This window comes from Marmota flaviventris, chromosome 13 (genome assembly GCF_047511675.1).
Source record: "Marmota flaviventris isolate mMarFla1 chromosome 13, mMarFla1.hap1, whole genome shotgun sequence".
Lineage (NCBI taxonomy): Eukaryota > Metazoa > Chordata > Mammalia > Rodentia > Sciuridae > Marmota > Marmota flaviventris.
The window spans coordinates 101,966,349-102,103,050 of NC_092510.1; the positions used below are offsets into that span (position 1 = coordinate 101,966,349).

A 136,702-nucleotide genomic window follows, 5' to 3' on the forward strand; every position below is an offset into this window, starting at 1 on the left:
CGTCCTGAGTAAACCCCATGCCTGCAGGTGGCACCTTGGCTCAGCAGCACGGGCCACACCCCCTGCCTGGGCCTTACCTGCCTGGCCCTTGTCCTGCAGGGGGTCCATTTGAAACTGTGGCTGCCTCCTTTGGACCAAGGGACCAATCTCCAGCTCTCAGTGCAGGGAAGGCGGCACAGGTGGAGCCCACAGAGCTGTAGAACTCCCTTGAGCAAGGTCCCACGGGGGCCTCCAGAAAGAGCCCAGCACACGTGGTGCCCGCCCGTAACTCCAGAGACTTGAGAGGCTAATGCAGGAGGATGGCCAGTCAGATGCCAGCCTCAGCAATTTAGTGAGGTCCTCAGCAACTTAGCAAGATTCTGTCTCAGAATTTAAAATAAAAGCTCTGGGGATGTGGTGAAGCGTCCCTGGGTTCAATGCCCAGTTCGGAAGGAAGGAAGCAGCAAGCCCAGCACAGCATAAGCCAGGAGCTGCCTCCAGGGGCACCACCTGGGCCTGAGTACAGCCACCCAGGAGCTGGTCAGCCAGGAAGACGAGGCTGGCCAGAGGGTGCCAGCAGGAAGCTCTTGGGTCCCCATGCTAACCACCACCTGGGGCTTCCTCATGCTCAGCTCTGCCAATGAGGAGCCATTGGAGAGACGGGCTTTGCTGCCCAAGGCATCCGCGAGGGGACAGGCCCACCTGCTCCCTCCTGTATCTGACGGGGGCGCTGCTAGCTCTCTTGCCCATTTATAATGGAGAATCTGGGGCTTCAGAGCTTTGGATTCCGGGCCAATATCACAATGCTGGGCTGGAATTTGAGCCCAGATCTGCCTGACACCCAAGCCTGTGTCTCCTGCCCCACGAGACGGACAGGTTCACGGTTGAAGGCGAGAGGGCCGTTCTGCATCCCTCTTCCTCCTGGGAGGAGCACATCCCACTGCTTTGGACTGAGATTTCCCCTGAACCCTGCCGCCTCCCCAGAGAAGAGCCTTGCTTTGCTGGCACCCCCTCCTGTTGCTGGGTCTCTGCTGCCCACTGAGCTGCTGTCCCCCTCTGTGACCTCGGAGCACGGCACACAGCTCTTCTGCTCCCAGGCCCTGTAGCTGAGGAAGCAGAGGGCTGGGAAGGGGAAGTCACACGGCTAGCAAGGGGCAGAGCTGAGGCTGGGGCTCCAGGGCCTCCAGGGCCACCTCCTTCCTCCTACACCACTGTGGCGCGAGGTCTCCTGCTTGCTTCCTCTGGTGACACACACAGGAGGCAGGGGCCCATACTGCAGGGGGCTGCTATACGGCTGTGTGCAAATATTTTGTAGGCATGTGTCCAAGAGTAAGTGCTTGCTTGGGTCACAGGAGAGATGAATAGCTAACTTTCAAAGGAAACACCAAAATTTTTTCCAAAGTGACTATGGCCCTCTACATCCCCATGGCCGGGTCAGAGCACCCCAGTTGCCACGTCCTTGCCACCAATTGGAATGGTCAGTCTTTGAAAGTTAGCCGTCTCAGTGGATGAGGGGATGTCTCAGGGAGCATTTTTGCATGTATTTATCGGCACTTGTGTGTCTCCTTTTGTGAAATGTATGTTCAAATCTCTTGCCTTTAAAATTCTTGTTGGTTTTCTTAATACTGAATTTTAAAAGCTCTTTTTATATTCTAGACACAAGTCCTCTGTGTAGTATATGCCTTGCAAATATTTCCTCTTGATACGTGCCTGGACTTTCCATTTTCTAATGGTACTTTTTGCAGAATGAAACTTTTTAATTTAAATTTTTTTCGTGTTTGGTATCATGGATTGAACCCAGGGACACTCTGCCACTGAGCTACATCCCCAGCCCTTCTTATTTTTTATTTTGAGACATGGTCTTTCTAGGTTGCTGAGGTTGACCTCAAACTTGTGATCCTCCTGCTTCAGCCGCTGAGTCTCTGGGATAACAGGGGTGTGCCACGACACACCTGGCCAAAATTTGTCAATTCTGATGATGTCCAATTGATCTTTTTAAAGAAAAGGTTGTATGATTTTGTGTTCTATCCTAGAGTCCTGTTTTCACCCCAAGGTAGCAAACAACTGTATTTTCTTTTAGGGGCTTTATGCTTTTAGGTTTATGGTCCTATGAAACATTTTAAGGTAATCACTGTGTTTGATATAAGGGTTGACACTTAATTTTTTATATAGGTATCTAGGTGGCAGAGCATCCAAAAGCTCTTTGGATTTTTCAACAAAATTTGGAAATTTCAACAAAATTTCTACCCATTACACTTTTGTCAATAATTAGCCATACGTAAGGGTCTGCTTCTGGGCTCTAGTCCTCCAAATTATACATATGCATATTTCATTTTTTATTTTAGACCAATATCAAACTGTCCTTATTAGTGTAATTTTTATAAAATGACTTAAAATCACGTAGGGTCAATTCTCCAACTTTTTTTTTAATTGCTTTTTAAAAAATTGCTTTGAATATTCCAAGTCATTTATTTCTATTTCCAGATGACTTTTAGAATTATATTGTCAGTTGCTATCAAAATTCATGTTGGGATTTTATTGCGATTGTGTTGAATCGGTTTGAGGTCATTGTAATCCAACATGCCATACTCTCAAATCCATGAACATGGTATATCTGTGTTTACCTATGACTTTTTTATTTTCAGTATAGATGTCTTGAACAAATTTTGTTAGATTTGTTCCAAACAATTTACTTCTTTTGTACTATTATAAGTGAAATTTAAAATATTTTATTTTCAATTGTTTACTGCTAACACATAAGAGCAAAAAAAAAATTTTTTTTTTTTTAAATATCAACCTTGCATCTTGTGACCTTGCTAAATTCACTCACTGGTTCTGATTGTCGTTTGTGTATGTCCTGGGATTTCCTACATACATAATCACATCATCTGCAAAAAGGAGCACTTCAACTGCTTTTCTGAGCTTTTTGCCTTTTATTTCATTTTCTTGACTAACTAAGCACTGCTTTGGCTGCATCTCACACAATTTGATATGCAGGATCACTCTGTGTGTGTGTGTGTGTGTGTGTGTGTGTGTGTGTGTGTGTTGCTCAGGATCAACCCAGGGCCTTGCACCTGCTAGGCAAGTGCTCTACCGAGGAGCCACAGCCCTGGAATGATCACTTTTAGGCTGCAACTTTATTCCCTGTGTTTGGAGAGAGCTGGCTGGGTTCGGGGGTCCCCTCTGTGATTTCATTTCAAGGTGCGAGGGCAGAAATAGTCCCCTGCTCGGGTGAATCCTTGCATGCTGGCCTACCGTGGAGGGCGGGAATTGCAGGCCCCCTTTGGCCTGGCGCATCCACCCCAGCCATCTCGGACCCCATCTTCCTCCTCCTCTCAGGGTCCATCCTCCTAGAAAGGCAGCCTGACACCTGGGTTCTCTGCTACTGCTGGCCTGTCTAGTGCGGGCACGGCCTGGTCTCCTTGTGCCATCGCTCCAGCCCTCTGGTCGCACCTGAGTGAGTCAGCATCCTCTCCTCTTTGGCTTCTGCGTGAGTAACTTCTTGTCCTCCTGGTGTCCATTCCCATGCCTGTGGCCTCTGGGCCTGTCCTGCCTCCTTGCTGGCCTGGCCGGGCTGGGTCTAATCCTGTTGTTAATCTCCTTGCAGATTAGGTGCGACACGCCCCCCCCACAGGCCTTGCTGCTTCCAGAAGCTGCGACCTTCCCTCAGGGGCTGGGCGGCCTCCTGGGGACTGGACAGTGACCTCACAGCTGATGTGGACGAGGGCGTGGTGAACTCGCCTGTTCTGCTGGTGGTACTGACCAGGTGGGCACCTCCTCCTGAAGAGACCCCTGCAAAGACAGTAGGCCGGGCACCGCTCAGAGGTGGTCACGCTGCGTGCAGGAGAGGAGCTGGCCTCCTCCGAGCCCACCCAGAAGGAGTCTGCAGTGCCTGGGAGTTCCCTTCCTCCCTCCTGCTCTACGTTCCACCATTTTTTAAAAAGCAAAACCGCGTACTGTTTGCTCTGTGCGTACCGAGGCCCGCTCGGGCCTTTACTAGGTCCCGTTTTACAAGTGAGAAAACTGAGACTCAGAGCTGTGACTTGTCCCAAGATGCAGCCTTCCAGGAAGGACTGGCCAACGCTCTAGGGCAGAGGGGAGGGTCAGAGCCTCAGGGTGCTTGCCTGGGCCTTGTGGACAGGACCTCCCGTGAACACTTTCGACGCTGGCCCCTCCCTGTCACCTGGACTGGCTGCCTCACAGGAGAGCTGACGCCTGTCCAGGCGCCTTCCCCGCTAGCCCGGAGTCCAGCCTCGCCAGGAGCCAGGCTGAATGCAGAAGGAAATCCACTTGGAGCAGCTGGGGCGGGCGGGGGGAGCCTGTGCTAATTCCTCTTCAGACACCACTGAAGGGTCAGCGCGGGAGTGGCAGGCCAGCAGGGAAATCCTGTTAGCTCTTTGCTCAGCTCTCAGCAAGGGCATGTGTCAGGGGCTCCAGACACAGCTGCTCGAGGGCTTCCTGGGGACAGCAGGCGTGAGGATGAGCAGGGGGCATTCTTGGAGGGCAGGCGGCAGACCCCATGGGCATGTGCTGCCCACACCATACCGGGCAGTCCAAGGGAGGGGCTGCCAGGCCTGGGAGGCCCTGTGTGCCGGGAGGCGCGTGGGCAAGCACCTTCCTTCTGGGCCTGAGTCCCTGTGTGCAAAATTGGAGGGGCCAGGGGCTGAGGCAGGGGCATCCAGGCTTGCCTGGGACCCTCCTTTGTTTTGGAAAGTCCTCTGGGAAGGGAGGACCCAGCTGCTGAGCTAGCCTGGAGTTAAGTTGAGGGGGTGCCTGCAGCAGCCCCCCAGCCAAGCCCTCCTCAGCCAAGCAGCCTGGGGGCTTCCCAGGAGGACCCCAGTGCAGTGGGCGGTGAAGAGAGCCGATGCCCACCTCGGAGCCTGGTTTTCCTCTTGGTAAAATGGAGCCCATATCACATCGATCCCTGGCATGAGGAACAAGGGACCAGCGCTCAGAGGACAGGGGTACCAAGCGTGGGCCCCTCGGGGTCAGAACTTCCTGCAGCTCCTGTTCCACTTCCCTAATAATTGGGCTCTTCCAGACGGGGGCCGCCCAGCCTTTAGAGTCTCCTCGCCAGACACCCAGATCGCCCTGCACGGTGTCCTCCTGGGCCCACTTGGACAGCCTCTCTGTGGCCCCCGCAGGCCGGCCCTTCCAATCTCCTGCAGACCGGACCCGACCTCCAGGCACTAATGGAGCTCGGGAGCGCTGGGGGCATCTTTGCACCACTGGCTCCTTTTCCTCTCTGGTCTCGTGGTTGGGTCCCTGGTCTGGCCTGGGCAGGACCTGGCCCCCAGGGCACCTGGGTGCCAGTACAAGTGGCCTGGGGTGGGGCCGTGCTGTGGCCTACCCCGTGCTGTCTGCTCCCCCTCTGTGGCCATCCCTGGTGTTCGTGGGGTCCTAGGGTCTGGGGCACCATCCCGGGCGACCTCGCCGTTCAGCCGTGTTGGCACGCGATCACCGTGAACACAAGCCAAGCGGCGTCTGTGTCAGCTTTTAAAACCACCAGAGTGAGCTCACTGGTCGTGCTGTGGTCCAAATATTTTGGCCATTTAGATGCAACCTTCTGTGCTTGTGAAATTAAGTGTGTTATTAATCTCTTCTGGCCCGGTGACAGGGTGGGCAGAGAGGGTACATCTCCTCGCAGCAAGGGGAGGGCGCACACGGTCCTGTCGGAGGAAGTGGATGCGGGTGTTCGAGGACATCACTGACGGAATTGAGCTGGCCTGGGGGGAGGGACAGCTGGCCGGTGCAGGCTGGAGCCCATCCCACCGAGGAGGGCAGGAGGAGCGGGTTCCAGAGGCATGGCCTTGGCTTCCGGATGCCACAGGGGGTGACGTGGGGTGGGGGCTTCTGCAGGGAGCCTCGAGGCAGAGTTACGCGGTGACAGGGCCATCGGGCTGAGCTGGGGTCAGGCTCCCGATGGATTCCAGACTGGACTTTGTGGTCAGCCCTATTTTTAAAATAAAGAGTCTTTGTAGAATATGAGCAAAAGCAGGAAGTGGGGTGTGAAAGTGCCTGTTTCCAGAACTCTCTGAGGCAGCCCTCGGGGCAGGCAGGCATTTCTCCCCGATTCTCGTGTGTGTATCTGGGATTGGGATCCCGCTGTACGGAATTGTTAGCTGCTGGTGTATTGTTTTGAGCACACACTTGCAAGGGCACCTGAGGCTGGGGAGAGGACACACTGCCCTGTGGTCAGCCTCCAGGCAGGACCGCCGGATCCAGGCTCCTGAGTGGCTCTACGGCCCTGGAAGGGACTGGGCTGGGATGACAAGGAGACAGCATACCCTTTGCCCAGGGCTCTTCTGAACCTGGGGAACGGGAGCCTGGTGGCTGGCTGCCAAGTTCCAGGGCTCGTGGCCGGCCAGCTCCTCCACACCACTGACCCCAGGAGCAGGCCGCATGGAGCAGGGCAGCAGCTGTCCTAGGGGCTCTCGGCTCATCCTCTCTGCTCTGTGGTGACTCCAAGTGTGGTTGGCAGGCAGAGCTTGCCCCTCTGCTGATGGCCCTGCAGCACCCCAGCAGCAGGAGACTCTGTCCACCCCGGTGGGCTCCGAATGGCTCCCCAAGCCCACTAAGTACAGACTTCTTAAAAGCTGAGAGCAGAGGCCAGGAGTTGTGAAGAGCTGCTTAAGACCGTCCAGATCCCAAGGGCATCCCGAAGGACCTGCCCCTGCCCAGAAGCCCTGGTGCCCTGGGGTGGGGTTGAGTCTGTGATCACCAGGATGATCTAGATGTGCCTGGCCATGTGGCTTCGACTGGGCAGTGCTGGGCCTGGGCTGGGAAAGTCTCCCTTTCACTCAACTTCCAGACCCTCCCTGGAGCATCTCCGTGGGCGTTGGGGCTGAGAAGTCACCATGGGGAATTTCCACCAGCCGGGTCTGAGACGCTGTGAACTGCTGTGCTCTGTGCTGTCCTTGGCACTCCTTGGGCAGGCTCCAGAGGTTCTACCTCACCTGTCCACAGGAGAGAGCCAGCCCAGCCCCACCTCAGGTGGAGACTGAGGCCTGAGGGGCACAGGCTGGCAGAGGGGGCACAGGCTGTGATCTGGCCCCTGAGCCCCCTCCCCACTCCCATCACCGGCCTGGATTTATTGATGGGTGGTTAAGCTGGAAAAGACCAAGTAGGGAGTGACCACACTTTAAAACACCCCCATCAGGAGACCTCGAACCTCAGCCACGCTGCCAGAGCCAGGGAGCAGCCGCTCCAGGGACGCACCGCTGGGCGGGATCTGGGGCTGCCCTTTGCCGCGGCCATGGCAGGGGTGACCTGGGCCTTTGGCTCCCTTTTCCAAACACCCACAGCCCTCAAGCTGTTTTTAAAGCCACGAGGCAGGAGACACAGGTCTGGTACACTGGGATGCCTTGCAGGTTTGGTGGACCTGAGGTCCAGCAGGTGCCATGGGGGCAGGGCTTACTGGCCAGGTGTTGGGGCCCCCATGCAGTTTCCACCAGGGTGTCGCCCCTCCTCATCTTCCTCCCACCCTTGTGCTCCAGGGGAAAGGGCTGGTCACGAAGCCCCTGTGAAGCCCACTGGCCCTGGACAGTTGTGCAGGCTTGGACCTGAGCCCCCTTGGGCCTGTCTCTCAGTGTCCATCACCCCTGAGGAAGGGCTGCTGCAGGCTTTGTGGGAGAAGCAGAGGGTGCCTGAGGCCCAGGGGTGCTCTGGCCAACAAAGGCCCGGCAGGGGTCACAGACCCCTCAAGTTATGGAAATTTGCTGGGGGGGCCTGACTGGAGCCTCATATATGGGCACTTTGAAGCAGGTGGGCAGGCTGCTGGAGGAGGGGGTACCCCCCAGGCTGGGCTCAAGGGCTCAGGGCAGTGCTAGGGCCTCCTTATGATCCAGTCGGCAGCAGACCTGCCCAAGGTAGAGAGCCAAGGTCAGGCCCCAAGCCCCAGGCGCCTGTGCTCCTGCTGGAGGGCCTTGCGTCCAGGGTTGCCCCTCCCTTCCCTGTGCCTGTGCTTAGAAGAGGCTTTACTTGGGGGGGACCCTCATGGTGGGAGAAACAAAGGCCAGCTGTCCCCACAATCGGCCTGTGGACTGGGCTACCGGCCAGGGGGGTGTTGTCTGTCTTGTCTTCTGGGGGTTGGTGGGAAAGGGCCTGGGTGCGGGGTAAGGGATTCCCGAAGATTTTCTCTGTGCCCCTTTCCTTGTGGGCTCTTTCCAGAGCAAATCCCAAAAGTCTTCCGCATGGGTCTTGCACCTGGTTGCAAGGGCTTTGATCCCTGGGGCCACAGACTCTTTGGCCGACAGGTAAACGGAGGCCCTTGGAGGAAACCACCTTTTGTGTTGGGTATAGAGGTCTGTGCATGTGACCTGGGGTGCAGAAGAGAGCCAGGCCCTTCAAAGCCGTGTCCCCCTGGCTCAGCGAGCACTCCAAGTCCCCGAGTCCCATAACCTGCCCAGTGGGGAGTGGACAGCTGGGGATCCCAGCCCTTGCCCACAGCCACCACGTGCTGCATGTCTGTGTGTTGGTGGTGGGTAGGGGCGTGGCACAGGAGACGAGCAACCCTGGGGACCAGGTGCTAGCCTGGGGAGGGACGGCTGTGGGCAGGGCTGGGTGAGCAGGAGGAAGATGACTCAGAGGAAGGAGGAGCACTGCCTGTGAGTCTGGACTTCATCCTTAGGGCCATGGCAGCAGGGGTGGGTTTGGAAGCTGGGAGTGTCGGGGACGGGGATGGAGGCTGCCTCCCTGGGCCGGGCAGAGGCAGGGACAGGAGGCCAGTGGCAGGGTGGGGCCTGGACCTTTAGGGCCCTATTACACTCGGCCTCCCAGGGCTGGGACCTGGCCCCGGGCCTGCACTGTGAGGCTGGCAACCTTGCCAGGCTGAGCCTCCACCTGGAGCCCAGCCAGGCCCTCCTGAGACCCAGGATAATGTGTGCTGGCCCGTCTTCACCCCACTCACGGGCTCTGTGGGGGCAGAGCTGCAGTTTTCAGCACAGTGTTTTCTGATGCTAGCACCAAGGAGCATCCGGCAAACTCCGGGGGCCTCTCCCCATTCTTCACCGCGGAACGACGCCTCTTTATGGCCACTATCAATAACCGCTCCCCACCCCTGGCCGCCGCAGTGGCCACATATATAATATTTAAACCACGTTGGGGATGACGGAGATGGACGGATATTTTTAATCCCAACAGACTATTACGGTTCATATCATGTCTGTCAAATAAATATTATGAATCATTTCCCGTTATCTTTATGGGGGCCAGCTGACGACATGGGGGGTTGGCGCAGAAGTCTTCCCTGCGTACTTCTCCACCTCTTATACATATGCGTGTGAATAGAGGGAGATTTATGAAGCAATTGTCGATAATAAATGCCCCCGATAAAGCACATTATCTTGTCCCTTGATGGGTGGCGTGTGGAGAGGGGCATGGTGCAGACAGCCAGGGAGAAGGTGCCAGCCTCAAAGTCAAGCAAGGCTGGAACTGGTGCCCCCAGTTGGCAGTCTCAGCCTTGGCTCTTCCCAACGCCTGGGATACCTTGGCTTCTGGTTTCCTGTTGTCGTAGTCTCATTTCATGTCCAAAAGCCTCTGTGGTTAACTGGTTCTTTTCTCCCATTTTACGAAGAAGCCACTGAAGTTCGGAGAGGACCCCTGCCCAAGGGCCATGACACAGTTGGTGGTAGAGCCTGACTCTGGCCTCCTCCCCAGGTATCTCTCCCAGCACCCTGTTTTCTGGGTCTGTCGCCTGTCCCTTCTGCCTGAACTCCAGTCTTACATGGCACGGGCTGCCCTGGCTTACCTACCCATATATGAGGAGAAGCAGGTGGTGCAGGAGATTTTAGAGGTTGGAGTGCAAGGTTGGTGGTTGTGTGGAGTCCTCCCGGGGGCTCTGACCATTGGCTTGCGACCACAGCACGGGGGCCACTGTGTGACCTGAAGTCAGTTCTTGTTCCTCTCAGCCTCTGTGTCTCCTTCTGTAAAGTGGGGAAAAGGAGCCTGTTGGGGGGGTTTGGGGATGGCGCCCGGCAGCTGCTGCAGGCCAGCCCAGGAGGCCCCCAGGAACCACCCGTGTCCTCCCCCACTCTCTGAACCGCCCCTCCCAGGCCTTCTGTGAGTCTGCTGGTGAGCTGGGTTTCGGCAGGAGTGTCTCCTCAGTTCTTTGGAGATCCTTGCTGGCCCCTCCTGGCTCTTTCCCAGAGCCGCCCAGAGTCCCCATCCTTCACACACCAGCCCTGTCCCCTACGCTTGCTGCACCTGGAAACAGGACCCACCCGTGAGGGAGGCAGCTGCTGGGCCTCTGGGGCCCTGGGGGTGGAGGCCAGCCAACTTTTCCACCGCCCGCTGACGGGTATGGCATCGTCCTGCAGGGCTGCAAAGGTCTCACTTAGGCCCTGACCCAGGGGCAGAAAGGGTCTTCTCCCCTCCTCTCCTCTTCTCCCTCCCCCAAGCAGAACAGGCAGGAATCTGAGTGTGGACAGCAGCCTTCCCATCTCCCCCATCTGTGGAGAAATGCAACAGGACTTATCAAAGGGGTGGGGGCTGGAGCCCCGGGTCCTAGCCCCAAGCTCCATCCGGCCTTGCTGGGTAACCTCAGGCAAGGCCCTCGCTGCTCTGAACTTTACCTGCCATTTCCTAGCTTGGGTCATCTGTCACCACAGACAGAAAGCATTACGCCCAACACAGCCACAGGGGGAGTGGGAAAGGGCCCCTCAGGGAAGCTTGCTTGGAGACAGAGGCTCCATCTGACCAGGAGCCCCTGGCCTGCCTTGTTTGGGGACCCAGCACCCCGACCCCATGAGGCTCCGCCAGTTACCAGCTCAGGATCACATGGACCCTCCCTTGGGGAAGGAACTGGAGGTGACCCAACACCCTGTGGGGTCCTTGGGACTTCTGGAACACCAGCCCTCCACCCCGATGCCAGCTCCAGGGTGCCCAGCGGCACAGACTTTAAAGACATTATTCACCAAGTGATTCCTGAGACTGTTTACAAGGCTGAGCTGAGGCGGGCACATGGAACAGGCCAAGGTGCCTTAAAAAGCCCCAAATAAAAACAAAAAACAAAACTCTCTTAGACGGCAGGTTGTAAATAGGTGGATACAACTATAAAAATATTTTTGGCTTCGGAGGCACATGGTAGGTTTTTCCATGGTTAGTTTGGACCTGGCTACTCCCAAAGGGCAGCCACTGTTCCCGGAGGGTTTGTGTGGGATCATTAGCACACAAGAGCGCAAACTGGGGGGAGAGTGGGAAATAGTGGCTGCAGAAATGACCAGCAGCCCTGTCATGCCCACACCGTGGACCTGTGTCTGGTGGGGCCCCTTCCGGCAGCCAGCTCGGGCTCCCTGGGCACCACGATCCCTGTGCTCTGGACAGGGAAGACGAGGCTGTGGACACCCAGGTTGGCTTTGAACCCAGCCTGCAGGGTGCTGGGCCTCGCGGACTCCCCACTCTTCATGGGTTCCTGGGAGCAGCAGGCCCCTCTGGGGCGTCAGCCTTCCCTGGGCAGCCTGCTGGTTTCCAGCTGAGTTTTCCAGCAGCAAGGGGTGAGGCTGGGGGAGGGGTGCAGTGGGAGCAGGAGGCACTCTCAGAAGGTGGCCTCAGATGCTGTAGCCCAGCCTTGGAGGCCTCTGGGACCAGCTTTCCCACAACTCTCTGGCATGTTCCAACCTGCGGCTGGCCAGGCTTGCTGCTCACGGCTCTGATCCTCCTCCAGGCCACTGCCCCGCCACCCTGGGGTGCCTCGACCGACAAACACACCCCTCCTTCAAAACCCAACTCAAGGACCAACCATCAGAAAGCCACGGGCCCGCTGGCTTATGGACCTTGCCCTCCTGCCACTGTCCCTAGTTCCCTAGTGCTTCCTATCTGCTCCAACCACGGCTTCTGTGGGTGTCCCTGGCCCTTCCAGGCCATGGCTGTGGCTCCCAGGAGAGTGAGTTGCCCATCCCATCCCATAACAGTAATAAAACAGCTGCCGCCTGTGGAGCTCCTCCTCTGTGCCAGTGTCCCTGCACGGCCTGTTTAGCCAACCCAGTGACTCAGGGAGAGGGCGGGGCAGTCCCCACTTACAGATGAGGAAACTGAGGTGCAGAGGTCACGTGGCTGGTGAGAGCCAGACCTAGGGTCTGACCCTGCCTCACCCATCGTGGCTACACCTCCTCTGAGTGCCCGACGTCAGGCCTCTGTATGGGTTCTGCAGATATTTGGAAAACAGGATCATTCACATTCTTCCTCTCCCCACCCCAGACCCATCCTCGTCCCTTCCGTGGGGGTGAGCTGTGCACAGTCCAGAGCCCACAGGCCGTGGCAGGAAGGCAGTGCTGTATTGCTGGTCACCCTGAGAGGACAGTGTGAGGCCTGTACACAGCACCACTGTGTACCCAGCTGGTACCCTGGGTGGCCAGTGGTTCTAAGCACAGGCCATGGGTTCAAATGCTGCCGTGCCCACTGTCCACAGGCTGCCAGAGGATTTATCAGTCACTCCTGTCCAGGAGAAGCTGGTGTCAGGGACTGGGGGCTTATCTCCCCCACCATGTGTGCCCAACGAGCTACAAGGTCTGATGCAGGCAGGGAGGCTGGGTTCTGGGCCACACCAGGGGCTGGTCTAGGGACGACGGGGACAGGCCTCACCTGGTGTGCAGCACACACCCAGAGCCCATCAGGCGCAGGCCAGCTCTTCCCCACTCTTGGTCAGGTGTGGACCCATTCCCAGGCCCACAGGAGGTCAGTAGGCTATGGGCTGTGCCACCGGAGATGATGACGGCTGGTGAGGGCCACAGGTAAAGTCCACTGCTAGAGGGAGGGTCCTGGGGGGCAGGCTGTCTGGCCAGATGGTGTGTGTGTGTGTGTGTGTGTGTGTGTGTGTGTGTCCAAGGGGACGGGGGTAGGGAGAAGCCAGCAGAGAGATTGGGAGCAGTCTCTCCGAGCGCCGCCGGGGAGACTGGGAGGGCTGCCCACCTGGCCTGGGCTCCCCAACAAGGCTTACTCTCCCAGGTGTACCCCATGGTGCTCCTGCCCCCAGTGGAACAAGGGGTTCCTTCCAGGACAGGACACAGGGGTCCTCCTATTACTGTCCCATGTCCCAGAGGAGGACAGTAAAGCCTAGAAGGGAGGTGGCACATGTGGCAGTAGCGCCCCTGGGACCCTCTCCCTTGTCAGACTGTGGCTATCTCCAGGCCATCCACATGTGTTCGTAGCCCTCTTCTGCACCAGAACCCCCGGATCCAGCTGCCATGTGCAGCTGGCTGACTTTGGTGAGCCGCTGTGCCCTCTCCGAGCTGGGTGTAGGACTGGCAGCAGTGAGCTGGGGTTCGGGGCCAGGGAGGCGGGGCGCCTTGGCCAGCCTGGCGCAGCAGGCCAGAGGCGGTGCGCGTGCTCAGGAAGGCTGGCTTGGCTCTGCGCAGGTAGCTCACACCCAAACCCGAATTCCAGCCGCCCAAGACGGCGGCGGGAGGAGGCCCAAGCTGTCCCAGGGCAGGAGTGCTTCCTTTCGTTTTTTTAAACAAACAAATCATGAATTTAAAAGTCAGGGCAGAGAACTACCCATGGTATAAAAATAGCCATGGGCCACAAAGTCAACGTCCAAGTCGTCAGCAGCGCCTTTGAGGAGGGTTCTGGAGGTGTCAGGGCCAATATGGAGGTGCAGTGTGAGGCCCCCTCCGGCTGCCCAGCCGGCCTGCGGGTCCCTCAGTGGTGAGGGACTGGGTGCCCTTCGGCTGCAAGTGTGTATGTGTGGGGTGGGCCGGGACGTCCAAAGCTGACCAGCTTCCCCGGAGTCGCCAGGTCACTGACGTCGGGGCTCATCACCCCTCTGTGCCTCAGTTTCCCCACGCGTCTGCCGGTTGCTCTGCCTGCGCTGGTTCGGTGCTCTCCGCAGGGCGTCTGCTGGGCCAGCCGGGATCCCCGCGCGGCCACGGCCGGCCTCTTTGTGTGGCCGCTGCAGACAATGGTCGTTGGGCTCCCGGCCCCGCTCTCCTCCTCCTCCTCCGCCTCCTCCGCCTCCTCCGCCGCCGCCGGGCCGCGGTTTTTTTTGGCAGGCCAGGGAGGGAATTCTGCTCCCGCCCCGCCGCGCCGCCCGCCCCGCCCTCCTCCCGCGCCGCCTGCCCGCGGCTCCCGGGAACCCCTGGCGGAGGCAAACTTGCAAGTTTGCAGGGCGCTCGCAACTCGGCGCCGGGCGGCGATCGCGGGGCGGCGCGGGCGGCGGAGCGGGGGCGCGCGTCGGCTGCGGGCAGGCGGGGGCGAGCGGCGGCGGCGGCGGCGCTGCGCCGGGTCCGCGCCCGTCGCGGGCCCCCCGCCGCCCCCCCGCTGCAGGCCGGGCCGGAGCGGGGCGCGGGCGCGCGGCGGCGGGGGCGCGGGCGGGCGGGCGCGCGCTCGGCGGCGCGCAGGCACAAGTAGTTTACATTGTTGGGCGACTTTTGCAACAACTCGCCGCGCCGCGGCCTCCGCGCGCCGCCGCCGCCGCCGCCGCCGCCGCCGGCTCCCCGCCGCCCGGGCCCGGGCCGGCCGCGCCGGGGGCCGCCGCGCTGCCTCCCGCAGCTCCGCGCCGGCAGGGCATGAGTTAGTCGGCAGACATGGACACCAAACATTTCCTGCCGCTCGGTGAGTGCTGGCCGCCGCGGGGCCGGGCGGGGGCCGGGGCCGGGGCCCGGGCGGCCGGCGGGCGGGGGCGCGTGCGCGGTGCGGCGGGGGCGTCCGGCTCGGCCCTGCGCCCCCGGCCTTCCCGCGAGTTCGGGCGCCGGGCCCGGAGGGGTGGGCGCAGGGCAACTTTTCCCGGGCCCGGGCGGGCGGGTTGGGAGGGGGCGAGGGTGCCGGGCCCCACTTGCCCGGAGCGGGAGTGGGCAGAGGGCTCGCGGGGCGGCAGGTTCGCTCGGGACGAGGGGGGACCCCCCAGAACCGGCGCGGGCTCTGCGCCCCACGCGCCCCGGTCCCCGCGTCCCTCGGCGCCCAGCGCCCAGCACCAACCGGGCCGCGCAAGAACCGGGCCTCAGCCGGAGGACCAACTTCTGAGCTCGCTCGAGGGCTCTCGGCCTCCTTGGCACCCAGACGGGGTGGCGCGCTGGGCCCGGAGTGGCCTCTGCGCTGCTTGCCCCGTGGGACAGCCGCCCGTTCCAGCAGGCCGCTGGCCCCTGGGTGTGTGTCCGTTGGAAAGCTAGCTGACACCCCTTTCTCCCCCATAGTTGCCCAGGCCGGTGGGTACGGTCACCCAGGATCCAGGATCACAGGGACTTCAAATTCAGAACTGGGGCCCCTCACTCTGGCACCCCCAGCTGTTCTCCAGTACTGGCTAGCCCCACATCAGGGAGGACAGCCCAGAGGCAGGAGGGTCAGCTTTCCTGTCCTCTTGCTGCCATCCTGCCCAGCAGTTTCCAGCCCCAGGCTGCCTGCCTACTCCAGGCCCTGGTCCTAGCTCCGAGGAGTGGGCATAGTCAGAGGCCCCCACTCATTGCTTTCCCTAGGGTTTGGGAGCCAGTGAGAAGCAGGGGGCTTTATAAATGATCTCTGGGAAGGACATTAATTTGGTGTGGGGACGGCAGCCAGGCTGTCAGGCTGGTGAAGGATTTGTGCCGAATGGAAATTAAGACAACTGATTATGAACCAAACCCCATGACCGTTGCCCCTTCTGCCTGCCCACCCCCTACAGCGAGGGTGTGGGGGTGGGGTGCAGTTTGGCCACCCTGGGAGTTGCTTAGCACCCAGCATGGCTGCAGGGACATTTGGTGCTATTGAGAGGTCAGCCCCCTAGGGTTTTGAGGGAGCTGGTCTGAGCACCTGGCCTGTGGTTCAGGACAGGCCTGCTACAGGGTGACTGGGGCGGGAGGTTCCAAGTGTGTCAGATCTGAGAAGACTTACTTCCCAACAGAAGTAGAATAGAGTGGGTGAGTGAGCACGAGGTCCAGCCTGAGGGGCTAGGCATTCATGCCCATTTTGCAGATGAGAAAACTGGTTGGGAGAAGTCCAGCTAAGGTGCTGAGTGGTGGGTTTGTATTGGAGTCCCCAGCTGGGGATGTCTGTGCATGGTGCTGAGGGACAGCCACTGCAGGGCCCATGGGAACCGGTCTGGGGACATCTCCTTTTACTCCACGAAAGCTCTTGTACACACATGTGCTCATAGAACTGGGCTTGCCAGAGGACCCTTCCAGAGCAGGAATGTGTGCTCAGCTCAGCTTCTGGCCCCTGGACATGGCCAGGGCCTGGCTGCACTTTGGCTAATTCTTGGGAAGAGAACAAGTCCTTCTCCCTAATGCCCCAGAAGGGCCACAGCTAGTCCTATTAGTTGGCACGTGTGGGCCTGGCGCTGAGGGTGCCCAGGCTCTAGGGTGGCTGTGTTGGAGTCTCTATGAAGAGCAGAGGGTGTACCTCCAAGGTTCCCCATGGGCTTCGGTGAACTGTTCTATCCACGAGGTGCCTGGGAGTCTTGTGTTCGTGAAGTGGCAGCTCTGTGGGCCCAGCTGGTCACCTCCCAGGCAGCCCATACCCCCAGGCTGAGTGGAGAGTCCTGGGCTCTGATTACATTTTATTTTTTCCTAAGCTTGTGACCGGCTCTGAAGTCCAATGCAGTTGAAGGTCCATTTAAGCGGCTACTTGCCTAAGCCCTTTTGTCAACACAGCCTAATCCCTCATGGGGGGTGAGTGTCAGAGGGCCTGGCTTGTCCAGGACCCACTGGCTGCCCCATCAGACCTGGAGCTGCTGGAAAGTCTCCACTGTCCCGTTCAGCTGCCTGACCACTTTGGGGGTCTGGGGCCAAGAGGGCTTCTTCTCAGAATCACCAAGGGGCTTGGTGGGCCAGGGAGTATCCCAGCTGCTGCCACTGAGCCCATCAGTGTGGGATGAATCTGGAAGGAAAGTGAGGCTGGGGAATTTGCCTGAGGCAGCCCTTGCTTCCTGGCCCTGCTGCCCAGGGCCGGCCTTGCTTCATGCCCATTGGGGAGATGGCCCAGGCTGGCCTCAGCTTGGATGGTGGGACTTGAAGGCTGAGCTTGCAAAGTTTAGAGGGGTCAGCCCACACCAGGCCCTCAGCTGCTAGTGGTGCATTTGCTTGTGGGGGCACCAGGTGGCCAGAAGCAGAAGCAAAGCTACAGGCCTTCTCCAGGGGGACACTCAGGGACCTGGCTGGGTAAGGGGCTTCTGGTAACATCAGAGCCCTTGGGACCCAAAATAGAGCACATTCCGGGGCCTCCCGAAATAACAGGGTCACGTGACTCTCTGAAGGCTGGGCTTGGCGTCCAGCTCGGGCCTGACGAGGCAGTTCGTGGCTGGGCCCTGGGCATGCCGATTGGGTGTTTGTTTTGGTGAACTTTGGAGGGGGCTCTGTTTGTTGACTTCGGAAGTGTTAGGGCGAGAAAAATGGCCCTCATATGCTGGCCTGATGGGAGCCATGGCCTTGCCAGCCTGGGGCTGACCACTGTGCCGGGGTCTGAGTATGTGGTCCAAATGTGGGCCAGGCAAGCTGGGCCCACAGGGAGGGCTGGGGAGGGAGGGGAGCCCTGCACACAGCCTAGGGTGCATGTGGCTCCCGAGTCCTAGGGTGTGTGGGGTTCAGAGCTGGGCCGACAGCCTGATCACATGGGAGGCTGCAGTGGGCCGGCTCCCAGCTCCCAGCTCCACCAGTGCCCAGACAGCTCTTTCAGCTGTGCCTGTCCTTCAGGGCCTGTGGCAAGGCCTGCTTCCTCCGGGAGGCCCCACGGACTGCCTGTGAGGGGCCCTGTCCCAGCCCCTCTGTGGCTGTGGGGTGGTTATAGTTGGTGATCTTTGTTTTCTTTTTTGGAAAAGGATGCCCAGAGGGTTTGTGGAATTTGTGTGGGTGCAGGGTGGGTGTTGCAGCCTGTGCACCCCCATTCTGAGAGCTGGCTGTGCATGCCCTGGGGCTCTGTGTCTGGAGGGATGGGACAGAACTCACCTGTCCGGGGGATGCTGCTGGGGGTGGGGTGGAAGCCTAGCAGGTCCACCAGAGCCAGGGGGCTGCTGGGCACTACCTTCTTAGGTAGTGTGTGGTCTTACCATGGTTGGAGTATTTCAGGGATGGGGTCTTGAGGGCAAGCATGGCCTGGTTGAGAAGAGGGCTTCTGGGCCTGGCCTGGCCCAGCTGTCTCGGCAGATGCAGGGCAGGGGCTCCCAACTGGCTCGGGGCCAGGACAAGTCAAGACCTGCCCTCCTCTTCTCTGCTAGGCTTGAAATTTGTGAGCCAGGGCCCTGAGGTGTCCCATTGGCTGGCTAATTTCCGTGGGAACTGGCCATTGGCCAGATCCAGGATAGGCAGGGGGGTCAGCTCTCGAGTCTGAGTATCTGGTCTATGGCCGGTGGGAGCCAATGTCCACTGGGACTCACCTTCCAGGCCTTTGTCCCCACGTGCAGTAGGCAGGTCAGTTTCATGGATGGCCTGCTGGGTGGGGAAGGGGCCAGTCCCTCTCTCCCCCCTGCCTGCCTGCCCCAGCATGGCCGTCCTGTAGGGTGCAGTCCTGGCATCCTTCTCCCTCCTCCTTTCTCATACGCTCCTCAGCTCTGGAGTGAGTGACCACAACGTCCCCCACATCCCTGAGGGACAGGCAGCTCTGACAACGACCCTGGCTATCTGCATTTGTAAAATGGAGCACTCCTTGCTCCTGTGGGGTGCTGAGCAGGCTGGCTGGGAGTTCAGGGAGCTCTGTGCATGGGGTGTCTCTCCCCCTTTCTGAAGGCAAGGCCTGCAGCTAGGTTCTCCCTGGGCCACAGGCTTGGGTCGGTATGGGGCCAGTCTGCAGTGTTGAACCAAAACTGACCTGAGGCCCTCTGGTGCCATCCAGGATGGGAACAGATGGGAGAAGGAGAGGGTGTCTGCAAATAGCAGCCCCTTGGTGGGGGCCGTCAACCTGCCACAGAAGCTCTGGTCCCTGCCAGGCTCCTGGGACCAGCCCCACCCCACTGCAGGGACTGTCCCTGGGGTCGAGGAGTTGGGGGGCGAGGGCTGGGCGCCTGCACACCCACCCGCGTCTGGTGCGAGATGTTCTGAGCAGTTGTGCCCCAGCGCCTCACAGACAGGGAAATTGCACCCTAGAGTTACAAAGCAATCGTCTAGCTCAGCAGCTGAACGAGCGTGAAACGGAGCGGAAAGCAGCTAGATAAAATTGGCCCAGGCCGCGTGGGGGAGCGAGGGGACACGCACACGCACGCAGGCCCAGCGTGCACAGGCGTGGATGCGTGCACACGCACGCGCCCTTGCTGAGTTCGAATCCTGCTTGTGGCCTGGCCAGGAGCTGGGCTGTGCCCCATTCCCCTGCAGGGGGGCAGCGGGGCGGGGGGAGGCCCTCTCACTCCTTCTGGACCTGGGGGCTCCTGCCAGTTCTGTCAGCCCCGTCCTCCTGCGTTTCTAGCAACTTGCCCAGGACCTGCCTGCCCCCATGAGGATCCCAGTGGCCCGTGGGCAGTGGGCACCTGCTGTGTCCTGGGGACTTAGCTTTCAGGACGCCCCAGGAGCTTCACAGAGGCAGGCCACCTGGCGGAGGGAGACAGCCCTAGGTGGGTTGTGTCGGTCCTCGTGCCCTGGTGTCCTGCCTCTGCGCGGTTCTGCTTTTGCTCAGTAAGTTGCTGTCACAGGCCTGGGCCCAGCGCTGTGCTCGGCCAGACCTGGCTGGGGTGGGGTCTGTTCCCCAGCTCCTCCCGCCTCTGGGGCATCCTCAGAAGCTGCCCACCTGCCGGTGGGGCTGCGCCTGCCAGGTTCCCCGGGAACCCCCATGAACTCCACCTGGTGTGTTGTGTCAAGAGTGGGGACACCTATGAAGGCTGACTCCTGGCCCTAGGAGTCTTGTCCCCTTCTCCCCCCCCCCCCCCCCCCCCGCCCAGGCCCTCCAGGGAGTGGAGACCCCGATCTCACTCCAGGGTCATCCTGCACTGTGGGGGCAGGTGGGCTAGAAGACCCCCGTCCCCTGCATAGCTGCAGGTGGATGAGCAGCAGGGGCTGGGGCAGCTCATGCCACCAAGGCCAGGTGTCTGGCAGCAGGCTCCAGAGGGACCTGGGGGAGGAGCAGGTGGGGCTGGCCACACCGGGTCCTCAGGACAGGGCAGGGACTCGGTCATCACTGTGGTCCCCGCCCCAGCACACGTGCACACATGTATGCACACACGTGCCCTGTGGGGCTGGGGGCAGGCGCAGTGGCCAGGAGCCCTTCCAGAGGCGGACCAGGCCTGCCTGCAGCTGTGTCCACTGTGGGTTGTGGGTTGAGAGCACCCATCAGGCACTGGCCTGTCTCGCCTCCCACAGGAGAGGGGCAGCACAGGAAGAGGCCCCTGTCAGCCTTCCAGTGTGGGCCTTGCCACAAGAGCGGGGTTGCAGCAGGTGGGGGCAGGACACCCTGTGGCAGGTACAGCCAGACCACGGCCCAGAGGCCAGCCTGGAGGTTGAGGTGGGGGGGCGGGGGTGGGCAGAGCCAGCAGCATTGTTGGGGTGGGAGGGAGGCTGGGCGGGCTGGGTACCGAGGCCCTGTGTGGTGACACTCCAGATGGAGGTAGATTGGAGGCAGGGGGCTTGAGGAGGTGGTCCTCATTGCCTCTCTGGCAGCTCACTGGTCAGCGAGGGTGGGGTGGGAGCTCCCAGTGGCCTCTTGGAGGCTTAGGAATGTCCTGGGCCAGCCTGGGGGTCTTCACCCTTCCTGACCAGAGACTCCCTGCACATGGGAGGGAGAGGACTCTTTTTCAGCCCACTCCCCATGCCCGGGTTGGCTCAGTCTCCCCAACCACTGCCCTGCCCTGCACCTCAGCCCACCCTGGCCCTCAGAACCTTGGCCTGATCCCGGGTAGATTCCTTCCACCAGTTCCCCCCACCCATCTCAAGGCCTGGGGGCCCATGGCATCAGGGAAGGGTCCTGGGGTCTGTGGGGCAGGGGGCAAACAGAGCAGTGGTTAAGAGAGTCGAAGCCCAGGCTGGGAAGGATGTCCAGGGCTGAGCATGGGATGACGTGGGAGCGGCTGTCCCCAGGGGCCCCAAGGACCATGGTGGAGACCAGGCTTCAGGGCTGGGGAATGGGACCCTGAGGTGCTTGGGTCAATCCCTAGGGTCTGGGTGTGAGGTGTGAGGGCTGCCTGTGTGGAGTGCTCCCTGCCCAAGCCCAAGTCCACCCTTCGTGACAACCTTGGCCCTGACTTCTTCTGAGACAGGCTCCATTAACTGGGGATGAAGGGGAGCCCTCAGCCTGAGCCCCGCTTCTGGGAGTGCCCAGAGCCTGCCCCAGCTGCCCTGCACCAACGATCATCTGTCTGTCTGGGCCTCCGTTTCCCTGACTGCCCTAGGGCACGGGGCTGGTGCTGACCATGTCAGTCGAGGCCGTGGCCATCCCAAGTATGGCCCTCCAGCACCGAGGGGAGGGAGAGTGAGTTGGGCCAGGGCCAGGCCGTGTGTAAATCCTGCAGCTACCGCGGATAAACCCCGTGGAGTTCAAAGCCGGGGGTTTGGCGTGGGGCGGTATCGAGGTTACTGATCCAGCAGGCTCCAGGATGCGGGGGCGGGAGCAGGGCTCTGAGTAGCCCATGACTGACCGTGTAGCCCAAGTGTCTGTGCTGGCCCTGCAGAGGTCAGGTGGTGACAGCCCTAGGGGCTAGAGTCACTGCAGTCAGAGGAACTCGCTGCTAGCCCTGGGTCCCCTCCCTTCCCTGATGCCCGTGGATGCTCCCTTCCCTTCCAGGACTCTCGGTGTCCTCGGCATCCCCGTCCCTGTGCACAGTGGACAGCACCGGTGGTGGCCACGGCTTGAGACTGGCCCCAGGGTCTGAGTCCTGCCGTCTACCTTGCTGCCACCCAGGTCCCTCCTGGTACCGTGGTGACCACACCTGTGCTCGGCTTTGAGGCCCGGCTGGTAGGGCAGGGCTTGGCAGGAGTGGGCTGCAGTGTGTGGCCACCGTTCCGAGGCTTCCTGAGGGCAGGGCCTGGCTGAGGTGGCCCCTGCACTCGCAGCACAGGCGTCCGAGAGCTCGTTCTACTTCCGGAGTGACCAGAAAGACCCAATGCCTGACCCCAGTGGCACTGCACCGTGAGGGCTGTGTCCTGGCGCGGGCTGGACCCACCCGGCCTTGCCAGCCACATGCTCCCTGATAGGGCCAGGCATCGGGCAGCGTGTCACTGGCTGTGGTGGCCACGTGTGCCAGCTGTCCCTTGAGCTCCACTCTCTATGGGGAGGGCCCCTGTGTGGGGCCAGTGCGTCCGCACCAGAGGTGAGCGCTAGACTGGGCGAAGGCAAGCTCTGGGGCCGAGCCCACCGTCCCCACCTGGTCTCTGGGGCCGAGCCCACCGTCCCCACCTGGTCTCTGGGGGCTGAGCCCACCGTCCCCACCTGGTCTCTGTCCTCCGGTTGGCCTCCTTCACATGCCTCTGGCCACCCAACTTTACGGTGGCTCTGAGTGCACTTGACATGGGTGCCACAGCTTCCTCAGCCCCCTGGCCCTGCCCTGCTCAGGATAGGGTGCAGCCTGGGGTGGGGTGGGGCCAGTTCTGGGCTGTGTGGCGGGGGCAGGTCCCTGCTCCTCTCTGGGCCTGCCTGCGCCCACTGGTAGTGGAGGCCCCTGTGTCTACCTCCTTGGCTCTGTTCTGATGGGCTGGTGGCCCAGCTGGGGACCAGCTCCTCAGGAAATGGCTCTACCCCTCCTTGGTTGAGTGGGACGGGAACTAGGTGAGGGGCCAGAGTCCCGGGTCCAGAAGACACGACCTCTGAGCCTGCCAGGAGCAGGGTCGCCCCAGCGGGAGTGTTATGTGAAAGCACTCTGGGTGAGGACATGGTGGTCCCTAAGAGTGGGGGTGACAGGACAGGGGGTGCACAGATGAGTGGGTCACCTCATGCTGGACACCATCCACGGCCAGGTCAGCTCCTTCTGTCCCTGAGCTCTGTCCTCCCCTGCCTGGAACCTTCCATGGCTCCCCGCTGCTCCGGTGGAGGCCAGGCCTGCATCAGTGTGGGGCCCGCAGCCTTGTTTCTTCAAGCTCCTCTCAAGGCCCCCCTCGCTTCCCCGCGTCTGGCGCTTACAGGGCACACAGCCTGTTCCCCAGGGCGAGTGCAGGCCCCCCAGAGTTGGGCTGTGTGGACCCCGTCTTGCACGCTCCCATTGCTTCACTGAAAGTTGCTGGGGAAGGCAGTCGGGGAAGCCCCACAGGTGATGCCGCAGTTGGGCTTTGAAGGATGAATAGGAGTTTGCTGGGTGGACTGTGGAGTTATGGTGGAGAGAATGGGTGGACCCTCTCCAGGAGGTTATGGCCCCTGCCAGGGGTCCCGGGAGGTGATGCCCATGTGGGCGTGAGCAGGGGTCTTCCTAGAGGGGTTCAGGAGATCTGTCAGCTGGCTGGGCTCCTCCGGCCTGCCCCCGCCAGGCAGCTGGGTTCCAGGTCTGCTGGTGGGGAGCCGCGTGAGCCGGGGGTGTGGTTGGCAGTCTGGGAATGATGAACCCCGCCGGGAGCGCAGGGCAGCCTGGGCCTGGCTGCCCCCAGCCTGCTGCAGGTAGCCCCTCCGCGTCGTCCCCTGATGGCCTCTGTCCCCTCCTTCCTGGGTGCTGGACTGCTTCCTGGATATGAGCGTGACCCTCTCTGGCCCACCACATGTTGCTGCCCAGTGCAGGGCACTGGCCCTCGTTGGGGCCTGTGCTGTATGGAACAGCTGGGGTCCCTTCCCTGCCTGCCAGTCTGCCCTGTGCCCCTCAGTCCCTCCCTGCCTGTCCATGACAGCTCTGGCATTGCCTGCCCGGGAGTCCCCCATGTGCCAGGCTGTCTGTCGGTCCCTTTCCCTCTACTTGCTGGATGGAGAACAGCTCCTTTGGGACCAGAGTCCAGGGGAGGTGCTGGGGCCTCCACCCCATCCCTGCTGTGGACTTTCTGCCCAGGATCAAGGTCCAGGAGGAGGGCGGGAGGCGGGGCCTTCGTCACTGGGTGCCAGGCCTCCTGGGCCCTGTGGTGGTGGGCGGGCCCAGAGTGGGTAGCCAAGGCGGGGGGCAAGCCTCCCTGGCACAGGTGGGCACCAGCCCTGCTGTCCCGCGGGGCCCACCCTGCTTCTAGGCTGGGACAAGGACCTCACCCTGAGAGGAAGAGTGGCAGTGGTCTCGGGGGCTGCCCGTGACCGCACCGTGCAAGGACGTCAGGCCCGTCCCTCCCTCTGCCACGTGGACTTTGTAACCAAGCCTGCTGGCCCCTCCTTTTTATCTCGGTTTCCTCCTGGGCAGAGTGGAAGGAAGGAGGTGGGACAGGAGGTGAGGTGGGGAGCGCTGGGCTGGGGACCCTGGGCAGACATTGCTGATCAGCACACATCTTCCCTGCCAGGCCCTGGGACCTCGGAGGCTGGCCCACCTCTCGTCACGGATGGGAGTTGGCGCTCAGGTTGTGTTTGCTGCCGAGTCTGCAGCGCCGGGTGCAGCCGGGCCTCGTGATGTTTGTTGAATGAGTTGGTGCTCCCTGCGGCCTCCCTGCGGCCTCCCTGCCCTGCCGGCCTCCCCAGGTCAGCAATGTCCAGGGGTGCACCATCCCTTGCAGAGGAGACTTTAAAATGACGGTGGTCACTTGAATCATTCTAGGGCTCCGTCCCACTTGCCAGGGAGGGGAAGTCCTGCTGTGTGTCCAACCTGGTGCTCACCCAGGAGGGGCCGGTGCCCTGCACCCGAGGACTCTTGGCTCCGTGCTGGAGTTGGGCCCTGTGGCTGTGGGGCCTGCCTCCACCAAGAGTGGCCCCCACCCTTGCTTGGTGCACCTGCTGCGGCTGAATCTCGGGTCTCCCTCTGACGCAGGCTCCAGAGAGCTGCAGAGTTGCAGCCCACGTGCCTGCTGTGTGGGGGCCGGCTCCTGCCTTGGCGGAGTGGTCTGCTGAAACTTGTTGGCCTTGGGGGTCACGACCAGGTGAGAAGGTCAGGACGAACCTTCCACCTGCCCGCTGCCTGTCCACCCAGCACCCATCGGCAGACAGCTGAACAGGCCCAGCCCTGGAAGGGCACCACGGCACCTGGGGGGCCAGTGGCTGGCAGGTCCCGTGCTGCCCTTCGACAGTGAATGACCTTGGGCCAGACTTCTTTAACCTCTGCCTCAGTGTTCTTGTCTGCAGTGGTGGGTGGTGAAGTGGGTGAGTTTAGCACTCAGTGGCTGTCTGCGAACGTGGCCCAGCGAGTGCGGGTCGTGGCTGATGGATTCCTGTCTCCGTCTGGGGTGGGGCTGGTGTCATTGGGGGGTGTGAGAAGTGTGGGGTGGGTTAGGCTTTCAGAGTTGGGGCACGAGGAACGTGTAGGAGTGCGCCAGCAAGGGGGCGGGTTTGCGCGTCTTACCTGAGTCTCAGCTCTGTGTTGGCAGAGGCTTTGGACAGAGCTCGTTGGCACTGCGGTCTGTGTCTCACACAGCAGTGCCCCTTCCCACACAGGGACCAGCTCCGGGACCCCTGGGGTCCTGGGGCTCTGTGGGTGTAGAGCAATTTCAGTGGATGTAGAGCTCAGAATTTGACCCCCAAAGAGAAATGAGACGGGCAGGTGTCACTTAGCTTGGCCACTGCCCACCAGCCCTGTGGAGCCAGGGAGGCAAGGTCACTGACTGCTAGTGCTCCCAGAGGGCCCCTCTGTCTGTGTGGCCAGCGGGTGCCACTGGCAGGGCCCCTTCCTCCTGGGCTGCCAGGCTGGTGGGGAGCTGAGGGTCAGCAGGCAGCAGATGAAGGTCTGGGACTCACTAAAGGTGGGGAGGGAAGGAAGCCAGGTGGGGGACAGAGAGGGACTTTGGGACTGAGAGGTGACTAGAGGTGACGTGGAACACAGGGTGCAGAGCTGTCTGCACATGCTCAGGTGCACAACAGGGGCTCTAGAGAGGGGTTGCCGTGACATCGGTCACATAACTGGGGTGTGGGGAAGAGTGGGATAGCTGGTGTGGCCAGGCCAGGCCCAGGTGGACAGAGGCAGGGATGGCCCCAGGGTGCACAGGTCAGAAGGCTCTGGTCTGCTAGGAGAGGGGGATGGAGCCAGTGCCCCTGGAGGGTCCCACGCCACTCGGGATGTGGCGTCGGGCCTGCGTTTGTGGAAGCAGTGGCTGCCGGGGCAGTTGGGTGCTGACCAGGCAGAGCAGTCGGGAGTCTTCACCAGGAGGCAGGTGTGGGCGACCGGGGTGGTCTCTCCTGGGAGGAGGCATGGTGGGGACCCCATGAAGGGTGCCCTTTGGGTTCTTTATGGGCTGTGCCAGGACTCCATGGCTCTGGGTGCCCGTCCTGCACAGGGCTGTGTTCTTGGTGGGCCTCCGGAAGAAATGCCCTGGCAGCCGCCAGGAGGGCACAGCTGAGCGGGGCCTGGTGTGTCCGAGACTGCTGGCTGGCAGCAGATCTGATGGGGAGAGGGGACCCGTGATCCAGATGTCCCTCCCCGTAGCATGCTCCTCTTCCTTCCCTGGCACTAGGAGGGCCAGCCTGGGCACTTGGGAGGTGACCCTGATCCTGGGTTCTCATCTGGCTGAGTGAGACACACATGGGACGAGACTCCCTGGCCCTGGAAGCCTCAGGTGGGCACCTGGCTTCCAGGTGATGTGGTGGCTCCTAACAGTGGCTCTGCAGCTCCCTGCAGCTCTGCTCCCTGGCCAGCCTGGTCAGTGTGGTCCGTGGTCCTCTCTCAGTGGGGAGGTGGGCAGGTACATGTGGAGTGGCCCTGCTAGGCATGCTGTCCCTCGGCTTATTCCTGGCTCCTGTGACTGTCGAGCTGTGTGGTTTATAAAGAGAAGCCTCCGGGGAGTCAGAGGCCTCCTGTGTCAGGCTGTGTCCAGCCCTCCTGCTGCAGAGCTTGCAGGGTCCAGATGCACCAGGCTCCGGCTCAGGTGGCACCCTGGCCCCTCCAGCCTAGGCCCACGTCCCCTGGATCATGGGGCCATCCCTGGGTGAAGTGTTGGGGAGAGGCCTGCGCTGTGGCCAGTGGACTGGTGGCCTCCCTACCAGGCTTATCTGCTGGTGGTCAATTATTGTGTCTCCCTGTTGGGCAGTGGGGACATGCTGATGGTCGGGGAGGGGACAGTTGCCCATGCTCATGTGGCCCTGGATGTGGCTGATAAACTGTGAAGCTCATTATCGGAGGGCAGCCCGTGCCCCCACCCCTGCCCGCAGGGTGGCCATGTGCTGCCCTCTGCCTGGCCTTGTGGGGGCAGGTGGGGGAATGTGTGGGCTCCTTGGGGACTCAGGGTCCCCAGAGGTCCCCAGACCTCTGCCAGGGCTCTGGGCCTCCCTTCCCACCCTCTGCCGTCTTGGCCTGTGGCCTGCTTGCCAGCCCTCCTACCTGCTGGCTGGCTTCCTGGGAGCCATGCTGCCGCCTCACCACGGCTCTCCGCCTCCCACGGTGGCCGCCTCATCAGTAGCCCTTGCCTGAAGGGACCAGGGACTTTGAGGGACCTGGGTTGCTGGCTGGTGAGCCTGGCATCTGGGTGGTGCTGGCAGTTACTGAGACCTGGGGCCCGTGGAGTCCCGTGGCCCTGCTCCTTCCGTCCTCCGCCTCCACCTGTGAGGGCCTTGTCGGTGGGACCAGCCTGGTGCTCTCTGGCCAGCTTAGGGGTGCAAGCCTGGAGCCCACTTAGCAGAAAGGCCAGAACTACGGTGGCAGCATATGGCCCTGCCTCTTCCCTCCTGCTAGCCCTTGGCCACACTGGCCTTCCCAGCTCTTCTTGGCTCCCAGGGCCTGGACCCTGGGAGTACAGGTCAGTGGGCTCGTGCAGGTGGCCAGGGTCCAGGCAGAGCATGTGTGTGGGGGTATCTGGGCGTGTGTCCTGGGGAGCCTGTTGGGGTGGGCGCATGCCCGTGGGGTGTGGGTGTGTGCACCTGTGTCCGGGAGCCTGTGTGGGCACCCATGCCCAGGTATGGGTGTGTGTGTGTGTGAGTGCAGGGGGGTTGGGGCAGGTGGTGTCAGGGGAAGAAGCAGAGGGGGCAGTGCCACCAGATGGTGTGAGCACAGGAGTGTGGGCAGCACAGGGCTGTAGAGGGCCCACAGCAGATGTACGTCCTTGAAAGACCCCGGCTGTGGTAGGGAGGGTCAATGGTGATGTTGCCCTTTGACTTCCCTGTCCAGTTCTGAGGAAGTGGCTGGAGGTGGTGGTTCAGATCAAGGGGTGGGGGCCAAGGGGCTCCTGGTTTGAGGGACACTGCAGTAGTGCCTCCTGGGCCAGCAGTCCCTGCGTGGCCCACCCCACTGCCCAGTTAGTTATCCACAGTGCTCTCGCCGCCTCCAGTGCTAGGCAGACCCACAGTGTGCCGTCGATCGTGTGGTGCCTTGCCGGGCTTACAGCAGTGGAGACCTCTGTGGTCAGGGGGAGAGGGTCGTGGCTGCACCATCTGTGGCCTGGACCACCTGCCCTGCCCTCCATTCCGGGCAGAGGCCTGTCTCCCGCGAGGTCTGTGTTGGGAGGACGGGCCTTGCTCTCCTGGGCCGGGCCGTCACCCTGCTTGGGTGTGAATGGGTCTGGTGTGAACCCTGGCGAGGCCCGACAGGAGGGACAGGACGAGGCTTCCTCTAATTGTGTGGAGAGGAAACGGGCTGAGCGGCGTGGCGGGCCAGCCGAGAGCCCAGCCATCCTGGACTCTAGCCTTGTGCTCCTGTCTCCCGGCTGCCCGCCTTGGGTAGGGGGTGTGTGCCAATGAGGACCACCCTGGTGGGGAGCACAGGGGACCACAGTCCCTGCTGCGGAGGGGCTGTTGCAGGGTGCTGCATATCTTTCCTGTCCCCCCGGAGGTCAGCCCTGTCCACAGGAGGCTGAGGCTCCCGTCAGGGCTGGCCCCTGCCAAGGTCACATACTGGTCAGTGGTAGAGTCAAGATTCGAACCCTGGTCCTCTGACTCCTCCTTGGGACGCTTCCTGCCTGGGTCCCAGGTGCCTGGTTGGCGTCTGGGGTGGGCGTGTGGCTGGCTGCAGGCGGGGCCAGAGCTGTGCCGGCCCTCCCAGGCGGGGATGCCCTGTTTCCTACACAAACAGCCTGGCTGGCAGGGCAATTTTATTTTTATTTCCTATTTTTACTTCCCCTGTTGACTCTTTTTAGCAACTCTGGGTCAGATAGGCCCCACCCTCCAGTCTCCACCCGGCTTCCTGGCCCTGGCCTGGGACCGCAGGGCAGGGAGCGTGTGTGCACGTGTGTGTGTGTGTGTGTGTGTGTGTGTGTGTGTGAGAGAGAGAGAGACAGAGAGAGAGAGAGAGAGAGACACCTTGGGGTGGGGTTGGCGGGTACACCCCTCGGGCCAGGGAACTCCTTTGGTCCCCAGAAGTTCTGCCAGAAGGTCCCTTCCCACCCTCTGGACCGGCGATGGCAGCTGGTGGTGGCGGGGCATGCCTTGGATAGTGACTCAGTTTCCCACGTGCCTCTCCTGGCTCTCCCTGGAGGTGTGCACGCTGGGTGGGTGGGACCTGGCCTTGGGGTAAGCAATGCCCAGTATTCCTGGCTTGGGCCTGGCTGGGCAGGGCGCAGTGAGGGCAGGCAAGCTCAGATGTGCTCTGGCTGTCCCCCCGCAGCTCCGGCCCCACCTGTTGAGGGATCCGCTGTGCTGTGAGCTCTGCAGAGTGAAGCCCACCTCTGGGGTCTGAGCTTCTGGTCAACTGGGGCCTGCCTGGGGGCTGCTGCTGGCTATGGAATGAGGAGACCCCTGATCCGGAGGCATCTCCCTGAGGGCCCTGCTGGGGGCCCTCACCGGCCTGCCGCAGCTCAGGCAGGCCTTGTGTGGGGTTGTGGGTCCTGAATGACAGGAGCAGCCTGGAGAAGCCCAGGCCACTGTGGCTCCCAGGTCCGAGCAGGCCGGTGTTCCAGTGGAGAAGGACTGGCTAGCTGGGGTCAGTGCCTGGGAGAGGGGCGCCAAGCCTGTTGCACTCTGGGAACCCTGGGAGGGAGTTGCTCCCGTTCACAGGGGAGGACCAGGCTCAGAGAGGCCAAGTAGGCGCGGGGACCACCAGAGTGCAGCGTGGAGGGGGGAGGGGGTCCTGTGGGCACGCTGAATTGTGCAGCCCAGGACACTGAGGCAGGAGGCAGGCCACAGAGCCCAGTTTTCCTCCTGGCCTCCTGCCCTGGCTGGCTCAGCCCCAGGCAGCTGGTGGCTGTCATCCTGTGGCTGTGGTGACGGCCGCATCCTCAGCCCAGGTGGTGTGGAGGTGTGGCTGTGGAGATGCATGTGTGGGTGCCCAGATCATCCCTCTGATTAGAGGCCAGGAAACAGTCCTGTGGCTGACCCCACTGGGGAGGGGGCTCCGGGTCCAGATCCCCCTCAGTGCTCCCCAGCTACGAACCCTGGGCAGGAGCTCTCCTCTGAGCCTCGACTTCTGCTCTGTGAGGTGGGTCCAGAGAGGTCATGAGGGCCACCTGGAGTAGGGCTTGTCCCTTGGTTCCTGCACCGGATCAGGGAGCAGAAGGCCCCTCTGGAGGGGTCCTTGTCTGAGGGGAGGGAGAGCAGTTGCTTGCTCCAGGTTCTGTGGCCTGTGGAGGGTCGCCGTCAGTGTCCGGCCTGCAGAGCCTGGCGTCCCTGGGACCTGCCGTTTACCTTCCCTCTGAGTGGCCCCTGCCTCCTCCCTGGGGAGTGGCCCCAGGCCTGAGCCCGGCCTCTGCTGTCCTCCAGAGGACCTCTCGGCAGGTCCATGAATGCGCAAGGCCACTCCCAGCCGCCGAGGGCCTCAGTTTCCCAGCCCGAGCAGCACTGGTGCAAGGGTGTTCTGGATGGGGGGGGGCGCGACTCCTGGCCCTGGGGTGCTTGCTCGGCTGGCTCTGGGGCTTGGCTTCCTGCCCTCCCTGCCGCTGCCGGAAGGGGCTGTGATTGGGGTCCGCCCGTGGGCCTGACTCAGCAGCCGCAGGGTGGGGGAAACGAGGTTTCTCCACAAAACCCCAGGCCCGGCACCCGCCCAAGGCCAGATTCCTCCTGTGACAGTGTGTGTGACGGTGTGTGGCGGTGTGTGTGTGGTGGTGTGTGCGGTGTGCGTGGTGTATGCAGAGTGCTTGAATTTTGTCTCTGGGGCGGGGGCCAGCAGGTGGGTGGAGGAGATTCTGGGCCCGAGACTTTGGGCTCCTGCTGCAGACCCTGGGGTGCTCCCCGGGTACCAACCAGCTCCCCACTCCAACAGGTATCCACCTGTGCGCGGCCTCCTCCAGGAAGCTGCGCTGTTTGGTCCCTTCCACCCTCCACAGGTGCTGTCTTCCCGAGGGCCTCAGTGCTGGGCTGTGCCTGCTGTGGACTTGTGGCCCTGGGCCGTGGGCATGCAGTAGGGATTGGGGGCTCTACCTACCAGGACATTGGGCTGCGTGGCCAAGCCTTGGCTGGGCGGAGGTACCTGGGAGAGAGTTGGGGTCAGAATCTAGAGCCTGGCCTGAGCTACTGGGCACAGAGTGGATCCTCTCCTCCCCTCAGGGTCCAGCGGGTCTGGCCGCTCCTGCTCTGCCTGGACCACTGGTGGACCACTGGGAAGCATTTGTGTCCCAGAGGACATTATCAAACCCATGGCTGTGCTGGGGCCTCAGTGTCCCACCTGGCAAGTGAGTGATGTTGCCCGGGGGCGTGGGAGCTGATGTTGGCAGCCTGAGGTCGCTGGGCTCCCAGGGCCAGGTGCCGAGTGCTTCTCAGGAGCAGCAGTCAGGAAGGCGCTGCAGGTTTGGGCCACAGCCGTGACGTGGTTCTCGTGTTCCCCCGCTGGCCAGCAGTGGGGGAATCGGCTCTCCCCTGGCTCCTTAGGCCCTGCTCTTGGCCTGCGTAAAGCAGGGACGAGGCTGGGTTGGGACAGGGAGTCTGCTCTGGGCGTGTCTGCCTCCTGGCTGCTGCTGGGCCTCCCGAGTGCCTCCTGTCTTCTCCCCGCAGCCGGGTGGGCAAGACGGGAGAGTCGCTGGGGTGGTGTAGGTGGTGCCCGGGCCTGTCCTCTGGCCCCCTCTTCTGTGCATGATGAGTGACGAGAAGTGGAGACCCCTTGAAGTCTCTGGCCTGGTCACTCCTGGCCAGAGAAACATGGGTGCAGGGGCAGTGGCAGATCTTGTGTCCAGACGGTCCTCTTGCAGGACAGCCTCCTGGACGTCCCCGGCTGGGAGGGTCTCCCCAGGCCCACGTCCCTGGAACCTGTGCCTCCGTTGTTCTTGTAGGGACAGTATGGTGGTGGGAGCAGCAGTACTGGGGCGTCTGGGTGGGGTGTGGCAGGGACCCGTGGCAGTCCTGAGTGATGGGGTTGTGGGGATCCTCAGGGCCTCTGGTCCCAGAGCGTGCATGTGTCCTGAACTGCTGACCTTGACCATGCCTTCCTCCTCAGAGCCCCCTGCTGCCCGCCCTGCCTGCCCGCCCTGCCCCACCTCTGCCCGCCCAGGCACTGTGCGGAGGGGTGCTCTGGTGGCAGGTGTGTCCCTGGTCCTTGCCGCCGAGTGCTCCTGATGCCCTTCTGTGAATCCTCCCACGGCTGCCACCCCAAGGCCCTCTCTTGGGTGGTGCCAGCACCAGGAACTCCCCGGCCCCCGGCTGAGGTGGTCTTGCCCCTCTGGCCATGGTTGCCCCCCCAGGCTTGCTGTCCCTCAGAGGACTTGGTGCTTCCCGGGACACTTGAGCGCTGGTCTGTCTCCCTGGAGGGCTCCGGGCTCTGGGGCCTGTGGGTGTCCAGGGGCCAGGCCCGTCTGGGCTCCACTGCTCCCTCCCTGCTGCCTTCTTCCATCTGCACCCTGTGGAGCCTGTGAGGACGGCCTTCTCAGGAGGCCTCCGGATAGCCAGGGGAGGCTGGCCTTTGCCACTCAGTGGAGGGGAGACGCCGTGCCTGACGTGGCCCTCGGGGGGTGTGGGGTGTGGGTGTGGGCTGCGGGCCCCAGGAGCAGGAGCTGTTTTCTGGCTGCACACAGCAGGACGGCCCTCCCTGGGTGGTGGCCCTGCAGGTGAGAAGCAGCTGGCTGGGCTGGGAGCCTTGGCCCTGGCCCTGGGGGCAGTGATGTGGAGAGCCAGCAGGAAAAGGGTTAAAGCACCCAGGGAAGTAATAATGTTTCTAATTTTCCTGTGTGATTTAATAAAAATGTAAATCACGGGCGGAGGACCGGGCCATGGTGTCGGCTGAGATTAATTGCGGCGCTTGGTGGTCAGCCTGCCTTTGTCTTAGAGCCCCGAGCAGGGCCATCCCTCTGCCTGCCCAGGAGGCCTGAGACTGAGGGACGCACACTTTGCCCTCCTCCTAGATGGGCAGTTGGAGCATCCGGGCGTCTTCGGAGCAGGAGGAGGGCTGCAGAGGTGCCTTGGGTGGCCTGGTGGGTCAGAGCCAGCGCCTTCTCTGACCAGGAGCATGGGCAGGGAAGAGGACAGCCTGGGCCCTGCATTGACAATGACCCAGTCCTGGGTATGTGGAGGGGTCTCTGGCCACAGTGGTCAGGGGAGACTTTCCTTGGGGTGATTTTTGAGCCAAATTATGGGGTGATGGCTCAGCAAGAAGCACGTGCAAAGGCCCTGAATGGGAGGGGGTGTCAGTGCAGAGCTGGGCAATGAGGTGGGGGCAGGAGTGGGGCTGGCAGAGGGCAGAGCCAGCAGGGGGTTGCGGGCAGCACTGGGTCCCTGTAGTCATGATCAGCCTTAGAGGGAGGGCAGCAGAGGTCCTGACTCTGGAAGCTGGCAGATTCTCGTTGCTGGTGGGAAAGGACCCCGGGGGCAGGAGTGAATGTGGAGGCCTGTGGGGACAGTGGCCACGGGGAGGCAGGAGCTGGTGGATCTGGGCTGATATGAAGGATCCAGGTCTGGGGTGTGGGCTCCGAGTGGCTGCAGAGTGGGGGTCAGTGTGGTAGTGTGCCGCGGGGCACAGCTGGAGGGAGTTGGGTGCTGGACTGGGTGGAGAGGGTGGGGGGGAGGGCGGTGGATGCTGACACCCGGGACTGGGGAGACCTGGCAGTCTCCCAGGCAGTGAGCTCCAGGTGGGGCTCAGAGCTGGAGAGTGAAGGTGGTGTGTGCAGCCACATCCTGCTCAGGGTAGTGACCAGGAAGGTGCCTGGCCCGTCCCCAGCCCCAGCACCTCAGGTCAGCCTCTCGTCTCCTGCCATGGACTCAGGGCCATTGTGCAGAAGGTTCTCATCTCAGGATGCAGGCGGCTGATGGGCAGATAGAGTCAGACAAGTTCCTCCAGACCCAGGCAGGCTCGTCACTTTCAGAGAGAGACAGAGCGTGGGCTCCTGCCTGTCTCAGGCCCTGCGGCACCTGTCTGTTCGTCTGCTGTCACGGGCATCAGATGCCCACTGGCTGGCCCCGTGTCGGGTGCAGGAAGGTCCACGTGCCTCTTAGGTGATGGATGCTGAGGCTCGGGGAGCTGGGCCTGGGTCAAGTCCCCAGAGGAGAGCTGACTTCCTGTTATGGCTCTGAAGCACCTGGCCTCCCAGGCTAGGGAGCCCCTGCCCAGCGCACTGCCTTTCAGGCCTTGGCAGAGCCTGTGCCTGGACACCAGCTCTGCACCTGGAGTGGACACTGTACGGTCGCATGAGGCTCTGGGGTAGTACAAGGTGTCTCAGGCCCACTTTTGTTCCTAGCAGTGAAGGGGGAGGAGGCTGGAACACAGGGCATGAATTGCTCTGCCAAGAGGGGACCCGTGGAGCTCGGCCTCACGTGGGGCCACTTGGAAGCCCTCCCAGGTGAGGGTCTGGCTAGCCCTGGAGACCCCAACTCCCTGGCTAAGCTGGGCTGAAAGTCACCACGTCTCTGTGCTGGTCCTATGGGGGGGTCTTTCTGTCCCAGATGGCCCCTTGCTTCGGGTCTGGACACTGCATTGTCCACTGTCCTGCTTTGGGCAGATCCAGGCAGGTGTGCCTATGCCTGGGCAGACGCTGGCCTGATTTGGAGGGAAAGGGTGGTGATATCTGCAAAGGGAGCAGGGGGAGCAGGGGGAGGAGGAGGAGCAGGGGGAGCAGGAGGAGCAGGAGGAGGAGCAGGAGGAGGAGGAGGAGGAGAGGAGGAGTAGGAGGAGCAGGGGGAGGAGGAGGGAGCAGGAGGGAGCAGAGGAATAGGGGGAGCAGGGGGAGGAGGAGGAGAGGGGGAGCAGGGGGAGGAGGAGGAGCAGGAGGGAGCAGGGGGAGCAGGAGGGAGCAGGGGGAGTAGGAGGAGCAGGGGGAGCAGGGGGAGGAGGAGGAGCAGGGGGAGGAGGAGGAGCAGGAGGGAGCAGGGGGAGCAGGAGGGAGCAGGGGGAGGAGGGGGAGGAGGAGGAGCAGGAGGGAGCAGGGGGAGGAGGAGGAGGAGCAGGGGGAGCAGGGGGAGGAGGAGGAGCAGGGGGAGGAGGAGGAGCAGGGGGAGGAGGAGGGAGCAGGGGGAGCAGGGGGAGGAGGAGGAGCAGGGGGAGGAGGAGGAGCAGGAGGGAGCAGGAGGAGTAGGGGGAGCAGGGGGAGGAGGGGGAGCAGGGGGAGGAGGGGGATTATGGGGCGCAGGGGGAGCAGGAGGGGCAGGAGGGAGCAGGAGGGGGCAGGAGGGAGCAGGAGGGGGCAGGAGGGGCAGGAGGAGCAGGAGGGGCAGGAGGGTCGGGGGCATCCGGATGTCGAGAAGCCTGGCTGGGCAGTGGTGGTGGGGAGGGACTGGCTCCTGGGCCTGCTGGCTGCGTTGGGCAGGGCCCCCTCCCTCTCTCAGGCCGAGTGGGCTTGCTGCTTGTGTGAGGCCTCAGCAGCTGGTGGTGAGAGAGAAGGGTCACTGTCTAGAAGGTCATCATGTGCAGGGTGGTTTGTGGACGCAGGCCCAGCATCCTGGGGCCGGGCTGGGCAGAGGCAGCTTCCCTTAGGCAGCTTCCTGTGCAGATGACACTGAGAGACCCCACTTGGGGCTCAGTCACCAGCAGGCCCCAGTCTGTCCCATGAGATTTGGGGCCTTCAGTCCTACCTTGCTGCTTGTGCCTTGGAAGTGCAGCTCCCACCGTGGTGTCCTGAGCTGGGCTGCGGGGGAGCTTCCATCTGGGGGGCTGTGCGGGAGGGGCGGAGGCAGGCTGGCTTAGGGGAGTGGGCAGAGCCGTGTGGCTGCTCCATGGCGGGAGAGGCATGCGGAGCCAGCGCCCCTCACGATGCCCTCGGCATGCTCCTCCCGGCTGGTTTGGGCTGCTCCTGGCCACAGCCGAGGCCTGGAGGTGCCCAGGCACTGTTCAGCTCCCTGCCCATTCCCTGAACCCCTGACTTCCAATTCTGTCCAGAGTGTGATCAGATCCAGGGTCAGGAAGGTCAGGCCCACCAGATGGTCAGGCAGGACATCTGCCCAGGGTATCAGGAGGTGCTGTCCAATCATGCCCTGTGATTAAACGGCCTGTCCAGGGCCCGCTGGGCAGCTGGTCAGTGTCAGCCACCCCTCACCCTGCACTGATTGAGCAGCCACCAGGGTAGGATGTGGGCCTCAGGGGGTCCTTGGCTGGGCTGTGAAGTGGCCCCCAGGATAGCAGGAACCGGTCCATGCCAGCAGCCCATTAGGACCCTTTACCCCCCGAGCTGCAGTCTCATCTGTGGAGGGAAGGTGTTGTCCTCTCTGCGTAGTGGCCCAGAGCCCCAGGTGTGGGGCCCAGGCTGTGTTGACAGCCTGTTGCTGGTTGGGTTTTCTTGGGCTGCCCCCACTCCTGCTCTGGATCTGTGCCGCCGGGTCCTCCCCCTGGGTGGGCCTAGCAGATGCCCCAGGGAGGGCTGAGCAGAGGCCTTGCTGAGCTCCTCCTGCTGCCCCAGGATTCCCCAGGAGGAGCCAGGGTGCCCTTTCCCCTGGGAGGCCCTTTGTTCCCAGGCAGAGATGGGGGGCCGCTCTCCTCCCTGCCCCTCCCCTGCTCATGGGGGCAGTCTGGCTGGGGTGCTAGCCTGGTCCCGGCCCTGCCAGGTGTGCGCCTCCCTTGAGGGTGGGCAGAGCTTCCCCACTGCCTGGTGCCCGTTCCTGTAAAGAGGGCCGCTCACCCTGAGTCCACACGAAGTACTCGCAGCCCTTGAGGCATGAATCAGGTGGTGGGGAGATGCTGGCCCTGGGGGTCAGGCCCTCTGAGCACTTTGGGAAATTGCCATGTCCGGAGCCTGATTCTTCTGTGTGGTTGAATTTGGTGTGGGCAGCCCAGACTGGGGCCAGGAGGCCTCCTGGGAAGGCACTGGGGCCTTGGCAGGGGCCTCCCTGCCTCGGGCTGCAGTGCCCTGCTCTGGGGCACTGTGCCAGCTGTGGGATGGGTTCAGGTGGGTGGAGGAGGGCTAACCAGGCCGAGTGCGCTGACTGGGACAGGCCGGTCTCCAGCCTCTGCCCGTTTAGGTCCGTTTGGACAGTGCTGACACCATCACCCCAAACTCCGTCTGTCCCAGACCCAGGGAGCCCCTGAAGAGGACAGCCACCCTGCACCTGGGGAAACGTAATCCCTTGCCTGGCCCGTGAATCTTTCATCAGCAGATTAAAAATTGAAGCTGTGCTGTCCCCTGTCCCCTGGGAGGACGGAGGAGGGGAGCAGCTCTGTTTCAGGCTGGTTTGTGAATTTTTCTGGATAATGGATTCGTGTCAATTAGAAAGTGACATTGCTGTTTAAAATGTCATTCTGTGGCCCTCTTTAATTAAGACTGAGATGTGATAACCAATCTGGTGCTGAGATGAATCTTTGACCATCCGAATGAGAGGTGAATGATGGGGATGACTCCGTCCCGTGGGTGTGTGGGACCTGGAGCTGCTGGGGGCCGGGCCGGGCTGAGAGAACCGGTGGGTGGAAGTGTGCTGGACGGCAGGGCTGGACGGCTCCCGGAGGGTCAGGGGCTGTTGGTGTGCCTGGCTCTGGTGCCACGGCGTTGGAGCTTACCCAGGCAGCTGCAGGCAGAGGGTCCTGGAGCAGAGGCAGGGCTGGCGCTGCAAGGGCAAGGTGTGCTAGGCTTGGGGTGGGCACAGGGTGGTGCGCCTTGGGGACACTCCTGCTGGTGAGGTGAGAGGAGGCGGTTGAGCTCCCTCTGGCCTTCTGGGTAGCCTGGACTGAGATGGTGCGTGGAACACCTGGGCAGGGTGTGCTGGGTGGAGGAGAGGGGTGGGGGCATCTGGCTAGTCCTGGGGGTCTGACAGGTGAGGATGGGCAAGGGCTGCATCCAGCCTGGGCGTGTGGTGTTGGGTGAACGAGTGGCCCTGTTCCAGGCCCCAGCTGGCTGGCACAAGGCCTGACAGGGATGTCCCTGCCCAGCAGTGTGCAGTGGCCGCTGGCCAAGGTACAGCCCGTGAGGCTAAGTGTCTGGACCACCCGCCTCCAGCGCTGGGCCGACGGCTCGTGTTTCCCTTTGGTGGGGCCCAAGGCCAGCCCTGCTCTGTCCTCCCAGGGTCTGCTTAACTCGGGGTGTTAGCTTCCCCCAGGAAACAAAGGGTGTGTGTGTTACCCAGGACCGACTGATGAGGTGTGCAGGCCTAGGGCTGTGGCGTTGAGGGGCTGGGGATGTGGCGGCCCTCGGCATGGGGCCTTGGCTCCGTGGCCTCTTCCCATGGCCCTGTGGGGTATTGGGCAAGCGCAAGGTCTAGCAGTCAGCTGGCAGCCAGAGGTACCTAGCTCCTGTGGGGACACCACGGACTCGCTGGCCTTTCTTTGGGACGGAGGTGGGGACAGAGTCAGCTGGAAGTACTTTGGGGACATTAGCTCTTCTCCCCTCTTTCCTGGCATGAGGAAGCCAGTCTTCAATCCTGTTTTCTCTTGGGGATGCTCAGCACTCCTGGTGTCTGCTCCGAGGGGCAGGCAGTGTGGAGGCCTGTGTGGGTGCTCATCTGGGGTGCAGGCTGGGGCATGGGCTTCTTGGTGCCTGGAGAGTAGGGGTGCAGGGTCCCTATCTGGATCCAGGACGATGGTGTCAGCATGGCTGGGAGGAGCAGGCCACATTTGGGGGTTCTGGGACTCAAAGGCAAAAACCAGATTTAACTTTCAAAGTGGAGCCAGCTCAGCTCGGGAGGAGGCGTGTTTATTTTCCTTAGTGGACTTGGAGGCTGCTGGAGTCCTGCTCCCCAGTCTCCTGGAGGTGGAATTTCTGAGGCCCCTGGTTATGGGAGGCCTCTGGCCAGCGCGGTGTGGAGAAGGGCTCTGGGTGTCCTGGGCTGTGCGTGCTTCTGCGCACACGTCTGCACAGCCGTGCTCATGTGTCGTACTCCTGTGCACGTGAGAATGCTCGGCTGGCGCCCTCACTGCTTTCCTGAGTGTCACCTCTAGAGCTGTTTGATGCCTGTGTATCCCATGTACCCAGCTGGGCCCCTGGGGCCACCTGCGTGGGGTGGTCTGTGCAGCCTCTCCTTCCACAGGACAGGAAGGCTGGGGAGCTGCAGGGCCAGGTCCCTGGAGGCAGGAGGGGGACACCCTCAGTGCCTCTGGGCTGAGGCTCTTCCTAAGCTCTGGCGCTGTACCCATCTGCGGGCCACACCGTCTTTTTGGAGCCTGCCCTCTCCTTAGTGGCATCCGCAGGACTCGGACAGCTCCAGGCTCACCTGCAGGCCCTGCTGAGGATCAGCGGGAAGCCTCTGGTGGCTGGGGAAGTGCCCCGTGGTGCCCAGGGTGACTGAGGCCTGTTTGCTGGGGGGATGGGGACCACAGGTCCCTGGGGAAAGTGGGTGGCGACAAGGACTCAGTCCACCACCTCCTAAGGAGGCTGCACCTGGGAAAGTGGAGCGGCTTCCCTCCTGCACACCTGTTGTGACTGTGGCTTGAGGTCTGAGCGGCCGTGCATCCTGGGTGTTGCCATGGGTTGGTGATGGCTGCTGGGAAGGGCCAGCTGTCTGCCTGTGCTGCTGTGGCCATCCTGGTTGCTCTTGGTGGTGGCTGATCGCCTGTGGCTCTTGTGCCTAGAGCTGAGTTGGCCGTCCATTCTCCCCACAACACCTGTGCACCTTCTGGATGGCGCTGCTGCTGACCCCTCTCTCCTCAAATGGCCTTGGTGTGAGACCTGTGTACCTGTCCAGTGGGTTGAGTGGATGCACCCTGGGGTCCACTGTGTGGTCTGGCTCAGGGGTTCTCCCCTATGCCCATCAGGGTCATCTGAGGGGCTTTTCCACCCCTGGTACCCAGGCTCCAGCCCAGCCTGGCAGGCAGGTCAGCAGCCCTCTGGGGGGGCCCGGGCACTGGAGTTGTGGTGGCTCCTGGGGTCCCGCCATGCCCTTTCTCCCCATCTGCAGGTGTGCGGGTGTGCTCCCACAGCCTGCCAGTCAGGCTGCTGCTGCTCAGGGTCCAGGCCCGGGGCAGACCTCCTTCCACACAGCTCAGGACAAGACGGTCCCGTTGCTGACTGTTTGCTCCCCGCCCTGCAGACCCATTCACTGTGACTTCTCCTGGGAATGAGTGCCTCAGGCTTTGGGCTCCAAGTAGGCATGGGGATGGAGGGGCTAAGAGGCCACTGGGAAGTCCCAGTTGGAACCAGGAGCCTGGGCTGAGTTCTAGGGTATCTGGACTATGGAGTGGGGCTCTGTTCTAGAGGTGTCCAGGGCCGAGGTGCCAGGAAGCTTGTACTTCCCACTCACCAAGCTTTGGGGGGGGGGTTCAGGGCCATTCCATCTCTGCCTTACCTGCTGGTGGGCACCACCCCAGGGAGGGAGGCCAGGGTGTGCCAGGAGAGGACTCTGGGCCATCTTCTCCATGCCCTCCCTTCTCCTTGGGTGCACCCTGACCTGGGGAGAAGAGGCCCAGTTATCTGGGATCTGTTTTGTGGGTCCAGGTCTACAAGCGGCACCCTGCAGGCCAGTAGTGGCATGCCAGCCCTGCGTCCGAGCTCCCTGGCCAGGGCAGTGCGCCTGCGGTGGCAGCCCATGCTGTCCGTGACCACTCGTGGGGTCAGCGAGGCGCCGGGCACCCCGGCCCTCCAGCCTCCGTGGCGGCTGCTCTCTGTGGAGAGCTGGTGACTGGGACGGAGCCCTGGTGCTCGCCTCGCTCAGCCGCACCTAAGCTGCTGCTGGGTGTCGTTTTTGGCCCTCGGGTTCTTACTCGGCTTGACTTTGCAGGGTGGGCAAGGAGAGTGGCACAGGCCTGGGATCCAGGGGTCGTGGGGCCCAAAGGGGAGGGCTGGCGGCTGCCCGTGAACACAGGCTCTCAAAGCTGCTCTCTGCAGCCAGGACTAGGACCTGGGGGAGCTGCTGGACCCCTGCCAAGGGTGGGGGAGGCCCTCGCCCACTCCTACAGAGCTCTGCAGCCCAAAAGCAGGTCCCTGCTACACCGCCAGGCAGGTAGGGGCCTGGCAGTTGTGCAACCTGTGTCTGCAGGGAGGGAGCCCCTCCCGCCGACCCACCCTGCCCTGGAGTCTGCGGGTTTGGAGAGCTTCCTGGCACTGAGTCCCAGCTCCAGCTGAGCAGGGGCTTGGAGGAGGGGTGGGGGGGTCTACTGCAGGTGTCAGGCCCTGGGGAGGGGCCGCTGGAGCCACTGAGGCAGCTGCCTGTCCTAGAGTGGTGGCTGGGCCCTGACCCCCCTCTAGAGGGGCAGTACTGTGTGTGTGTGTGCGCTGGGGGACTACCCCTGTGGGAACCTGGTTCAGGCCTGTCCCAGGCCACCTCCCTGTCCTGGTGACCTGGAAAAGATCCTTGCTTCCCTGCCTCTGCCACCGCATCTTTCCTGGCTTTCCAGCCCTACTTCTGTTGGGCAGGGGACTGTGTTAGACCCTCTGGGTGACCCTCAGGCAGACTTTACTCATCAGTAAACTGGGGAGAAGGAAGTTTCCACCTCCCTTGGGTTTGGCTGGGTAGAAAGTCACTGGCTTGCTCAGTGTTCACAGCCTGAACACTGAGCGTGGGACGTGGCGGTGACCTGGCTGGGGTGTGAGTGCTGGCCAGGCCGAGGGGCGGGCCTGCGTTGCCTGAGCCCCTTCTGTGTGCAGAGGTGAGCAGCTGTGGGGGGCTCTGCCTGCTGACACAGGAGGCTGGGGGGAGCTGGCACCTTGCCCAAAGCTGTGTGCACCCAGGCCCCCTTGTGATGGCCCCTTTCAGTGAGTGCCTACTGTATGCAGGTCTCTATGGGATCCCACCCATGTAAGGGGCTCTTGAATTAGACATCCCTGGGCAGTGTTCAGAGGGGATGGGCTTCTCGTCCTTGGCCTGCTGGTGGCACCATGCCCTCCTAGGGCTGGGAGAGTGTGGCTTTCCCAGGTGTGGGCCTCCGCCCTGCTGGCCTCACCCTGCCTGGGGCCTGCTCAGCCACCACCCAGATGCTCTGATAGGAGGCCTGCCTGGGCCTTCTCACCCTGCCTCCTTCCCAGCGCAGCGCAGCACCCCCAGGAAGCTCCGAGGCCCCTGAGCAGGGCTGGGGAGGCAGGAGCTCAGCCCGGGCGGAAACAAAGCAAAGTGAAGCAAAGCAAAACAAAGCCCGGCCACGCCCCCAAGCCCACCCAGCCCACACCGCTCCTTATCTGTCTGCACGCCTGTCGCAATTGCCTGCTGCTCCATGCGGTTGAGAAACGCGATGAGCAGATAGTCGCCAGGCACTGCAGCGTCAGGGGCGGTTGGACAGGTTTGGTTCCTGCCCGGAGGGACCGAGAGCCTTTCCAGAACCAGAAGCAGAAACCTGGCCAGAGTTCACTGCCCAGCGAGCCAGCAGCTGGGCAGCCTCTGCCTGCCGCCGCGGCGCCTCGCAGGCTCCTGGGAAAGGGGGCGCAGGGCTGGGTCACGGGCCCCTCCTGTGGCTGACCAATCAGGGACCTCAGTGGTCTACAAGGACCGTCCACACCACACCCCATGGAGGACTGTCGGTGGGGGCTGTCAGGGTGGAGGCCAGAGTCGCAGGCCAAGGGGTCAGTATATAGGCAGTCCCGAGCAGAAAGGGCGGCTCTTCTGTAGGAATCAGCCTCCCTACCTGGCTGGAAGTGGGTGCTGTTAGCCAGAACCTTCCTTCAGGATCCTACACCAGAACAGCAGAAAGGGCCCCTGGGGCAGAGCTCTGTTCTTAGAAAACTGGTGTGGCCCTGGCTCTTCTCTGCTTGCTCTGACAGCCTTCGACCTGCCCTGTCCTGGGATGAGACTGTGGGGTGATTTGTGGCATACCCCGAGAAGAGAGGAGGCGGGGAGCTGCCTGGGGGTGCCCACCTGCCCATGGCACCCTGTGGAACACCGGAGGTGAAGGTCCACTTAGGTGGAGAGGGGCCCAGGTGCAGCCAGGAGTGGGGTGGAGGGCAGAGAGCCAGCTGGTGTCTTGGGTCTCAGTGCAGGTGGAGTGAGGTGACACCCGGGTGTTTTCAGACAGGCACTGACGGCCTGCCCACCCGAGGCACGAGGGTGTGAGGCCGGAGGCCAGTTCTACCGGGGCTGTGACGGCACGCCAGGACGGAGCCAGGTGTGAGCCCCTCTGCTGGTCAGAGCCGAAGTGGCCAGTTCTACCTGCTTAGCATCCTGACGGCCGTGAGCTGGGCACCAGGCCAGTTGGGCTGCCGCTGGCCACTCTGAGGCTGTCGGTGGGTGAGGGCGACACAGGGTGTGGGCAGAAGGCCTCCTTGGCCTGGGTGGGGCAGTCGAGCTGAGGTGGCAGCCCTCGGAGGCCCTGCGGGGCCTGGGCTTACGGTGGGGGGCGTGCTGGGGAGCCAGGAGGGCTCTTCTTGGAGCCGACAAGGTCCCGTTCCCGAGTTCTCCAGGCGCTGGCCCCTGCTCCCAGGCTACTGTTTGGGTGCTGTTCTGACAGGGCAGCGCTGCCCAGGCCCTCCCCTCTGGTCCCCGAGTGTCAGCAGTGCCAGGCAGGGGGTGGCGGCCTTGGGAATGCTGGCGGGCCCGTGTGCGTGAGAGTGAGAGGCCATTAGGGTGGGCTGTAAAGGCCATGGGCAGAGGGCCCCAGGTCCTGGATTTGCTGTCACGGGCTCTGGGGAAGGGCTGGGGTCCCAGTGTGCCCCAGAGCCTGGAGAAGGAGAGGAGCAGGTGGAGCCCTGTGGGAATTGGCCAGGAGTCTCAAAGCTCCAGGGGGTGGGAGGTTTTCATTAAGCCCCATGTCCCTGCCCATGGCGGGGAAGGTCAGCAGAGTCCAGCGAACATTTATTGAGTGTTCCTGGGTAGCTGCCATGTTGGGGCGGGGTACAAGGAACTTAGGAGGAGAGGGGCCCAGGTGTAGCCAGGAGTAGGGTGGAGGGCAGTAGAGCTAGCTGCTCTGTGTGGAACCTGGTGGGCGAGGCGGTCTGTGGGGACAGGGCCACTGCTGTCATGGTGTAGGTAGGGAAACCGAGGCAGGGCAGGACTTCCTGGCTGGCGTCCTGAGGTGCCAGCTCTCACGGCCTGCCACTCACGGTGACTCTGATGCTCTGGAGCACGCCTGGTCTGGCCGTAGTGTGCCGGCCATGGGCACCTTCCCTTCCCCTTCTTGCGTGCCCCTGTCTGCAGCGCCTGCCTCCCCAGGGCTCCCCAGCTCCCCTACCCCTGGTGCGCCTCCGGCGTGGCCTTCATGGGGCGCCAGACACAGTCTTGTCTGTCTAGAGGGGGAGGGTGCTGGGCTGGGGAGACCCAGGAGAAGGCAGCCAGCCACTCTCCTAAACTAGTGGGCCTGGGTTGTGTTTTCCTGGGTGGGTAGAGAAAGACCCTCACTAAACCCCAGAACATTGGGCCTGCCTGGGCTCTGGAGTGCAGAATGAGCCGGGGGGCCTGATGGGGTGGCTGGGGGCTCTTGCAGACCCTATCCTGCCCTGGGAGAGCCCCACGTGAAGGTCCTTGGCGCTGGCCCAGGCCCCCTACCCATCTCCCTGTGTGCCTTGCCCCTCATCCCTTTGTACTAGACAAACCAGTGGCTCTGGCAGGCCTGGCTTTCCTCACCCCACTGGGAGCCAGCAGATGCCCTGGAGCTGCCTGGGGTCCCCGGGCTGGGGCTATAGGGCTGGTCAGGGAATCCGGGTGGCCACCTCACTGTGGGTCCATGTGCTTCTCAGGCAGATGGCCCAGTCCTGGCAGAGGTAGGCACCCTGGCTGTGCCTTGGTTCTGTGGGACTGAGGAGGCACAGGCCTGGGAGCCCAGGTCCTTATCTGAGGCCCCTGCTTTTATACCATCTTGCCTGGGATAGCCCAGGGCCCCAGCCAGGACCTTGGAGCTGCCAGCTGCCCTGGGTAGTCTTGCTGGGGCCTGGAGCGCTGGGCTAGGTGTCCGACAGAGTGAGGCTGTGGTCCTGGAGCAGGTGACCTGGCTTCAGATGCTGGGGTGGGCAGAGTGGGCAGGAAGCTGTAGTTCCTTCCTGGTTCCCACCTTGCTGGTCACAGGATTGCACTGCCTTCCAGATAGTGGGAGTCCTGGGCTCCAGTTCCCGCTCCAGGTGCCTGGTCTGTGGCTTCAGGCAAGGCTGTCCCCTCCCGGAGCCTTAGTTTCCCCTTCTGTAGGGTTGCTATTACAGAAGAGGGGCCAGACCCCGCTGTACCAGAGCCCACTGGGCCAGGCCCCTCATCCAGTGCCCTGCTGTGACCATTCATCACCCTTGGGCCAGTTGAAGGTCCTTTGAAACAGGTGTACTCCTGGACTGTGAGGCCCCAACTGCTCTGCCTAGGTTTGGGGCTCTCTGGCTATGGGGCCTTCCCTGGGGCCGTTGAGAAAGCAGTCTGACTGGAATCTCCTGAGGGGGGTGCCCCCAGGCAGGCCAAGGCCTCAGGAGGCCACCTGGGCTGGAGGGTGGACGCTGGCTGAGGCTGGGGTGGGCCCCGGGCAGGTGTTTATCCGTCAGGCAGGCAGAGCCCACTGAGGCCTGCCTGTGTGCCGGTGCAGGATGGGGACCCTGGTGACCCCAAGCCCTGGATGAACCCACCTTTCCCCTGCCCAGGGCCTGGGAGCCCCTGAGTAGTTTGGCAAGCCGGGAGGAAGGGGGCTTCAGTGGGGCCTCCCTCTGGGACAGCGTCCCCTGCCTACCTGGCTGGTGGCTGCTCCAGATGGGCAGGCCCTGCCTCTCACCCTGCTCGGGAGTTTCTCTGGTGGGCGATCCTCCTTTGTCCTCAGTTTGGGCTTTCCCACGTGCCCCGCCGTCTGACTTACTAGGTGAAGGCTGAGCATTTCGCTAATTCACTCACCAACTGACCCATTCTGGAACCTTCTCCAGGTCCTGTGGTGCATCCAGACAGGAACTTGGAGATTTTTTTCTAAAGCTCTCATGTCTCAAATGGTGAACTGAGGCCTCTGTGCAGGACAGTCGGCTGTCCTCTTGCTGGCTCTGGGTCTGCCCCGGTGTACGCGGGGGGGGGGGGGGGGGACACACATCTCACATGGGTGGGCAGCTGGAGGGCCCGCCCTTCTCCTTCTGTGCTGATGCTGCTCTCTCGGGGCCCCACCCTGGTGAGTATCCTGGTGGCTTGGACAGGGACAGTGACATTGGAGGCAGGAAGGTGAGGTGCATGTGGGGCCAGGCACCGAGGCCCCCTGAGACTAAATGCAGGCTTCATGGGACCTGAGCGTGAACATGATGGTCGCGGGATCCATGGGTGAGGAGCTCATTCCTGCTGTGATGTGTCTCGTTGCTGAACGGGCCAAGTGGCGCTGTTTAGGATTGGAGGGGCTCCGATGTCCCTTGTTTGGGAGCAGGCTGCGCTTCCAGGTGGCTCACTGCCTGCCCAAGTATCAGGCAGAGGGAAAGTTCCAAGGACCCGGAGTGGGTGCCTTGGGTTTCCTTTGGATCTGACCCGAGGAAGAGATTCCTCTTGCCTGTAGAACGGGACAGCAGTACTTTGTCCCCTGCCATGCCCACAGGGCCCAGATGTCCATGTGGCCCCTTGTCCCCGGCACCCTTCCGGCTTGCCTTACAGGCTGGCCCCTGGGCTGGGCTGCAGCCAGGCTGGAGGGCCGTGGCTTTGGCTTCCCAGCCTTCAGCCGCCGTCCGGGCTGTCTGGGCAGCCTGCAGTGCTGTCTGGGCAGCCTGCAGTGCCCTCAGCCCACCTGCAGCCTGTGCAGGTCAGGGGGGGGAGGGCCCACGAGGGTGTGCTTGTCCCGGGCCCTGTGGGTGCCCTTTTGTGGCTCCTCTGACTCCTGGAGCAGCCCCTGCCCCCAAGGGGCAGCACGGGGGCAGCTCTCAGCTGCCGTCAGCCTTTGCAGGCTGGCCTCTGCTCCCGACTGTCCCTCCCCTGGCTGCTTGCCCACCCCATGTGTCACCCCTCAGGTGGCGGGGGCCCTTAGAGCTCACCTGCCCATCTCCCCTTGTGCCCCAGGCCCCATGCTTTCGGTGGTCTGTTTGAGGTTGGTCGCCCCTGAGCCCCCTCTGTGGCCTCTGGGAGGCCTGGAGCCGCCCAGCCAGGGCTTGTGGGACTTGTGAGGTGAGTACCTGGGTGCTCCATGGTGCAGCACCTGCCCTGGGGGCTGGGTCCCCCATCCCAATGTCAGCACTGCACCAGGCACAGAGCTGAGCCCTGGAGCCACTCAGGTCCTACCCTGCTTCAAAGGCCTGGGGCACATACTGTGGTCCTAGCGGGGGAGACACAGGGTCCTGCCGGAGGCCAGCCCAGGGTCCACTCTGGAGCCTGGCCCTCCCACCTCCACTTTCTGTGGCCAGCTTGTGCCAGGGAGAACACAGGGTGGCTAGGCCAGGCTGGTGGCTCAGAGGAGGAGGGGTACCCCCTCTCAGCAGGGGTCCTGGGCTCTGTGCTGGGCTCCATGGTGCCTCTGAGATCCATTCTGGCAAATCCTCTGTGGTTACTTGGGGCTGGGGAGGCTCTGCAGAGCTCGAGCCCCTTTCTCTCACCCTGTCTTCCAGGCGGGAGCTTGGGAAAGCTGGGTGTGTCCCAGCTGCTTGGGAGCCTGGGCCAGGGAACGTGAGTTCAAGGACAGTCTGGGCCGTACAGTAAGACTCCGCGGGAGGGAAAAGCAGCAGCAGTCAGGTGAGGGCCGCAGGTCAGCTCTAAGGGGGTGTGGCGCATCTGTCTTGTCCTGTTCTTCCTGTGGGACAGGGACTCTTCCGGGAGCCACCGTGTCCCTGGTGATGGGTGTGACCCAGGAAGTGGCCACAGGCCAGTGGGTGGTGGAGACCTCATCACGCTCTGTCCCCTCTTGGCCTGGTGGGTGACCGGGCTATTGGGGTTCAGGAGTACCCCCTGCTTCCCTGGTTCCTTCCTTGTGTGAGGGGAGAGGCGACCTGGTGTCCACTGAATCAGCTAATTTCGAACCTCGTGGTGCCGTCTGAGAACAGCCCTGGTGGCCTCGTAGACCCGTGTGAGCCTGTGCTGTGGGGCTCCCCGCCCTCTTCTGCAGGGCAGTGTGTGCTGGGGCTGGCCGGCGACACTGTCCTCCAGGAGGGCCCAGTGTGGCACGTGGCAAAGCCTCGGGGATCCTGGCAGCACAAGGACAGCCACCTGTGCTGCCCACACCAAGGACTGAGCACAGGTTTTCACTGTGACTGGCCTGGCTAGCCTGGCCCTGCAGACCTGCTGGGGTGTGGTTTTAGGGGAGGTGGCCCATCCAGGCTGGCCTGGCCAGGCAGGGGCAGGGTTGGCAACTGTGCGGCAGCGGGAGACCCTCTGTGGGGCTGGGTGCAGCCCTGCCTTTGTTGTCCCCGCTGGGTTCCCAGCATTGGCTGGTGGGCCGGGGCCTAGCCATGGCCCTGACTGTGAGTGTTATAGACCACGACGTCACATCCCTCCCTCTTGGGTTTGTGGAAGTGGGCTGGAGAGGGCTGTGCCTTGTCCAGGGTCACCCTGCAAGGGAGAAGCAGGACCCCTGTGTTCAGGACGCATTTCCCATGGCAAAGACTGAATTCTGGGTGGGACTGTAACTGGGTGCCCATGTTGGTGGGAGGTGGTGGTTGGGCTTGTGGCCTCTGGTTGTGCTCTGGGCTACCGCACACCTGGCCGCCGGACAGCTCCTCTGGTACCCCCGCCAAATCTGCCCACTGCTCCTGCGCTGTAGGTGAGAGTGAGGCTCAGGGCCACACCCCCACCCCCACCTGGACGGCAGCCCCTCACCCCACCAGGTGTGTCCATGGGGGGGGGAACAGGTGCCCAGGTGGGTGAGCTGAGCGGGTGCTGCCGGGACTCGGCATGCCCGGGGAGTGTGCCCACTCTGCCTGGACTGGGTGGGTCCACAAGTCAGCTGCGCCAGGGAAGGAGCCCAGGACATGTCCAGGGGAAGGCTCACCCGTGGTTTGCCCACATGTCTCCTTGTGGACCGTGGACCCTGCGGTGGGCCTGCGACTCTTCCTGCTGGCCTTAGCCCTTGTGGGCCGGATGGGGCTGGGGCTGTGCTGGGTAGAGGGACTGGAAATAGGTCTGTCCCAAGTCCAGTTGCTCCTGTTTATTGGCTGGGGTCCCAGCTTGTCCCTTAGTGGGCTTGGGTCAGGATGGTGGGGTGTATAACTGGCCAGGGCCAGCTCCCAGCGACCGGGCAGTGAAGTGGTGGGTCATCTGGTAGGGAACCGCGTGGAAAGGGAGATGTGAGGGCCGGAGGGAGCCCTCCACGCGCACCCCTCCGCGGGTCTGCCTGCCGTTGGGGAGGGGTCCTGGGCTGGGGGGCTTATTTGGTGGGCAGACAGAGAAGCCCAGCGGTGCTGGGGCTGGCTGCAGGGTGTGGCTCCCCAGCAGCAGCAGGTCAGGGGTCAGGTGGAGTGAGCCTGGGTTGTCTCTGGGCTGTCGGGTTGCATGTGCTGTCTAGGAGCCACCTACACAACACGCCCCTCCTTTTGGGGCCAGGGGCTGGCATTTTACTGGCATCTCTCAGGCCAGCCCACAGTGCCTCGGTGACAACCTGGGAGAGCTCTGTCTCTGGGGACAGAAGAGAAGCTGGGCGGGGGCTGCAGGCTCTGTCCAGGCTTGTTGGCTGTGCAACTCAGGGAGGGCTTCTCTAGCCGGCACCACTGGGTGGTCTCCTGCAAGCCCAGGAGGAGCCTCTTCCTCTGCTGCCGCGCGGCCACCCACTCCTGGTCCAGCAGGCTTGGCAGGGGCTCAGGAATCGCACGTGATCTGCCTTCCTAGCTTCCTCAGCAGGGTGCTGGCTGCTCCCGTCTCCCGAGCACATCTGGAACTTATTCTGTCATTACATCAGTGCCAGTGGCACAGTGGCCCGAGGTGGGCTCCTGGCAGGAGCAGAAGGGGCCCCCTCCCCAGCACCACCGGCAGCCCCTGCCCTGGGCCCATCCCCAGGAGGAGCAGGCAGGCAGGGCCAGCCTGGCAGGGCCTGGAGGGGGCTGGGAGGGAGGAAGCGCCTGGGCCTCCTGGTGCCGAGCGGGTGGAGCTGGAGGAACCATCTCCACAGCCTGAACTTCCTGCTTCCAGGAGCAGAGCCCCGAGCCGAGCCGTGGTGTTGGTGGGGAGGGTCCCAGGAGCTGTCCGCAGAAGGCCTTCCTTTCCCATCTGCCATGGTTGGCCAAGTGGAAGCCCCCAGACAGCTCACAGCCACCCGCAAGTTCCAGGCGCCCACGGACGGAGTCTGAACGCTGTGCAGAAGCCGGGGTCTCACCGGGTGCCCGTGGTGGGAGGGCAGCAGCAGGCTGCATCCCAGTCCCCCCCTCCCCCGTTCCCGCGGGGGGGGGGCATTGGCATTTCACAGGTCTGCCTTCCAGCGGGCACCTCAGGTCCCTAGTGGGCAGCTCAGCCTTTCCCCAGCACGAGGCTCATTCTTTGATTGGCAGATTGGTTAGATACGAGTCACATACCATAATGTTGGCTGTTAGGTGAATTCGGTGATTTTTACTGTATTCATGAGCTGGTACCAGTCTTGGGATTTGGGATCATTTCCATCAGTCCCCAAAATAAGCCCTGTGTCACTGTCAGTCATTCCCTGCCCTGTCTGATTTTGGCCATCACTGCTTCCCCTCTGCCCACCTGCTGTCCCACATTTGTGATTTGACTTGATCTTCAGAGCAGCGTGGGCGCTAAACAAGGGGGCTTCCCCCTGACGGATGGTGCCCAGCAGGGAGCAGGAGAGCACCTCTCCTGTGTTCATTATCCCGTGTCCCCACAGAGTCCTGACCCACCAGAAGCCTGTTTATGTTCTGCAGTATCACGATCCTGTGTTACAGGTGTGGAAACTGAGCTGTCCTGGAACCAGCCCCTTGGAGATGGCATCAGGAGGGCTAGTGACCTCTCCTCCTGGGCTGTGCAGTATGCTATCTCTCAGGCCTTGACCTGCCCCTGCACCTGGTTGGGCTGGACACTGGTGCACTCCAAGAGGCACGGAGACCTCCCCTGCACCTGAGCTCTCCCTTGGGTGGAAGCACTGGGGGGCAGTGCCCGGGTGCCTGGCAGCCCCTTATGCCTTCTCTGGGTGCCGGACCTACTCCAGCCTGCCTGACCTGTCTCCTGGCACGACTTGGCAGTGGTTTTGTGCTGACCCTGCACAGCTGCTCACCAAGCCAGTGGTTCCCAGAGCTCCACTGGGCTGAGGCCCTGCCTTGCTGCAGACCCTGGGGGGAGGACCCTCTGTCCCCTCCAGCCTCATGGTCCCAGTTTGGACATCATGGGCCGGGGTTCCAGGTGCAGCCCCCCTTCTGCACCGTCTGCAGCTTGTTACCAGCCCAGCACAGCTGCCCTGCATGGAGGGGCCAGGGTGCAAAGTGGGGGCTGCCAGCTGGGGCTCCCCAGGGAGCTTGGCTGCAATGGGTGGGGCCATGGGGTCCCCTGAGCCACTCTGGGAATGATTTCTGCCTTCTGCAGGGAAGGGGAAAGGCCTTCCCAGTGGGGAAGGGGACCACAGTCCCAATTATCACTCCATTGCTTGTCTGGAGTTGCTGGGTGTCATGCCACCTGACATCCCTGGAGAGGCCTCTGCCCAGTGAGGGAAGATGGCCCTACTCGTTCCCTGATGGACACTTTCTCTTGCCTCATGTCCCCATGAGGAGGTGCCAGTTCTGTGGCCTGAGGTCCCCTTCTGGGAAGATTGGGTGCTCCACTCTGCCTGTCCCTGTGCTTTGGTGGAAGTTCCCGCCTAGGCCAGATGGCCCCGACAGTGCAGTAAAGGTGATGACCCCTGCTGGGTGCGAGTTGGGCCGCAGAAAGTTCTAGAGAGGCAGAGCAAGGAATCAGGCATGTGGACTGTGTGTGTCTGTGCTATGTACGAGGTGGTGGTCCCCATCCTGTGAGGGCCCTTGGGCCTAGCTACCTGGTCCCTGTGAGCCTCCCATAGCCCCAGCCCCTCTGTCCCCTCCAGCCTCATGGCCCCGGGTTAGATATCATGGGCCAGGGTTCCAGGTGCAGCCCCCCTTCTGCTGTGTCCCTTGCTGACTGAGTGAGCTTAGGAAAGTCCCTTCCCTCCTGGGGCCAGGCTGGGGCATCACCTCCACTGGACAAGGACAGGCCTTCTCTGGACCCTGCTGGGTCCCCAGGTCCACACTTGATGGAGGGCTTGCAGCCGCCTCCTGCTTTGGGGAGTCTGTGCCTTTGTGCTGCAGCCTTTAGGGCTCAGAGCTGATTGCAAGTGACCCCTCAGCCATCCTGCCTGGCCACTCCCAAGCTGTCGGAGAGTCATCTGCGCCTGGTTGGCGTGGTGGTGGCTGGGGACTCCTGGACAGAAGTGCTCGCCTGGAGCCCACTGTGTGGTGGGCACCTGGGCAAGCCGGGGGCGGGCGGAGCTTCCCCTAGGGGTGCTTTACACGGCTGAGCACAGACCCCGAGAGCCTGGGCTGGCAGCAGCACGGGCACAGTGGCGTAGGGTGCCCTCACTGTGGGGACAACACTGCCAACAAGGTGGGTGCTGCTGTCATCCCAGGAGACGGGTGGTCAGCAGGGAGGGGCTGCCACTTCTAAGCTGGTCCACCTGAGGGACATCGCCCGAGTGCAGCTGCAGCTGGCAGGCCTGTGGAAGAGGCCTGGGAAGGGGTCAGTTCTGGGCAGGGGACCTGCCTCAGTTTCTTGAGCTGAAGGTGGGGATGGGGGGGGGCCTGCTGCTGCTGAGGTCAGCTGAGTGGTGGGGTCCTGAGCTGGCAGGCAGATGGCCCCATGCCCAGGGACACATGGTGGAGAGCACCCCAGCAAGGATGTAGACCCAGAGTCGATCCCACCTCCCCCTCACACCCTGTGTCCAGGGGGCTTCTTCCTGCTGGGTGGGGGACCTGGGATGGGGGGCCAGGTGGAGTCCTCACTACCCTGCTCCTCCCAGTGTGGCCTGGGAAGGGTCCCTTGGCCTTGCTGGGCATCAGTTTTCCTCATTATCTGGTGGGGCTGCTGTGAGCCCCTGATGCCAGGACTGCCCTGGAGTGGCAGTTGGGCTACTATTTTTGTGTAGAATTTGCTGAAGTCCTGTGGGCTGCCGTGCGTGGGCAGTCCTGCCTGTGAGCAGGGTGGCTGCGTGCCCCGGGCCTGCGCAGTGGAGGCTCCCTGGCTGTGGTTCAGGGCTGCTCCGGGCAGCTAGGTTGGGAGCCAAGAGCTGAACACCTCCTGCGGTGTCCCAGGAGGCCCAGGCTCCCAGGACGCTAGCTCTTTCTGCAGTGTGGTCTCCCCTGAGCCGGGGGCAGGTGGGCAGGGCATCTCCCCCCACATCCGAGAGCTGCGCTGGCACTGGGAGCAGGCGTCGGGTCACTGGGCCCACAGCTAGGTGTCAGGCCTGGCGAGCAGGCTTTGGAGTGGCCTTCCTGCCTCGTCCCTGCTTGTCCCCAGTTGTGGTGGCAGTGGCAGGCGCGAGTGCTGTGCCGGCCTGTCTTCCCTCATGGGGAGGGTGCGTGGTGGGGCCGGGTGGCCCTGGTCCTTCCTGGGCGCCGCAGCGTGTTGAAACCCGTCTGACGCGGCGGTGGTGTCGAAATAGGTGCAGCGTTTCCCAACGCCCTGCCAGCCCGTCACAGGACTGGGCGTCAGGCGTCTGGGTGCCAGGCCTGGCCTGGCCTCCCTCGTGGGGTGCCTGGGCCTCGTTTCCCTGGCTGCGACGGCAGGGGGGCTGCCCACCCCCCACCCCGTAGGGGCACTGGCGGAGGTCCTGACGCCAGGGCAGGGTGACGTGATGGTGGGCCCACATGATCCTTGGCACTTCCCTTTACGGAGGGGGCACGAGGTTTGGCCAGGAGTGAGGGTGGGGTTGGAACTCAGAGCTTGTGACTTTGAGCAGGAAGGAGCGAGGGGCCTAGAGGCAGAGCTGTCTGAAGAGGGTGCCCCGCTGGCCAGCGTGGCCAGGGCAGGGCTGGGAGGGGCCCTTGCAGTGCCGACCGGGTGCGGGCGATGGTGGGATGTGGACGTCTCAGGCAGCAGCCAGTGGTGTCCCTCTTCCTTTGGCTGGAGGGGTCTGGTGCCCGGAACCACCCTATGAGGGCAGAGGTGGCCAGGGTGTTTGCAGGGCGCATCCATCATCTCCACAGTCCAGACCGCCACTCACAAAGAACCCTGGGACCCTCCCTGTCAGCTCACAGCACAGAGGCTGCTGTGTTTGGTGTTTAGAGGAAGTTTCAGAGGCTCCAGAGAGGCCAGTGACCCTGGGGGCACATGGCTGGTGGGCAGGGGAACTGTGTCCAGGGGAGGGACCCTGCACAGGCCCTGCTTTCTGGGATCCTGCACATCAGAATGTGGGGTGGGGCTCGTGTATGCACCCTAGTGGGTCCCGCTGTGCCACCCGAGCTGTGTGGCCCTAGCCCAGTAGCCCATGGAAGCTGCCGGATCTGGCCGGGGTACAGAGCTAGTGGTGGACCTGCTGGAATCTGGCCCAGAGGACTCAGGAACACCCTCCAGCCAAGGTGCTGCTGGGACTCTGCTGGGTGGGACCCTGGGGTTCTGGGAACCTGAGGCCAAGCCTTGCCGGGCTGTGGCATCCGTCCCTTGTCAGCTGGGAGGGGCCCTGGAGACCAGTCGCTTACAGAGGAGGAAGCAGGCGCCCAGAGAGGGCAATGGGCCTGGTCTGGGCACACAGTGTGGTGGTCACAGGGCCGGGGCTGTGAGGAGGGGTGTCGGGAGCATGCTATCTGGTAAGGGGGAGGCTGTGGTGGTCAGGGCTGGGGAGAGGAGAGACAGCAGTGGGAAGACAGTGGCCACTAAGGGGCTCTCGGTGCCTGAGTGGCAGCTGTGTGCCAGGAACCACGGCTGGTGCCTGCCTGCCTCTGGTGGATGGGTGGGCTCCCTCAGCTTACTGTGTCCCAGCAGCCCTGAGGGTTCCAAGGCTTCCTGGCCACCCTCCAGGTGTGGACACTGCAGCCCAGGGAGCTGACAGCTCTTGCTGGGGTCCTGGGCCAAGAGGTGGTGGGCGGGCTCTGGACCTGCTCTCCTTGCCCATGGTGCTGGGCCCCTGCATCTGTGTGCTGCCCACCCTCTTGCTGTGGGAGCCTGCTGTGCGTGGCTGGGGTGAGTGGGCCTCCCCCAGGAAGCCCTCCTTCCTGCTGCGTCTCCGCAGGGTGGCTCTGGGAGCTCTGGAGAATGCTGTCTTTCTGTCCAACTCTGGATGGTGTCCTGGCAGGGCCTTGCTTATCTGCCTGCTGGCCCCGGGGCAGGGAGGGAGCGGGGCTGATGTCCAATTTGTGAGTGCTGAGTGTGTGTGCAGGCCACCGTACATGTACATGGGCTCTCAGTCCTCACAGCCTCCTGGAACCATAGTCAAGGACATTGTCCCCTTTCTGAGGACAGGACCCTCAGACGCAGTGGGGCTGGATCATGGCTCAGCCTGCAGCCCTGCAGTGTGGCTGGGACTGGAACCCAGGTTGCTGCCTGTGGCGCCTGTGGAGCAGGGGCCAGCAGTCAGTATCACCACGTGTGGGCCTGGGCGAGCAGAGGCCAGCCTTGCGGTCTCGTGTCCACTTCCACAGTGCGGGTGGTGCCTGGCTGTCTGTGGGAGTGGCACTGACCCCTTGCTGGCCCGGAGGGAGTGAATCTCAGGCCACCCTCCTGTGGGGCTGGGTGAGCCTGGAGGTCCTGCGCAGCCTGCTGCAGGCTCTGGCTGAAGCCCTGGGGGTGTCTGTCCCCCATTCCCCCCTCCCCTCCCCACCAGGAGAGCAGAGCAGGCCCCACAGGCCTCAAGGCGGGTGCAGAGCTGGGGTGGCGCCCAGCAGCCCAGAGGGGAGCAGCTTTGCAGGAGGTGGGCAGGCGGTGGTCTAAGAAGCACGGGAGTCCAGACCTCGGTTTCCAGCCACTTCCTCCTTAGCTGACAGCTCTTTGCAGAAGAGGAAACCAGGGCTCGGAGAGGCAAGAGGCGGTGCAGCCTGCCTAGGGTCAGTGCCTTGGGGCACCGCCCGCCCGTGTCTCCTAGAATGCGTGCCTACTCGGTGGGGTGCCACGCAGCCTCCTGGCGTATTCTGCAGCCCGTGCTCACTGTCCTAGCTCTCCACCCCTCCCCGTCCTGCTGGTCAGCACGTCTGTATTTGACACCTTCTCTGGGCCAAGCCCAGATGACCTGCCTGCCACGGAGAGCCAACCGGGGCCTCGCTCCCTCAGGAGCCCACAGGCCTTGGTGGCCTTGGGTGAGCCGGTGGGCTGTGCCTGCAGGAGCGGAAGGAGGAGGTGAGGCCCGCGTGGCTTCCTGGAGGGGTGTGGGTCAGGGAGACAGGTGGGAGCCAGCCAGGAGGCGGCCGAGTTTCAGGCCCAGGGAACAGTATGTTCAAGGCTAGGGGCAGGAACCTGGCCATTCCTGGAATGACCCAGGCTGGGCGGGAAGTGGGCAGGGCCAGGGGCAGGTGCCTGTGGGGAGCGCTGGTGAGGAACAGGCTTGGCCTGTTGCCCGGCTGCCTCCAGAGCCAAGTGGCCCCCGAGCATGGGAGACGGGCGAGCCTCAGGGGAAGGCAGGGTCCCCAGTGGTCCTCCACTCCTTCAGGATCTCTGGAGCCGGCTGCCCCAGGGTACGCTGGGAAACTTGACCCACGGGGCAGCAGAGGGTCCCAGGCAGTCCTGGCCCAAGCCCAGAACAAACGCTGTTCATCTCAGGGCCTGCCAGAGACTGCTGGGATAGGGGGCCTGGCTAGAGTTAGGGGATGAGCAGTGCTGGGTCAGTGGGCTCCTTTCCCAGTGAGGACATGGAGGTGGGCCTGGGGTGCCCAGCGGGTGGGCACAGGGCTGGGGGGCTGCCAGCTCAGATTGGGAGGGGTCTGAGGGACTTTGGGGCAGGATGAGATCTAGAAGAGTCCTACACCTTCCACGGCATCAAACCACAGCTCTGTCACAGACGCTGGGGAGACCCCGGCCTGTGTCCACCCACCCTGCATAGTGCTGCTGGCGCTCACCGCTGACCTGGCCTTTCCTCCTTGTGCAGTGAGACAACAGCGTTTATTGGTACCCGCTCGTGTTTAAAGCAAAAGTGGAACTCAGATTTGGGGTTTCTATCAAAATTGGGGTCTGTGGTAGGACCAGCCCCCTGCCACTGGTATTGGAGGAAGTGCGGGGTCCCCAAACCACTCCTGCTGCTGGAGAAGAGAACCAGGGGGTCTCGGAGACTTGGGGTCCCAAGTGAGCAGCGGGCAGGCAGCCTCTGCCTGGGCTGTGCTGCCCCAGCCTGCTGGCCCTGCGGGCCCTGTCTTGTGTTGGGACGCCCACAGGAGGCCGGTGCCTGCCCAGGGGCTGTGCTGTGTCTGCCCATGTCCTGGGCTGCACCCTCCTGTCTGTGTCCTCACCATCTCTGGGAGCAGGGCTGCTGCCAGTGCCCTGACCTCAGCCCCACTGCTGCCCTGCTAGCCAGGGGTGGCTGGCCTGGCCTGGCTCTGCTGTTGCCCTTCCACAGCTCCCTGGACCTCCCGGGCATCTCCCGCCTCCGCCTGCCCAGCCTCCCCCTCCTTTGGTATCTCTTCTCCCCGTCCCCTGTATCTCCCCGTCGGCTGCTCCCTGTGCACCCTCCCCTTGCACATTGTGCCCAGGCAGCCTTGGGCTCATGATCTGACCTGCCACTGACCAGCTGGTGGCCTTGGGCAGGGTGCGCTTGTCTCTGAGCCTCTCATTCCTCTGGACAAAGAAGGCAGTGCTTGTAGCATTTTGAAAGAGCCGAGTGAGGTTCATGTTGTGAGGTCGCAGGGCGGGGTCTGCTGCGTCTGAGGGTCCAGCGCTGGCTCCTGCCCTGCTGCATTTGCAGGTGGAAGATGGGGCACTGGGCAGGTGCCTTTTGTCATCTGGAGATGCCCAAGTGTGGGGAATGGACCCTGGCCCCTTGCAGCTGAGACCAGTGAGAGGTGCAGCATCGGGGAGGTAGCAGCAGGGACCTGCTGGCTGTGCATCCCGGGGTGAGGGTGCTGGGTTTCTGGGTGGGTGAGGGCACGTCTACTTCCTTGTAGTGGCTGGTTGAGCACGCTGGCAGGCTGGCCTGACGGCTGGGCGCTGCGGGATCCAGCTGAGCTTGTGTCCTGGCCCCATGCCCTCCCACTGGGCACCTTCCCTATTCTAGGCCTGGCCCATGAGCCAGGTCCTCCTATGGCCAGCAGTCTTGGGCTAGTGAGGGGCTGGCACTAGGGAGCAGGGACCCTGTAGAGTCTTGCCTAGCCTCTGGAGGCCGGGTTTTTGGAACCCAATGGGGGACAGAGCCCCGGCCTCCCTGCTTTTGAGCCGAGCAGCCAAGGTAGCTTCCCGAGTGTCAGGAGCCTGCTCTTGTTTCTGGGGGATCTGGAGTGCATGAGGAGTTACTGCTTCCAGCCAGCACTGGGGTCACAGGGGCATCCATGGGACTGAGCTGGCTGCCCGCCTGTGTCACGCTGATGACACGTCCTCACCTGCTGACCGAGGCGCAGGCTTGGGGTATGGCCCATGCCAACAGCAGAGTGGAGACCTTGGTGGGCACCTGTGCTCTCTCCAGGGCCCCTCAGATGGAGCTGGAGTGCAGGAGAGGCCTCTGGTGGCTGGGAACGTGGCTGTGCCGTAGGGGTGACTGGGTAACGCGTGCACAGGTCTTTCTGTGCGGCAGGGTGACGTCTTGTGGAATGGATCTGGGACCTCCCACTGGCTCCCAGAGGCTCTCCCCTGTCCCCGTCCACCCTCAGAGCAACTTCCCCACCTCTTGTTACTGGAGCATTCCCTGTGGTCAGCTCTTGGCCCTCATGTGAGTGGAGCCAGCGGGGCATGTTCTCCGTGGCTGGTCCTGGCCTCACCTGCCAGAGGCATTGGCTCCCCCTGACCTGCTCCCTTCTGTGGTCATGGTAGTGCCCAGCTGGTTCACCTGTGAGGCTGCTGCTGCTGGCCATAGGCCTGAGGGCCCGTGTGTGATGGGTCCTCTCTCAGTAGGTGCTGTTCCTGGTTGTGGTCCCCTCGTTGAGGGTGGAGCATGCTCAGGGTCAGCCTCAGGCCTTAGAGGCTCCCGAGTGCATGAGAGCCTTCTCCTCCCTGTGTGGGGGTCTTGGGGAGTGAGGAACCCCTGATTCTTCTGTGGATGTGGGGTGGTCATGGTGGTGTCTGACCCCTCCCTCTCCCTCTGCCTGTGTGCTGATGTGAGAGTCAGCCAGGGGATCCCAGGCAAGGCCCTGCTGGAGCTGAGCCAGGGCTCCCCTCTCCATCAGCTGAGTCGGCTGACCCTGGGCCTGTCCCTGGTGCTGTCCTGGAGTGACAGCCACAGAGGGCCCGGACTTGGGAGGTGACCAGGGTTGCACAGACGGTGATGGGATCAGGAGCAGGCCCAGTCGGAAGCTGGCACTGGGCTGTGGGCAAGGCTGGGGGGCAGCAGGGCAGGTGGGCTCTGAGGTCCCAGGGTGCACTGTGGGCTGGAGCTGTCCCTCGGGAGAGACATGTTCTCATTGGCTGGGCTGGCGTTGGGGAGCCAGGCTGGCCGCGGGTGCTGTGCATGGGACCCTGTCCCCCCTTCAGGCCGTTAGCTCTTGCCACTTGAGGGAGGCAGTTGCGGCCCTCTGTCTGGAAGAAGGAGAGGACAAGAGGCAGCCTTGGGGGAAGTGTGGAGAATGGCTGTTTTATTTGCTCAGGGTCAGGCTTCAGGGTCCCCAGAGATAGGCCCTGTCCCTGTTCCCAAGGGACTGGCCTCCATGCCCAAGGAGCAGTCCTGACACAGATCTGAGGTCACGTTTGCCAGTCTTAGGACCCTGGGCCCCAGACTCTGTTGAAGTCTCAGAGTGACATGGAGGTGGTGGGAGTTTGACCCTGCCCTGTGCTGGCCAGGCCTGGCCACTCCCCTGGGCAGCTGGAACTGGGCTCTGTGGGGGAGACTGGGCATCTGTGGGACGATGGGCTCCAAAGTGCTCCCCCTGGTTCTGGGAGCTGAGGTGCCTCCGGCCTCCCGCTGGCCACAGGGGGTGCCAGGAGAGCGGGGGTGGGGCCGCTGTCCTTGTCCTTGGCTGAGACTTTGTTTTGTTTCCTAGACTCAGATCGTTCTGCTCCTTCCGTGCCCGGAAGAGAGGCTGTGCTCTGTCCCTGGTGGGGACTTGACTCCCCTGCTGTGTCTGTGGCTGTCGGCAGCCCTGGCTCTGTCCAGTTTCTCACCTGCCCTCCTGGGAGCTCCAGTCACTGGGCGGGGGCCTGCCTGGCTCCTCCAGCCTTGCTGCCCCTCCCTGCCCCACCTCTGCACAGCAGGACTGACGTCATGCTGTTCCCTGTTGGACCTGCTTGTCCTCGCCTGGTGTGTTTCTCCTGGCACTTGACTTCTCCTTCAGACCCTTCCCTCGCAGGTGCTGGGTGAGGACTGTCCCCACCCTCTGTGGCTTGCCACGCCCTCCTAGAGAACCAGGCCTACCTGCCCCCCACGGTTCCTGCCGTCTCTGGGCAGTGATGGTGTGTGAGGGGACAGGTGCTTTGTGCACCTGTGGGTGGATGAAGGAGGGCTATAGGCAGTGACTGGCCATGGGAGGGGGGGGCAGGCTGCCCAGAGCATGCCCAGTACCGGGGCGAGGCACTCCTGGCATCTTGGATGGCTTCCATGCTGTCCATGGGTCCAGGGCCCAGGGTCAGGAGGAACTATGACTGGGAAGTTTGAGGAGCAGCCCCATAGGACATGAGCTGGGGATGTCCAGGTCTGCCCCAGTGGCCCGAGGCCTGGGTTCTGTGGGGAGACTGGGCATCTGTGGACGATGGGCTCCAAAGTGCTCCCCCTGGTTCTGGGAGCTGAAGTGCCTCCGGCCTCCGGCTGGCCACAGGGGGTGCCAGGAGAGCGGGGTGGGGCCGCTGTCCTTGTCCTTGCCTGAGACTTTGTTTTGTGTGTGTTCTGTATAAGAGGCCACTTTGGACTGTGACTCCAGGTGTGGCTGTCCCCCCAGAAGCTGCCAGGTCTTGCCCTTACTCCTGGTGTCCCTTGTTCCTGGGAGGTGGACAGGACCTGGTTACGGTTGAGAGACCTCAGCCCTGGCCGAGCAGATGTGGAGCTCTGACTGAGTCCCTGCTGCTGTAGCCTGTGAGGGACAGAGGCCTCCTGGACTCCCAGGTGAAGCTCGGCCTTCTTGTGGGCTGATGGGAGGGGCAGCAGGTCCAGGGCCTGGCTCTAGGGGTTCCTGTGGAGCCCCTGGGCAGCTCTCCCTTTGGGGTGGAGCGGCTGTAGGACTCTCAAAGGCTGTTGGAGGTTCAGGGTCAGGACACCAGCCTCACAGTGTCCCGGGCCCCCGGCCTGAGCATGACCCCTCTGTGGTGCAGGGCCTGGCTGGCCCCAGGGTGTCAGGACCAGGTTCCCATGGCCCGTCTTGCTGCCCGCTGGGCCAAGCCTGGCCCATGCTCTGCCACTGTCTGCCGGCATCAAGCCCAGGCAGGTGAGGGCTCAGGCGGCCGCCCTCAGTGCTGGCCGGAGGTGGCGTGCCAGGCCCGTGAGTCATGTGGATCCCGGGAATGGGGGTGGCAGGCCTCGCTGCAGGCTGACGTGCCGAGGCTTGCTGGCTGCCCACAGCTTGGCAGGAGTTGAACAGGGGCCTGCACTGGCCAGGTCAGGCTGTGGGGCTGGGTGGTCATGGGAAGCAGGGTGTAGCAACACTGGTGGCTGAAGGGTCTGTGGGCACTGGAGCTCCTCCAGGTCTTCTGCTGTCTAGCAGGCAGGGAAGGCCTCTCAGAGGAGGTGTCCCTGGGGCTCAACCCAGGCGGGGTGAACCTGCAGGCCCAGGGCCAGACCTGGGGCTGAGAGGGACTCATGCACCGTAGAGACTGGTCAGGGCTAGGTGCCACAGCCGATGTGCCACCGCTGTGGCACAGAGCCCCCGGGGAAGGAGTGCTGGCTAGAGAGCCTTGGTGAGCGGGGTGGGGGTTCCCCCACTCCACCTGTGTCCTCCAGCTGCCTGGGCAGGGCTCTGAGCAGCAGCTCTGCTGCAAGTTAGCCCTGACCCTGGGTCTTCTGTGGGCAGAAGTGCCCAGTCTGTCCCAGGCCCCACTTGGTAGGTGCTCAGGAGCGGTGCCTCCTGGCATGGGCCCCCTGGGGGAAGCCCATGCAGCCCCTGGGTGGGGCTGCTCAGCCGGAGGGGGACACCAGAGGCAGGCTTGCTACTGGGAAGCGCCTTCCGCCAGAGGCTCTCGGGTGGTCACAAAGCCCTCCCCAGCACTCTTCCTCACCCTCTCCCTGGCCCGGGGCTTTGGTTGGCTAGCCGGGCCTGTGCATGGCCCCCTGGTCTCTGTGGAGACCTTCCCCACTCTTGTGCACACACTCCCTACTAGGATGTGAGCCAAGGTGTGGCTGCAAGGCCTGGTTCAGCCCAGGTGGCCTCTGCCCCTCGCCCCTCTCCCCTGCCCACTGCTCGCTCACTTGGCTGTGCGGGGGAAGGGGGAAGCTGAGATTTGGGTGGTGCATGTGTGTTTGCTCTTGACTGAGTGCAGAGGGCTCTGGCCAGGGCCCAGGCTTGGCCTCCAGCACTTTGGCTGGAAGGGTGAAGCCTGAGAGGCCAGTGGGGCCTGGGGCAGGGCAGGTGGTGCCTCCTAGGGGCACGTCTTGGGTGCTGGGCAGGCCCAGGACAGCTGGTGGGATAGAAGAGACAGGCCTGCAGACGCAAGAAGCAAGGCCCATACCCGGGTGGCTTCCAAGCTGCCATGTTGGATTTGCTGGACTGACCAGGCCTACTAGAGGCAGAGAACGGGCCAGACAGGCCCCTGTGCTTCATGGGAACTGTAGGTCCGTGGGATCCATGGGCTGTGAGAGGAGAGCGATGGGACTTCCAGGCCTCGTCACTTGGATGTGGATGGGGAAGCTGGTACCATGGCGTGCGGGGGGTGTGGCATTGGGCTGAGGCTGGGTGGGCGCTGACACGGGCATTTTGGGGCACTTCTCCGTGACTGACTTTGAGATTCCAGTGCGGTGGTGCTGCTGTGCTGGGCAGAGATGGCCAGGAGCTGGTCTAGGCTGGTCCGCTTGCTGCTGCCCCACCTGCCCAGGGGCCGCTGAGCAGGTTGCTCACAGTTCTGCCCCGTGCTCGCCCATGGGGCAGGGCTTGGTGCTAGGCAGGGGTGAGGGTGCTTTGGGCTGGGCCTGCTCCAGGTAGGGCTGCCTGGTGAACCCTGGCTGAAGGGTCTGGCAGGGGCTGGGCCAGGTGCAGGCCTGTGTGGCCTGGGTCTCAGGCCACATGTGATCCACGCAGACGTGGTTTGTGTATGTGCACAGAGGCGGGACGCACACGAGGTGGATTCGTCTGAGTGTGGGGCCTGCCAGAGGCTTTCCCAGGTGTCAGCACCCACAGGTGGACCTTGCAGGGGTTGAGTGACCAGGCTTTATTGCCCAAGAGCCCCGTCTAAGGCCACACAGCTGTCAGCTGGACTCACCCTGTGGAATCCAGGGTGGGGCTTCTCATCCGCGACCATCCCGATCAGGGCTGGATGAGGCTAGGTGGGGTCATTTTGGGGATCTGCAGGAGCCTGATGCAGATTGGGACATGCCCAGGACCCAGCACTGGGCCCAGTTGAGGCAGGAGGAGAGTCTGCCGGCTCTGAGCGGTAGTCCCACAGTCACGGACCCCCATCACCTGGAGGGCTGAGGCCAAGCTTGTGGGGCAGTGGGAGGGGGTATTGAGCACCTCCATCTCCCCGACCACCAAGACGGAAGAGTTACAGTTTCCCAGCACTGAGACTTGGGTGCATATGGACTTATGTGCTGATATGCTGGCCAAGAGTGTCCTGCAGGACCACCCACCTCCACCTAACCTGCTCTGGCCAGGCCCTCGGGTGGCTGGGAGGATCTGGGGATCATGGTGAGCCACCCACCACAGCTGAGTTTGCATGGCTTCCCTCTTGGGAATAAAGCCTTTGATGGGCCTGGACGAGGATGAGGTGGGCCGGCTATGATTGTGGATCCAGGCGGGACTTCCTGCCCTCATCCATCTGTGAGCTCGTCCAGGTGTGGTCCTGGACACGAATCAGATGAGCAGGGAGCTGTCATGTTGAAAGAGGAATGGGGAAGCCAGCAGACAGGGGTGCAGCAGTAGCCGGGGGATGGTCTGGCCAGGGTCTTGCTGAAGTCAGGTTTCAGGAGTTGTGTCACTATGTGAAAATAACGTGCACATAACCCCCAGATACGAGCACGAGAAATGCCTCTTTTCCTACCCGAGAGCCAGATCTTGGGCGTCCTCCACTGTATAGGTAGCCCAGGGACCTCCCTGGCCGTCCTCCAGCCCACCCTGGATGGACATCCCGGCACCTGCTCCATGTGCTGGGCCCAGGGTGAGAGGGAAGCGTCTTGGGACGTGGGTGCCCTGTGCTGCAGAGTGGGCTTGGGGGCTGTGGTGGATGCAAGCCCAGCATGTGGCAGAGCGTGGACCGTGGGGCTGAGGTTTCTGGAGTGGTTCGAGTAGCTGTGTGGCCGAGTGCAGGGCATGCTGGGGGCAGTGTGGCGAGGGCGTGCGCAGGGGCCCAGCGGGGCTGCTATTGGCTGCCAGGCTGGGCTGAGGCTACTCTGGTCCTTTTCTGTAAGAGTCGGGGAGCCGGGCTGCATCCTGCCTGCCAGTCAGTGCTGGCATCTTGGCTGTGGTGGCCAGCGGGGCTTGCACATGCTCAAGCCAGGCAGCGCCGTCCATGTCCAGGACAGCCTGTCCTCCCTCTCTGGAGCTACCAGTGGGAGGGTTTTAGAATGGGTGTGAGATGTGGGGGTGCTACCATGGGAGACTTCTAGTTCCCCTCCAGCTCTGGTGACATCTCAGCAGCCTGTCCCCAGTGCCAGCGGACAGGCAGGAAGTGCCCTGCATGGCCTGGGACCTCCTAGGGACAGGGATCAAGGAGCCTCTGGCATGCTGGGGGCAGACGGGGTTGGAGGCTATATGCTGTGTCCCCTGCTTTGCTTCCGCCATGGGCCCAGGCCTTGGTCATTGGTCTCTGGACCACGAAGGCATCCAGCTCCTTGGAAGATGAGCCTGTGTGGCTGGAGGGAGGCCTCCTCACTCCCAGGCTTCCTAGACCCCCCCAGGCAGAGGCAGCACCCTTGCTAGCATGCCCAGAGGCCCGCTGTGTCCTGTGCTGCCCAGCCTCTTCAGCTGTGGGCTCTGTCCCCCAGTGTCTCTGCTCCACTCCCACCTGTCCCTGGGCTGGCCTTGGCCCCTCCTAAGGACTTCCTCCCAGGACCTAGATGCCAGTGCGTGCTCTGCCTACTGCCAGGAGTGCCGCTTGCAGGGGAGCGGGCAGAGCATGGTGTGGGCCTCAGTGAGAGCTGCCTGGGCTTCCCCACTGCTGCCACCTAGGCCAGGACAAGGACAGACACATCACGACTGGGTTGTGCAGCGCTCCTGCCCACTGGCAGTGGGCCCCTTGCTGCACCTGCGGCTGGTGGGAGCAGGCCAGCCATGCTGTGGGACCTGCTCACAGCCGGCTGAGGGGAGCCAGACTGGAACCCAGGTCTGCCTGTCAGGCCGGCCCGGGGTCCATCTGCACCATGTGCAGGCTGCGGCAGCGTGCCTCAGATTGAGGAAATGAGGCCAGGCCTGTCCTCTTCCAAGAAGCTCTTGGTTTCAGCCATTGGGGGATGCGTGTGGTCCCAGGTGTCTGAGTGAGGGTGGTGGCCAGGCGGGCTCTGGGAAAGGGGAACTGGGTCGCAGGCCACCAGCACTAGCACCACTTGCTCCAGGCGTGTGCCTGGTCACCTCACAGAGGCCGGCCTCCTGCTGTCACGGCCCCGGCTCCTCTCTGACCCAGCTGCCATGCTGCACCGCCTGGGGCTGTGGCGCCCCCAGTCCGGGGGCCAGGGGCCGGTGGGGCCACCCCTGTGGTGGGACCTCTCTCCTGCTCTGGCCACGAGGCTGCACCTTCTCGCCTCTCTCTCAGGAGGGGGCCTGGCCTGGCGCACAGGGGACCGCAGGTGGCTGGCAGGTGAGGGTGGAGTTGGTGGGCACTGGGAGTTCAGGGCTTGGGAGGGTCTTGCCTGCTGGGTGTGGGAGTCAAGGCAGGGCGGCCGAGGAGTCGGGAGGGCCTGGGGCCTGCAGGCGAAGGGAGTCTGGCGGGTGTGGGGCTGGGCTCAGGGACCCTCTGGGAGTGTGCCTTCTGCCCGGTCACGGCTGCTGACGCTCAGCCCAGCTGGAGAGGGGCCTTGCTGTGTTCCCTCTCGTCCCCGCCTCAGGCTGCCCGTCAGCTCCCCACACAGAGCAAACTAAAGCCGGCCTGCATCTGCCGGAGTCTCCGGCCAGGAGCCCTGGGCCCTCTGACGAACCCTGAGTGTCTGGGCCAGAGTGCCCCTTCCTCAGACCAGAACGTTCTGGAAGACTGACCTGGGCTCTGGTCCCTGGGAGGGTGGGAGAGTGGCCCTGCTCACCTCAGGCTCCTCACAGACCTGATGCCTCACCCTCTCCCACATCACAGGTGAGGACACAGGCTGGGCGAGTGGTGGGGTGGGCCCGTGGGGAGGCTGCCGTGGCCCTGGCTCATTCTCCCAGGCCTGATGCCGGGACTCCCTGAGAGGAGGGAGCAGGCAGAGGCCGGGCCACCTGCAGCTGTCCAGGGGTGGCCGGCCCGTGTCTGGCTTGCCTGGGGCCTCTGCCTGGCTGCTGTCTGGGTGGGAGGCTGGTAGGGTAGGCTGGTGCTATTGGGAAGCCCCTCTGCAGGAGGCGGGTCTGGGGTCTGCGCTCGCCAAAGCCATGGTGCTGGTCCAGGACACAGGGGCTCCTGGCCTTTTCCCAATCTTTTGTACAAGGTCAAAAGCGTGTGTGTGTGCCAGGCCCACGTGGGGTATTCATGCACCTTCACACAGGTGGCCTGGAGGGCCCTCTTCTGTGCCCATGTTCTAGGGGAAACCGAGGCACAGAGGTATGGAGTGTCTTTTCTGAGGGAGGCTCGGGGTGGGGGGGGACCCAGATGTGGCCAGCCAGCTTGTGAACGAGGACCATCTCATTTTCCCAGGCCTTTAAAAATTCCCCTTGCAGTGTGTCAATGTTCAGCTTGCTTCCCTCAGCACCGAGTGGACGCCGTGGACTCCAGCGGGGGCTGTGGGCAATGTCTGGGAGCTGCTTCACTTGGGAACTGAAACAGGAAATAGGAGAGTGTCGGGGACGCCTGGGCACTGCGCTGTCCTTGACTGGGGCCACCTGCCTCTAAGTGCCTTCACAGCCTCTCCTGCGTGTGCCAGGCCAGCACAGGAGCGACCTATGGGCCTTGCCCTGCGTGCTTGTCCTGGGCCAGCGCTGGTGTGCTGGTGGCCAGGGAGCCTGCTCTGGGTGCGTTCCTGCCCCCTTGCTTGGGCGGTCCAGGGTGGTGGAGAGGCTTGCCCCAGACCTGTGTCTGTGCGCCCGAGGTATCCCAAGGCCTTGGCCTCTTGCAGCAAAGGATCCTGCCTGGACCTAGGTTTGGGGGTGGTGTTGTGGTTCACATCTCTCCGGCAAATTCCTAGGAACAGGGTCTGCACCCTGGGCCCTCGTCCCCTGCGTGGGTCCTGGCAGACCTCTGCCATGCTCGGCTTTGGTGTCCTCCTCTGTAAACTGGATGCAGAGACCTTTCTAGGTGGGCTTGCCCCCTGACGTGGCTTCATGTGGACACACCCAGGTGGTCACGCCTCGCTCTGTCCTCTGCAGTGTGGGGAAGGGCAACGTGTGCCCGTTGTGTCTGGTGTCCAGCAGGACGTCTCGTGCGTGCGTGTTGTGCCCGTGTGTTTCAGAAGGAGCGTTTTGGTTGTTGCAGCCCACTTGCGAGGGTCACTGTGGCCACTTGGTGGACTACAGTTTGCAGTGTCCTGTGGTGTGGCCTGCCTCCCGTGATGGCTCAGGTCATGTTCCAGCCGTGTGTGGTCCTGGCATCTCTGGACCCCTTGTAGGGGTGCTTGCCTGCGGCGTCTGCCTCACAGTCCTCCCCGTCCACTGCCGTCCGTCTCTTGCTGACACTCTGCCTCTTCCCAGTTGTGGATTCTCTGGGAGGTCTTGCTAGGCCGCAGGACAGCACTGTGCAAGGGATCAGTGGGCTCCTCGACTGGCCAGGCCCTGGGGACGTGTGGTGTCCAGCTCTGGGGTGGTGGCAGGCGCTCGAGCGCCATGCTTCCTGGCCCACTTCTCTTGCCTTCTGCGTCTGGGTAGAGGGGGGTCTTATGCCTGTGACCTCTGGCTCTGACCTGTGAGCTCGTACTTCATTGTCCTTTCTCTGTCACCTTTTTCTGACGAGCCAGGTGGCTGCTGCATGCTCTGGGAGCCACGTTTGAAGGCCCCTGGCACCTGTGGCTGTGAGTTCCATGGGCTGCCTGTGGTTTGGAGGTTGCTTGTCTTGGGCCCCTGGACTCCCTGGTGTGGAGGCTGCCGTCCCTCCCCAGGGGGTGGGTGTGCTGCTGCCTGGCCAGCTCGTTCCTGGCTCTAGCCCCCTGGGCGCCAGCCTGGTGCTGGCCCCTGACAGGCCAGCTGTGCATGGCCTCAGCCCACACCCCCTAGTCCCTGGCTGTTCAGAAACGCATGGTGCGCACCTCCGGTGAGGCTGTCTTCAGATCCAGGAGAGGAGCGAACGGTGGAGATGCCGCTTCTCAGACCCCTCCTGTGGCCCAGGCCGTGTCCTCCAGGCATGCTCGTGGGGCCCACGCTGATGATGTCGGCGAGGCCAAGCACTCCAGTAATGGCCCTGGGCAGGGACAGCCGTTGGCCAGCCCCAGGGTGGATGGCTGGGAGCCTAGTGGGCTAAAGGGAGATGGGAGGCTCTGGTGGTGACAGTGGACAGTGGCCATCCTGCCAAGGGACCAGTGGAAGGGGTGGCAGCCTCTGTGCGAGAGAGGGTGCTGAGCTGATGGTAGACAGGTCGGGGCCCTGTGGGAGCTGCATGGCCTCTGGTTTTCCCCTGTAGAGGGCTGGCCTGCTGTTCTGGGGCCTGCAAGGTGGAGCCTGAAAAGAGGCTGTCCACTTCTGCCTGTCCTGCTCCATCCTTGTCCCCAAGGCCCTCTGCTCAAGGTGGGTGGATAGCACCCCTCTTGTGGTCTTGGGGCACGGCTGTGGGGACCCACACTGCCTGTCACCTGTCCACCCCCGTGTCTGTGGGTCAGCCACTGCGGCTCCCCCAATATGCGCCGTGGTGGGGGGGAGACTGAAGGCCACAGTGAGGGCCTTGTCACAGGCTCAGTGAGGGTGAGGAGGCCTGGCTCTGCGCTTGCTGGGTTCCCCTGGGCAGGGTTTCCTTTTGGGCTGGCTCTGTCTCCCTGGGGCAGAGTGGAGCCCCTTCCCCCACCCGGGCTTGCTGGGGCTCTGAGTGGGGGCAGAAACTGGCCCCCACAGGCTCCCCGGTGGGACTTTCAGCTGGGTCTCTGTCCCTGAGGCACCAGACCCTGGCTGAGCAAGCAGGGACCCGGCAGCCAGGGTTTCTGAGGCCCTGGCACCACCCTGGGCGGCCTGGGCTGCGAGGCGGTCTGTCTCACTTAGAGCGTTGACAGGCCTCACAGGGTGCTGGTGGGCTGGAGGCCCGAGTGGCCGAGGCCTGTGGAGGTGGTCTGCCAGTGGGGGTGAGGATGGAGGGGCCTTTGCTCCGGTCCTCATGAGCTGTGGTGCACCCCGCCTTGGGGTGTGGGGGCAGGGAGGGCCCAGCCTGTGGGTGGTGCTGGGGAAGTCCCCTGCAGTGGGCCACGTCCCATTCTCGATCTGTCTCACGGGCGAGGCCCTGTCCTGTCTGCAGAGGCCCCGCCAGCCAGGGCCCCGCAGGTGGCAGGCACCCCACTGGGTGCTGCCAGCAAGTCACGTGGGCATGGGTGACCTCCTTCCAAGGGGAGGCTGCCCTTGTGCTGGCATGGGCCAGGGCTTGCAGAGAGGTAGTGGGGACTGACCAGGAGGTCTGGCTCCCTACCTTGCTGCCCAGCAGATGCTCCACCCTCCAGGGCCCCCATGCAACCCCGCCTCTGTCCACCACGTGGCTCCGAGCTGCCAGCATCCCTGTCCAGGACTGGAGCGGCAGTGCTGGGGTGCTGTGGGAAGACGTGGGGATGTCCCCTGGAGAGGCCAGCCCCACATGGGGCCTCAGAAGCTGTACCTGGGGATGTCCCCTGTGCCCCGACCATCTCAGAGCCCCTGACATGACTGTCCCCGAAGCCCCTGGCACGGAGCCCACCTAGCTCTACCACAGTGGGCGGGACGTGGCGTGGAGCGCCCAGGAACCTGTCTGTGTTCTGAAACCAGCTGGGGATGCAGATGAAGATCAGAGAACCAGCCCCCAGGGGCGCAGGAAGCGCTGTCGAGGGTTCCGCGACAGAGCTGCGGGCGGTGGTGGGTGGCGGGGGGCCTCTGAGCCACCAGGAGCATGGCTCAGAATGAAACAATCATTTCTTTTCCTGTTGAAGAGAAACCGCCTGTGAGAGCCCGCAGGCTCGTGCCCGGCCCCTGCGGCTCTGGAGCAGTTGAGGTTTCTCCCGGAGTTCCCCTCCCTCCCCCACCCACCCTCCTCGAAGGCCTGGGCGGGCACCACGAGGTGTTGGGGACAGTTCAGGGGACAGCCTGGAAGGGAGGTCACGGTGGCCAGGAGCCCTGCCTGGCCCTGGAGAGGTGAGCCTCCCTCATGTTCCTGGGCCTGGTGTCTTTCCCTCTGCTGGGAACCCAGGTCCCCTGATGTCTGCTGAGTCCCTCCCCGTCCTGGCTGCCGAGCTGGACTCTGTGAGGGTGGAGTATGGTGGGGACATGGAGGACAGAGGGCAGGGTTCGGTCTGGGTCAGCAGCTGTCCCCTGGGCTGGGAAGCTCCTCCCCCTGAGCCCGGCTCCTCTGGGGGTCAATGGCAGCCTCTTCCTGTCATGCCACTCCCGTGGGCTCATGTGACAAAATGCTAGCCAGGTGTGGCTCTGCGGTGGGTTCCTCAGCCTCGGCCCTTGCCACCTGAAGCGTGCCTTTGTCACTGCAGTCTCTGAGGTTCGGGGCAGTTGACAGGGCCTGGCTGCAAGTGGGCGTGAGGTGGGCCCTGGGTTAGCGGTCTTGTTGTGCAGGCTGAAGGTGGGGAGATCGTCATGTAGCAGATTAATCGCGGCCCCCAGCTCTGCAGTGGCCTTGTCCCTTTGGTCACACCCTTGCCTGGCTCTTTTTATCCAACGTTCACCAGGCCTGGAGGGGCAGCTCCCAGCCCTCCTCAGTCCCTGCCTGGGCAGCACCTCTTAGGCTGCCGGGCAGGAGGCATGGCTGCGTGTCCGGCAGCAGGTGTGGATGGTCTGTGCTGTGGCCAGAGGCTGGAAACCTGCTGTCAGGACTCTCTGGGGCCCTGGCATCTTTCTGATAGGTCCTGAGCCCCTTCCACCTGGCACCGCCAACCTAGGGCTCTGGGAACTAGTCATAGAACGTCAGCCCCGGAGCCGAGAGCTTCCCGACCCACTTGATGATGTCCGGGCTGGCAAGACCACCTGCCCATCTCCAGCATGGGAAGAGGGGGGATAAAATCAGATGCCTTGGCACTGTCTTCAGAGGACCAGCCTCAGGTTTGAGGCCCTGGTCCTAGCCCCTGGGTTTCAGATTCCATTCTGCTGGCATCCTAGGTCATGGCCCTGGGCTTGCACCCTAGGGACAGGAGTCCACTGAGGTCCCTATCCACTGGGTGAATGGAGGAACAATACTTGGGGCAGGAGTCAGCCCTGGCCAGGTACTCTGGGATGGTCTCCGAGTCCCAGAGCCACTGAGAGCCAGCACTGGGGTGTCTGTGTGGGTAGGACAGGGCCAGCAGGGGTGTGTGCCTGTTAACCCTGAAGCTGCCAGCAGCCCACGGCTCTTTGCTGCTTCTGGGTGCACACAAGGAAGTGAAGGGAGGTCCGGCCAGGGAGGGCCTGGGGCTGGCAGGAGTGCACAAGTCCATGCAGTCCGGCTGCCTGGCTAGGGTGCGCCCCTTTCCCTCCCCCACACACCCAAGCCAGAGGAGTTTGGGAGTGGATGCCGCTCTGCAATTCGTTTCCTCTCCTGTTCTGTGGAGGTTCAGGCAGTCCACTCCACGGTCCCCACAGGCACCTGTCAGATCCCCTCTGGTCCAGAGGTGACAATAGTGACTGCTGCAAGAGTTGGGGGCTGCTTGATCGTTTCTGTAACTGGGTCTGGTGTGAGACCTCTGGCCACAGCCCCATCCCCAGACCATGGGCTTCCAGGGAATGGGCATGGAGGGCAGCTTCGTGCAAAGACCCTCGCCCTGGTGCCTGTGGGTGGTGGCATCTTCACTACTCAGCTGTCTCCTGAGTGCCACCTGGGCACAGGAGCTGGCCAGTCCTGGGGCGCCCCTCTTGACCACCTCCTTCCTCCTGGCCACGCTCCCCACTTCCCTCGCTGTGGCTGCTCCAGCCACACCTGTCACCACTGGGTCTAGCCACAATGCCCCTGGGCTGTGTGAGAGGCAGCTGCCAGTCTGGGCATCACTTCCTGCTCCTCTCCCTGCCCCTGGCCCCCTCCAAACTTGCTGAGCACAACCAAGGGAACCAACTACCATTCCTGTCACTTGCAAAACCCGTCAGCCTCATCTATGTGATGGAGCAGGGCGAGGGTTGCTTAGGTGGTAGTGGTGGTGCTGATGATGTCGATGGGTTATGGTGACGTTGGTGATGATGGTGGTGATGGTGATGACATCGATGGCAGGGATGGTGACACTGATGGCAGTGATAGTGGTGATGGTGTGATGCAGATGGTGCTGCTGGTAGTGATGACGTTAGTTCTGATGGTGATGGTGGTGAGGCCCAGGTGTGTCGGCCCTACGTACCGACACCTTCACGGACGTTGCTGGATGCCCCCGCTTCCTTACGAGGAAGTGAAGGAAGCCTATTTGGTTCATGAAGTGTACCTCCTCGTGTGTCACTCCAAGGCTGTGCCCTGTGTCCTGGGGTTTGGGGTCCATTAGAACTGAGATGCCTGTGGTTGGGGTATCCTGGCTGATATTCAGAGAAGGTCCAGGTGCAGGCCGCCTTCCTGGAGGTCTCTGGGGAGACTCCTGGCCAGGGCTCCTGCAGATCTGGGTTGCGGATTCTGCTACCTGTGTATTTGTTTCCCCTGGGGACCAAACTGCCTGGCCAGTCACGTCACGAGGGACAGGCCCTCCCTTCTAAGGGACTAGAGGCCTCAAGCAGCACCCTGGACTGCTCGCCTTCCCTTGAGGCCTCCTCACTACCCCATGTCTCCTGCACTCCTGTTCCCAGCCAGGCCCTGGTCCCACACTGGGGAACTGGGCAAGGTTCCCACCATCCGGGTCTTTCCAGACTAGGAGGGCCGGGGGGCAAGAGGTGAGTTCAGGGAGGGAGAGCCAGTGTGTGGTTCAGGGGGCAGGAAACCCAGCCTGCTTTCTCCTGACTTGAGCAGAGGTTGGTGACCGTAGGCAGGTTTGGCACCCAGAACCCTGAGGGCTGCAGGGTCCAGTGGGACTAGGGATGGGGGTGGAGCTCACAGAGGCATTGCCAGACAGGCGCCCAGGTACCTGCCCAGCCCTGCCCCCTGAGCTCATTCCCAGGCCTGGATGTCTGAGGCTGTCAGGGGAGCCTCAGTCTTTAAGCTCTGGTGGTAGCCGTCACCACTGAGGACACAGCCCTGGACACTCCCCACTCTCAGTATCCTTGGGGTTGATGGAATTGTGGTCTGTCTGACATGGAACCAGATCTCTGTCCCTCACTCCACAGAGTCCTTGCTGTCCCTGGGCCTTGGCTCCTGCATCTCCCCTGCCTGTGTCCTCCTCACTTCTCCCCTCCTGGTTGGCTTTGGGGGGGGCGGGGCAGTGATCTTGACATGGCAGGGCCTTCCCCAGGGGCCGTTGGGTGTCCCTGTCTGCAGCAGGGAAGGTGGGTGGGCAGGGCCAGAAAGCATGGTTAGGAGCAGCTTGGCCAGTTTCTGTGGCCTGTCAGGGATGGATCGCTGTGGGCGCTTAGGACTGGCAGCCTTCTGGCCACTTCCTGTGGGTACCCGAGGGCTACTGGGGAGACAGGAAGAAGGTGATGCCTACCAGGGGTCCTCTTCTTCTTGGTCTCTGGGTTCTGGGTAGGTCTGAGGCACCACAGGGTCAGGGCAGGTCCCTGAGTTCCTATCCCCAGGAGCTGGCAGCCTTCCCAGGATCGACTGGGGACGGGACTGGGTCCTTCCTGGTTGGTTGAGGCCTTTCCTTGGAGACCTCTTGAGGTGGCCGACTAGACCCTGCTTGGGGCCTTCAGGTCCTGGGGGAGGGTTGGAGGCAGGCCCAGGTTCTTTCTGACCACCATGAGGTCCCAGCTGCTCCTGGGAGCTCCTAGTAGGTGGCTGAGATTTGGGGCTGGGGTGCCTGGCTGGGCAAAGGGCAGAGTGACCCCAGAAGAGCTGAAATTTCAGCCCAGGCCACTTGAGCTGTAAGCTGACACTAGCTAAGAGGCAGAGGGTGGGCAGGCTCCCAGCTGGAGGTGCCTGGAAGCAGGCTCTCAGCAGGGGCCTGGGGGCCCTTTCCACTGTGCCACCACTGTGCCACCGCTGTGCCACCGCTGTGGCCTCCGCTGTCGACGTGCCCTTTTACAGAAGGAGAAGCTTAGGTTCGGCAAGGGTAAGGGGCTGTCCAGGGAACGGGGGCCCAGCAGCCCCAAGGGCAGGCAGCTGCCTGTTGTCACTGTGGCCAGTACCTGCCATGGGGACCGTCTCCCCACCATGGCCTGCTCTTGAAGGCCCTCCCCCTGGCACTTCCTTCCTCCCGGCTGCTGTAACCACCCTTGGCCTCCCTCAAACCCTGGCGCGCCGTGGTCCCTGCCACTGCCCTGTCGCAGTCCCGCCAGGGCTGCCACTTCTCCTCCCCTGGGCGGCAGGGGAAGCAGTACTTCCGGGAGGTGGGGGCTGGAGGTGGGCGTCCTAGGAAACTCTGAGGGCCACTAGCTTCTGCCGCAGGGTTTCGGTTCCGGGGGGGTCCCCGGCAGGGTGAGGAGCCCTTGAGCTCAGAGCCCAGCTCCCGTGTAGGTGCTGGCCCACGGTGGGGGCCTCCTTGTCCTGGGTGCGTGCTCTCACACCCTTCCTGGAAACCTCCTGCCCTGTCCACTCCAGCCCCCAGGGTCCCCGCCCCTCCCCTCTGCAGGTTCCTGCAGGGCCCTGGAGAGGGCAGCCCCATTCCTGCTCAGACCCTGCCTTGCTGGGTCCTGCAAATCCAGCGCTTTCTGGGGAGCTTTGAGTTCCCTCTTCAGGACCCGGGGGTTCCCTGGCTGTCTAGGAGGGCTGGAGGCTCCTCCGGTCCAGCTGCAGTGGGCTGGCATTTCCTGTCACCTCCTCTGCTTCCCTGCCTGCCAGGCAGAGGCCGGAAGAGGGTTGGTGGGGGTTCCCTGGGTTTCCTGAGGTGGGTGCAGGGGCAAGAGGGTCTGGGTGTTGTTGGGCATTCCAAGGGGCCTGGGCAGCTTGTGAACTCTGGGTGGTGGAGAAGCCTCTTCCCTCTTCAGGGGGAGCCTGGGCTGCGAGGTCCGGGCCTGCTTGGGGGGTGGCCAGCTTCTGCAGGCATGCAGCTGCCGGGGACGCCCAGCACCCATGAGTGCCCCTGCGGGTGTCAGGGAGCAGGTATGGTGAGAACACTCTTCATTTCAGTTTTTCTAAATGTCACTTTAGCCCCCGTGCCCAGCCCTGCGCCCAGACCTGTGCTGGGTGCCGCGTGTGGGGGCATCCCATCTCCGTGCCAAGTTTCGTGTCTGCCTCTAGACATTAGCATCTTAGAGTCAGTTTTGTACCGAAGGAGGCATCTCCCCGCTGCCTGACCCACGCAGCCCTCCAGGACTGCAGCGAGGCTGGCCTGTGAGGGCCCTTTCCTCAAGTGGGGCCGGGGCCAAGGCCCTGTGACCAGGGCTCGTTTTCCCCTCTCTGTCCAGCCCTGCAGGTTGCTGTGAGCTCCCCGGCCTCGGCTCTTTCCCTGGGTCTCAAGTCACCCGGTTGCTGCAAGTCCTAGAGGGGGCTGGGTGGGCGAGGGGTGTGAGGTTCTGGGGTTGTGGGCCCTCTGGGCATCACAGGTTCTGAGGTTTCAAGATTCTGTGATTTGGCTAGCACCTGTCCTCTGAGGCCCCTCTGCCACCCGTTGCGAGGAGGCTGTGTGTCCCCCTGGGTCTGAGGGTGGAGGCCAGTTTAGCCCAGCCCCTGCCTCGGCTGCTGGGGCCAGGCCCTGGAGTCCAGAGTGTGACTTTTTCAGAATAAGGCCTTATCTTGGCCACAGCTTATCAGGGGTGGGGACAGATAAATGGCCCGGAAAAGGCAGAGCCTGCACACACGTGGAGTGCGGGCGGCAGGCGGGCCAGCAGGACTTCTCTGCACGCAGAGGAAGTTTAGGCATTTTTTGCCTAGTCTCTTCCTGGCCAGAAAGTATCTCTCTGAAAGGCTCCAGAAAACACACCCAGCCTATTGTCACCATGCTCCGTGAAGGTGTCTGCAGTGGACATTTTGTGTAAACAGGAAGGCCTGGAGCAGGGGACTCAGGACATGGGGGTTTGCCAGCTGGTACCCCTTTGCACTCAGGAGCCCTGAGGCTCACCGCCAGCCTGGCCGTGGCCTGATGGATACTCGTCCCTGCATGTTGGGCTGGTGGGCAGGGGTGGGGGACATGCCTAGGAGAATTCTGCACCGGGAACCAGCTTCTGTGGCTGGAGGCTGGGGGCTCCTGACCCTGTTGTCTCTCCTTCCTCCCAGGGACCCTCCCTGTACCCTGCCTGGCCAGTTTTCTCCTTTGTCTGGTTGGTAGACCCTCCTCAGTGGTTTCAAACTTGGGCCAGACGTGGGCAGTGGTGGGGGGCCAGGGGAGCATAGGGGTGCATCTGTAGCCAGCAGCCAAATGGGCTCCCTCCTCTCCTTCCCTCCCTCCTGCCATCCGGCCAAAGCGGTCTCCCGCCTCTCCCTCCTCCTTCCTGCCAGGCAGAGCAAGCAAGCTGACGGCCAGCCCGGGAGGCCCAGTAGTGCTGTCCCAGCCGGCCCAGCTGAAACCCAAGCCTCCTCCAGTGGCTCGCGTGGCTGCAGGTGTCTGACCTGGAGTTTGAGGCTGAATGGTCCCCTCCTCCTCCAACTTGCCTTGGTATCTGGGGACAGCTGGCTGAAGAAGGCCGCCCCTGGAGTGGTGTGGCAGCTGACCAGAACCCCTGGTCTCTTCTTCGCCTCTGCCCAGCTCTCCTATTGCTACCTGGAGCAGAGGATAGGGGTGGAAAAGCTGGGATAATCTGGGAGGGACCTCTCAGAGGCCAGGAGGAAAGTGGGCAGCTTTCCTGGGGGTGGCTAGGACCCAGGGCTGGACCACTCCAGACTGTACCCACAGGGCCTGTCTCTGCCAGAGACGGCTACAGGGCCCGCTGGTGCAAGGATGACCGTGAGCTCCTTTCCACTCAGCCTCCTCATAGTCGGTGGGTGCATCTCGTGATTGTGCTGCAATGGGGCCCACCTGGCCTAGGGGCAGCCTGCAGAGTCGGGGCCTGTCTGCATTTCACAGTTGAGGGAACTGAGGTCTGGAGAGGGCAGAGCTGGCTCAGGTGTCCTCATGGGACATTGAAAGGTCAGGGGAGAAGGGGCTGTGATGGGGGACAGCCTGGTGCATCCCACATGTCCCAGCAATTCCCTGGTGGAATGACAGTGGTCACTTGGCCCAGGGCCAGCTACAGTTTGCAGAAAAGTGTGCCGTCGGGCAGTTCTTGTCCCGTGCTGTCTCTGAGGCTCAGTTTACTTGTCACAGGTAGATGGTGGTGGCTTTTCCAACAGGGTCTCAAGAGTTCAGTGACATAAAGCATGGGAGGGCATTTCGGTCCCAGGAGTCGCCTGAGTATGTGTGGCCCCCTTGGTTACACGCTCCTGCCTGCCTTCTGTCACCAGGCCCTGCTTACCCTTCCTGGCCTTCTCTGGGGATGGTCCCTGCACATGGAGGGAGACCTTGGGCTAGGAGTAGTTGGCCCTCCCTGGGGTTCAGCGTCCAGGGGCTTTAATGGCTACTAGGGATGGTCTGCGGTACTCCTAATGGCCAGAAGGTGCTGCTGCCATCTGGTTTCAGAATTCCTTACTTTGTCATTGGCCAAATGCCAATGTCTCTACGAGACATTGGCATTCCTTACTTTTATGGTCAACAAAATGGTTTGTTTTGGATTTTGTGAATGGCAGAGGTTTCCCGCGGGTCAGAGGGGGTCTATTTGCCGATGGAGTCCATTCCTTGAGTTGGGCAGGGTGCCCTTGGCAGGCAGGCTGACCCTCCCCACGGAGCCTGGTCTCAGAGTTCCTAGCCAACGCAGGGACCAGGCCCCCTCCCTGTGCCCTTCTCCCTGGGAGGCAATGGGGGTAAAGTGCCCATGTGGTTGGGGGGCAGCTGTGGGGGGAGCCTCCTCTAGGAAAGGATCGGTCCTGCAGACAGGGCCTCTGTGCTCCTGGGTGGGGTGGCACAGAGGCTGGGGTCACCCTGAGCTGGCTGGCCACCCAGTACCACTTTGAATGGTTCAGAAGACTGGGTGTGAGAGAAGGGTTTGGCTGGAGTTGGGTCTGGTGTGAGTGCCGAGTCTGCAGTGGGGACAGTGTGCCAAGGCTGGTGACAGTCCCAGAGACTGCTTAGGGCTTCTTGATGGGCACACTCAGGGACATGGACACTGCCCTGAGGCTGAGGATGTCTTGGGCAGCAGCAGCCTGGCTGGGGTTCTGTCTTGGCAGCTCCTGGGCACCCATGCTTCTGGGGGACTGGTCAGAAGTGTGTGTGATCCCAGGAAGGCCAGCAGAAGGGCCTGGGACTCTTCTGCAGTTGGCTAGGCTGGGCCCAGAATGGGAGTCTGCCTTGCCCAGAGCACCCAGCCTGCTGGAGGGTTGGGTGGGGAGCCGCCTCCCGGGGGTTGTGTGCTGTGGGGTTTCGCTGCCTTGTGTGGGCTCCTCCAGGTCTTTTGGATGGCCTGCCAGGCCTGTGGGCAGTGGATTCCCCCTGGGAGCCCCCGGAGCTGGGCGGGGTAGGGAGGCTTAATTAAGTGCTTGATCAGAGCTTTGAAATCCTGCATGAAAGGCTAGCGTGTGGGAGGTCCCAACCTTGTCCACTGCATGGGCTGCCGGGCACATGCCTGGCACATGTCAGGCCCTCTACAAGACTGTCGCAAAGTTCCCCTCCCACATGGGAAATGCTAGCTGCCCCCTTTTCATCAGGTCCCGTTGTGCCTCTGGGGACCAAAAAGAGCCAAACAGCCTCCAGATGATGGAGTCCTGGGTGGCTAAGGTTCTGGTGTCAGGGCCTCCACCGCTGTGGTCCCTGAGGGGCCCAGGAGGTGTGGCCCGGCAGGCATGGCTCAGCCTGAGTGTCTGTCTTGGTTGCGCACTGCACCCGTGAGAACTTGGGGCCTTGCTTCCTCTACCTGTGAGATGGGGAGTCCCTCCTACCTCCACACGCCAGTGCACCGGGACAGACTGGATGCTGGTGTTGGTGGCACCTTTACTCCCACACCTGCACCGTGGTCACCCGGACCCCATGTAGAGGGAAGCACGCTGGCTCTCCTGCCCCCGGGCTTCTCCCTCTGCCTCCGGGTGGCCTGAGCTGCACAGACTGGAGTGGCCCCGTCCTCGTGCTCTGCCTGCCCCTGCCTTGGGCCAGAGCCTAGGCGAGGAGCTCCGGGCACCCCAGCCCGGCCCCGCAGGCCCCCGGTGGGCTCTTCCAGGGTCTGTGTGGGCCCTGGTGGGGGGCAGTGGGTGTGGCCTCAGAGCCGCTCTGACCTGCCCCCTGCGGATTCTTGCCTTGCAGACTTCTCCAGCCAGGTGAGCTCCTCGTCCCTCAGCTCCCCGGCCGGCCGAGGCGCCATGGCGGCCCCCTCGCTGCACCCCTCCCTGGGGCCAGGCATCGGCTCCTCGCTGGGCTCCCCTGGGCAGCTGCACTCGCCCATCAGCACCCTGAGCTCCCCCATCAACGGCATGGGCCCGCCCTTCTCGGTCATCAGCTCCCCCATGGGCCCCCACTCCATGTCTGTGCCTACCACGCCCACCCTGGGCTTTGGCACCGGCAGCCCCCAGGTGAGTGTGGGGCTGGGCCTGGGGGGCGCGGGCTGGGCAGGGGCTCCCCCAGCAGGGTGTCGGCATCACTGGTGGGCCGTGGGGGAGGGGCTGTCCTTTCCATCCACAGACCCAGCCTCAGTGGTGGCTCTCTGGTTGGCCTGGGCCTGGCCCCATGGATGCTGCCAGCTGGGCTTCTTGGTGGCTCTGCCTCCTCAGGGTCAGATCCTACTCCTGGGTCCTTCTCTCCTGGGCTTTCTGCTCACACCCTGGCCGGTGGTCTCTGTCCCTGGGGCTGCAGGGGAGGTGGGTCCAGGCTCAGTGTAGGGATGGGGAACAGTCAGTGCTCAGTGGCCTGGTGGCTGGTGGGTGCTGGTCACTGCAGAGTTGGTGACCTCTCTACAGTTGGGGTCTGCTCAGACGCTCTTCCAGCACTGGCTGGGTTTTGGGTTGTTTGGGGGTTAGGAAGCGCTCTTGCCTGGTGGGGCCCAACACAGACAGGTCTTGCTGTTGGCACCGTGGGGCCTGGTGCAGCCCTTTTCTCCCTCAAGGCCCCGGGGGCCTCTCGGATCCCCTGCTGGACTCCTTGCCCGGGCTGTGTGACTCCTGGTGATCTCCCTCTGGATACCCACTTTTGAAGCAGGCTTCCCTCTGGTGGACCCATCTCTTCTTCCTAGGAGAGGCTGGGGACATGCATTCCTGCTCCGAGTCTCTGTTGGGTCCAGTCTCCTGTCTCCAACAGCTGGCCCTGGAGGAGCCTGGCTGCCCCCCGCATAGGCCCCACTCCTGGCCTAGGAGGACTGGGGGCTGTGCTTTGTGTGTGGCTAGCCCACTGCCCGTCCAGCTGAACCCTCTTGCCCTAGAGACTCTTGCAGTGCTCTTAGGCCAACCCAGTCAGGTCCCTTTGCCCCTGGGGGATGGGTGGAGAAGAGTGGGATCTCTGTGCATGAACATGCTGCTGTCTGTCCCCTCTCATGGCACCTGACCTTCCGGACGCAGGCGGAGGCCCGAGGTGCTGGCCCAGGGAGGCCTGGCTGCCTCCCGTGTCTGGCTGTGTCATTTTGGCGTGGCTGCCCCACACCCTCCTTGCTGGTTGCCTGATGCTCTGCAGCAAGAGAGCAGGTGAAGACTTGACCTCCGTTGTCCCCTGGTTTCAGTGGCTGACACCTGCTGGCTCAGAGACCTACGAGGTTTCTCACTGGGTTCCCAGGCCTGCTGCCTGCCCTGGACACCCCTGGGCTCGTGCACAGCAGGTGGCTGGGTTCTGAGTCTCCTTGTGTGGCAGAGCCCAGGGCTGTTAGTGCTTCTGGGAAGAGGGCGGGGAATGCGGGGCGTCTTAGGGTTTTCTGGGCCACATCTCTCCTGTTTTCTCTGGCGGGTAGTAGGTCCTGGTTAAAGCCAGGTTCCTGTGAGCCAGTGTCCAGGCCCCCGAGGCTGCCTGGGGGGAGGCTGGGGAACAGATCCAGTGTGCCCCCAACATTTGCCCTGCTACTGGATAACTGTCCATCTCTCTGAGGGTCCCTCTGCCAGGCCCACACAGTGGCTACTCTGAGCCTGTGCTTGGCCTCTGACCACCTCTCCTGGCGGGCCTTTGGCTGCCCTGGACACATAACCCTGTGCTCATCAGTAGTCTGTCTTGGGAACCTGCAGTTCCTTGTGTTTCTGGGAGTTTGGGGGGCCATGCCCCCACCTCCACCCACAAAACTACAACTGCAGAGTCATTTGCCAGAGCCTGGGGGATTCTGCCGTGTTGGGGAGGACCTGCCTCCTGCCCAGCTCTGCCTGCTCCAGGCAGTGGCTGGGAAGGGCTGTCCGCAACATTGGGCCAGGTCATGCCCTCCAGCTCACGGGGAAGGGAGCCTGCTGGTAGGGCCAGGTCTGTCTCTCTGGGTCTGGGGGCTCCATGAAGGAAGGACCCAGGGCATGTAAGCCAGAGTTGTCCCAGCGCCTGTGTGGTCACACCTGACTCCCTGGGGCTGCCTTGAGGCCTGGGCTGAGTGCATGGGGGCAGCTTCCTGCAGGGAGCCTCTCCTTGGGCCTGAGGGCTGTGGCGTCCTCAGGAGGCAGCCTGCTCGGGGGGCCAGTGGGTTTCATGGTGTCAGAAGTGGCCAGCACCAAGGGAGCAAGGCCTGGAGGGAACATGGAGAGGCTGGGCGCAGGCGGAGGCTCAGGCCTGCTCCAGGAGCTGGGGCTGGAGTAGAGAGGCAGCAGAGATGGGCAGGGCCGGGCGGGGCACTGATGAGGCAGGAACTGAAATAAATACCAAGGATATGAAAGGGGAAATGGGGTAGCCTCCACCCTGGCCGCACGTGGGGCACAGGCTCCAGCCAAGGGCCTTGCTGTCCTGGGGCTCTTGGGAGACGGACTGTAAGTGCCAAGATACTGGTAGGGGGGCTGCTTGGGTGCCCACGGGGAAGGGGCTGCCCTGTGCTTGGTTCTGGGGTCTCTGAGCCTTGGGAAGGGCAGGCAGACCATCCAGCCTTGCCGTGGCTACCATGCTGGCCACTGGAAGAGCCCAGAGGAGCTGTGTGGGCCCCAGGGCCTCAGTGAGGATGAGTGCCCTTAGCTGGCCTTTGCCCTGCTCAGACATTGGGTTTTCCCAGAGCCTCTGGATTCACTGAAGCTGGACAGGTCAGGTCAGGTCAGGAAAGCCCTCACAGTCACGGGGGAGCTGGCATGGTGTGGCACTGCCCTGGAGTGCGGCTCCCTGCTCCCTGCTGTCCCGTCCCCCTCACTGCTCTGGCCCTGCCTCAGTTTACCAGCCCCCCAGCCTGCACACAGGGGTCAGGGGACAGAGCAGGTGAACCCAGCATCGTTTTGCCCTGCCGAACAGGTCTGCCCCATGTCACGTCCTGGGCTCCCCTCGGCTGGGGCACGAGTCATCCACGCCCATAGCTCTGAACTGCCCCTGCCCCTGGCCAGGCAGCCCTCCTGTCTCCACCCCATAGGCCACCTGGCCTTGGCCTCAGACACCACTTTCCCTCCTGGAGCCAAGTGCCAGCTGCAGCATTTGCGGGTCAGACTCTCAAGGTAGTGGTCAGCAGGGTGCCCGCCAAGTGCCCACTCTGCTTGGCACCTTGCCTGTCCTCTTCCTGTCACCGTTCTGTCAGCCGTGGAAGGAGTCACTATGTGGTCCGGCTGCAGACAGACTCGGGCCCCTGCTCGGTAGCTTCCCCTGGCACAGCGGCAGCCTCATAGGCCGGGCAGGGCATTGCCCCTGATGCCCACCTGCTTCCTCAGCCTCAGGGTTTGTGTGTCTCTCCTCTGCCCCTCAGGGGCCAGCGAGCTTCAGGTGGGCAGGGGACCCACAGGGCACTAGTGAGCACTGTTCCTTCACTTGTCTAGCGGTTCCCCCTCCTCTTGGCCTCGTCTCTCCCTCCTTGGCACTTGGGGTCAGGTACTTGGTGACCACCCCCACACCCCTCAGCTGCTGTGTGACCCTGCCCCCACCTCCGGGAGCCTGAGGGTCTTTGGTTAGGAAGGGAGAGGGCATCACAGCCCCGGGCTTCTATGCAGGAGAGGTGGGTGTGGGCAAGGCCCGCCCACCACCACAGTGAAGGCCCAGTGTGTCCCCAGACTGTGGAGCACGTGCACACCGGGCATGTGGGGAGCCAGGCAGGCCTCTCTGCTCTGTGGTGGAGCTGGGGGCTCCCTGTCCTCGCCATGGCACCCATGTCCTGATGCCTACCCCTGCTGTACCCAGTGCGTGGAGGCCTCGGGCCTCCCTGCAGCCCACCTGAGCCCTCGGGAGTGCAGCACCCTCACGGGGCCTCCCTGCCCGCCTAGGCAGCTCTGGGAGGGACGTAGAGCCGCTGGGACGGGAGCATGCCCCTGGGCACTGAGGCCCTGCCACCGGAGGCCAGGGTGCTTGCTTTGGGCACAAAACTCTTCCTGCCTCATGAGAAAGGGGATGGGGCTTGGGGGCTGTGAGGAAGGAAGGAGGTGTGGTCCCCGCGTGCAGGGGTGGCCGGGGCTACGTGAGTGCAGTGTGGAGTCTGGAGGCGGCTGCAGACGTTTTCTGCCCTGTCAGGGCTTTGCAGAAGTGGGGGTGCCTGGCGGGGGCCCTGTGCCCTGGCGGATGGCCTGGCTGGCGGGAAGCGCCTGGGCCTGCGCCGGCTGCAGAGCTGGGCTGGAGGCAGCAGAACCCAAAGTGCTGTGTCACTGCAGGCTGCAGCTGTTGCCAGGGTGACGGTGAGTTTCCCACGCCTGCCCTGGCACAGGGGGTGCGGCCCAGGGGTGTGCAGAGCCTGAGCTGTCCCTGCCACCTGGGGGCTCTGCTGGCTTCCTGTCCCCCCTGGTGGCCACACTGCCACCCTGCAGTGTGCAGGGGCCTGTGTGTCCCTGGGGAGCCCAGCCTCCTCCCTCCCTGTGACTGGGCCTGTGTCCTCGGCTGTGTGCTGGGGCCCTGAGCGCCTGCCAGTGGAGGGTCCAGTGAGCACCTAGCAGGTGGGTGGCAGGCAGGGGTGTGAGCAGGGCCTCCTGTGCAGGGCTGGGCTCATGGCGCCCGGGTTATGAGGGGTCTTCACACCTCCAGCTCCTCCCTCCTGAAGCCTGGGTCTGCTGCCGGGGAGCCCTGAGTCCGGGCCGCGGTCTGCTGGGCTCCAGCTGGACACTGCTTTTCTGAGCGCAGTGGCCCTGCTGCCCCTTCGCCGTGTGGCCTGGGGGCTCTCTGGAAGGTGGGGTGTGGCCACACCTTCCTTGCCTCAGCTGTGAGGAGGGCCCTGGGCATGCTGCCACCAGCCTTCCCAGGGCTGACCTGCCCCCGTGCCCCCCAGCTCAACTCGCCCATGAACCCCGTCAGCAGCAGTGAGGACATCAAGCCCCCGCTGGGCCTCAATGGCGTCCTCAAGGTCCCCGCCCACCCCTCAGGAAACATGGCGTCTTTCACCAAGCACATCTGTGCCATCTGTGGGGACCGCTCCTCAGGTAGGGCAGCCTGGGGGCGGGGAGGAGTGGGCTGGAGATCTGGGGTGCACCTGGAGGCCCACCTCCGGGCACAGTAAGCCAGTGAGGAGAGCAGGCTGGCAGGGCAGTTGGGGGACTTGCTGATGGCGAGGGTTGATGAGGGCCGACCTCCTGGGGCTGAACCTGGGCCCAGGGCTTCTGCGTTATTCCATGGAACCCTGGTGGCCAGAGAGTGCAGAGTGGCCCCCCTCCGGGGCACAGTAACTCAGGTACAGAGGAGCCACTGGGGGACTCTGGTCCCTGGGGGGCCAGGATTTATAACCCCAGAAGGCTGAACCGTCCTCAGAGCAGGGAGCCCAAGGCAGGGCCCACCCTGAGCCCAGGCTGGGGTCAGGAGACCAGGAGGGCCCTCTTGTGTGGGAAGGGGGTTCCCACCCAGGGGCAGCCTCTCACAGCACTGCCCCCGCAGGCAAGCACTACGGGGTGTACAGCTGTGAGGGCTGCAAGGGCTTCTTCAAGAGGACAGTGCGCAAGGACCTGACCTACACCTGCCGTGACAACAAGGACTGCCTGATTGACAAGCGGCAGCGGAACCGGTGCCAGTACTGCCGCTACCAGAAGTGCCTGGCCATGGGCATGAAGAGGGAAGGTAGGTGTCACGGTGGGGCGGACCCCTGGCCTCCTGCAGCCCTTCTCTGCTGATCCCTGCGCGGGGGCCTGGGCACCGAGGCCAGCCCTTGACTCCACAGCCTGCCTGATGGTGGTGACCCAGTTGTCCCCTGTGAGGGCATAGCAGGCCAGGGCCCAGCTTGTGGGCCGTAGGGCCAAGATGGGGTGGAGGCGGCAGTGGGGGAAGGAGATGGGGCCTGTGTGGGAAAGCAGGAGACTGCGTGTGCCGGGGTGTCTGACAGCAGGGGTGTGGTGTGTGGTGCAGGAGGCCTGTAGGTGCTGCTGTTCAGGTTGAAGTGCGGAGGGCACCCTCCAGAGAGCCCCAGAGGGCATCCCGCGTCCTCCCGAGGCCGACTCCAGCTCTACCCCCAGTGGGCCTACAGGCCCTCAGAGCAGGACTTTGGGGCTTGTCTTATCGACAAGATGCGTGATGGGGCATATGTAGCAACGCAGGCCACTCCCCAGGGTCACAGCAAAATTGTCGGATTGTCCAGCCAGATCCTTGGCCTCCATGTGACCTTGGAGCTGTGCTGCCCTGGCCTCGGATCTGTGCTGTCCCCTCTTGCCTGCAGCCTGATGGTCCCTTCATGCCAAGCGAGTCCCTGTTAGGGTGCACATGCCTGTGCACAGGGCACACGGAGGTGTGTCCACCGCATCCAGGGCCTGCCCTTATGGAGTTGCAGGTGCTGTCCGGGGTCAGGGTCTGCTGCTCTGTCCCAAGCACCGTCCAGGAGCTTCCTCTTGCTTCCTCTGTAGCGGCTGCTCCCAGACCCCACATGTGGCCACTCTCGCCTCCTTCCCACCAGCCCCTGAGGGAGTCCCTGAGGGAGACCAGAATTGGTGTGTCCCATCAGGAGTGTCCCAGGTGGTGGCCACAGGGCTGCAGCCCGTGTCCGGCCTGTCCCTTGAGTGTGTGTATCCTTGGCCTTGAGGCCCTGTGTTCTGCAGGGCTCCCTCCTGGAGGCCGTGAGCTAGCAGTGCAGTGTGGGCCTGGGGCCTGGGGCCTGGGGCCTGGGGCCTGGGGCCTGGGGCGGGCCTCGACTGCGCCCAGCTGCCAGGGCCAGGTGCTTCAGGCAGGCCGTGTTTCCTGGAGTGCTTGGAGTGGTCCTGTCTGCTCTTTGCTGTTGAGGTTGGGATGCTGAGGCCATGGTCACATGGTGGCCTGGGATCCTGGGCTCTGGCTCCCATCCCGTTTACCAGTGGGAATGCAGGGGAAGCGAGTGCCCCTTGGACACTGCGCGCAGTCAGGGAGGGTCTGGAGGGCAGGTACAGCAAAGTCCCTAAAAAGGACTAAGAGCTGGGTCCCTGTTAGGGGCAGGAGGCGAGGCTGGAGTGGGCAGGGGAGGGGTGTGCCCTGGGTGGAGCTGGTTTAGCATCTGACCCGCCCCCCCCCACCCCAGCTGTTGCCCTGGTGCCAGCACAGCCCTGGCTGTGGGGTATGAGTGTCTATTGAAAGTGACCATCAGACAGCCATGCAGGGCTTCATGGGAAGCTCGGCGTGGACCTGGCCCAGCCTGGGGGCTGGGCATGGCTTAGGTGACACCTGAGGAATGGCAGGTCAGACCTGCGTACCCAGCTGAAGGGAGCAGCGTCTGCCAAGCAGAGGCGTCAGCACACCTGGCAGGTGGGTGGGACGGCAGTTCTGAGTCCCAGAGCGGGACCAGCATGCACGATTCTTCCCAAGGCCCCACAGCTGCCCCACGTGCCTGGTGCTGTCATGTCCCCTTGCCTGGTGCCCCAGAGGCCTGGGGGTGTGGACGGTGCCCGTCCCATCCTAGTGAAATGGTCCAGTCTCAGCGTGGGTGGCCTGGAGCTCTGGGCTCCTGCCAGTGGTGGGGTTTTGTGCAGGCTTGATGGGTGGAGATCACTGGGCACCCTGCTGGTGTCCATACACACTCTGCTCACCCCACCTACTCAGTGCCCCAGTGCTATCCACACTTCACAGAAAGAGAAGTAGGGTGCAGAGGCCTGAGGGCCTGGGGAGGTGTCAGAGTGGCACAGTGCCCATCTGCTTGGTCTGAAGCCCCAGGCCCATGGGTCATTATTGCCTCCGTTCTGTCTCTGGGCCGATCCTCTGGGCAATGCGTAGCCCTTGAGACCTGATTTATGGGCCATTAGATAAATACCTGGTCCCGTCAAGGGACCACTTCCCCTTTGTCTCCTGCTAGATTTACGAGCTGTGAACGTGCAGAAGAAACCCTCCTACAAAGTGCTCGTGTGCCCCGAACACCAGACTGCAGCTGTGTGGGCAGCTGGAGGAAGGGCTGGCCCCGTGCCTGAGGGACCCTGCTGCCCAGTGCCTGGCCTGTGCGGGTGGGGCACCTCTTACCTGCCTATATCTGCCTGCATTTAGGTGCTGGGGGGTGGCTTATGGTCTGGACTGTCCCTGGAGCTCTGAGCTCCTCCTATGGCTCTCTTGGGCAGACCCAAGAGACTTGGCAGTGGCGGGTGGAGTGTGTGGGCAGCATGGCAACCCTGGGAAGAGCTGCAGGGCCGGCTTGCCAGCCCAGCGCCCTTGGTCCAGGGCACAGAGGATGTGCGCTGTCGGCTCCAGTCCACTGAGTACCAGGCCTGCTGCAGGTAGTTCTGCTGACTGGCTTGGATGGTGCGGGACCCCACATCATCCCTCTGCCACTCTCCAGCTGAGAGTGGCCCAGCCAGGTTCGAGGAGCAGCTTGGGGCTGGCTGACCACAGGGAGGGTCTGGCCTCCGTGGGGGGTGGCCCTGGCTGCAGGGCAGGTGCCCCCATCCCTCTGGGGGGATGCCATAGGACGATAGCATCTGCGTTGGGCGGCTGCAGGGGCATGTGTGTGCGTGCACTGGCGGGACCTGCTCTGTAGCATTCCTGGCTGGGGGGCGGGCAGTGCCCCCAGGGCCCCTGGCTCCTCGCCAGCCTGCGCTCAGGCCTGCTTGCTGGGGCACGTGGTGGCAGGGCTGGGGGCCTGCAGATGGGCCTGGCCTGATAGGGGCACCTGGCCCATAGGCCGTGCTCCCCCCTTGCCTCTCCCTGTTTTCCTTCCTGCCTCCCTCTGCTTCCTGTGCCCCATCCCCCAGCTCCAGGGGCCTGGGGGTGGAAACAGCAGTGTCTGGCGTGTGTGCAAGTGTGTATGTGTGTGCACGTTGCCCAGGTACGGGTGACCCTGTCCGTTTCCCCCACAGGAAGAGTCCAGCTGGGGTGAGCGCTGGCCCTGTTGCCCTCTGGCTTTGTGACACTGGTCTGTGATTTTGCCTCTCCCTGACCAGTGCTCTCGTCTGAACTGCGGGGGCATCTGCGAGGTCCCCCAGGGTTTGTTAGAGTGTGGTGGAGGGTAGCTGGGGCTTGGCTGGTGGTGGGATTGGGGCGTTGTGGCCACTGTGCGTGTGCATGTGTGCACGCTGCTCAGTGGTTGTGACCCACAGGGTCTCCAGCTGTGTGCAAGGCTGGGTCCCTGCAGGGAAGGTATCCCACCCCCTCTGAGGTGGCGGGAGCCCAACTTGCTGTGCAGCTCCTGGATGATGCCCTATGCCAGTATCTATTGCTCAGCCTTGAGCAAATGTGGTCAGGACAGAGCATCTCGGTGCTGTCTGGCTTTGGCCCTGCCTGGGGCTGACAGGGGACAGAAGGGCCTAGCTACTGGCAGAGCCCCAAACAGAGGAGGCATCAGGGCCTGGGGGTGCTTGTACCCAATACCCCTGCTGTTGAGCTGTCTGCCTTCCCAAGACCTGCTGTGGCTGAGGGGCTGCTGGGTCCTGGGCCAGCGTGTTTCCTCCAGCTGGGAGTCTGCTATGCTGCCGGACAGGCAGCCTGCGCCACAGTCCTCTGGACCACGGGTGGGCGTCTGGCCTCTGTCTTCCTCCTGTCTGCTGCCCGCTGCTCCCCGCCTGCGCTGCGCTCTCTTGGAAGGATAACGAGGCCCTGTATTTACAGACGCCTCCCACTCGAGGCTCCCCGGCGCCAGCGGAACATAAGTCAAACATGACTGCGCTAAAAGGTGATTGAGCTGGCGAAACATAAATCCCGCTCCTCCTGCCCCCTCCGCCATCTAGAAATAAAACCATAATATTTATAATGATGCCTCTCTGAGCTGCTGGGGCCCTTCCCGGCTTCAAAGTGCTTCACAAAACATTTGCTAATTAATTCCCGGCCGCCCCCGTGGAGCAGGCAGGTGCCCTAGAGCCCCTCGCCCACCCTGCTCTTGGCAACCGGGAATAACCAGCAGCCGGGAGGCCCGTGCTCAGGGTGGCCATTTCCAAGCTCCCCACAACCCAGGACTGTCTGTCCAGGAGAAAACCTCAGAACCGGGCTAACTGGGCTCAGGAGCATGAGGGCAGGAGGCTCTGGGCTGGGCAGGTAGAGCCTGCTCATGGGTCCATCCTGACAGCAGGCTTTGTCATTGTCACTGTGAAGATGAAGAAGCTGAGGCACAGAGAGGTTGGGGACTTGCGTGGGGGCCACACAGCTGTTGGGATAGCACAAGCTCTGAGGTCATGGGGCTGCCTGATTCCCAAACCTGCAGCTTTGAGCTATGAATTCTCTAGAGATGCCAGCCGCACCCCTTTGACTCTCTGAGCCTGGACGTCCCCACCTGGGAAGGTGAGGTGTCTGGGCTGGTTGTGCCTTGGGGCTGTGTGTGGCTCTGAGGCTGGAACTTCCACCCGGAGCCTGCCGTGGGGCCTGGGGACTCTGTCCGCCTGAGTCTGGCTGCCGCAGCCTGTTCAGGTATCTGTTCTGGTGGGGGCCGTGGGGCTTCCAGGTGTGGAGGGCTCATCTCTGGGCCCCAGGGCTGTGTCCTCTGTGGCTGGAGGAGTGATCCCTCCTCAGATAGGTGCCTGCCGCATGGAGGGGCCGGGCTGGCCAGCCCTCCCAGTCGGCGGCCAGCTCCACACGTGTGGCTCCCTGCCCCTCCCACCTGCCGTCGGCTTTTCCAGAAGAGCAGGCCTGCACCACGTCAGCTGAGGCTCTGCCTGGCTCCTCGGCCCAGCTGCTGTGTCCTACGGATGCTGGGTCAGCCTCCTGTCCCGCGTCCACGTGAGGACAAGGGCCCTTGCTCAGGCCAGGCCACTGTGTCCTGGAGAGCTGGCCTTGGGGGCAGGGATGCAGAAGGGTGCCTGGGCTGCCTCTGGGGAGCCGGAAGAGGGGCTCCTGCCAGACCCGCCTGCATGGCGAGGCCGGCATGGGAGGTCCATGTGGGGCTGTTGGAGAGCAGGACTGCAGGTCCCTCAGCCGGCACACTGGGGAGCCTTGGTGCCCCCAGACCTCGAGGAGTACGGGAGGGTGGGCAAGAGGAAAGTGGCCTCTGACCACCTGGGTGGGTGGGGGTGCCACAGGCATGAGTGCCCCTCCCGCCCTCCTCCCTCCTGCTGTCTGCGTTTGTTCCGTCCCTGGGCGGCCAGCGAGAGGACCTGGGCCAGGCAGCCTGGACCAGCGCAGGGTCAGGGATCTGGAGGTGGGGAGGTGGCCGGCTTGCTCAGCTGATGCCTGGGAGGACCTGAGGTGCTGACTGGTGATGGGCCCAGCCTGGGGTCACCATGCAGGCCTGGGACGCAGTGACTGGGAAAGGCCTGGTTCTGTGGCATCAGGTGGGCAGCGAGGGAGTGGGTCCCCCCAGCTGGCAGCGGGCGCCGGGGGAGTCGGTGCCCGAGCACTGAAAGGACACACAGAAGTTGGGGGGCGCGGAGAGGCCTTGGCTGCAGTGGGGAGCATGGGAGCCCGACGGAGGCGGCTCTGGGGACCCCAGCCCCTGTTGCTGTCCCGACTCCTGTGAGTCGCTTTGCCTCTGAGCCTCGCATCCCTTATCTGTGAGGGATGGTGGACGTGCCCGGGCTCTGGGCTATTGTGTGGAGCCTCAGCTGGGGTCAGCATGCCCAGGCAGGACAGCAAGGCCTTCTGCACGTCTGAAGGGAACCGCCGGAAGGCACATCCAGACCCTCGCCTGCCCCAGTGGCACCCCTGGTGCTGGACAGGCTGGCAGAGGGGGCAGGATGGGTCCCCAGGTGCCCAGGGTGGGTGGCTGTGGATGGCAGTCCCAGGAGGGTGGGGAGGAGGCAGAGCCTCTAGGTCCTTAAGGGCAGCAAGGCTCCTGCCTGAGCCCCTTCACTGGCCTGTTCCTCGGGGATGGCCAGAGGCTGGGCCACTGTTGGCTCAGCTGGGCCTGGCAGGACCCTGGGATCTAGGTTCTTTCGCCTGTGGGCATTGCTGTGGTTTATCTTACTGTGCTGCTCCAGACCCCCCACTGGGGCTACTTACCAGGGTGATTGGCGGGCATCAGCATGTGGCTGGCGGGGAGCAGGAGGTCCCAGGCCTCATGGCATGGGGGCAGGGCAGAGCCATGAGTCCCGAGTGTGGCTGGCGGGGCAGGGCCCATGCCCTCCCTCTGCAGAGCCCAGTGTGGGGGCCGTGGGCCTGCCTTCACGCTTGCCCTGGCACAGTGCTGACCCATTTGCCCTGGCATTGGCTCCTGGCCAGCGTGAGCACTGCTGCAGGTCAGGAGCAGGCTCCCTCTGGCTACGGGCCTTGGCACGGGTCGTTTCCTGCCGGAACTGCCCTCTCTGCTGTATTTCCTCCTTGGATCTCCTTGCCACTTCTTCCAAGAAGCTTCCCGGCCTTCCCCAGGTCCACAGACCACCGTCTCTGATTTGGGGACCTGGGAACAGCCCGCTCTGGGCCTCAGTCAGGCTCCCCGCGGTGTGCACGGGGTGCAGTGAGTTAATGAGAGGTGGGCTTGGGTTTCAGAGCACCCAGCCGAGAGGCCGGGCACGGGGCCAGGCTGTGCATGGCGCGTCTCCCTCACCTGGCCCCGGGCCTGCTGGTGTCATCCGCACACTGGCTCCAAGTTGGCACGGCCCAGCCCTGGCCACGGCAGGTCCTGGGAGCCGCTGGCTGGCCCAGGTGAGGCCGGTGACAGCACCTTCCCATTGCAGCTGTGCAGGAGGAGCGGCAGCGGGGCAAGGACCGGAACGAGAACGAGGTGGAGTCAACCAGCAGCGCCAACGAAGACATGCCAGTGGAGAAGATTCTGGAAGCTGAGTTGGCTGTCGAGCCCAAGACGGAGACCTACGTGGAGGCGAACATGGGCCTGAACCCCAGCTCGGTGGGTGTCCACCTCTGCAGGGTGGCTCGCTGGCCCCTTTCCTGTGGTTGCTTGCTTACTGCGCCTGAGCCGTGGCCCTCATCCACCTGTGTGGCCTCTGCCCAGCCGGGAGACCCTGTGAGCCCCTCGACCCTTCCCTGTCTCCATCCCCAGTGGGGCTGGGGCCAGGCCAGGAGGCAGCTCTGGCCCTGCAGCCACGTCCTGTGTCCCCAGCCATCTCTGAGGGACCTGGGTCCTGGGTTCACTGTAGGGTTTGGCCTGTCTGGGTCCCTGCTGGAGGGTCCCTGCCCCATGCCCTCAGAGAAGGCATGAGGAGCTAAGCCCAGGAGAGAGTCCAAAGAGGTGGGCCCTGAGGCTGGCTCTGCCCGCAGCTGCATGGCTCTGGGCAAGGGACTTCCCTGAGCCTCCCCATCCCCTGTCCACGGGCAGGAGGGCACAAGTGCCGTCAAGGGGGCTGGCGGCCAGCAGTCACTGTGATGCGGTTAATGCAGAAGGCAGCTTCGTGGTCTCCAGCTGCTGTCCTCATGCTGACTGCCCGTAGGAGTGGCCTTGGCATGGCCTTCCCCTGCCTTCCTGGACCCCCCCCCCCCGCCCCCTTTGTCCCTACAGCCACCAGACCAGGACAGGGAGGCTCTTGGTGCTGTCCCTGCCGTGCCCAGGGCCTTGGTGTCAGACCCTCTAGCCTCTCATTGCTTCCCCTGGCCTCACTTGAAATAGCCTCTCCTGCTCTTTGTCCCTCCCTAGACTGTGGGCTCAGCCCTGCCTGTGGCCTGTACTGAGCCCCAGGCAGGGGACTTCTGTGCCTGTCCTTCCTGGAGCACAGGCACCTGCACCGCTCTGAGCGCTGTTGGTCCCCACGAGCTCACACTGGTGGGGGACCCGTTTATTATGGGATTCCTGAGGAGGTGGCTCACTGTGCCCCCGGTTGGTGGGGTGATGCTGATTGTTGAGTCCAAGTACGGGGCTGGGCGCTGACCCTCAGGCTCCGCTTGCCTGGGGCCCGTGGTCGAGATGGCTCTCATGGGTCCCACGTCGGCCACAGGCGTGACCAGCATGGTGTTGAGACATCATCTGGATTTCTGTTGGGTTGAGGGCTGGGCCAGAGCCCTGAGGTCAGCTAGAGCCCTCATCCAGGCAGACCTCAGGGTCACCCTGGCCTCTCCCCCCCCCAGCTCACACTTCTTTCCCCTTTGTGCTAGCTGCACCTACTGGCGTTTACTCCCTTCTGCCCTGGGTCCTTTGCACTAGCTGCCTGGAACACGGTCCTTCTGCTCCTCTGGCTGCAGTCTCAGGACCCTGCCCGAGCCCTCATCAATGTCCTTTTCTGAGACCAGCTGCTGTTCCAAGGGCTCAGAGTGCCTGTCCCTTCCTTCGTGGTCCTGGCACGTGGTGACCATGTAGTGAGTTGTTGCCATCCTGTGAGGCCATGGGGGTAGAGTGCGAGCCGTGCCTCCTGCCCAGCCCTGGTTGGGGACAGCAGCCCTGCCCTGCCCCCAGTCTGAGTGGAGCTGCTGTGCACATGCCGGCTCTGTGGCCACTGCCCCCCATGGTGGGCTTCCCAGTGCCCCAGGTCCACAGCCACCCTGACCTGCGGGCTGTCCATAGCTGGGACTCCTTCCTTCCAGGAATGGTCCCGTGGAGCAGTCCCCACCTGCTCCGACCCTCGACAGCTCTGCCTGGTCTGTGGTCCGTGCCCACACCCCTCTGCTCTGGGAGGGAGGGGCGTGGGGAGGGTTGAGACGGAGCAGAAACTGAAGGAGGTGGAGGCTGAGAAATCCCGCCATCTGCTCTTCCGGCAGAGTTGGTGCCTAGAGCCGCACGGAGGCTGCTCAGGGCCAGGCTCTGCCTCCTGTGGACGAGCCACATCCCCTGGCTGGCCTTCTTGTCTGACCTCGTGCTGGACACCCTTTGTATACTGGCCTGGGTGCTCCTTCTGTCAGGTGGGCCAACTGGCCCTGGGAGGGGGCTCAGCAGCCTCAGCTCAGGCAGCTGGCGTCCCCCCTGTGTGGCAGGGCCTGGGTGGTCCCATCGACGCTCCTTCAAGGCTGGAGGTGGCAGCTCGTTAGGTGTCTGCTGCTGAATATGGCTCAGAGGGGCAGCCCCGGCCTGAGCCGCACAGCGGGGATGGAGCCAGCAGCCCTCACAGCCCCTCCCCCCCAGAGACCCCCAGGCCTGGCCCTGCTGGGACCCAACCTGAGCCTCCCCTCCTCCCGCCACCTGTTCCCCAGCCCCGTGTGCCCCTCCTGCAAAGGCCCCGACGCTTAGGACTGCTCTTCCCTTCCTGGAGGCAGCCTGCCACCCTGGGCTCCAGGAGAGCCTCCGGGGGGCTGGCCGTCCAGCACCCGGGCAGAGGCCAGTTCTCTGGGTGAGGCTTCTGAGCAGGGCCGCCTGCTGCTGGGCTTCGATGCAGAGTTGCCTGTCTCCTTCAATCCGGCGTGGCCACCTGGGGTCTCCTCTCCACCACGCCCCATGTACCTCTCAGGCCGTCCTGCAGCAGATGGGCAGTGAGGACTGCCGTCCAGCCTGTGTGTCAGGAGGGGAGGCCCAGGCTGAGGCACAAGCTGGGCACCTCAGGTTGGGGCGCTGGGCAAGGGCCTGGTGCCTAGTGAGTGCTGGGGTTCCCAGAGGGAGTGAGTGAGGGGGCCGTGGGCAAGCCCCTCTCGGCAGGGGGCCCCACCGCTACAAGCTGCGTCCAGGGAGCCCTGTGATGACACTCCCTCCCAGCCCCCCTGTGTCCCCCAGCCCCTCCTGGCCCACAGCCTCGAGGTGAGTCGTCATGGCCACTTGAGCAGACCCTTTTATGTGCCCTGGGTGTTTAACTGCGCATCTCTGCTGAGCAGAGCGTCTCTGTCCAAGGGAGCCTTGCCAAGGTCCCCTCCTGCCCCTGCCCTGGCTGCGGCGGCTCTGAAGGAAGGGGTCCCCTCCCGGGAGCTTCAGGGGTTCCGTCCTGCAGCAGCATAGCCCGGTGCCTTGGCTCCCTTCCCTGCTCCCCCCACTAGGGACAGGAAGCTGGCAGCCCCTCTGGGCAGAACTCCTGGAAGGCATCTGCTGGCCCCTGACCTCCACCTGGGCCTGTGTCTGAACTAAGGCAGTGTCCACCCCGGCTTCTGCCTGTGTCTGGTAGAACTGGACTCCCGTGTCACCTCGACCACAGTGAGGGGCTGGCCCACCCAGCTGCACCCTCCTCTGTGACCCTGCCCACTCCTGCTCAGCACCTTCCTGGAGCTGGGAGGGACACAGAGGTCCTGCGGGCTGTGTGAGCTTCCTGTGGCTGTGGTGACGAATCACTGCGACACAGCAGCTCACAGCAGCACAGGTTCAGAGGGCCACGGCTCGTGGGCTCAGGAACCCAGAGTCAGCCGCACTGGGCTGGTCAGGGGGTCAGCAGGGCAGCACCTGGAGGCCGCCATGCTCCTTGGCCCCCGTTCAAGCCAGTGGCCTTTTGTCCCCTTTGACCTCTGCTTCCATCCTCATGGGTCCTCCTCTCACTCTGACCCACCTGCCTTCTACAAGGATTCTTGTAGTGACATTGGGCCTGTCCCCATAGTCGAGGGTCATTTCCTGTCCCCAGGACCTTGATGTAATCCCACCTGCAAAGACCCTTTTCCAGGGTCAGGACCAGGGCCTCTCTCGGGCTATTGCTGAGTCAGCCATGGGGCAGGGCCTGCTCCAGGCTGGCTCTGTCCACGTGTTGGCCGCATGGACCTGAGCACCGTGCCCTTTCTCCCTCACAGCCCAATGACCCCGTCACCAACATCTGCCAGGCCGCTGACAAGCAGCTCTTCACGCTGGTGGAGTGGGCCAAGAGGATCCCACACTTCTCCGAGCTACCCCTGGACGACCAGGTCATCCTGCTGCGGGCAGGTGAGGGCCAGACCTGCCCAGGGCTGGGTGGGGGCAGCAGTGGTGCGGGTGTCACTCCTGCTCTCTGGGGCTGCAGGGAGAGCCCTGGGGCCTCGCTTCCCTGCCCTCCCTCCTAAGGGGGTCCTGACGGGGTCTCAGCGGCCATCTGAGAGGCGAGGGCTGCTGGGGTCTGCCCACCGGGCCTCTCATGCTTCCCATAGCCTCCCCCACTCTGGGCCGGGGCACGGCGCTGGTGTGACATGGGGCTGCGGTCAGGCTAGCTGTGGGTGCACAGACCAGAGAGGCCACCCGGGGCTGTCTCCTCTTCTGTAAATGGACATGAGGGATGTGCTGACGGAGGCCAGCTTTACTGAGTGCCCAGCGGGGAGCCCAGGTTCCTGCAGTGGCCATGGTGTTGATGACTACCCAAGTCCCCCTGAGGTCCTGCTGTCCTGGGGCCTGAGTGTTCCTACCACTTCAGCCACCTGCTGCCCCACGGGGGGTGCTGTTACCAACCCCAACCTGCAGGGCCTTGGCCAGCTTAAGGCAGGTCCCTGGTGAAAGTGAAGAAAAAAGCAACCAGAGATGGCTTCCTGTGAAGCACAGAATGTTCTGGAAGTTACCCAGTCAGGGGCAGAATCGCACAGGCCCTGACCCCCCACCTCCCTCTTAAAAGGACTCCAGTGCTCTGTTGGGTCATCCAGATGAGCCAGGATGGCCTTCTATCTCAGGCCCCTGACTACACTTGCGGCCCCTGGCCCCCAGGGCTGGGTGCGCAGCCCCCACTTTTGTGGGTGCAGACTTCTTTAAGAATCTGGTCAGCATCCTGCCTGGCAAGGTTGGGTCCACCCCCAGCTCTGCCCTCACTTTCGGGGCTTCTCCCTCCTCCCCTGGCTTTCTGAAGCCCGCCTGACCCAGAGGTCCTTGGAGGTAACCAGTGGCCAGGTGGGGCATCCCTCGCAGAGAGGAGTTGGTCTTTCCTCACTGGCATGGAACACGAGGACAGCTGGGTTCTTCTTTGGGACCTGCAGATCTTTGTCTGGTGGGCAGACCATGAGGCCTGCCCGCCTGTGTGGCAGAACGGGGTGTTGGGGACACTGGCTGCTGACAGCTGTGGGCAAGGCTGTCTATAGACAGCGTGCTGGCCTTTGGTGTGTCCCCTCCGTGATATCCACCTTCAGCAATGAGGCACTGGGTGCCTGTGTGGCCCTTTCCTCAGCCCAGGACCTGGGCTGTCCAAGTCCCCAGAGTGGGTACACTGCTCCCCTCGGCCAGTTCCTGGGAGATCTTCATGGTGCCTCGCCTCTGGACGGGTCTCCCTGCCCAGCCTCGCGCACCGAGGCTCCTTGCTGGCCCGCCTCTGGCTGCTCCGTGAAGCTCAGACCTGGCTCTGTGCCTGCCCCAACGTTCCACTGGCTTGGGGTACTTGGTGGGGTGGCTGAATCCCAGAGCCAGAGTTGGACCTCCTGGGTGTGAGTGCAGCCCTGATGCCCAGGAGGGTCCGACTCTGCTGCGTCACTGTGCCTGTCTGTTCCACGAGTGTCCCTTGAGGGGCTGGCGGTGTCATGCCCATCAAGCAGAGTGGTGGCACTTGGGGCCCTGCTGCACTGCCAGATGGCCCCCCAGGCCCTGCAACAGCCCCGGGGTGTGGGGCCTGCTCAGCTGGAGCCAGCAGAGTTTGAAGCCCAGGCTACCAGGGGCTGGATCTGGTCAGCCCCAGGACAAGGTCTGGCTGGCTGGGGCTGCCTGAAAGGTCAAGGTGCAGGTTTCAGGCCGTGGTTCTGGATTCTGATGGGTCGCCGCTGTCCTGAGAGCCCGTGGGGACCTGGGGAGATCCTGGCCTGCCTGTGCTCAGGGCTGACTTCATGTGCGTGTCCACTGCTTCAAGGCGAGGCTCCGTCTTCGGACAGGTGCCCACTTCCCCTGTCCAGGGGACATTGAGGATCAGTGTAGAATAGTCTTGGCTCCTGCACAGAAGCACCCGGCACTGTGCCTCTCCTGTTTGGCCAGTGGGTGGACCGAGGTGGGCAAGGGTTACACGTGGCTTCCAGGCCCTGTCCTCCCTCCCCCCTTCCTCTGGGGCCATACCCCAGGCCGTGCGTTCGGAGACCGCAGTCCGCTCCAGTCTGGTCTGCAGAGGGTCCTGCTGTGCAGGCGCCTCCTCTGGTAGAGAGTGGGCTCTAGTGAGGAGGGTCTGGCTGACCTGGCGAGGGGTAGTTCGGCCATGGGGACAGTACACCACTTGTACCTCTGGTCTGCCAGAGATTGGGGCCTCAGGCCATCTGGTCAGCGGGAACTCCCCCTAGCTGCAAGTATTGAGGTGTGAAATGGGGGTCGGGCCTGTCTCCAAGTTCCTTCAAGGGGTCCCTGAGGCAAGTGTGCAGAGCACTCATGGAGGCTGACGCGGTGGGGAGCAGGCGTGGCCTGTGGGAGCCCATCTCCCGGTGCAGATCCCCGCTGCCTTTCCCCTCTGTAAAGCGGGCCAGCGGTTGCTTCATAGGAGTGCAGTCAGCATGTGGTGGGACAGGCCACAGGACAGGCCAGCGTGAGGCCCAGAGCCTGTGACCACCCGGGTGTCTCTGTGGACAGCTGTGGTCATGGGTATTAAAGCTGGTAAGTCTCAGCTTACAGGCGCCGTGAAAGTCCAGCGTCTCTCCCCCACGCCCTCTTGCTGTCGTCCACTGTGTCTGTCGGTATGGAACCTGGTGCCAGGAGCGTGTTTTCCTTTAATGCTTGGCCGTTCTGTGCGATGCACGCGGTACACCTTGGTCCCCAAGAGCTGGCAGCAGCGGTCCCTGTTTGTCCCAGAGGGAGTCCTTGGGAGCTCTCCCACTTCCAGGCACGAGCATCCTGCACGTGCAGAGGCAGCTCCTGCGTTTGCTGAGGGAGGTGCTGGACGCAGGGCTGCTCAGCTGTCACTGCCCGTGTGCACACACTCAGGTGCCCGGGAGCCTCTTTTCTGCCGAGAGCACTCTGGAGTGAGGGTTCCATGGAGCCTGCTTTGGGAATGCTGGTCTGGGTTTGGAAAGGATGGTCTGTGACGTGCTGCTTTGGGGTCTGCCTGGGGACCAGGGACAGGGCGGGCCAGGGGGCCTGCAGACTGCCTGACTGTGCCTCCTCCCGCAGGCTGGAACGAGCTGCTCATCGCCTCCTTCTCCCACCGCTCCATCGCCGTGAAGGATGGGATCCTGCTGGCCACCGGGCTGCACGTCCACAGGAGCAGTGCCCACAGCGCAGGGGTGGGCGCCATCTTTGACAGGTGGGGTGGGAGTGGAGTCTGGCCGCCTCAGCCTCCTCAGCACCCAGCTTGGCACCACTTCTGCTTAGGAGAGTCACAGACACCAGCCGGTGCACCGAGTGGGGTGGGGGGAGGTCCTGGGTCCGTGTGGTGTCCGGGGTGGCCGATGGCCACCACTGATGTTGCTGCTCATCTGCGACCAGCTCTTCCTTTATCACCCTGTACGTTCACTGGGAGAAGGAAAGCGGACTGTCCTGTAAGGCCAGCAGGCGCTGTCAGTCTTGCGGTTCTGTGAACGTGCCGCTGAGCTTGGTGCGTCACAAACCGTGCCGTGATGGTGGGGCTGTTGCAGCAGGGCGCATCTTGTGGCCCAACCCAAGGATAAGCACACAGGGCAGTTGTCCCAGGCTGTTGCTCCTCACCCTCCAGGGGGCGTGTGGCTACACCTCTGCGTGTCCTCGGCTGCGGCTCAGTGGACACACTCAGGGGCAGTGCTGGTTGGAGGGCTGCCCTTCCTCGTCGGGCGGGTTCCATTGGGTCACTCTCCTGGAATGGCGGGCCTGTTTACACTAGCAGGCCCTGCTCTGGCCAGCCCCCACCTTTGAATCCAGAGGGCCAGCGCCAGACCCCGGCAATCTGGGGGCCTGTGTGTCAGCTTCAGCTCCTGGAACAGGGGCCAGGAGGAGCAGGCCAGGGGAAGCGGGAGGGCCCGGCAGCCTGTTAGAGCCCTGGGCTTGGAGGTGAGCGAGCACTCTCCCAGCTGCAGGGAGACGTTTGGGAGAGTGCCTAGCAGCCGTGGGCCCCCGGTGTGGCAGGCGGAGAGGGCTTGTGCCTTACCCTGGTCTGCGCAGTGCGTAATGCTCTGCTGCAGGACTCCTCGGGGCCTTTAGCAAGCTTATGTCAGGAGGCCACAGGAGGCCCACTTAGGCTTCATTAGAGGGGCCTATTCCCCCAGGCTCCCAAGGGGTCCCTCTGGGCCACCTCCCTCTGCCCCCAGTGGTTCTGTCCTCATCAGCTATTTCCACTTTCTAGATATGACAGTTTTGGGGACAGGGGCAGCCATTAGGCTGGAGGGTCCCCAGGTCCAGTGACTGAGATAGGCCAGTGGGATCCAGGATCAGCTATGGCTCTCAAAGGGACCAGGAGGGTTGAGGGTAAGTCTGAGCATGCCCAAGAGGCTCCAGGGAGGGGCCCACCTTGCTGAGGAGGCCGAGTAGGACAGTCTCCCCTCTGGAAATGGACAGCTGGTGACAGGAAGCTAGACCTCCTCCTCCATGGCTCCTCCCCCCCCATGGCTCCTTCCCCTGTGGCTCCTCCCTCCCCGTGGCCCCTCCCTCCCCATGGCTCCTTTCCCCCGGCTCCTCCCTCTCTATGGTCCTCACCATGTGGCTCCTCCTCCCCTGTGGCCCCTCCCTCCCCATGGCTCCTTTCCCCCGGCTCCTCCCTCTCTATGGTCCTCACCATATGGCTCCTCCTCCCCTATGGCTCCACCCTCCCTCCTGGCTCCTCACCTAGAAGGACCGCATCCTCACATCCTCATGGAAGGTCTTCCGTGAGCTAAGGAAATACTGTGGCCAGGACTGTGCAGCTGAGCAGGGCAGGGGCAGGTGGGGCAGGGGCCCTGCCTCCCACATGCAGGTTCACAGATCACCTGGACTCTGAGGTTAGGCGTCCCCTCCTTAGTGCCCTGTGTGAAATTCCACGAGCTGCCCGGGAACAGGTGCCCTGTGGGGAGGCCGTGCCTGGTGTGGAGGCTGCTGGCGCTCAGGGCTTCACTTCTTCCCTTGGGCCCTGTCTGGGCAGCTGCTCACCAGCTTGGCCTGTTGCAGCTGTCCTTGCCACACCAGGCTTCCCAGAGTCCCTCAGGTGTGCCTGGGCAGGGACCTTGACAAGAGGTGTATAACTCCGACCTTGGAATCTGCCTCCTCCTGCAGGGTGCTGACGGAGCTGGTGTCCAAGATGCGGGACATGCAGATGGACAAGACCGAGCTGGGCTGCCTGCGGGCCATCGTTCTCTTTAACCCCGGTACGCCCCTCCTGGAGGCCCAAACCTGGCCTCTGGCTCCACACTGCAGAGGACAGCCGTGCTACTAGCTGTGCCTCCTGAGGGTTGGCCCCGGGTCTCATGCACAGTTCGCCTCAGCCCGTGACTCAGGGCCTGGTGACAGTGCTGGTCATCGTGGTCTCCAGCTGGGCTCTGGACTTCTGTGGGAGTGCCTTGCTGTCCTGCACTGGCACCTAGGCTCCGCACAGGCTGGATCTGACGTGTCCTGGTCAGTGTTGACCCCCACTCAGGCCTGCTGTCCTGGGGTCACCAGCATTCTCCAGCCTCGGGTCCAAGGCAGAAATTTCTGGGGCCATGGCCATGGGGTCGGCATGGAGCAGGATTGGGGCAGGCCTCGGGCAGGCCTCGTCTCCACCCTCCGGACTCCCACTGCAGAGGCCCCAAGGTAGTGTCCGTCACCCATGGGTACAGCACTGTGCTATGGGGGGCCCACTGGGGCAGCAGCAGGCTGGGCCCCTCAAAAAGCTGGGAGTAAATGGGCAATGCCCCTCATGGCCACTGCCACCGGATGGCCAGTGCCCAGCATGGCCAGTGTGCAGGATGCCCCCTCCCAGGTAAGGGTCAGAGCGGCCAGTGCAGGGTGGAGGGGCGGTCTCGCTGAGGCATTGCCCTGCCGGCTGAGTGGGAAGGGGCAGAGGGTTTCAAAGCTGCCTCTCTCTCTGGGGTGGTGGCAGGACGTGGAGGGAGCAGGCTTGGTGCTGCTGTGGCGGTGTCCCCTGCACACCAGGCCTCATGAGGACAGGCTCCTCATGGCACTCCTGGCCTTGACCCCTGCCAACCCGCAAACCTGAGCCGTGCCTCTTGCCCAGCCTGGCAGAGCCGGTGCTAGTGCAACAGCATTAGCACCCGGTCAGCTGTGCCCTGTGGTTTTGGTGGTCAAGACCATGCCGTCTCTGCAGCCTGGGCACAGGCCCGCGGGTCCTAAGCTCTGGACTCCCATCCCAGGCTCTCAGGGAAGGGCTGCAGCTGCCCCTAGGAACAGGCTTGTGTTCAGGGAGCGGGTGTGACTTCTGTTCACGTCAGGGGGGTTCTGACCTGGGTGCAGTGAGGCACCCATCACGTCTCTCGGTTACCGTGGCAACCGGGGAGCAGCTTCCTCACTGTTCAGGTACAGAAACTGGTGAGTCCCCGGAGGTCGAGGACTGACCTGTGGCCATGTAGCTTTCAAGTGGCAGAGCCAGGCCTCAAGTCCAGAGCACCCTGCTGTGAGCATCACGCTGAGCCCCCCTGCATGGGGAGCCGTGGGCAGCCGTGTCCAGGAGCAGGCTGCCCACTGCTCCACCTCTGCCCATGGGCTGAGCCACGGGGTGGATTCCAGAGACAGTCCACACAGCTGCAGGGTCTGTCCTGAGGCTCTTCTCCCTGCAGACTCCAAGGGGCTCTCGAACCCGGCGGAGGTGGAGGCGCTGAGGGAGAAGGTGTACGCGTCCCTGGAGGCTTACTGCAAGCACAAGTACCCTGAGCAGCCCGGCAGGTGAGGCCGTCCCCCAGCAGTGGGCGTCCAACATCGCATACAGTAGGAGCTTTACAGAGGCACAGCCTAGGGGGCCGTGGCTGGAGCATGGGCTCAGCTCTGTCCCTGCCCAACTGGGCCCAGGAGGACTAGGATCTTTCCTCGTTTCTGAGCCCACGGTGCTGGGTGTGCAGGAGGGGGAGCGGGGACTCTTGGGATTCGTGTGAGGCCCGGTCCTGCCCTGCTCTCTGAAGGCACCACCTGCCTCCCGCCCAGCCTCCCGGCCTCCTGACCTGCAGACCAGGTGTCGGGTGCAGGGAGGGTGGGGCAGCCGGAGCTGCCCAGCCCCCCTGCCAGCTGGCACGCACACAGTTAGCAGCGTCCTTGCTGCCTGCTCAGCCCTCATCTGGTTTGGTTTAAGGCGAGACTTCCCAGAGGATGAGGACAGGAGGGGGTGGCAGGCGGCTTGTTTTTCCTGGCTTCCTGCCTGGACCCGTCTCGCCAGCTCAGCAGAACACGGCTTGTTCTCTGGCCCTGCTCCAGACGCCAGGCTGCATTTGTGCCTTTAAAACGAGGATCCAGGGCTTCCTCCCCGGAAATAAAAACATTGTTAATAATTAATGAGCCCCCCCCCAGCCCCTCCAGGGCTGGTGTGGAGAGGCCTGGGCAGACAGGAGCCTCCCAGGACCACCCCGGTCTGTCCCTCCTCTGTACTCTCCTCCCGGGGGTCTGCAGTGGCTGTCCCTCATCATGTCCCTCCTCCCAGTGCCCCTGAGACCTCTTTCCCTCTCCTCCCACGATTCCTTTCCAGGAGACTTCCCAGGGTGGGCAGGGCCTTAGCAGCCAACCCCCACCACGGCCGGTCCTCTGGCCCCACCTCAGTAGGGCTGTCCTGGGCCGGGGTGGCCCTGTGCCCGTGGGGGCGTGGTGGGAGGGGCTGGCTCCAGCACAGAGCGCTCCTGCTCCACTGGGCACCGCCTGCCAAGCCCTGGCATCGCCTGGGCGCCACTCACGCCCTCCCAGCAGAGGCTCCCAGACCCCCAGTTCATGCCGTTGCTCTCCCCTTAAGGTCCCGCTGTGGCCCCACTGCCTGTGGGACAGGCCCATGCTCATAAGTGCTCCATCAGGCCCACCGGGCCTGCCCTGGCCGGCCACCGTGGCGTCACCCAGGTCCTTCCTCACAGCCCTCGGCCCGAGGTCTTCTTGGAGCGCCCGGCCCCTCCTCACTCACCCGCTCTCTGACAGGTTTGCCAAGCTCCTGCTGCGCCTGCCGGCCCTGCGCTCCATCGGGCTCAAGTGCCTGGAGCACCTCTTCTTCTTCAAGCTCATTGGGGACACGCCCATCGACACCTTCCTCATGGAGATGCTGGAGGCCCCACACCAGACCACCTAGGCCTGCGCCGGCCTGTGCGCTGCCCGGTCCGGGCCCCGCCTGGACGCAGCTGCTCTGCTCGGCTCTAGCCCTGCCCCTGCCCTCCCCGCCTGGCCTGTGTGGACCTGCGGGTGCAGTTTGTCACTGCCATCCCAAGAGATGTTTGCCACCTCGTCATCTTTACCACTGCTTGTCTCTGGCCCAGGCTGTGGCTGTTCCAGGGCAGCAGCCAGGGTGGCCGGAACTGGCCAGACCCCCTGCTGTGTCGCCTGCAGGGCGCCGTGGAGCTCCGGGGCCTCAGGGCCTAGAGCTGGGGGAGCGGCAGGCGCCTCGTTTGGGTTGTCCTTTGCTGTTGCTGGTTCTAGGGATGCCCTGCGCGCGCCCCCTGGAGTGAGCCATCTCCTGCTCTGAGTACCGGAGCCTGGCCAGCCGTGAGGGCCTGTCCGGGTCAGGAGGAAGGGCCGGTGGGGCAGGCCGGCATCTCATTGCAAAAGACCCCCCCTGCCCCTGGGAGCCAAGAGGGGCCCGTGGGCTGCAGGCCGCACTGCGCTTGGCGTGGAGGTGGATAGCCCTGTTTTCCAAAGATAATTTGCAGCTTGGCCCCGGGACACTGAGAACACATGCTGACCTCTGCAGGGCTTGGGCCACCTGGAGGCTGCAGGAACGAGGGCCATTGGTTTCTTCTTGTCATTGTGTGGTTCCGGCTTCTCCCCACCCTATGTTCCCATTCAGCCAGGGTGACGGACCCTCATCCCTGGCCCATTCCCTACCCAAGTCTTCCCTTGCAGTCTGCGAGGTGGACCGAGGCTAGTCCTCACTTCCTGGACGGCCCAGTCTCAGGCGGGTGGTGTGTCACCCTCTTAGTGGCCTTGTGGGCAGCACACAGGCTGTCCTGTCCCCATGTAGTTCCACTGGCTTCATGTGTGGATGGCGGCCACCCCGATGGCTTCTGTGAGGGACGGGAGGCTAGAGGCTGCCTGGCTCTCTCAGAGGGAGGCAGGAGGCACTGAGACCCAGAGGGACTCCTGGGTGACGAGCCACGTGGGTGGGCAGAAGCACTGTGTCCTGGAGCAGCTGACACCCTGTGGGACCCCTGTATGGATTCTTCTCTGGCTGGCTGGTTCTGTCTGGAAGATTCTGCAGGCCTTGCCAGAGCCCCCAGCACCACGTTGTCTGTGGACGACGTTTGCCCAGAACCTTAACTGGGGGCTCCATCTCACGCCCACCCTGAAGGGTGGAGGGCTGCTGCTTCCTGGCTCAGCCCCGTCCAGCCAGGCCCCTCCCGCGCGGCCTGCTGGGCTCCGAGGTGTGGGCTGCTCTCACGTTGGACTGGTCTCTTTGCACTGTAAGCCCCCTGGGCGCCAGGACTTGGATGCTCACTTCTCAGGCCCCGTTGGGGTGGGGAGGTGTCACAGGGAAGGGCCTGTGTCTCCCCAACCTCTGCAGAGGTGCACTGCCCCTGGCGGAAGGAGGAATCTGAGGTTGGTGGGGGGTGCTGGGAGGGGTCAATTGCCAGGCCTCCGCGGGAAAGGTGTGTCGGTCCCTAACTGAGGTACTTGGGCAGAGGCTGCAGCCCAGTCTGCTGGAGGCAGAGGCCATCAAAGATTCCAGAAGCGTCCTCCCTCACCCTGCCCCTCTTCTCAGCACGGCTCGGGCACACACAAAGGAGAACTTCGCGCTTGTACCAGGGCCGGTTGCCCCTCCTCCCAGACTTTCCTGGGAAGTCTTGGCGGCCTTTGGGACATGGTGGGACAGGCAGAGGGCGTGAGCTCTGCAGGTCCCCGTTCCCCACCCAGCACTGTGCCTTCTGCACCCGATGTGCCCAGCACTCACGCCGCCCCGCCACATGCGCTGCCCGAAGCCCTGGGTGGGGTTTCCCGGGGACTTCTCTGTTTGGGGGCCCAGCTCTCTGTCTGTAAAGCACTGAGGTCCCCGGCCACCACCTCCTGACACCAGAACCCCAGTCCCCCTGGTCCGTGCAGCCTTGTCCGCTGTCCTGCGTCACCTTAGACTGTCCCGTGGGCTCCCCGTCCCTTCTCGTTAGTCTCACTGTCACATTCTGTGTGTACAATGCTGTTTGTCTGCAGGGGATTCGTGGACGGGCAAGTGGTCCTGGAGGGAGGCAGGGTGTCGACCAGGCCTTTAGTAGTGTTACCAATCTGGCGCAATTAAGGTGATTTTTTTGTAATTATTATTATTTTGGTGGGACAATCTTTAATTTTCTAAAGATAGCACTAACAGCGGCTCATTAGCCACCGTGCCCATGCCCGCCTTGGCCTGGTGGGACAACAGGGCTGCTTCCCGCTGCTGCTTCCTGGGTCCCTGGGCCTCAGGTGCCTAAGCATACTCCTCTGTTGTGTCACCTTCCGGCCTGGACATTCAGATGGCATGCCCCAGCTGGGAAGTGAGGACGGCCGGAGCCAGGTGGCCTGCCCGGGATGTGTCAGCCGTCGTCACTCTGGAAGCACATGGTCTCTGCGGGAAGTCGGCCGCACACCATCAGTTTGCCAAGTCAGCGCTCCCAGGGACTCCAGGCTGGCACCTGTGACAGTGCAGAGCCCCCTGCCCAAGGGGTTCCCAGGGGGTCCTGCTGGAGCAGGCAGCAAGCGGGTGATCAGCTGATGTCCCCATCATGGAACTGGGGTGTGTGACCTGGGCCCTGTCCACGCAGGTGTGTGGCAAGCACGTGTGTGCTGTGCAGACTGGGAAGGCCACGCACCAGGGACAGGAGGCGCGTCTCGGTGGCCAGTGTTCTGTTTGTTTTTAACTGACTCCCTGTTCTGTAAATTTGCTTCCTGTGAGCAAGTGCTGAGGACCCCGAGTGGGGTGGGGTCGAGTGAGTCCCCGCGGCCAGGGGGTGCATCTATTTTAAGATGCCCGGAGCAGCGGCTTAGCCTGTCCCAGTCTGTAGCTGCCTCAGCTGGGATGCCGCTGCGGCCTTAGCGAGGGTGACGCATCCGCAGAGATAGAGAAGGTGTCTAACGCGTCGGGAAAGGTAAAAGAATCTATTTTTGTACAAATGTAATTCTACCCCTCATGTATGTGGGTGATGTGGCCGGGTGGGACCCTTCTGTCTCTGCTTCTGGCAGTCTGGATGGATCCTGGGGACCCCGTGGGGACCTCCGTGAGACCAGCAGGTGGCTGCCATCCTGGGGGCGGGAAGGTGGGCCTGAGCCCGCAGGGTCTCCTTCCCCTTTCGAGTGGCCTGTGACACCGTGCTCTGTCCCTGGCGACCTGCCTTCCTGCGGTCTGACTGTGAAGTTCTTCCCTGCGTAACTGTTCTCTGAACATCGCGTGGCGGACGCCAGGGCTCCGCCCACGGTGGTGTTGGAATTGTGGAAAAGAAACCCATGGAGACATAACGTGAGCGGAGAAACAAAACCTGAGTGTTTCAGAACACGCCTCCCGCCGTCCTGTCTGTTCTGCGCAGGGGCTTCCTGTGGGTCTAGGGCCACCACGTCCCCTGCCCTCCTGCCTCTACCCATCGGGGTCGGGCCTCAAGGCAGTGGGGCTTGAACTTCAGGCTCTGCCATTTCTCCACCCTGTGTCCCCTCTGATGCTCCTGGGCACCTGGTTTAGTCTGTAGTGAGGCCAGTGGAGGAAGCCTCCATTGGCACCCGGGGCACCATGAGTGGATGTGCCCATGTGTTGCCACCTTCCTGGCCCCAGGCTGGCCCCACCGGGCCCTACAGCTGTTCACACAGAGGGCCTCAGCGTGAGGAAGTCGTCTTACCGCTTGTCTAGTAGCAGAGCGACCACGCCCAGTCTGCATCTCGGTGATAGGTGCCCTTCGTCTCCACACTGGCCCTGAGTTTGGCGATGGTGTCCCCAGCCCTCTTGTGCACCCTTGTCCTGATGGCACCCTCCTGGAGCCTGGTCCTGCCCTTGGTGGTGTGCAGAAGGGCCAGCCACCAAGAACTGGGGTTTCCTGAGGTCACTGCCCCGTGCATGCACACATGCTTTTGCACACTCAAACACCTACACATGCACAAACATGCTCACACGTGACCCAGCCCCAGAGGACTGACGGAGCAGGAGGGAGAGTGGAGGCGGGCTGGCCAGCCCCCTGGTGGAGGAGGACCCCACACCTGACACTGCCCCTCTGGGATTGGAGGGGATGACTATACCCCCAACTCACCTTGCTTGGGGCCCTGGAATGGTGGGTGCTTGGGAGACCACAGGACAGGATGTGTTGTCTAGATACCCTGCCAGTCCCGCTGCCAACTCCAATGGACCCCATCAGCCCTCCAGCCTCCCCTGGCCCACCTCCAGTCCCACTAGAGGTGAGGGACTCCCCAAATCCTTGGGCTGCTGCCTCCCACCAGCATGGGCCTCCCCTGGCCTTGTGGGCCCTGCCCACTCTGGCTCCTGGAGGTATAGTCCTATGCTGGGGCCCCTCCCTGGTCTGGAAGAGGGACCCAGGGGCCTGCTGTTGGCCTGGCTGAGGCCTCGTCCTGCCTTCCACACGCTCACTGACGGCACCGATTCCAGGCTGGGTCTACACCCTGAGGGCTCCCCACACTCCTGAGTCCTGGATATGGCTCCCATGGACTCTCATCCCTCACCTGCAGGGGGACTTGGGTGAGGGCACAAGGGACAAAGGTGCAGAACAGCCACTAGTTCTTCAGGAGAAGACAGGAAGCGGGGGTGCCTCTGGCCCTGGGTGCCGGTTTGTAAGGACCCGGTGGGTGATGGGACCCGACAGGGCTGAGGCAGGTAAGTCCAGGAGGGGCAGGGCCCTGGCTTGGGACTCCAGGGGGAGCATGGGAGACGTCTGGCAGCCCCCAGGGTGGGCTCCACCATCAGAGCAGAAGGCCCGCAGCTGCCCAGGTCTGCATCGCGTGGGAACCTGGCCTCCGGCCTCCCTGCACCCCTGGTTGCCATGACAGTGCCTGCCCAGGGCAGTCCCTCTGGACCGGAGATGCTGGGCTCGATAAGTGTTTCACCAGCAGAATCAGGTGGCCACGGGCTGAGCCTGCACAGGGCCTGGTGTCGGGAACCCTGGGGACCAGGGTGGGGTGGGTCTCAGACCTCCTGTAGGGGGTGGAAGCATGGCCTTGGGTGGGATACTGCTGGGCCGTCACACGTTCCTGGCCCTGTGTGGGCCCCGAGGGGAAGGGGCTCTTCCATCAGCAAAGAGTGAGGGGGAAAGGTGTGCTTGGGGGTGGGGCCTCCAGAGAGAATGAGGATGAGCCCCCTGGAGGACCTGGTGCGGGTAGTGGACACTCAGGACAGAGGACCTGGGCCCACTGCTTTGCTTAAGGACAGCAGCACCCAGGAGCACAGGTGGTCAGGGAAGCCCAGATGGGGGCCAGAGCAGGGAGGGAGTCAGGGAAGGGGCCCCTGTGAAGACCTCAGCCCGCAACCCCTAAAACGACCCAAATGGCCCCGCCTTCTCTTGGGGGTGGTCCAGGCTGCTGGGGACCCCTCTGGCCCAGAGTGAAGGAGGGGCAGGCCATTAGTGTGCATGTCTACCTACCTGCCAGAGAAGCTGGAGGAACAGGGGAGGGGCCTCAGCCCCAGCTCCACCTCCCCACCCACCAGAGTCCCTAGAAGTGAGGCTGAGGTGGGACCAGACCACTGCTGACCACCTGCCCCCCACCTGGGGGGGGTGTGCTGGTCCTCAGGAGCCTGGGTGTGGAGCTGCACTGCCCCCTGCTGGGGGTGCTGGGACGAGGCTGACTCCCCCAGCCTGAGTGTGGGGTTGCACCGCCCCCTGCTGGGGGTGCTGGGACAAGGCAGATCCCCCCACTCCCCGCAGCCATTCTGGTGGCTTGGAGTCCACAGGCTTCCTGCACATTAAAAGCATGGGGAGATTTGCAGAATCTGATGCCCAGCTGAAGGCCTACTGGCAGGGTCAGGTCTGGGCAGGAACTGGCAGCACCTCTGAAGAGCTGGGTACGCAGCCCCACTGCCCTGGCAGCAGGCTGGGATGCGGGCAGGTCCTCTCCTCCCTGGGCCTCAGTTTCCCCATCTCTGTAATGAGGACAGAGTCCCACCACCCAGGTGACCAAAGGTCCCAGTCACCTGGAAGGGGCTCTCTGGTTGCCACGTACCTTATCTTTTTGGAGTGAAGAGGCTCTCACACGGGGTGCTTGGTGGGGGAGGAGGCAGGCTGGACCCCAGTGTGATCCCTGGGCGGGGGTGGGGGCTGGCGCCCTTGGGGATTCAGCCTGGGGATCCACCTTGGGGAAGGCCAGAGCCCCAGGGGAGGTGTCACGGCTCTTTGCCACGGGGAGAGGGCTGAAGAAGGTAAGGCCCCGAGGTGCCCTTGGTGGTGAGCCGCAGAGGCTGCAGGTCAAGGACAGTCAGAGCTGTCGACAGGGGTCCCCCCGGGGAAGGAAGGTCTGGGGAGGGACTTGGTGCTTCCTCCCCCCTCTGTCTTCCCATCTACCTGCCCCTTCCCTCTCTCCTCCCTCCTCTTTCCTTTCTTCCTTCCCTCCTCTCCATCTTTCCATGTACCCATCCATCCATCCTCCCGTCAACCCGTCCATCTGTCCATCTATCCTTCCATCTCTTCTCCCTCCCTTCCTTCCTTACCCCCATCTTTTCGACCATCTGGCCCAGGAACTCTCATCTACCCACCAGGGCAGGAGGGTTGTAGGGCTGAATCCCGGGCACCTCAGCCGGAGTCCCTGGGCAGGCAGGCCCCTCCTCCTGGCCCCTGCCTGCAGGTGGGGTAGATGAGGAGGCCGAGGAGGAAAGGTGGCCCTGGGGCCCTGCAGGGGTGGGTGAGTGCCATGGGTCCTGGACCCCACTGGGAGCAGCTCTCTGGCAGATTCTGGATCTCATGAAGAAAAGGAAGCTGTCTTGGGGCGGCTGGCTGGAGCCCGGCCTCCACCCCCAGCTCTTCCAGGGCAGGCATCCGTCAATGCCTGGCCCAGCCCTTGGGGGTGGTGCCCTCCCCTGTGTGAGGGTCAGGGAGCCAGGCCCTGGGACCAAGGCCAGGAGGAGAGTGGCAAGAACACCTGCTCCCCTGGCCTGGCCCTCTGTCTGTGGCTCTGGGAGGGTGGCAGTGAGCTTGCTGTCCTGAAGGCATGGGGTCCCGCTAGCCTGAGCTCCTCCCAAAGAACAGAGCAGTGATGTGACCTCAGGTGGATAGCCTCTGCCCAGGCGAGAAACAGGCCTGAGGGGGGCTACTGACTGGGGTCAGCCTAAGCAGCCCTAAGAAGCAAGTCTCCGCCCCAGGCCAGCCCTCCAGACAAGAGCAGACTCCACACCTTCCTCTGAGGACCTTATGCCCGGGGGAGGGGAGCCGTGCAGGCGTGTGACTGCTGCCTGGGGCCCGGGTGGCACCTGAGCTGGAGCCCAGGCTGGGCAGAGGCGCGTGGATGTGAAACAATGAGCCGAGACACCTGTGGGCCTCACCTGCCCGACCCTGCAGGAGCCTGGGGTGGGGATGATCCTGGGCACACGAGGGCTCAGAAAGGATAGGTGGCTGCATCTCTGCTCCCCTGTCCCCTCCAGGAGGCTGGGGCAGCCATTCTGGAAGGCAGCTTGGCAGGTTTCGCAGAGTGTAAGGTTGTCCAGCAACTGTGCCCCTAGGCACGTGCCCCTGATCTGAAGGCTCATGTCCACTCACAAACCCACTCATGAACACGGTTAGCAACTCTTCCTCATTGCCAAAGCTAGAGCCAGGAGGACGCCCTTCCATGGGTGGACGGAGCAGTGCTCAGCACTGAGAAGGGGGCTGCGGGGCCACCCAAGGACACGATGAGCCTCCCGTGTACTTCCCTGGGGCAGAAGCTGGGAAGAACGGGGCTGTGTAGTGTGGCTTGTGGGTATGGCATCCTGGGAGCCACATGGCCATCAAGATGGCCACCCATCATGAACAGCTGGGTCCTCTTGGACAAAGGCTGGGTGAGAGACACCCAGGGGCATTTCTGAGGGTAGCAGAGCTACGCTGGCCACACTAGGGTGGGGATGCTTGTCTTCCATAGAACTGGACGGCACAGCGAGGGAACCTCATGGGGTGACACAGTGAATCCCGGGATGGAAACCGGACACAGCAGTGCCATCCACCACGTCACAGACGAGGAAGCAGCCTCAGGGAGGGTGCTGACCTGGCCCGTGCCCACGAGCCGAGGCAGGGGGTGGAAAGGTGGCCCTGGGGCCCTGGCTGGCAGTTCCCCACTGCAGACCTGATGTTCAGGGGGAAGTGCTGTGGGAGTTGGGGCATCCCTGCTGGGGTCAGGGATGTGGCATGGACACGGCGTGGACACGGCATGGACACAGCCTGGACACGGCATGGACACAGCCTGGACACGGCATGGACACAGCATGGCGATGCCAGCGTGAGCTCACTTAGCTCCGTGCAGGTGGTTCCATGTAGACGTCCTTATAGACGGGGACACACACAGCCTGCGAAACAGTGTTCTTACAGCAGAGACCAGAAGAAGCAAATACCTCCTTGGTGGCCAAGAGCACCCTGTCCCAGGTCTCTGTTTCCAAAACCCTTCTCCAGCAGAGGACAGGGGATCCTTGGGGGATGGCTGGCTCCAGGACCGGAATCACGCGAGAGGAGCCTGCAGCGTTCACAGTGTCAAGAGGCAAAATAAAGACGACGTGCTGAAGAAATCAAAGACGGGAGGTGGCACGGGGACAAGGGGCCCCAAACAGTCCCCAGTGCCCGAAGCAGGAACTCTACGAGCTGTAGCAAAATAAATAGCTCAGTATTGGATTATAACTCCAAGTATAAAATGACCACGAACGCAGGCTCCCCTGAATAAATGATTGAACAAATAAATAAATGGAGAAGGGACATCCCCAGTGCAGAAGAGTCCTGGACACTCAGGGGGATGCTCAGTGCTCCTCCGGTGGAGAGTAGCCTCCAGCAACCTCCCCACAAGAGCTCAGTGCAAATGGGGAGGGGAGCAGGGCCCAGGAGTCTGTGCACCCCCGCCTCTGTGGCTGCCCTCTCAGACACCGCCGGCCATCTGACCGTGAGAAGCACCAGACATCCCAAACGGAGACGCCATCAGTTGTCGAGGCTGGCCTCCTAAAGGCTGTCCAGGTCAAGGATGAGGATGGTCTTAGTTGCTGTCACAGCCAAGAGGAGCCTAAGGAGAGGTGGTGACCAAGGGGTGTGTGTCAAAGCTGCTCCATTGGCCGGGTGGACATGCCATGCTAATCCAGAGCTTCTGTGGGAATCCAGAGCTCTTCTAAGATGCAAAGGCTTATTTAGAAGATGAAAGCAGCGGCATGTATTTACAAAGTCACCAATGTGGCCCGAACTCTGACTCACGAGAGCAGCCTGTCGGCCAAAGACCTGCTGCGAGATACTCCAGCTATCGCAAAAGAGGACCTCACTTTCCAAAGGTCCAGCCTTCTAGCCACCCCCTAGTTGGGGGCAGGGGGGAGATGGACAGACAGACGGGTGAGCACAGAGCTCTAGAGTCTGGTGATGGGAAGCAGCCGGCGAGATGCTGAGGCTCCTCACCCACCCCTTCTCCCTCCCTCAGCCCCTCCCTCCTGTCTAAGGTGAGGATTGAAGTGTCACAACCTGCTCAGGCACAGAGGGACACACTGGCCGTTCCCCAGAGTGACGGCTCAAGCGCAGATGGCCACGCCCCCCGAGCACTAGCAGATGCTGTGCTTCACCAAGACCCCAACCCCCCAGCCAGTGGTTCTGCAGCCTCATTTCCTTTCCCCCCCACCGTCCCCTCTCTGGGACCTGGTGGCGTGGATGGTGAGTGGTGTGCACAAAATCTGTGGCAGATATGGGTTTGATGTGAGGAAGGTCCTGGGGCACCGAGGTGCGTGCACGTGGGGCCTGTTCCCCGTGTGAGCAGAACCTCAGTAGAGCTGAAAGTGGGAGCAGAGGTTGGCTCACCTGGCCTTCAGGGTCTGGGGGTAGAGGCCAGGGTATCAGGATCAGCATGCGAGTCAGGCACAGAAGGGAGGCCGAGTGAGGGGCTCTGGGGTGTGCATCCCAAGGCCCATTCTAGCCACAGCGGAGCAGCTGGGAGCGCCACTTCTGCTCCAGCCTGGGAACATGCAGGGGGCGCCTTCCCAGGCCCAGGGAAGTGCCGCTGGGCCGACGCTTGTCTGACAGGTCAGTTGGAATTTGGGGGTGGCAGAGGACAATGCCCTCAGTGATTCTGTCACCCTCCCACTGAACAGAAACTCTTCAGTTTCTGTTGCTCGTGCTAGCCTCATGCGGGGTCCCTAAACAGCCCCGACTTGGGGTCAACAGTGGGGGGCTCTCTCTAGTTGGTCCAAGCTGAATGTGCCTCACATTTGCAGCTTCACAGTTTGTGAAACCAAAATAACTTATTGAACAAGTTTATTAAAGCCCGACTTTGCACGTGGAACCTGTGGGTTCTAACATTGCATTAAGTCCTGTTCAAGGCAAGAAGCATCCCATGGACTCTTTCTATTCCCTGCAGACAGCTTTGCTTCCTCAGCATGGGGGGCAATGGAGGGCACTGCTAACCAGAGAAACTTCTCAGGGGGGCAGGATGCTTCCGAGACTTGCCACAACCTAAGAGACCCCGCTGCCTTCCCCAGAGGGGCCCACGTGAGCTGTTTGCATGATCAGCCCACCTGGCTATTTTAAACATACCTGGAGTAAGAGGAGAAAAGCATCCAGGTGGGGGGCCTGCCTTGGATCTGGCAGGAGCTGGTGCCGGGCTGTCAGCACCCTGAGAACCACCAGAGGGCAGCATCGCCCTGCTGAGCACACCGCATCCTCCACTGCAGCCCTGCTGATTGGCTGTGCCCATGGTCGCCCTGGCAACCGTTTCCAGCTCTCCCGCCCACATTGGCCCAGCCCTGGAACTTGCTGCTCAGTTAGGTTCAGATGCCTCCTGTCTGCTCTGTCCCAGGCTTAGGGCATTCTGTCCCAGGATGGATCACAGAGGAGGGAGCCTGCCTGCCCCTCCCTTGGGCTCATCTCACACTCCGGGTGTGGTGGGTGGGAAGGATGCCCCTTGTGCCACCAGCTGCTCAGGTGCCAGGGAGTACGGCACAGCTCAGCAGCCATCCTGCTCCGCCCAGCCTGGGCTTCAGACTTGGTCAGGGGTCTGTTTGCAAGTCTTGGCAGCTCCTCCCTGGCTGGGGAATACTCTCCAGACTCTGGGGGCTGATGGCATGGCTGGGTTGTGTGCAGACCCAGAGGAGGGAGCTCTGGGGTGGGGAACTTGACCAGCCGTCTATACCCACCAGGGCACAGTTGTGCTGTGTGGCATGAATCAGAGGCTCCAGGGCAACAGGATGGTGTTTGCCCCCCTGCACACGCTTGTCCATTATCCATCCACTCATTCAGTCAATGCTGCCTGGGAGCCACGTGGGCCAGCCCATCGGCTTGGCTCCTGGTGAGAACAGAGTTAGCAAGTCTGTTGAGCAGAAATCCAACGTGGACCACATATGTAATGGAAATTAAAAGATGCCCAGGGGCCAGATTAAACCCAGGTGAAATAAATTTAATATTTTTTTAACCCAGTATATAAGAATGTATCATTTGTACATGCAATCAATATAAAAATTACTAGTGAGACCTTTACTTTTTTTTCGTACTGGGGATTGAACCAGGGGTGCTTTACTACTGAACCACATCCCCAGCTCTTTCTATTTTTATTTTGAGAGGGTCTTGCTAAGTTGCTGAGGCTGGCCTTGAACTCGTGACCCTCCTGCCTCAACATCCTGAGTACCTGGGATCCCAGGCCGCATCACCACACCCTGCTCTACATTGACTTTGGTACCAAGTCCTTGAAACTTGGTGCGTTTCCCCTCAGTACGTCTTTCTCCAGCCACTCTGGCCGCGTGTCAAGGGGCGCCTGTATTGGGGGGTGCAGGTCGGGCCGCACGCAGGCAGCAGATACGGGCTGATTGTGCCAGGAGGGGCCACTTCAAGATGTTGTGGTTCACAGAGCAGCCCATTGAGGAGGGGGCCGGAAGTTTCCCCAGAAGAGGTGACTTTGAGCTGGGCACTGGAGGATGAATGGTTCCTTGAGAACAAAATATAGAAAAGAGAATCTTCCAGTGTGTTCCTGGGAAGGCCTCACTGGAAGGCCACGGTCAGTCTGCAGGACCCAGAGCCTCTGTCACCTTCCCAACAGGCACTCCAGAGGCGCCTCCACGTTCCACCCTCTTGTTTCTGCCCCAGGGCCAGCGTCGGTGTCCTTGCCATCGCAGAGCTGAGGTCTGGAGGCCCAGCTGCTGACAGCCACCATCTGGGGATCCTTGGTCCAGCTCCAAGGGCAGCTGGGGTGTGGAGTGAGGAGACCCCGGAGTCTGGCAGAGCAGGAGCCACAAGGACCTGGAGGTGGTGTCCCTGGAGAGTTTGGGCAACCCTGGCCTTCCTTCTGGCTCCCAGGATCTGGGGGCCCACAGGCCTGCCCAGGGAGGGGCCAAGACGTTGGGCTGCGTGGCTGGTCCACCAGGCTGCATCTCCTGGCCTCACCGCTGTTTCAAGAGGCTCCCCGAGGCAGCTTCTGGAGACTCCCCCGAGTGCTGGGGAGGTCAGCTTGGGCAGCTGCTGTTCTCAGGAAAGCTCTTAGACACAGAGCTTCCAAAAGTACTAGAATCAGAGGGTGAACCCCACATCAGGATACCTCTGGGACATGGCCACGTGGCCAGAGGCACGTCCCTCTGCTCCGCGGCCGTGCCTCCCTTTGGTGAAGAGGGGATTGCTTGGGATCTGCTGTGGTGTGTGCTCTGGTGTGGAGGTCGGGCAGCCAGGTCTCCCCTTCCCAAATGCGGCCCTCATGGGGACTCATCCCGGTGGCTCCAGCTCTGTCCTGCACTCTGTGACACTCGTTGCCCTTCCAGGGCTGAGGTGGTCCCAGGAGGGTTGAGAGGCCCAGCAGTCTGAGAGCACTTCCCACTTCTGTGGAAGTCCTGGCTGTGCCTCATGGAGAGGAGTCCTCATGCTTCCCAGGAGGAGGCCGTGGCCAGGGGGCAGCCACCCCAGGCCCCGGTCCCAGGGTCCCTGGAGGCATGGACCGAGGTCAGCGTGCAGGCGGTCAGGTGAACCCCAGGGCTCCAAGGCTCTGTGGTCTTCCTGGGTCCCCTACACACACATTCCGGGAGCACTGAGAGCGTCAGCATGATTGCCAGCCGGCCGGGAGGGAACGTCCTGGAGCTCGCGCCTCTCCCTGGACCCTGCCCTCTACTGTCCCCTCTGGGGGTTGGTGTGTGTCCTTTCACAGCCCTGACCGTGAGTACGACTGTCCTGCTGTGTGTCCTCCGGAGCAGCCTGGGCCCAAGAGTGGTCTGGGGACCCCAGCCCTGCAGGGTCAAGCTTCCGTGGACGGGCCCCGAAGGCAGCTGATGGGAGGTGGCAGCAGGGTGGCCTTCAGGTCCTGCTTCTGTCCCAGCTGGGCTCCAGAGGCCCTGCTCTCACACCTTTCCACATCTGGCCAAGGCCTCCACCAGCCTTCCCTACCCCTCTGCTCTGCCCACTGGAGACATCGCCTGGGACCCAGGTGGTACAGGAGGAGAGATGAGTTCAGGGGACACGGTGAGCCCCCTCCCCACCCCATTTTCTGAATCCTCTGGGCGTGGGAGGCAGACAGTGCAGGGGTGGAGGGGTGCCTCCCCGGGAACCTGGGCAGGAACTCTGCCCGCCGAGGCAGGTGCTGGGGTTGTGCGGACCGGGCAGGGCAGGCGGGTCCCCAGGGCACTGGGCTCCCTCCTGTGGCTCGGGAGAGCCCTGCACTGCCAGCTTCAGGGTGTGCAGGAGTCCTGACCACACCAGGGCCCAGAACGCGGCTCTCCCAAGGCGGCTGTGGCTGCGCAGCTACGGGTCAGGCCCCAGGCCTTTGTTTCCCTGTGCCCCCAGGTGCCCTGGGCCCCCCTCAAGGCTCAGACTCCTTCTTCATGAGCCCCTGGCGTCCACCCTCCCTGTTCAGTTCCAGTGAGTGGCAGGGCCACACCTGCCTCTGGGTGCACTGGCCCAGGCGGTGGCCCCAATGCCAGGTCTGGTCGGAGACTGTGGTGAGAGGTCCCCATTGCCACTCCTGTGTAGGTCAGCCTGAGCCCAGAGCCTGCTCCCACCACACTGCCCTGCCCTGTCGGCCATGGCCTCCACTCGGCCCACGGCCTGGCCAGGACCTCAGCATCTGGGGCCTGCATCGGCCCAACGCCCGTGGCCCCTCTGCCGTGTCCTCTGGGTGTCCGAGACTCGGACCCAGCGAGCCAGATGCTCCTGGCTGCGACGTGGCGGCTCCCCGCCCGGCCTGCGGACGTGGCCGCCCCCGCCCCGCCACGTCGCCACTTCACCCGGCAGGCAGGAAGCGGGCTCGCTCTCTTTCTGTAAATTTTTGGAGGTTGTTGCTGCAGGGAACATCTGGAGGAGGTCCAAGGAACACAACTGGGAGAGGCGTGGGGCGGCGCCGGCTGGAGCGGCCATCTGACTTCACTTTGCAGAGACAACTGCAATTATGCTGCGAGGCTCGCAGCCGCTGCCGACCACGCGCTGACGTCAGTGGGGAGATATGAAGGTGGTCTGGTGACACACAACGTGCAGCACGTCCCCGGCAGCTCCTGGCCCTCGTGTGGACCTCGGGGTCTTTCCCGGCAAGGGAGAGGCGGAGGCTGGCAGCCCGGGGTCCTTTGCTTGGGGCTCACTGGGCCGTTTCTTCCCCACAGCCTCCATGGACGGGAGGCTCAGCTCTGTCCGCCCGTCCACTGCCGCCTCTGGGGATGGAAGTGTCCAGCCCTTCCTCAAGCAGGCCCTGCCTTCCACCCCATGCCTTTGTATGGGGAGGGGTCCAGGGCCAGGCATGGCACCCCCTGGCAGGCCTGCAGGGCTCCTAGCTGCAGCACTCATCCTGTGGTGGGCACAGGCCTCTGTGCCCCTTCTGTGTCCCCACGGTCACTATGAGCCATGGGAAGATTGCGGATGGCAACGTCCCTCGGTCCCTCATGCCCAGGGAAGATTCTGAGCCTGGAGCTCTGCCCACTCTAGAAGAACAACAGCTGTCCTCAGTGTACAGAGGAGGGTGCTGACCCCTGGCCGCCCTGGCCGAGCCCAGACTTCAGGGGAAGGGCCGCAGCTTCACCTGTAGGCTTGCCCCAGGCCCCTCCCCCAGCTGGAGCTGGGGGCTACGGGGCAGGAGGGGCTCTCTGCCACGTGCCAACATGTTGGACGTGAGTGCTGTCCTCTCGTAGGACGGCACAGACAGGGTTGGACAGGTGGCCTGGCCTTGTCATCTCCGTGTTCAGTCTCAGGAATGCATCTGGGAACAGATCTGAGAAGCCAGTTACCCGGGCAGGTGAGCCAAGGCCCCTCTGGGCCTGCCAAGGGACTGGGCTCAGATCTACAGGGCCCGCCCTGGCACCATGGCCTGACTCTTGGGTCTCAGCCCCACGGGACTCAGGGCCTGCGGCCCCTGGCTGGTCTCCCCTGAGCGAGTCGCCTGTGGACCTCAGGGCCAGTTGGAAGCCACTCCGCAGTCTCCCTGAGTGCAGGGCATGGGATGGGAAGCTGAGTTTGCCACGAGTCACAGGGCCGTGCTGGCTAGGTTGGTGGGCTCCAGCCTGCCCCCGGGGTGAGAGGCAGAGGTCATGGTCTCCTGTGGGGCCAGGGGGACTGACCCTGGGGCCCTGCCTGGAGCCAGGGGCAGGGTGGGGGCAGGATGCTGGCTGTCTGACTAGGAGGCCGTAGGTGGCAGTACAGCCCTGAGTCATGGCTGGGCCTCCGGCCTCTGGGGGGCCTGAAGGCATTTTTTCCGTGGAAAGTAGCTGCTGGCTGCCGAGTACCAGTGTGCTGTCACCCCGCACCTCCGGCGGGCCTGGCAGGGCTGCGCTGTTCTTGCGACTGGACTTTCCCTTGGCCTGGGTGGAGCCGCAGCCCCAGGAGGGGAGACACCAGGTTTTGGACCCCTGCTCCTCCACAGGGACCTGACTTCCAGCCTGGGGTGGGAGGAAGTAGTGACTGCCCAGGTCGGCCTGCAGCAGGACAAGGGGTGACCTAGAGGTGGGTGTGCTCCTCCTGGACAACACAGCACGCAGGGCTCACTGTGCTGCTGGGCTTGAGAGCAGCCACCCTGAAACACCCCCAGCCAGAGACCCCAGCCACAGAAGAGGCACCTGTCTCCCTGTGTCCCCTGCCAGTTCTCTGCTGGGCCAGTCAGAAGGCCTCCCTGGAGCCCTGAGCGCTCCCCATGGAGATGCATGGCAGCCTCTGGAGCCCAGGCTGTGCACTGAGGTCAGTGCTGAGCAGTGCAGGGGTCTGCAGCGGTGGCCTGCGGCTCAGGGTCAGCCCGAGAGACAAGCTTGGGGTCTCATTTCCTACTGCTTCCCCTGCAGCTTGGGGAGGGGGTGCTGGGTCTCTGACCTGGAAGGGCGCCTCCAGGCTGGCCTGGTTGCAGGAGAGTGGCTCTGGGGAAGCTGCCCCCATCCAGGGCCTTTGCAACATGGCCCCAGGGCTTCTGCAGGGTGGCTCTGTGGCCTCCCCTGCGGCCCCTCCTCTAGGAACCTCCAGCGCTCTGGCCTGCCTGGGTTTCCCCCTCCTCTGGCAGACCCTGCCACAGTCCTCGGACTTCCACGTTCTCAGTGGTTGTGGAGTCTCGCGTTTTGGTTGCTGTTGTGACAGTGTCCTCCTGTCCCATAGACACCTCCTGCTCTGCCCCCGCACACCGTGGGCCAGGCTGGGTGCTGGCCATCACTGCGGTCTCTGTGGTTGTGCGGGGAGGCCAGCTGCTCATCTTCCTGCTATTGCTTGCATACACTGTCCAGATGGTGGGACGTGCTGGCCTCGGCCTGGGCCTGGTGCTAGACCTTGACCCTGACCCTGGGGACAGGTGGGCTGGATGCCCATGTACCCTCTGCACTCACCTGGCCTCCACTTTGGGAGCTTCCACCCCTGGCAACCTGTGTGCATGGGTACACTCTGGCCTCCTGAGGTTCCATTTCTGAGAGACCTGCTGGGTGGACACCGAGGCCTAGTGGGGAAGAATCGGCTGGAGATCACACAGTCCGCTAGTGGCCGAGCCTGGTTCTGCCCAGACCCCCTGCTTCTCAGCCAGGGAGGCTGAGCAGAAACACACGCATGTGCGTAGAAGGGACCTTCTAGAGGTGAGCTCAGTGGTCTCCTGCTGTTGGATGCTTACCCTTCCGGAATGTTCTGGTGCTCTCATGCTCTTCCTGACACTTGGAGACATCACAGCTCACTCGCCTTCCAGCCAAGCCTGGGCCCTCTTTCCCAGACATTGTCCATGGAGCTGTCCATTCTTTCTGTCCCTGGCCCTGGACCCCTGATCGGGCAGGGCTGCTGGGCATGCCGGCTCTTCTCCTGGGGATCTCACTGGTCGGGCCCCCGTGCGCCTTCTGCCCAACCTTTTCCAAGTATTTCTCCCAAGCAGAGAGTCAGAACGGGAACTGCTGGGCCACAGGACCTGTGCCTTGGGGGTCTTAGCTTCCAGGGAACCTGACAGGGCTTGGGGCCTCCGAGCAGGGGGGTGTGAGGACCGTCTGGGTCCCAGGACACTCTTCTCCCAGCAGAAGTTGCCACCTGGTGAGTGGACTGGGTGGTCTGTTTCCTTCCAGAAACTCTGCCACCAAGCAGATGGCTCTGCCTCAGACTGTCCCCTGCACCAGGGACCCTGATGAGAGGGAGGCGGCAGACTGGTGCCTGGCAGGGATGGAAGGCTCCGGAACTCATCAGCAGGGAGGAACAGCCCCCTCTCTGAGAAGTCATGTCCCTGCTGGTGAGAGAATTGATTGGTCGGAGGGTCCTGGACTGCAGTGGTCAGCGGGTGGCAGGCCTCATGTGGCAGTCCACCACTTCCTCCCACCCTCCTTGCTGTCGGAGGAAGGCCTGGGGCCTGGGATCAGGTGGGGCCTCCTCTTCCTCCCTGGGCTAGAGCTGGACCTAGCTGCTCCTATGTCCTAGGTGTCTGAGGACAAGCCATGTCATCCTTGTTCCTGGCAGAGGACCCCAGGAGTGACTTTTACTCCCAGATGCTGCCCCTAAGCCCACCCCAGGGGAGGGTGGAGGCCTGCCACATGCCCACTGGGGCCGAATGGCAGACACTGAGGACACGGGACAAGGTCTGAGGCTGGGGAGATCCCGCCCCCTCTCTTTGGGGCAAGTGGATGGTGCGGGCCGTGTCCGAGTTCTGTTTCAGTGTCCTGAACCGCCCCAGATGGAAGGGCTCCGAGCAGCAGGAACCATGGTGCCCAACTTCTGGTCAGGATTCGGGGGCCAGCTTGGTGGGCATGTGGTTCTGCCCAGGGTCCTGGAGGTGCTGCAGGGAGATGTTACCAGGTGCCCCATGTGACCATCACCTGGCCAGGGAGGCGGCCGAGGCGGCTCATGCATGGAAGGCAGGCTGCTTCCTCGCCACCTGGCCCCATGGGGCTGCCCAGTGTCCTCATGACATGGCAGCTGGTGGCCCCTGTGCAAGAGCTCCCACAGAGCAAGGCAGAACCACCAGGCCAAGGCAGAAGAGCCAGCCCTGTTGTCCCCCACCACCTCCCTGTGTTGTCCTGGTCACCTGGCCCTCAGACTGTCCTCTGGGGCTCAGCCAGTTCCCAGCAGTGAGACCAGCCACTTCTCCATCATAGCTCTGTGGCACTGACCTGTGGCCCATTTTCTCTGATGCATGGTTCTTGTCCTCAACAGGTCCCTGGTGCGCTGGGTGCCCAGGAGGGCTGTGGGTGCCCGCAGTGCGCTGGGTGCCCACACCTCTGCTATGCTGCCACCGGGGGCTGCAGAGCTTATGGGTCCTGCCAGGATTTCATGGGGCATGTGGCTTAAGAGGAGGGTACAGCGAGAATGCCACGCTTTGCTGCCCAGTTGTGTGGCCTGTGTCCTCACTTGTGACCTGAGCATAATCATGGAAGTCCATCTGTGGCCTCTGGAAGCTGCGTGAAGATTTCAGCCAGCATCCAGCCTAGAGCAGCATGTGGATGACAAGGCTCCTGTGACCACGCTGACAGCCGGGCGTGTCTGTGCCCTGGGTCACCTCTTTGGAGAGCTGGGACAGTGTGCAGGCTGGAGGGCCAAGGGGAGCTTCAGGTGAGAGTCGGGGCCAGGGTGGAGGAAGCAGAGATGGAGAGGGCCATAGCATGGGCCAGGACTCTAGGCTCCCTGTGGAGCAAGCTAGTGCCTAGTTAGGGGTGGGTGGGGTGGGGACGGAACAGGAGGGCAGGCTGGGCACATCCCCCGCTGGCTTCAGGGTCCACTGCCCCTTCTGCCTCTGCTCTGTGCTAAGGGAAGCCTCGGGCTCCTGTGCACGTTCCTGCCTGAACACAGGTGACAGCTGGACAAGGACATCTGTTTGTTGGAGCAGGAAAAATAACCCTGTAAGACAGCCCCACAGCCCCACACGTTGGCCTGGCCTCCGGTCATCTGGGCTGCCAGGCGTCCGTCCATGGCATGCTGCCCCGGCACTGCTGCCCCCTCTGGAAAGCTGGGTATTAGTGTAGGTTTTCGTGGGTCTAACGTCTGTCCCGAACACTCCCAGAGAGGTGGACACTCAAGGCTTCTTTTAAATGAAAATAATAAGAACTTTTAAAGGAGGAATGAAGGTTCCATTCAAGTCCCGTTTGGAAGGACCCATGTCTGGGGGGCTCTGTGGGCGGCTCCAGGTCTTGGGGAAGAGGTGGGTGTGGGGGGCTGCCTCCCATTGTGGTCTGTCCCATGGCCACTTCCCCTGAGGCCACCACCACTGTCCCAGGATCTTCAGGGGCCTTGGCAATAGCAATTTCCCAGACCTCCCACCCCTGGCCACCTGGCCCTGCGTTGACCCCTCCCCTGCCACTCTGGTGAAAGCCCCCAGGTGAAGCCCAAGTGGGACTTAAGCCTGGGGCCAAGTGGCCAGTCCTCTTCTCCACTGGGCTGTCCCCAAGTCCCCTTATTCCCTGCTTCCAGCTTGGCCCAGCAGGGGTATCCAGCGGGGTCTGAGGTGACGCATGTCAAGGCATGGGGACCGTGTGGCCAGGCAGGAGAGGGGAGCTGCCCTGGGCGCGGGTGGCAGTCCTAGCAGGGTCCATCACCCACCGTGGCCTGCGCCATCCCTGAAGTCGTCCTGGTGGGGGGCTTTGGGGGAGGCTGAGGAGGGCTCCTGATGCTCTGCACACCTCCCGAGAGGCAGGGGACACCAGGGTTGGGTGGCCATGGGACAGACCAGAATGGGAGGCAGCCTTCCACACCGACTTCCTCCCCATGAGCTGGAGCCCCCACAGAGACCTCATGGGGGTGAGAAGCTGTGGGGTTCCCAGCTGTGACTCTCACCAGCAAGGACCTCATACCTACGGTGGCTTCAGTGGGGGAGCGCGTGGGGCTCCTGGGTGGGGGGACATGCTGGAGAGAGAGGACAGTTCTCTTGGACCTCTGCCTCCCTGGGAGGCCCATGTGGTGACTTGGCCTGTTTCTCTGTGTGGCTCCCGAGGCTGGCCTCTGTGTGTCTGTGCAAGGGCCACTCGGCCTCTGCCCCCTCTGGACCCACGTCCCTGGCTCGGATCCTGGGCCCCACTGGCCTTGGCTCTCATGGCCTCTGGGCACCCTGACGTATGGGTGGTCTGGGCCTCTGCAGGGGCTGAGCTGGGGACACTGGAAGTGGAATGGAGCCAGCACATGGCCTTTGGGAGACATTAAGTTCCAAATCGTATGGGGATAAAGCAACTGGGCCCAAGTCCCTAGGCCAGACTGTCCGCGTTTGCCTCAGGCCCCTGCACCCTGCAGGCTGAGGCTGGGACCTCTGTGCCCACCTGAAGCCCTGTCCACTCGCAGGCTGAGTGTGCCCAGGTGGCCATGACGGACCGAGCTGCAGCCCTGGTGCCATGGACCCTTGCTCTGCTGGCACTGCGAGTGACCACAGCAGGTCTGCCCACCTCTCCAGGCCTCAGCCTCGGGGTCTGCGGAGTGGAGTCTGTGTTGCTCCCTGGGTCTTGGGTCTCTGCTCTTGGGTCAATTTAGAGGCACCAGAGGGAGCACTGGGGAGACTGGCCACCTGAGGGCCCACAGGTGGCCCACACTGGAAGGCCGGATGGTACCCGGCTGGCCACTTGCTGAGACCCCTCTGGGCCTCAGTCTCTCCCCTGCACATGAAGGTCTACGCTGGCTGGCCTGACGGCATCAGCCCAGCGTCACCTCAGTGCCCAGATGGTGCCAGTGGGACTGTGGGTCCCCTGCAGAGGCTGGAGGCCCACCAGAGGGCGGGTTGCATCGCCTGCCCCAGGTCAGTGTCTGGGAGGGAGAGGCTCCGAGAGCCCTGAGGGGGTGAACTTGGGCCCTTCCCCACTGACAGGCCGGGGTCCAGGCGCTGGGTCAGGCTGGCCTCCTGTCAGGGAGACTCTGGCCATGGAGGAGCACAGTTGCCAAAACAAGGCTTGAAGCACCTCGGAAAGCACGCAGCGGCTTCTGCAGGAGCCTTGGCCTGCCGGGGAGGGAGGGCCGTCCCTGTGAGAAAGGGCACGAGCCTCGGGCACAGGGTCCGTTCTCACCTGGCCCCGTTTTCCGGCTCTTCTCCCCAGCCCACATCCACCCAGGACTTTGGAGGTCTGCCCCTCTTTCTTCCCCACCCCAGCCCACCCTGGGAATGGGCCCCAGCCCCACCTCAGAGCTGGCAGCCCAGGCACAGGACAAGGGCCGGGTCTACACCTGGGGTGGGAGCTGGACCCTTCAGATTTGCGGAGCACAGTGCACTAGGAGGACCTGGGGCCTCATGTCCACATAGTCCTGAGGAGTTTCTAGAGGGCGGCCAGAGCATCCAAACAAGCAGGGTCTCCCTGGGCACGGGACGGGTCCTCCTGACCGTGGCTCTCCTGAGCAGGGGACCCTGTGGGACCACGGTGCACAGACTGTGGACCTCAGCCTCCCCCAGCTTCTGTGGCTGCCCCAAGCCCACCCTCCCATGTGTGGCCCTAGATGCTGTGGGGGCCTAGGGGTGAGCACGGAGGCCCCGTGTGTGCCTGGCCCTCAGCCCTGGTGGCAGGAGCTCTGTGGTCTCCCCTGGCCTCCTGCCTGGCTGTCCCTGAGGTGGCGAGCCCCTTCCCCAGGCAGCCCTGTGCTCTTAGGGGTAGAGCTGGGGGAAGCTCCGCCTCCACCCCGAGGCTCTCGGCAGCTCAGGTCCAGCCTGGCCTGGCCTGGCCCTTCAGAGCTGCGTGCCTGGGGCAGGTCACTCAGCGCCTCCCTGAGTTCCAGCTTTGCACTGGCTCCCTGCTACTTCTGCAGAGGCTCCATCAGTGCCTGTCACTGCCAGGACAGGGGTGTGGACAGCAGCGGGGAGGGCACATCCCTGTGGCGGAGGGACCCAGGGTCCTGCCGTGAGCCCCAGTGTGCCCAGCATATGCAGCTGGAGTTGGACCCCAGGGCCCTGGACCACCCGGCTGTGCCCCCCACCCTCAGGCCAGAGGTGGTACCTGGGCCCCTGGGTAGGCTCAGACTCAAGTTTAATTGACACCCAAGGTGTACCAGGAGCCCTGGGGGTCAGGACTTCCCTGTGGCCCCCATGCATTCTCCCTTTGGCTGGGGAGGAGGTGGGCACCCTCTCTTTCCTGCTGTGGCCCCCGAGAACAGATCCTACCCCCAATGGCACGGAGCAGCGAGACTCAGCCTGGACTCTGGACTTCCTCTGGAGGGTGCCGAGGGGAAGAGCAAACCTACCCGGGGGCGGAAACAGACCCAGGAGGTCAGAGGGGCCACACAGGGGGCAGCGCAGCGGGCCCAGGCAGGGCAAGATCAGTGTCCACTCCCCCACTCCTCAAGTGTCTCGCTCTCTGGTTCCAGAGAAAGGCCTCCCACTGGCCCCGGCCCCCTCCTCAGCTGTGGTGGATGTTTTGCTGAATGATACTTTGGAATTCAACCTTCTGCACTAGGATGTCCAGTTTAATGCCAATTAGTCTAGAATTGAGTGATTTTGTCCTCTGGGAATCCTGCAGGCCCGGAGCCTCCCAGGGCTCTGACTGCAGAATCACATCTTGGAGCCGCCCCTACCAAGAGTGGGCTCCCTCCCCTGGGCCAGCCCTGGGCGGCCTCACCACCATCCTGGCTGCAGAAGCCACCGGAGGGGCCGGAACGCGGGGGCCGGCCTGCGCAGGTGGGCAGTCAGACAGGCTGGGCAGTGTCCTGTGGACAGGGCGTGCTACTCTCCCCCCACCAGGCTTTCCTCAGCCCTGGGACTTCTCCTGCACCGGCTCCAGGAAACCCGTCCTGCAGTGCCTGCTCTGAGTCTCCGGCCTCTCCGTGTGGCCCCCGTGAGGCTGCTGGGACCCGGCTGCTTTGGCAGGCAGCTCTGGGGGGCCGTGGCCCCGGGCTGCCTGCCTTCCTCTTGGCCCACCCGGAGGCCACCTGCTTGCTGAGTGCTGGTGTCCTGGGGGTGTGCGGCTGGGCTCTGCAGGTGCTGCTCTGGGCTCGCTCCTGGATGGGGCGCCCAGGAGTGGGGCGACTGGGGGAGGCCCCGGGCTGATGACCTGCCTCTGTGTTGCTGTGAGCCGTCACTGTGTGACGCTGAGTGCCCGCGTCGGCCCCGTCCATGCGGCCACACGACTTCTGTGCTTGTTTGGGACTGTCACCGAGGAAGCCAGCTGAGTCGGGGAGGGTCGTGAGGCCAGGTGAGAGCCTTCCTTTCTGTGAGATGACGTGTCCTGGGTACAGCTGCCTGGGCTCCTCACTGTCCTTAGGATAAGCCCAGCTCCCTGCCCAGCCTTGCTGAGCCCGTGGACCCCCAACGCTCCTCCCAGAGCCTGTCTCCACAGCCTTCCCTGCCCTGGCGGGAGCAGCCCTAAGCGCCTGCTGTGTACCCAGGCATCTGCAGACACTATGGGGGGGGGGTCCTGTGCAAACGCCCCAGCATGACCTGAGATCTGCTGCCAGCCATCTGTCACAGTGGGCTCCCCACATTAGCCTGCACTGGGGAACACACCCAAAGTGTGACTTGGAGACGCTTCAGGATGGAGTTAGATGACCTTGGCCCCTGCCCTGCTGGGACTCCCCATAGGAGGCTGTTGGCTGGAGCCTGCTGAGCCCCTACTCCCAGCTCGAGGCACACAGCTGGTGCTCAATGTGCGTTTGTTGGGAGGGTGTCATGGTCAGTGGCATGGCACACAAGCTCTCCACTCAGGCAAGACGTGTCCCTGTGTGTGAGCCTGGGTGTGTCTGAGCCTGGGTGTGTCTGACAGGACAGGAGGAGGGCACCTCTGGCCTGGGGACCTGGAGGAAGCCACACCTCTCTGGCTTGGTCTGCCCCCTCACAGTGTCCCATGGCCCCCTGGGCACCTTTCCCTCAGGGCACAGCAGCCTGGGGCCTGGCATTTGCTGCTGCCTCTGCCTGGTGCACCTCCCAGATATGGCTCTTGGCTGGGCCTTGTCTCGTGGTCCCTTGGATGCTGCGGAGTGTGAGGAAGACTGCCGGGAGAGCCTTCCAGGCCAGGAGAGCTGGGCAGTGTCCTGTTGGTGGCAGAGACCTGGCCTGCACCCCTCCCTGGCCAGCTCCTCAGGGACCGGCCTCCCTGTTGTCCAAAGAGAAGCTGGGCTAGGAGCAGATTCTCCAGGGGGGACAGGAGGGGCAGAAGCCAAGAAGGACTTGAGGAGAAGGAGCAAGAGGGGCCAGGCAAGGAAGGGTGCTGCCCCCTGCAGGGGACCCCAGCTCCTGGCCGGCAAGGGCGAGGTCTGGGACCCCCTTGAGGAGGGGCCTGCACACTTTCCCTTCCTCCAAACATGTTCAGGAAATGACCCTTCCCTCTCCTTCTCTGGGCAGCCAGGGGGGCTGGGCTGTAGGGAGAGGATGAGTTGGGCCACAGGCCTGCTCCACGGTAGGTCCCCACCCCAGGGACTGGGGCTGATCTGGGAGCCCTCATGGACCCCTGTCCCATTGGTCCCCTTGTGCCCATTGAAGCGGGCACTCACCCTAAAGCCCAGACACAAGTGGGCTGGCCCTGAGCCAGGCCTGGGGTGCACCCAGAAACCTGCCCGTCCAGGGCCACACATTCTGAGGGTGGGCGTCCCTGGTTGCCCCTGAAGCCACGGGAGTTTCTCCAGCACAGAGCCGTCAGCAGGCCCTGGGGCTGTGAGCTGGCCACACCACAGCTTGCCAGGGGCCTGTTTGGGTGTGCGAGGGGCAAGGCGGCTCTGAGACGACTCAGTGGAAGTGAGGGCAGGACCACGCTCTGGTGCCAGACACTCGAGGGACGGGTCCTAGCCTTGTGCAAATGCCTCTTGGACCCAGCCTCAGTTTTCCCACCTGCACAATGGGCGGCTGAGAGAATGCATGAAGCCAGGCACTTCCTAGATACTTAAACTCTGGAAGTGCTGTGGTAGCCCCTCCCACCTGCCCAAGCTTGGGGGCAGGATTCATCTAGAAGGTTCTAGATAGGCCTGGGGCCTGGCCTGAAGCCTACTGCAAAGCATGGCACCAGGCCTCAGGACCCCTGGAGGGAGGAGGACGGACAGGGATGCCTTCCCCACATCCCACCGCCAGGCACGCTTGGCTTCTCCTCTGTCACCTGGAGACAGACTGTACTCTTGGCCCAGACCTCAGGAGTCAGGGTCGAGCTGTGGCCTGGACGTGACCTTGGGCCTTCACCACGACTGACTCAGCAGTGGGGAGCCAGGGCTGGGGGAGCCGCTACTCTACCGCTAGCTACTTGGGTCTAAGCCTTGAAGAACGGAGGAACCGCCCTCTGCCCTGGGGCTGGGAATCTGGGGCAGGCTGGATCAGGCTGGAGCCACGGGCCTGCCCCCTCTGATGGTGGGACAGGCTCTGCTTTTGGGTGGCTCTTGAGCTCACCAGACATGGAGCAGCCCAGGTCTCCGAGCAGATTGGTTCAGGGGACACAGACGCAGTGGCACTGGGGTTCCACGAGGCCCCGCCACGCAGGGGAAGGGCTGCAGACGCAGTTTCAGAGGCTCCTTCCCAGGAGATGGACACGGCCCTGCAGTCAGTGCTTGAGGAAACCTCAGGCCTCCCAGGCCGGGCCTGGTCTCTCCTGCGTGGAGGGTGGAGGGAGCTGGGAGTGGAGGGCACCCGAGTCGGCCCAGCCAGGCCAGGGGAGGAGCTAGAGGGCCTGCCCTGTGGTCATTCAGGGCCTTGCCTGGGTGAGCCAGAGGGAATCTGCTACCCAGTCTCACACAACTGGAAACAGCCATTGGGGACCACCCCAGCGTGGGGGGACCTCCTCCAACAGCTAGCGTGTGCGGCAGGTGTGGGAGGCACAGGCCTCGTGGGGGACCTGCGTCCTGCAGCCAGCTCGTGCCCAGCACTGCTCCCAGCGGGTCTGGGGAGTAGCGGGTCCTTTGAGAGATTATGACAGGGGCTCGGACTCCAGGCCTTGAGGGTTGGGGTCCCTGGTCAGGTTCTCAGTCTCTGCAGGCTGCTTTGCAGAGTCACGAAACCCTCTCTTCAGATGGCCCTCAGGAGCTGTGGGTCTTCACTGCGTACCTCCAAGGGGCTGGTGTGCTTTCCTGGCCAGGGTACCCGTCCTGCGTCTTGGGAGAATGTGCCCAAGTCACGTTGACCCCATATGATTCCATGACCTGGCTCCTGGCTCCCTCACTCTGGGGACCTAATCACACGTGCCCTTCCCCCTGGCCCCTGGTCCACTGTGCCCAGGTGCCTCCTTGCTTTGGGCTCGTTCTCTCTGATAAGGCATCAGCCACGATGTCACCTGACCCTAGTTATAGGCAGGCAGGTGCCATGTCTCAGGGAGAGGCCTCCACAGGGGCAGGGGTCTGGTGGTCCAGCTTTCCCAGGCTCAGGAGGCTACACCTGCAGGTTCCGTGGGCTCCGAGGGCACTGGGGAGTGAAACTCTTCTGGGTGGGTCCAAGGTTTCCTGAGCAGACCTGCCTGGCTTGGCCAACTCTAAGGCTGTCCCTCTGACCACTGAGTCTTGGGCATGGGCCTGGGCATTCTCTGTCTCTCCCATGGTCACCCCCCAGTTCCTCCCTGGCCAAAGTCGTAACAAGTGGACCACAGTTCTGCATGGGTGAGCGTTACTGTGGGAATGTGGGGTGTCCCCCCAGAAGCTCCCATGTGGGACATGCAAGAAGGTTCAGAGGAGAAGTGATTGGGTTGTAAGAGTCTTAACCCAACCAAGTGAATTAATCCCCGATAGGGATTGACTGAGTAGTAACTGAGGTGCTAGGGTGTGGCTGGGGGTGGGAACTGGGCCTGGCTTCGGTCTATACTTGTATCTGGCCAGTGGAGCCTCCCCCTGCTTCCTGACCATGATGTGAGCTGCTCCCCTCTGCCACCCTCTCCCACCATGAGGCTCTGCCCCACCTGGAGCCCTGAGGAATGCAGCGGCCTTCCATGGACGAAGGCTCTGGGACCCTGAGCCCACCAATAAACCTTTCCTCCTTACAGTTGTTCTGGTCGGGTCCCTGAGTCACAGCAGCGAAACAGCTGACTAAAACAGTGGATGTGCCACACCCTTCAGCAGTGACCGGCCCTGAGTGCCCAGTGCCCAACCCCGCGTGTGCTCTGCCTTTCCTGGCGGTGGTCTCAGATGCTCCAGAAGCCGGGGCTGAGCTGGAGGAGGGAGCCGATGTGAAGATGCGCGGCCCTTTTTATACCAAAAGGTCTGCACCCAGCCAGGGCCTCGCAGGAGGCTTCAATCCCCCCTTCTGCTCTTCCATGTCTGGACACCAGGATGCCACCTCAAGTTGTCATTGGTGGGGCGGGCCTTCACCTGCCACCCCGCCTGCACACCTTGACGTTGGTCTTCCGGCCTCCGAGCTGGGAGGCAGCTTCCTGCTCTGTGTGGAGGCCCAGGGCTGGCGCTTGGCTGTGCCCCTTGATGGACTAAGACGGGCAGGTAAGGTGGCTGACCTCTGGGGCAGGCCCCAGGAGACCCTGTCCCATCTCACTAGAAGCCCCAGAGCAAGTGTCCTGCATTATGTGGCATCCCCTGCCTGAGTGTCCTGTGTCACACACAGTGACTGGACCTCCCATGCAGCTACATTGTGTGGGAAAGCTGGTGAGCCCAGAGGTAGCAGCCCTGTGGGCCCAGGCTTACCCCATGCTGGGCAGTGTGTCAAGGGAAATCTGGGGGCCACCCTGTGCCACCCAGCAGCTCCTACAAAGCACCAGGACCCCATTGCTCTGGAGGGAAATGCTCCCTGCTCCTATTTCACAGATACTGAGATGGATAAGGAGAGGGTTGACAGGCTCTCACAGGGGCCAGTCAGAGGCAGGGAGGGGGGCAGGCTGGCTCAGGGTGTCCTGGGTCCACTTGCTCCTTACCGTGTCTCCCCCTCTCGCCGCAGGGCTGGGGCCCGTCTCTTTGCCAGGGCCACCATGTCTGGGCGAGCTCAGCTGTGTCTATTTGGAGGCCAGCTGTGTTCCAGGCTCTGGTGGTGATGTGCCGCCCCAGGTAGGAGAGAGCGCGTGCCCAGCATGGTCATTCTCACGACACTTTGCAGGCTCCTCTGCACAGAGAGGCCTGGGGCACGTCTGGCTGGGTGTGTGGGTGCTGCTCTGAGCCCAGGGGCTGGGCTTGTGGGACAAGCAAGTGGCTGCTGGAGGCACGGGCTCCTAGTGTGAGGGCTCCCGTCTGCCCTGGGGCTTAGGGCAAAGCTCCAGGTCCTTCCCTGGGCTTCTGTGCCGGCTGCCTGGGGTGACCAGCTCAGGCGGGGAGCTCAGTGCCGCTGGACCTCCCTTGGACGCCCTTCAGGTTCCTAGAGGAAGGAAAACGCTGCTCATTTTGGCTGCTCAGGGGTTGGCAGGAGAGGTGACCTCTCAGTCCTGCAATAAAGCAGCAATAAAACGTGAATCAGGCAGGGACTGGCTTCGGTAAGTGTGAGTCAGCGCTGCCTGGGCTCCCGGGGCACCTCCGTCTGCAGGAGGGGGCCAGCTCTGACCCACCTTGGCGTGCTGTGACCAGAGGCAGTGGCTGCACCCTGCAGGACAGTGGCCCTGTGCCATCTGGGTGGGAAGAACTGCCCTCACCCTGTCCAGCAGGAGAGCTGTCCCCACGGTGTCCGGGTGTCCTCCCTGCCACATGGCTCACAGCCTTGGAGGGGTCCCTCCAGTTGCCCCAAACCCACTTCACCATGGCCCGCTTTCCTTCAGAACACCACTGCTCTTGGGTGTGCAGGGGCACCGGGGGACATTTGAGAAGTGACTTAGCGGTTCTCTGTCTTGTGACAGAAGGTTCGCCCCAGGCCACAGGCTGTCTGGGGCTGATGCAGAGAGAGCCCCCTGCCCCTTGCAGGTGGTGGTGGGTGTAATTAAGGGCTGAATCGTGTCCCCCCAGGTTCATGTGGTGAAGCCCCAACTCCTGGTTGGTGACATTTGGAGATAGACCCTTGGTGGAGGTGATCAAAGAGGTGCTAGGGAGGAGCCCTGGTGGGTGGGATCAGTGTTCTTGTCAGCGACAAGCCCTCTCTGTCTGTGTCTTCCTGTCTGTCTCCTCTCCCCGCCTTTCGGTCCCTCTCTTCAGCTCCTGTTTCTCTCTCTCTTGGCCGCCATCTCTCTGCCTCTGTTTCTCTCTGTCTCTCTGCCTCCCCTCCCCCACATGAGGACAACGAGGAGGGTTATCAGTGGGGTGGGAACAGGGCCCTCGCCAGAACCCAGACTCCTGGGCGGCCAGCCTCCAGGGCAGGAGCCACACACATCTCCTGGGGAAGCCATCTGTGCTATTTTGCCATGGCGGCCAGAGCTGACCAAGTGCTCATCCAAAGCCCGAATGTTTCTCTAGGCCATGGCGAGGCCAGCATTGAGACAGCCAGGAGCAACGTCATGACTGGCCATCACGCTGACGATCTGCAGCCCTGAGCTGAGCTGGAGGGCCTCCTGTTTCCCTGGACTTGGACACAGGAGGGGCAGCCTCGTCTACCTGGGTGGGTCTGCTCAGCACAGGGCCCTGGGCTCCTGGGTCTGCCCTCGCTCCTACTGATGGCCCCAGGAGCCCAGGGCTCTCCTGCAGTCCTACAGCACTTTGCAGTCTTAACACGGTTCTTGGAACCCCAGGTGGTTTTATTTCAAGTGCTCTCCAGGTGTGCAAAGGCCTCATCTAAGCCAGTCACCTGGTGCTGGGTTATGCACCGCAGACCCAGCACATGAGGGCAACACCCGGGTAGTACCCTGTGGTGTCTGAGGGAAGCACCCTGGCCTGGCCTGGCAGGTCACGCAGTTGGTTGTGCTGGCTGCTCGTCTGCAGGCTCGACTGGGGGGATCCATTGCCCAGCTCATGTGGCCGCTGGGAAGGTCTGGGCCCTGGCGGGCTGTCACACTGAGGCCTTTGGACCTAGCCAGTGGCTGGGGAGGCTGGCCTCAGGCCTCTCCGACGCATAGCCTTCCTCATAGGGGCCAGCGAGGTGGAGATCTGCCAGCAAGACGGTGCTGCCGTGTCATGTGAGGCAATCAGGAGGTGGCCTTCCTTGGCTGTATCCTGGGAGCTGCAGGAAGTCACAGATCCTGCCTCCGTACAAGAGGAGGATGGCAGAGGGCACAAGTTCCAGGAGCACGGATGGCAGAGACCTCGGGAGAGTCTGTCTCTCTGGAGCCCCATGCTAGCACCTCCTGGATGCAAAACGTCCTTCCTTCTCAGAGCTCCCGGGGGAGCCATGACAGCACCGGCTCCGAGTGCAGAAACCCTGGTCCAAAGCAGGCCTGGGGGTGGAGGAGGCTCCGTGGGTGCCATCCTGAAGCCTAAAGAGGCAAGTGACCCATGTCCCGACCATGCCCAGCGTGCTGGTGGAAGGGCATGGATGGCAGCTGCAGACAGGAATGCTGGGTGCCATGGAGGGCCACTGGACCATGCAGCTGTGAAATCCACCTGGTCAGGGAAGCCCCCTGGCAGCTGGCAGTCACAGGAATGATTGCCCCTGGCCCTTGGCTCTGCTCTCTGGGCTCTGGGTTCTGAGCCCCGAGTTCCCCTGGTGTTCCTGGACACCTGAGTCTCTAGCCAGGCTGCTCCTGCCAGGAGAACTCGGGGGTGCCCTCTCCTGCCCAGGTGGATGTCACAGCTGCATGGCCCCCAGCATTCCTGTCTGCAGCTGAAGTCCTTTTCAGAGGTGTTTCTGCCTCCCCCGGGGTCACACCCCTGGAGAAGCTGTGTGTGTGGGGGTCTTCCTGCCACAAGCTCTCTCCAGTGTGGGCTCTGCCGGGGAGGCCAAGGGACCGCACCCTCAGCTCCCTGGAGGCCGGGAGGCAGACACGCTCTCTGTCCTGGCCTTTCCAGCCACAGGGTGGCCAGGCTCGCTGGCAGCCTTCTCTGGGCTGAGCTGTCCTGGGTGCCTGCTTGTGGCCACAATAGCACCACCTGCCATCCCACAGGCAGAGGAGTTTCAAAATCAAGTTCTGGTTCCTTTTGGCCACACAGCTGTGCCTTCAACACCCTCCCCATCCTGCAGCGAGAAGCCAGAGAGCACCCACGCAGCTGCAGAACTTTCTCCCCTGCGTGTGTGGCGAGGACTCCCTCCTCATTTCCAGCACCGCGTTCCTCGTCCCCCGGCCCCTGGGCAGTGACGGGCCAGTGCAGTCTACCACTTCGTCTGATCAAGGCACTGAGTCCTCTACCTCCATCCCTGGAATCTGTTCCCCCGTCTGGTTCTGAAGCCACCGTCGCGCGTCCAGGTCAGACTGAGCATCCCTGATGCCCAAACCCCGAATCTGAAATGCTCTGAAATTGGGAACTTTCTAGCACCAGGATGAGGCTCAAAGTTCAGATTTCAGTGTATTTTAGATTTTTGCATCAGGGATACTCAGCGGGGAAAGTCTACGACAATCTCCCCCAATCTGGAAAACTCTGAAACCTGAAACACCCTGGTCCTGAGCATCTCTGGTGGAGGATACTCAGCCGGCACCTGTTTTAACAGCTCCACTTGCGGGTCCAAGTCGCGGGTCAGTTAGCTGGTGCTGCTGCCCCTGGCCACACAGACCCAGCCAGCCTGGGAAGGATTGGCTCCCAGGCTCTCCGCTGGCAGAACTCAACTCCTCGTGGATGTAGAATTAAGAGCCTCTGTTTCCTGCAGGCCACTGGCTGGGTGTCCCAGTTCATGGCCACCAGGGCTCCCCAGAATGGCAGCTGGCTGCAGCCAAGCCAGCCGGGGCCCGTGTTCAGGGAGGTGGATGTCAAGGTCCTATGTAATGTAGCCTCAGAAGGGACCCACCCTCCCTTCTCCATAGTCTGTTGGCTAATTCTGCCCCAACTCAGGGAGCGGTCACCCGAGAGCATGGATTCAAGGTGGGTGACCAGGCCGTCTGGAACTCTCCCCACGAGGGGGTCGCAGCTTCTGAGCTCGTGCCCCTCCCGTCGGTGCTCGGACCCCACCCCCTCCTGCTCAGTGACCTGGGGAGCTGGTCTCTAGGCCTCCACTCCTTGGGCTCCTGATGGAGTGGGTCCTGGCAGACAACCCCTGGCCAGATGACACACAGATGGCCCTGGGTCTGCCTCCCTGCCCACTGAGTCCTGGCGAAGGCCCGCCCCCTGTTCTGCAGCTCTGGCCACGTGTGCCCTCTCCTGGCTCCTTTGGGGTGGACCCCAGGCTTCTCCCCTCTGAGCCCAGGG

At 62.9% G+C, this 136,702-nt stretch overlaps 1 protein-coding gene across 2 annotated transcripts; it reads left to right on the forward strand.

Annotated features, from left to right (window-relative positions):
- Window positions 1-14,414: 14,414 nt before the first annotated feature.
- Window positions 14,415-107,695, forward strand: Rxra (retinoid X receptor alpha). Of its 2 annotated transcripts, none has more exons than XM_071601134.1 (10): window positions 14,415-14,526; window positions 79,439-79,704; window positions 84,459-84,609; window positions 85,058-85,237; window positions 92,158-92,327; window positions 96,062-96,191; window positions 99,297-99,429; window positions 101,343-101,434; window positions 102,842-102,947; window positions 104,172-107,695. In XM_071601134.1, the coding sequence occupies exons 1-10, from the start codon at window positions 14,499-14,501 to the stop codon at window positions 104,317-104,319; spliced, it is 1,404 nt and encodes a 467-aa protein (XP_071457235.1). In that variant the 5' UTR covers window positions 14,415-14,498; the 3' UTR covers window positions 104,320-107,695. The 2 variants fall into 2 exon arrangements, with proteins under 2 accessions (XP_071457235.1, XP_027797909.1); XM_027942108.2 differs by lacking the exon at window positions 14,415-14,526 and adding an exon at window positions 54,440-54,527.
- The last annotated feature ends 29,007 nt before the right edge of the window (window positions 107,696-136,702 follow it).

Coding starts and splice junctions, on each gene's coding strand:
- Rxra (XM_071601134.1), top strand. CDS start 14,499: ATGGACACCAAACATTTCCTGCCGCTCG. Junction 79,705..84,458: donor TTGGCACCGGCAGCCCCCAG/GTGAGTGTGGGG, acceptor CGTGCCCCCCAG/CTCAACTCGCCCATGAACCC. Junction 92,328..96,061: donor TGGGCCTGAACCCCAGCTCG/GTGGGTGTCCAC, acceptor TCTCCCTCACAG/CCCAATGACCCCGTCACCAA.